The sequence below is a fragment of the Rhinoderma darwinii genome, chromosome 3 (assembly GCF_050947455.1).
Source record: "Rhinoderma darwinii isolate aRhiDar2 chromosome 3, aRhiDar2.hap1, whole genome shotgun sequence".
NCBI classification, from domain to species: domain Eukaryota; kingdom Metazoa; phylum Chordata; class Amphibia; order Anura; family Rhinodermatidae; genus Rhinoderma; species Rhinoderma darwinii.
This window is the reverse complement of record NC_134689.1, coordinates 228,205,144-228,327,039: the sequence shown is the minus strand read 5'-3', so window position 1 is coordinate 228,327,039 and position 121,896 is coordinate 228,205,144. Positions and strand designations below refer to the sequence as shown.

At 44.2% G+C, this 121,896-nt stretch overlaps 1 protein-coding gene across 2 annotated transcripts; it reads right to left on the bottom strand.

Moving 5' to 3' along the window:
* Positions 1–15,706: 15,706 nt before the first annotated feature.
* Positions 15,707–115,131, bottom strand: IL15RA (interleukin 15 receptor subunit alpha). Of its 2 annotated transcripts, XM_075855088.1 has the most exons (9): positions 114,864–114,948; positions 71,703–71,788; positions 58,630–58,824; positions 57,991–58,050; positions 47,329–47,523; positions 25,365–25,508; positions 21,484–21,528; positions 21,338–21,404; positions 15,708–16,753 (listed from the first exon to the last, which is right to left on the bottom strand). In XM_075855088.1, exons 3-9 carry the CDS (start codon positions 58,787–58,789, stop codon positions 16,633–16,635), a joined length of 792 nt encoding a protein of 263 aa, XP_075711203.1. In that variant the 5' UTR covers positions 58,790–58,824; positions 71,703–71,788; positions 114,864–114,948; the 3' UTR covers positions 15,708–16,632. The 2 variants fall into 2 exon arrangements, with proteins under 2 accessions (XP_075711202.1, XP_075711203.1); XM_075855087.1 differs by lacking the exon at positions 71,703–71,788 and having other exon boundaries at positions 15,707–16,753; positions 114,864–115,131.
* Between the last annotated feature and the right edge of the window lie 6,765 nt (positions 115,132–121,896).

Genomic DNA, 121,896 nt, shown 5'->3' with positions numbered 1-121,896 from the left:
TGTCTCCTCTCATCTGGTGTCTGCATCGGCAAATCTGGTCGAAAGTCTGCACCAAATCAAGCACTATTTGGTGCAGATTTTTTTGGACGAAATTCCTTGCAGTATCTGGGTACTTGTGTTGCTCAGCTGTTTCTGTAACTCCCATGGAACAGGATGGAAAGAGCACGACACCCTCTACACTTAGCACCAGTCGCTGCCTCACCAAGCAAAAGTGTGTCAGGTGACCCCCATTCTCTATATAGTTGCGGGTCCCAGAACGGAGACCCACATCTATCAGACATTAATGGCATATCCTGTGGATATGAGATAAATGGCTTAGTTGGGAATACCCCTTTTGCAGTTGTTAGGGGTTATTTGAGGGCGACAAAGTTTTACTATAGTTTATCTATAATCTGCAGGGCTGTGGGCATATATCCATCTATTTACTCAAAACTTCACACATTTTGTGCTGTTCAAAATTAGCAACGTATAGTCCTTAGATAGAAATGTTTGTTGGGTACCCGGCAATACTGCTGTCGTACAAATGATAGCAGATTTCTAAAAATGTAAAGGAAAAAAATTGTTTAAAATGGGTTATGGCCTTGTTCCTAAAGTGCAGTTTTCAAGGCATTTTTTCAGTCCCAACCTGGACTGTATCCAAAAGGCAGCATAAGGCTGGATTCACACATGCATTTTTTGTTTTTTTTTTAGTCAAAGCCAGGAGTTGATACAAGTGGAAGGAAAAAGTATCGAAAAAAAAACCAGATACTCCTTTTGTATCCAGTCCTAGCTTTGGCTTAAACTGCATGTATGAACCCAGTTTTAGGCCCCTGCACAGGGCCGTAGCCATAATCACGGTCCGTTACGTTAACTTACTTTACATACATCAATAGTACGAAGCTAGATAACAAACTTATTATAGAAAAATGCCTTTTTCTCCATCCATTAGACTCTTTTTCACCCTTCCCCTATATCCTGATCATGCACTTATAATTCACTGCTGAAATCCATCTTCCATGAGGCAGAGAGGAGACATATTATCAGTCTCACTGGGAATCGGGTTACAGCTGCTGCCCGTAGAAGTCTATACAGAGGGGTGGAGGAAGATGTAGCTGTTGCAAACAAATGCAGATTTACACAGAGATGCTGCTACAGCTTCCACTAAGTCTCCTACTAATACATCCTAGTACTGAATTCACAGTCATTACGTATCCAAAATGTCCTCCAAGCTGCTGCTTCTATGTGTACCGGAGAGAGAGAAGATATAGGGGAGCAGGATCCTCTCTGTGTGCTGTGTATGGGAGACGAGGCAGCTAGTCTCTGCCCCCTCTGGATCAGATTTCAGGGACAGGACAACTGACAATTAGAGATGGAACCTACAGAGGGGGAAAACTGCAGAAAAATGCAGAGATAAATCATCTAATGGTCAGAAATAGTGTTATTTCTCATGTTCACACATATAGCAGCCTATACTTAAAGAGGCTCTGTCACCAGATTTTGCAACCCCTATCTCCTATTGCAGCAGATCGGCGCTGCAATGGAGATAAGAGTAACGTTTTTTTTTTTTTTTAAAACGAGCATTTTTGGCCAAGTTATGACCATTTTTATATTTATGTAAATGAGGCTTTCTAAAGTACAACTGGGCGTGTATTATGTGCGTACATCTGGGCGTTTTTACTTCTTTTACTAGCTGGGCGTTGTGTATAGAAGTATCATCCACTTCTCTAAACAACGCCTAGCTTCTGGCAGTGCAGACACAGCGTGTTCTCGAGAGATCACGCTGTGACGTCACTCACTTCCTGCCCCAGGTCCTGCATCGTGTCGGACCAGCGAGGACACATCGGTACCAGAGGCTACAGTTGATTCTGCAGCAGCATCAGCGTTTGCAGGTAAGTAGCTACATCGACTTACCTGCAAACGCTGATGCTGCTGCAGAATCAACTGTAGCCTCTGGTGCCGATGTGTCCTCGCTGGTCCGACACGATGCAGGACCTGGGGCAGGAAGTGAGTGACGTCACAGCGTGATCTCTCTCGAGAACACGCTGTGTCTGTGCACTGCCAGAAGCTGGGCGTTGTTTAGAGAAGTGGATGATACTTCTATACACAACGCCCAGCTAGTAAAAGAAGTAAAAACGCCCAGATGTACGCACATAATACACGCCCAGTTGTACTTTAGAAAGCCTCATTTACATAAATATAAAAATGGTCATAACTTGGCCAAAAATGCTCGTTTTAAAAAAAAACAAACGTTACTCTTATCTCCATTGCAGCGCCGATCTGCTGCAATAGGAGATAGGGGTTGCAAAATCTGGGGACAGAGCCTCTTTAAGTCACCTGATTTGACAAGTTCACTTTAAAAAAAAACCTTTTATAAACACCTGAACAAAGAAATAAAAAATACTACTAAAAAGGCTGGAAAAAAAACCTCTTTTACACACCTTTTAAATGGCAAATTTTTAAAGGGGTTATCTGAGATTATGAAAAATACAGAAAAGTACCTATATGTGTCTGAGTGCTCACCAGATAATGCAGTAGCTAACAAGTAATTATTTTTCATTATCTTCCCCAGCTCTGCGCAGTACGGCAGTTTTGACGTTGGCAGGACTTTCTGAGGGTGGGATTACAATGTAAAGGACTACACATCCCATGATTCCTCTCAGACTTTGCCTTTATTTTATTTATGTCTGAGTGCTCCTCTATTAAAAGGTGTGAGGCAATTCTGTTATTACTCACGTTTGCTATTGAACATGATCCCTCCCAGAGACAAGGAGCAATGAAGATAAGAGGCATGTGATGTGTGACATTTTGTACTTCAGTGAGAGGAGATTACCATGTTTTTAGAATACTAAACCTCACACACACAGGAGATAAACACCAGTAACCTGATCATGTGCCTGCATGTGAGGCATTTCCGTAAGGCTTCGTTCACATCTGCGTCATGTACGAAACCTTGACTGAATGACCTATGGTTTCCGTTTGTTTCAGTCAGGGTTCCGTTCATGAGTTCCCCTAATGGAAAGCTCAGACGGAACCCATGAACGGAGCCCTGACACAGATGTGAACGAAGCCTTAAGGGGGTTTTACACAGGACGATTATCGGGCAGACGAGCGTTCATATAACACTCGTTGACGATAATTGCCCTGTGTAAAGTGGGCAGCGATCAGCAGATGAACGAGCAAACGCTCAATCATCTGCTGGTCGTGTCTTTTAAAAAAAATAAAAGATCATTGTTGTCGGCGGCACATCTCCCTGTGTAAACAGGGAGACGTGCTTTCGACATGATAATAATGGATGGGGACGAGCTCCGAGTGACAGCTCCATAGCTCCGTGTGACAGGAGCAAACAAGCGCCGATCAACGATGTCTCGTAGATCAGCGCTCGCTGCATCGGCCGAGTGTCGACCGGTGTAGAAGGGCCTTTAGACAGTACATTAGTCAATGACTTATCTTTCTGCAGTTAAACTTTCTGCACACCATTTTTAAAGACTGAAAAACCCCTTTAAATGTGTGAATCCAGCCTAATATATGTAAAATTATTTTTTTTCCATGTGAGAGGTGTCCATATCAGTCATGACTTTTGAGAATTAGCTGTCATGTGTATGAGGAGCAACACTATTTCTGACCATTGTATGACTTGTATTCTGCATTTTTATCTTCTGCAGGCTTCATCTCTATTGTCAGTTGTCCCTTAACTCTGGTCCAGAGGGGGCAGAAACTAGCTGCTGTGATCTCTTACATACACAGCACACATAGAAGACAAGATTCTGCTCCTCTTTTTCTCTGTAGCACACCCTTAGAAACATCAGCAGTATGGAGGCCATTTTACAGCAGTACAGCTGTAAAATGCATGGAGGCCATTGAGGACCACGGGCAAAAAAACGCAGCGAAAAAGCTTTTTCCGCCTCCCATTGATTTCAATGGGAGGTTAGAAGCAGAACCGCGGCAAGAAAAAACATGCCGCTTTTTTTCCCTGCAAGAGGCTATAAGCCGCCGCAGAAAAAAACAAACCTCCACCTCTCATTGAAATCAATGGGAGGCAATTTCGGTTGTTTTTTGGCGCTGATTCGGACGCAGTTTCCGAATCAAATTCAGTGCCATAAAACTGTGAACTGGGCATAAGGGCTTCTCCACATTTATGCATCAACTGGCAGACAATCCGTTGCGGAAAATCAGCACCGTTTCATGCCTTTTTTTTTGCTGCAGAAAATAGGGCGGATTTTTGTTGTGTTTTTTTAGGGTATGTTCACACGATAGCAGGCATTTATGTGTGAAAAGACAGACTGTTTTCAAGAGAAAACAGCTGCCTCGTTTCACACGTAAATGCTCCTCTTCGTATTATGCGAGGCGTCTGTGACGCTCGTAAATCTTGAGCTGCTCTTCATTGAGTTCAATGAAGAACGGCTCAAATTACGTTGCAAAGAAGTGTCCTGCACTTCTTTGCCGAGGCAGTCAATTTACGCGTCGTCGTTTGACAGCTGTCAAACGACGATGCGTAATTTACAGGTCGTCTGCACAGTACGTCGGCAAACCCATTCAAATGAATGGGCAGATGTTTGCCGACGTATTGTAGCCCTATTTTCAGGCGTAAATCGAGGCATAATACGCCTCGTTTACGCCTGAAAATAGGTCGTGTGAACCCAGCCTCAGTGTGTTTTTTCAAGAACTGTGTGATGGTGATATTTCTTTTTCCTGTGATATCACTTCCACCCCCTGTAAGGAATTCTGCAGCATTTCCACAGCACATTATGCAATACATTAATACAGCAATAATTGACATGCTTTGGAATAAAAATTACACACCGCAGGTGAATTTCTGGACGGAATTATACTGCAGCGTGTGGATGACCTTTGTTAAATCACACCCACTTCGCTGCTATTGTATTCCGCTGCGTATTTTCCATCCGCAATTCCAGACGAAAAATAGGCAGCAATTCTATACGTGTGGACAAGCCCTTAAAAACACTTACTAGAGCCAGCAGCTCTGTGTGTCTGTCTCCCTTTCTCTCAGCAGCTATTTCTTCCACCCTTAATAAACTTAAATGAGGAGCAACCGTAACCTAATTCTTCAGTAAAACGGAAAATGCCTCTCGTCTTTGCCTCTCTCAAGATGGATTGTATTAGTGAATTCAGAGTGAATGATCAGTGCATGAGGGGGGGAGGGGTGTTGCTAATAAATTTCTGTAATAACATATATTACAAGGTTTCTTACCTTTGCTTGCACTATTGATTTATCCTAAGGGTATGTTCACACGAGGTCTTTACGTCCGTAATTGACGGACGCATTTCGGCCGCGAGTACCGGACCGAACACAGTGCAGGGAGCCGGGCTCCTAGCATCATACTTATGTACGATGCTAGGAGTCCCTGCCTCTCCCTGGAACTACTGTCCCGTACTGTAATCATGTTTTCAGTACGGGACAGTTGTCCGGCAGCGAGGCAGGGACTCCTAGCGTCGTACATAAGTATGATGCTAGGAGCCCGGCTCCCTGCACTGTGTTCGGTCCGGTACTTGCGGCCGAAATACATCCGTCAATTACGGACGTAATGACCTTGTGTGATGATGTATCACCTCATGTACTAATTGTCTTTGTGTAACATCTAAATGTTGTGCTTTTTTCTAAGTCATTCATTTGTTAACTTGCCTGAAGAAGGAGCCTCTGCGCTCTGAAAGCCGCATATAGAACTTTTATGGTTAGCCTATAAAGGTATCATACCTATTATACTTTTGTCTTTTTTGACACAAAAGTATTTAACATTTCATATTGTCTCTGGCTAACACGGTACTACACTATTTTTTACTGTACTTCGTGAAAATGGAGGATACCCCAATGTACCGAACACAGATGGATCTTAAAAACCTACTGAAGAAACTGGCACAACTGAATAGCGACATATTCTTCCTAACCAGATGCAAAAAGGAGAATCTTATCCCCAAAGGCCTCATGATCAAGAACCCAACGGAATATACCTACAACACTCACTTTTCACAGAAACTTTGCTACAGATCATCTGAAAGACTGCGGAATCACTTTATTGGATTTTTTTACAACAAGAAAAGAACCATCCAAAATGAGATTAATTCCCTAAGTGATACAATACAAGGACCTGGATCAAGTCTAACCAAGCAAGTATTAAAGGAATTCTACAATAAATTACAAAATCAACTTATCATCTGCAAACAAAAGAAACTCCACAGACTAAGGAAGAAATCGGGTCTCAAAATACAAGAAGGAAAGCAAAATCCACATAACCATTTGGATATACCATCCTCTGTTGTAAACCTCTCTCAGTATGAACCAAGCAAAATAGAAATTAATGTTCTATCTAAAGGTCTTACATTTTGTCCCACTAAATCACTTGACAGAGTCCAGTTTTGCAGTGACGATGAGGAATACTTCCGCAGACTGCGGCTGAAAGAATTCTTTTCTGACAAAACAGATATGACATCACAAGCCGGGATGGGAAAAGAAACCTCAAGAAAGAAGAAGACGACAAACTGGACCCCACAACCTGGATACAATCAAACTCTGGATTACTACATAGACTGCTTCAGAAAAAAAGTTAAATCTGAGATCTTGGACCAACAACACAAAGTAACACACAATCTCAGCATGGAGGAAAGGAATGCAACAAAATCACTAAAATCCAACAGAGACATCATCATCAAACCAGCTGATAAAGGAGGCGCTGTAGTGATTCTGAATACATCCGATTATATCCAGGAGGCACACAAACAACTCTCAGACAGAAAATACTACACCCTGCTTAATGAAGACCCCACCAAACAATACACAGTAGAACTTGTCCATATCATCAATAATTTCAACGCTGTATCAGACAGTTTAATGGACCTTATACCGGACAATCCCAGAATGGGAACATTCTGCATGTTACCTAAAATACATAAAGAAGGCAATCCAGGGAGACCAATCATTTCAGGTGTTGGGACTTTAATTGAGAATATTTCTGGCTGGGTAGAAAATCTTCTAAAGCCCTTGGTGAGGTGCACACCCAGTTATGTCCAGGACTCCACAGACGTCCTCTGCAAACGCTCAGCCCTAGGTCCACTACCAGAGGGAACAATATTGGCAACTATGGATGTGGAATCTTTATATTCTAACATCCCCCATAAGGATGGCATTGCCGCATGCCAACACTTTCTTCAAAAGAACAATCTAGCGACAGAGCCAGCCCTACAACTCATCAGGCTCGTACTCCATCACAATTATTTTTTATTTGACAAAGACATATATCTGCAATGTGTGGGAAGCGCTATGGGTAGCAAAATGTCACCACAATATGCTAACCTGTTTATGGCCAAACTAGAGGAGGAGTTTTTATCAACCTGCGCAACTAAACCTCTAGCATATTTCCGGTACATTGATGACCTGCTGATAATCTGGACAGGCTCTGAACATGAACTGCTTTCTTTCCTTAGGGATCACAGGCTGCCTAAGTTTGGGAGCCATTGACTGTATGTCAGGGTTCCTTTAAGAGTTCAAAGCATACTGAGTGGGTAAAAGCTAATTGGATAAGGAAAGCACATGGGGGGGAGGGGTTAAGTCAATAAAACAAGGAGACTCCACGCAGTGAGCCTGTTTTCCCGCTTCCTGGAATTGGATAAGAACCCCTAAGCTATTAAGTAGCAAACAGAGGAGTGATCCCTGAGAACATGGCGGAACAAGCATTGTTAGCTTTGCTGAGAGAAAAGATAGAGAAGGAAGGTGCTGCATGGCTTACCCCGCTCTTACGAGGTGGGTCAGAACAACCAGGTGGCTCGGTGTCCGAGCCGCGTGCTGACAGCGTGCGGCCTTCCAGGCGGTGCCGTCCGCCTTCGCGTCTAAGCCCATCCCCCACTAGACCAAGAAAACGAGGGAGGGCGCCTTTTAGACAAGCAGCGCAGCTGCATGTAGCAGAGCCAGAAGTGCGCAGTGTGGGGAAAACACTGCCGGCTCGCGGTAGGAGCGTACGTGCTCGCCGCCATGTCTCCCCTGCCCCGGTCCTGGGTAGTCGGCAGGCCGCGGAGGAGAGGCAGCGCACACCCCCGCGTGTAGCAGACGCGGCAGAAAGGAGTAGTGGGACGGCTGGTGTAGCTGTGCCGATACCGGCTGCTCAAAAGCCACCTGGCAGGCTTGCTAGGTGGTTTGGGAGGAGTTAGCACTCCTATAGGTGTTGCAAGAGACAGTCAGATAGCGGGAGATAGTGAGGAAGACTTCTTTGAGTGTATCCCTGGGACACCGCAAGTTACAGCTAGTGGACAGATAGGCAGATGTGTTTCCGACGGTGGATCCCACAGAGGTGGGAAGCAGGGCCGTGGAACGGACACATGCTCTGACTCTGGGTCTGATCGATCTGAGAGGCGTGGTAGGAAGAGATATAATGCCCGCAGGCGCCATACTACGAGAGATAGAAAAAGTAGACATAGGCAGCGCTCTCGGAGTAGAGGGTCCAGACGTCGTTCAAGGAGTTCGCAGAGGAGTCGGTCGGATTATCGCACGTCCTCGGTTTCAACCGGGGATTCAAGTGATAGATATAGCAGGAAGTCTCGTGGGCACAGACAACGTGGGCGGAGGAGCAGATCGGTTGACAGAAGACGGTGTAGACACACTTCGGTGGCAGCGTCCGCAACGGTTGTTCCTCCGCTGCCCACAACGAGGACTCCTGAGGTTCAGCCGGTGGTGCATCAGAGTGGTGAGTTGACATGTGGTCAAGCATGGAATAAAAGTAAAAATAGTGGTGATGAGATTTATGGGATGTTAAAAAATGTGTTGGAGAAAATGAGCGGGACGGAGATTCCGGTTAATGCACCAGGTGCGGAAGGGCCGCAGCCTGCGCAGGCTATGGGTAACAAAGGGATGTTGCTCAGAGACACATATTTTTGTGGGGTTGCCCCACTGGGGACATATGTAGATAACGATGTGAGAGAAAAAATCAAAAACTGTGAATATGTAGATATATGGTCGTTAGTGTCGCCTGAACAGTTAACAATAGATAAAGAAAGAAGATTTGATAAAACAGAAGATAAAAAGCCCAAGGTAGCAAAGACATTTGGGAACTGGATTCAGGCATTTGCGGTGTTGGCTAGCATAATTAGTCAAAATAAGCCAGAGAAGGCTTTCGAATTATTTACTTATTTAGATACTATTTACTCTGCTCACAAATTGCATGGTGGAACGGCGTGGTGGAGATACGATGAGGAATTCCGGCGGCGTTTAGCTATACGGCCAGACATAGGGTGGTCTTCAAAGGCCACAGATGTGTGGATTCAGTTAATGATGACGCAAAGACCCCAGAATTCCTTTCTCTCTACCTCCACCGCGCCCCCTCAGTCCGTGTCTGCCGGTCGCAGACCCGGTGCGTGTTGGCTATTCAATGAGGGGCATTGTAGATTTTTCGCTGCATGCAAATTTAAACACGAGTGCTCCATATGTGGAGGATCACATTCGGCTCTGCGGTGTTACAAGAGAGGTAAGGCCGCCACGAGACCAGTGGCCGCAGGTAAGCCAGAGGACGCCGGTGAGCGTCAAAAAGATGCTCCCTTGGCTAGACAGGTACCCCAGGAGACAGGAAGCAGAAATGCTCATTGATGGTTTCACACACGGTTTTTATATACCTCATGTTAGTCAATCTGCCTCGATGTTTGCTGCTAATTTAAAATCCGTTTTATCCCAGCCAATGATTGCACAAGAAAAAATAGATAAGGAAGTTCGTTTGGGCCGTATGGCGGGTCCTTTCATCGAGCCGCCGTTAGCTAACCTTCGAATCTCTCCCCTGGGGCTTGTGCCTAAAAAAGAGCCAGGTAAATTTCGTCTAATTCATCACTTGTCATTTCCATTAGGTGAATCAGTCAATGATGGTATACCAAGGGAGGAGGCGGCGGTGTCGTATATTTCCTTCGACAGAGCGATGCAATTGGTGGCAAAGGCAGGTCCTTTAGCGCTATTAGCAAAATCCGACATCGAGGCCGCTTTCCGCCTTCTTCCAGTCCATCCGGATTGTTTTTACCTCCTGGGGTGTCATTTGAATGGTTTATACTATGTGGACATGTGCTTACCGATGGGTTGCTCCATATCGTGTCGCTATTTCGAAATGTTCAGCTCATTTTTAGAATGGGTTGTGCGTTTGGAAACGGGCAATTCATCGGTAATTCATTATTTGGACAATTTTTTGTTCATAGGTCCTAGGGATGAAGATGTGTGTCTTTACACGTTGAATTCTTTCAGGTTCCTTATGAACAATTTTGGCGTTCCGTTAGCCGAGGACAAAATTGAAGGCCCAAGTTGGAGCCTTTCCTTTTTGGGTATACAGATTAACACAAGCAAGATGGTGCTCAGCCTTCCGGCGGAAAAAATTGACAAATTGAGTGAAGCTATCGGGAAGTGCCTTCTTGCAAAGAAGATTACACTGCATGATTTACAGTCGTTGCTAGGGCAGTTGGCATTTGCATGTAGGATATTTCCCATGGGAAGAGTGTTCTCGAGGAGATTGGCCATGGCAACGGCAGGTATAGCAAAGCCACATCATTTTGTAAGGTTACCTAAATTATTAAAAGATGATTTGAGGATGTGGAAATCGTTTCTGTCATCATATGAAGGTATTTCTTGTTTTATGGAAAAGGAGCTGGGGAATGCGGACTTGCAATTATACACTGATGCGGCAGGAGCTCATGGTTATGGGGCGGTTTTGGACAAAAAATGGTCGGCTGGTAAGTGGCCAGCAGATTGGTATAAAAAAGAGTTTACTAAAAATTTGACGTTACTGGAATTGTTTCCCATCGTGGTGGCGGTGGAGCTTTGGGGAGCGGAGATGGCGAACAAACGGATACTTTTTTGGTCAGATAATGAGAGCACGGTAATAGCCATCAACAAATTGACATCCAGTTCCCTTCCGGTATTAGCGTTACTCAGGCAGTTGGTTTTAAAATGTTTATCATTTAATGTGGTTTTCAGAGCGTGTCATGTGCCAGGTGTAATTAACGAAATTGCTGATGCGTTGTCTCGTTTTCAGTGGCTTCGTTTCAGGACATTGCATCCTCGGGCGGATCAGGAAGGATATCCTTGCCCTCCGTTTCTCTGGGACCTGCCGGAGAACAACTGACACCTCTGTTGCAGAATTCAATGTCATTAGCAACATGGAATTGCCATGGTAAGGCTTGGTCGGAATGGTTGGCTTGCGCTCATCCTGAAGAAATGATCTTGCCACAGACGTGTTATCAGATTACATTAAGGTATTTAGGTTCGTTAAGGGTAAAAGGCATGTCAGCGGCAGCGGCTAGAAAGCGGCTATCTGGGGTTGCCTTTGCGTTAAAATTAATTGGGGTTGAGGACGTGACAAAACGCTTTATTTTTTCCCAGATTTTGAAGGGTTGGAAAAAAGAAATGCGGACGACGGACGGCCGCCGCCCGGTGTCTTTTGTATTACTCCGGCGTTTGGTCGACGCTACGGCTTCGGTATGCGTTTCGGACTTTGAGTCCTGTTTGTTTAATTGTTCTTTTGCGCTTGCGTTTTTCGCAGCCCTTCGGGTCAGCGAATTAGTGTCGGAATCACGCGTGCGTCCATCTGGATTGTTCGCCGATGATGTGGTTGCGTTATCTGATTCTGTAAAGGTGAGAGTGCGACGATCAAAAACTGATGTTGCGGGGGAAGGGATATGGTTGACGATTTTTGGTTTAGATGCTCAATTTTGCCAGATCGGGACCATAAAAAGATACATGTCTATACGGCCTTTGGGCGTCAGTTTTTTGTTGCATCAGGACGGTTCCCCGTTATCAAAGTTTCAGTTTGCTTCAGTGTTTAAGAAGTGTCTCGGCAAGGTAGGGGTCCCCCCGAACGAGTTTGGCACTCATTCTTTTAGAATAGGGGCTGCTACTATGGCAGATGCAGCGGGTATGACTGAAGCAGAAGTAAAAAAATTAGGAAGATGGAAGTCAGATTGTTTTAGAAGGTACATTCGCCCTCATCTGTTAACATGTTGATCTCGAATGTTTTCCACAGGTGTTCGAAGACCGGCGGTTTGGATGATCGGTCATTCATATATTTACTGGGCAGCCCAGAGGGCGGCATATCGCCCGGGAGGTTTGGATCTTGGCTTCAAGCAAGCTGATGTGTACTGGAGGGGTATTCGAGGGCTAAAATAGCTCCAGGTCATGCCGGAAGTCGTGGCGGTTAGCAGAATGTCACAATCACCGACGGTTTTGGTGATCCACGCCGGTGGCAATGATCTTTGTTCAACTAGAGTGGCTGAATTGATTTCAATAATGCGCTCGGACTTTGAACGATTTGCGGCTTTCTTCCCGGACCTGGTAGTGGTGTGGTCCGAAATTGTGCCGCGGGTTTTATGGAAAGGTGCGAGGAATAAGGCATCCTTGGAGAGGACCCGTCGCCTTTTAAATGTCAGAGTATCCAGGCACGTCAGAGGAAAAGGGGGCGTGGTCGTAAGGCATCGCCAGTTAGAAGGTGACAATCGGGGTTTGATGCTGCAAGATGGAGTCCACTTAAACGACATTGGGCTGGACATATTTCTTTCCGGGTTGCAGGATGCCATAGACAGGGCCTTGTTTTTGCTTCAGGGGGTGGGTCGGAGTGCGGTGTAGTAGTACACCCGACTCCGTGTGGCGTGTTCGGAGGCTCTTGTTCCGTTCGTTGAATGGGTATTTGTAAATACGGGTCACCTGGCGAAACAACTAAGACATGCCCACCGAGGAGACGGTGGCCGGCATGCGAGGTGATAGTCATCGGAATATCAAGATAATATAGAATACGCAATGAACGGACAAGGTTTCCCTTTTGTTTATAAAATTGTTAATAAAAGCTGTGGCCACCCCCACTTTTCTCCACAAGTTGTCTCAGTGTTTATTAAAGTGTTTAGTTAAAATATTACTCAGTAGGGGTTACAAGGTACATGCAGTCATAAAAACTTCAACAAGTTCCATCCTACCATCAAACTCACTCTCAACTACTCTACATCTCAAATAAATTTTCTGGACATGACTATATACATGAGAGACAATACCATACAAACAACAATCTACCATAAACCTACAGGCCGTCCAGCATATCTGAGATGGAACAGCTTTCATCCGAGACACATAAAGAAATCCATCATCTACAGCCAGGCTCTGCGATACATACGGATCTGTTCAGACTGTGAATACACAAAACAACACCTGCTATCACTGAGGAATACATTCTTACAACAGGGATACCATCCAAAGATTATAGATGATCAGATCTACAGAGCAACAAGAATTCCAAGGAGCAATCTTCTGGAGTACAAAAAGAAGGAAGACAACAGCAGGGTTCCCCTAGTGGTCATATACAACCCCCTAATGAACATCTTGAGGAAAATTGCTGCTGATCTCCAACCTATATTTAACAAAGACAATAAACTGAAGGAAATATTCCCAGATTTACCACTCCTTGCCTACAAACAGCCACCAAACCTAAGGAATCTCCTGGTCAGAAGTGCTCTCACCACCATCAGAGACTGGCACTTTTCCTTGCAACAGTAGAAAATGCAAGACCTGTACCAACATCTGGTCATCAAACACCATCCACATACCAAACACGCAGCAGGACTATAAAATCACTGGCACGTTCTCCTGTACATCCTCCAATGTAGTGTACATGATCATGTGTACAAGGTGCATCAATAAAGGAATCTACATTGGAGAAACCATACAAAAACTACAAACCAGGATGAATCTTCACAGACATACAATAAAACAGGAGGTGGATACACCCGTGGGAAAACACTTCTCTGGACCTGATCACAGTTTGGCAGATTTAAAAGTCCTAAATACTAAAGGGTCATTTTAAAAACAACAGAGAAAGAAAAATGTGGGAATTCAAGATGATGATAAAATTCCAGTCATTGACACAAGGCCTCAATCTAACACCAGGATTTATGAGCCACTACATGGACACACGTCACGTCCCCCATCAGACTGACTCCAGATCCCTTAACTCCTAAGTCATCACCCCTATAACCTCAGTTTTATTGCCCCGGCTTATCTTAATGATGTATCACCTCATGTACTAATTGTCTTTGTGTAACATCTAAATGTTGTGCTTTTTTCTAAGTCATTCATTTGTTAACTTGTCTGAAGAAGGAGCCTCTGCGCTCTGAAAGCCGCATATAGAACTTTAATGGTTAGCCAATAAAGGTATCATACCTATTATACTTTTGTCTTTTTTGACACAAAAGTATTTAACATTTCATATAGTCAACTTTTTGACATTTTTTAAATGATTTGTGCACTTTTGCTACCATTTATTTCAACACTCAAGTGCATCTAAAATAGAAAAAAGAAGCAATAGTCTAGATTAAAAATATCCCAGTGTTTTGTGTATACAGCTTCTATGTAAACCCATTTGACTCCATGGTAACAGACTACAACCAAACACTGTTGTCTGCCCCCTCTTGCTAACCTACAGAAAGTAGGAGAAGGGACAGATGGAAGGGAGCAAAGCATGATTGCAGTATCCCACTATATACACAAGATTTGTGGTCTGAAGTCATGGAGACAAAAATGTCAGCTTGTAGACTTAAACAGGTTAAGGCCGCATGCACACGATCGTGCAGTATTTACGGTCAGTAAATACTGCACGGACGGGCCACAGTGTCACCCGCATTTGCGGTCTGTGCTTACAATAATAAGTATAGGAGCACGGTCCGTAAATGCAAAAAATAGGACGTCTCATTTCTACGGCCCGAACACACTCCCATAAATATACGGGAAGGTGTCCGTGGCTGATAGAAATTAATGTGTCAGTATTTTAGCAGCAATTACGAAACCATAATTGAGAATAAAAACTACGGTCATGTGCATGGGGCCTGATACTTTTAATCTGGAATAATTTCATCATTGTTTATCTTGGATGCATTAAAACAAATTCTTGCAAAGGTGTATATACCATTTTAAAGCAATGCAGCATATACTTTACTGATGCCTCAGCAGTTGAAATGCCTTTAGGCACTGGTGTAATTACAAGAATAAAATTCACTGGTTTTCAGCTTTGCAGTATTTTGTTGCAGACATTTTATGCCCTCACAACGAACAGGTAACTGTAAGGGTATGTTCACACGCTTAACAAAAAACGGCTGAAAATACGGAGCTGTTTTAAATGGAAAACCGCTCCTGATTTTCAGCGGTTTTTTTAATCAACAAGCGGTTTTTATGAACGATTTTGGAGCTGTTTTTCTATTGAGTCAATGAAAAACGGCTCCAAAATCAGCTCAAGAAGTAACATGCAGTTTTTTACGGGGCGTCTTTTTACACGCCGTTAGTTGAAAATGAGGCGTAAAATTACGCCCCGTCGGAACAGAACACTGTATTTCCCATTGAAATCAATGGGCAGATGTTTGTAGGCTTTCTGCTTCTGATTTTTCAGCCAGTTTTTGGGACGTTTACGGCCCGAAAAACGGCTGAAAATAGCCTGTGTGAACATACCCTAATACCTGCCTCCCAGCCTACCTACCTTTCGCAGGATTGTCCCACAAAACAGGCTGCAAAGTGGGTGGTTCTTATGCATATGTGTCCCAAGTGGCAGTCCTTGTAGACACTGAAGCGCCTAGGGAGAGTGTCAGGGACTGCAAGGGGTTAAGAAAGGATGGAACGGTTTAAAATAATGCCCAGGATCAGGATTGGTCAACAAGGGGTAAGAGGGGCGTGGTTAAGAAGATATAAGGCAGAGGTTTGGAGCAGGAAGCCCTCTTACCTTCAAGCTGCAGTGGAAGAAACACCCGCCCTCCCTCCCCTGGTGGTTTTGGTTTTGTTTTTTAAAAATTTTTCTACGGTTATATTCTTGTTCTGGCGTTTTTCTGGTTTTTTCGTAGATGTCACAGCTGGCGGAAAGTACGGCAGATGAAGACGGAGGTAGCACCCTACATGCCTGATGGAGACAGGGAGCATCGGCATTTCAGGAGGAGAGGAAATAAATAAATATATATATATGTCTTCATGCCGATGGTTGTAAATAATAATAAAGCTGTGGCCACTTCCACATTTGCATAAAGAAGGTGTTGGTGTGTTAATTCAAAGAAGGATGGTTAAGGTCCTGGGCAGGTAAAGTGGATAATGGGTCCTTGCCGTCCTTGGAGGTTTTGTAGGCTTTCCTGGGTGGATTGGACTGAGCTAAAAAGATAACCACAGTTCTGTCTTTGGTGTTTCCATTCATGTTCCTTATATATCATTCACTGTTTCCTATGTGCAACATACTGTCCTTCTTGAGGACATGTCGGACGCGATTTACCCGCTAAAGTGAAAAACGGCCCGAGTCTCACTCGGTTGTGTGCAACTGCCATTCCAGGAAAGTTGCATTTGTCAGTGCATAAATCGAATTGTGCATAAACACACTTATTGCTTCATGCAATGCTACATTTCATTTAATTAACACTTTGTAGTCGAGTCACATTTTGGAAGATGTCCTGGAATGCATATGGCCAGTCCAATGTCAGGTTTTATATGCCCATCTATGATAGCTAAGCCATCCATAGTCAGATCAGGTCAGTATTATAACCTCAGTTTTTTTGAGGTCTTCACCACCCCAATACCTGTAAAGGACAAGCACTGTATGATTGTGGATGGTATCAGGAATCAATATAACAACTAGTGCTCTTATTCATGAATTGTGTGTCTGGGAAGTTCGTGCATTACAAAAATGTTTCTTCCTCACTTTCTTCATGCAACATATTTGAAGCAGGAGAGTTGTCCTCATGGTTAGTATGTAGATGGAACTGGGTATGCTCAAGGACTATAGAAGATGCTTCGGACCTGCAACAGAAAACCATATAAGTGGTATGTTAGACAGTGTTTCTACAGCTCATACAAAAATAAAAGACATACCTGCCAATTTTCAAGCATCGCAAAGACGGACAACCGTGGAGTGGCACAGCAAATGTTTTTCCTTTTAAGCCATGCCTCTAATCCCGCCCAAACCTTGCCCATACACACCTGGTTCGGCCCACACAGTATAATGCCCCCATAGCTGCCACCATGCAGGATAATGCCTCCATAAGTGCACCCATACAATTTAAATCCAACACAGATGCCCCCATGCAGTATAATGCCCACACAGATGCCTCCATGCAGTGTTATGCCCAAACAAATTCCCCCATACAGCATAATGCTCCATAGCTGTCCCCCATACAGTATAATGCCTACACAGATGCCCCATACAGTATAATTCCCACACAGATGCCCCCATACAGCATAATTCCCACACAGATGCCCCATACAGTATAATGCCCCATACAGTATAATGCCCCCATAGCTGCCCTTATACAGCATAAAGCCCCATAGCTGTCCCTGTACAGCATAATGCTGCCACCATGCAGTATAATGCCCCCACAGCTTCCCCCATACAGTTTAATGCCCTCATAGCTGCCATTATACAGTATAGTGACCCCATAGCTGCCAGCATACAGCATAACGCCCCCATAGCTGCCACCATACAGTATAATGCCCCCACAGCTTCCCCCATACAGTTTAACGCCCTCATAGCTGCCCTTATACAGTATAGTGCCCCCATACAGCATAATGCCCCCATAGCTGCCACCATACAGTATAATGTCCCCTTAGCTGCCACCATACAGTATAATGCCCCCTTAGCTGCCCCCATACAGCATAAAGCCCCATAACTGCCCTGATGCAATATAATGTGACCTTCACTGCCCCATACAGTATAATGCCCCCTTAGCTACTCCTAGTGCCAGTGCCCACATAGACACTGCATTTTTATGATGTTTGGAAACTGCAGAGGCCAGAGGTTACAATAATGTTAATCAAAAAGAAAAAAAAGGTTTTTGGACCGTGTTAGCCAGTTAAAAAAACTTTTATTGCTCTCAGCAAGAGAAACAAAATAGCAGACTTGCATATATGATACCCTAATGGCTAACGAAGTGTGTGTGTGTGTGTGTGTGTGTGTGTGTGTGGCCTGATGAAGAGCCCTAATAGTCTCGAAAGCTTGCTGTTTAACATCATTTATTTTTGTTAGCCATTAAAACTATATCTGAAAGACTGCTATTTTGTTTCCATTAATGTTAATGAAATGGTATGATATCTCATCTACACGTTGCTTTTGAAAATGTGCTGCCATTCCACAACTTGCTCTATTAATTGCGTTTTGTATGTAGATTTGCCCATTGACTTCATTAGGATGAAGCAGCAGCATTTACCACTGTTAGGGTATGTGCACACACACTAATTACGTCCGTAATTGACGGACGTATTTCGGCCGCAAGTACCGGACCGAACACAGTGCAGGGAGCCGGGCTCCTAGCATCATACTTATGTACGATGCTAGGAGTCCCTGCCTCGCTGCAGGACAACTGTCCCGTACTGAAAACATGATTACAGTACGGGACAGTTGTCCTGCAGCGAGGCAGGGACTCCTAGCGTCGTACATAACTATGATGCTAGGAGCCCGGCTCCCTGCACTGTGTTCCGTCCGGTACTTGCGGCCGAAATACGTTCCGTCCATTACGGACGTAATTAGTGTGTGTGCACATACCCTTATGCTTGGAAGTGTAATCATGGTCTTCCATAGAAACCGTTCCAAGAACATTTCCTAAAACTGCAATCGGGGCAAACCTGCATGTATTAACTTGCCATGCTGCTGCTGTAAGCTTAAAGGCCATATAAGGCTATGTTCACACGCTTAACAAAAAACAGCTGTAAATACGGAGCTGTTTTCAAGGGAAAACAGCTCCTGATTTTCAGCCGTTTTTTAAGCAACTTGCGTTTTTGGCTGCGCTTTTTACGGCTGTTTTTGGAGCTGTTTTTCTATTGAGTCAATGAAAAACGGCTCCAAAAACGGCTCAAGACGTGACATGCACTTCTTTTTACGGGGCGTCTTTATACGCGCCGCCATTTGAAAATGAGCCATAAAATAACGCCCCGTAGGAACAGAACGCCGTATTTCCCATTGAAATCAAAGGGCAGATGTTTGTCTGCTTCCGATTTTTCAGCCATTTTTCGGGAAGTTTACGGCCCGAAAAACGGCTGAAAATAGCCCGTGTGAACATACCTTAAACCTTTTGGCATTTTCTTTTTTTTAATAAACAGGTCAGTCAGTGTAATTGGTGTAACTTTGTAAATAGTTTTTATGAAACATTTGTTTTACTTTTTGAGATACAGCTGAAAGCTGCTCTGTATTCTCTATACAAAGCAGCTGTATGTAGTGCTAAATCCTGATTCCGCACAAAAATGACAGCTCAGAAAAAAAAAAATTCTACTTACCCTGATCTCTCTGCTTCAGAGGAGGCCAGGCTGCAGGACGTCAGAGGGACGCATCGATATAACTACAGGTAAGTATAGGCTTTTTTTAGGTGCTGTTTTCCGCAACTGAGTATTTGGTGCGTTTTTTTTTTTGTACACAGCGTATCCGTCCTGTGTGAACATACCCTATGGCTGGATTCACACGAGCATGTTCGGTCAGTAAAGGACGGAACGTATTTCGGCCGCAAGTCCCGGACCGAACACACTGCAGGGAGCCGGGCTCTTAGCATCATAGTTATGTACGACGCTATGTGTCCCTGCCTCACTGCGGGACAATTGTCCCGTACTGTAATCATGTTTTCACTATGGGACAGTAGTCCTGAAATACGTTCCGTCCTTTACGGACCGAACATGCTCGTGTGAATCCAGCCTTACTGTGCTTTTATTTCAGTTTTGAAGTCATTTTTATTTGATTTGTAAGACGCAATGTAAAAAACGCATGTTTTTTGCCGTGATTTTGCAATGTGGTTTTTGGCTGTGTGGCTATTACAGGTGAAACTTATCGAAACCAGATCATTTTTGCTGTTAAACCAAAGGTATGACAGAACCATAATTTGCGGACTGCATGTAAAATAAGGTATTTTGTTAATATTAACACTTTACAAGTTTGTTTCCTTTACACTCCTTAAGATTTTGGGAAAAAGTTTTTACATTTCTTAAAATCTAAATTTGGTTAACTGTTCTGAAGTATGACAAAGTTTAACCCGTTAGTGACCGCCAATACGCCTTTTAACGGTGGCCACTAACGGGCTTTATTCTGATGCATATGCCTTTTTACGGCACTGCATCAGGATAAAGTAAACAGAGCAGGGAGCCGTCAAATCTCTCTGCTCTCAGCTGCCAGAGGCAGCTGAGGGCGTCCCTGCTCTGCTGTGTGAGATCGATATAAGTATCGATCTCACCCGTTTAACCCTTCAGATGCCGTGTGCAATAGCGTGCACCGCATCTGAGTGGTTTTGGAGAGCGGGAGGGAGCTCCCTCTCTCTCCCACCGACACCCGGTGATACGATCGCCGAGTGTCTGTGTCTCCAATGGCAGCCGGGGGCCTAATAAAGGCCCCCAGGTCTGCCCGGAGCGAATGCCTGCTAGATCATGCCGGAGGCATGACCTAGCAGATGCCTGTCCGTTTTAAATGGACAGGCAATAATACACTGCAATACAAAAGTATTGCAGTGTATTATAAATGCGATCGGAGAATCGCATATTAAAGTCCCCAAGTGGGACTAGTAAAAAAAAAGTTTAATAAAGTTAATTTAAAAAAAAATGTGAAAAAAAAATGAAAAACCCACCTTTTCCCCTTACAAAATGCTTTACTATTATAAAACCAAAATAAAGTAAAAAAGTTACACATATTTGGTATCGCCGCGTCCGTAACGACCCCGACTATAAATCTATAACATTATTTAACCCACACGGTGAACGCCGTAAAAAATGTAATAAAAAACTATGGAAAAATTGCTGTTTTCTGTGAATCCTGACTTAAAAAAAATTTGATATAAAGTGATCAAAAAGTCGCATCTACTCCAAAATGGTACGAATAAAAACTGCAAGTCTTCCCGCAAAAAAAAAAGCCCTCATACAACCGCATTGGCGAAAAAATAAAAACGTTACGGCTCTTCAAATATGGAGACACAAAAACAAATAATTTTGAAAAAAAAGCGTTTTTACTGTGTAAAAGTAGTAAAACATACAAAAACGATACAAATTTGGTATCGTTGCAATCGTAACAACCCGCTGAATAAAGTTATTTATATCACACGGCAAACGGCGTAGATTTAAGACGCGAAAAAGAGTGGCGAAATTTCAGTTTTTTTTCTATTCCCCCCCCCAAAAAAGTTAATAAAAGTTAATCAATAAATAATATGTCCCCCAAAATGGTGCTATTAAAAAATACAACTTGTCCCGCAAAAAACAAGACTTTATACAGCTATGTCAATGCAAAAATAAAAAGGTTATATCTCTTGGAATGCGACGATGGAAAAACTTAAAAAATGGCTTGGTCATTAAGGTTTAAAATAGGCCGGTCATTAAAGGGTTAAATGCCTTTTAGCAATGATGTAATCAATAAAATCAACCTACCTTTTCTTTCTGCAATACATGACAAGGATGATTACTACAATCAGGAGGATTATGCCCACCACATTGCCTACCAATAAAACAGAAATACATATTATAGACTTGCTCATGCGGATAAATAGTCATATAGAAAGATCTGCTTCTCTTACCTACTACGATTGGTTCGGTTTTCTGCCAAGTACTTTCTTGTGTATCTGAAAAGTAAAGCGGTTTCATAAACTACTAACAGTAAATACATATAATAAAGTTACCAAACATATTTAGTATATAAGCGTATGCTAACCTTTGATCATGCATTATAATATATAGATGTAATCTACATATAAATGAGCAGCCTTAATTTGGGACTGATCAAAGCTGTGCTAACAAAAAGTGTAATTGCTGCTGATGGCAGCCAATCAGATCACTTCTCTCATTTCCAACTCTGTCCTGAAAAAAATAAACATCTACAATCTGATTGGTTGCTATGAGCATTACTGACACTATATGCCTTTCCTTACTTTTTGGTATATGTACAGATTTGCGGGGAGGGGAGGTTGTAGTATGACTGGTGTTTCATATGCCAGTCATAATCTAAAACATACTAGAGTAAGATGCAACACAAAAGTCACATTTTTGCGCAAGTTGTAACTTCTGTGTCGTTTGTGACTCTTTTACGCCAGAAAACTGGCGTAGAACTAATAAATGAATTCCTCCATGGAGTTTTCCCTGCATTTATGATGTTGTGGTAAATTACCACAGTAGTCAGCTGTTACATTGTTATGAAAGAGATTTTCTGAATCCCCATTCACATAGAGAGACTGGAAATCAAACGTTTTCAGGGCATACTGGGTTTTAGATATTAAATTCAAAATATTTTAAAAGTATAATAAAATTGTTATACATAAACTATAAAATTATATTTTATGCTTTATGAAACAAGTTATAATATGCTACACCATACTGTCATGATGACCATATGGGCTTTAATCATGAGATCTTCTTGCGGTCAGTTTTCCGCTAAGGCTATATTCACACGACAGTGAAAAAAAAATGGCCATTAAAAACTCATCAACGGTCAGTTTTTCATGCCCATTTTGCATCAGTGTGTCTCCAAATTGTCATCCATTTCCAGTCCGTCTGTCCCTTGGCGTTTGACATCCGTTTTTCATGGCCGTTAAAAAAAACCTGATGAATTTCATTGGTCAGGCTTTTTTTGTCTCAATCCGCTTAAAACACCCAAAGGAAGGTCACATGTTCACCTAGACACTATTTTCTCTGGCTTTCACAGCATAGCACACAACATGACACACAGCCTCCCTGTATATGATGCCACACAGCCTCCCTGTATATGATGCCACACAGACCCCCTGTATATGATGCCACACAGACCTCCCTGTATATGATGCCACACAGACCTCCCTGTATATGATGCCACACAGACCTCCCTGTATATGATGCCACACAGACCTCCCTGTATAAGATGCCACACAGACCTCCCTGTATATGATGCCACACAGACCTCCCTGTATATGATGCCACACAGACCTCCCTGTATATGATGCTACACAGACCTCCCTGTATATGATGCTACGCAGACCTCCCTGTATATGATGCTACGCAGACCTCCCTGTATATGATGCCACGCAGACCTCCCAGTAGATGATGTCACGCAGACCTCCCAGTAGATGATGCCACGCAGACCTCCCAGTAGATGCCACACAAAACCCCTGTAGATGATGCCACAAACACACCCCTCCTCCCTGTAGGAATTTTCAGGGACTGTCTCTGAAAATTCTTGACAGTCCCGGAAAATTCACTACAGTTGACCAGTAACTTTCGGCTGCCCTACATACTCACTGATGCAGCGCCGTCTCTTGTCTTCAGGTGTTGTCTCTCGTCTACACGGGATCTGCGAAGGCGGCGCGATGACGTCATCGCGTTGCCTTCGCAGAACCCGTGAAGGCGCAAGACCACACCTGAAGAAGACGGCGCTGCATTGGTGAGTTTTAGATATTAAATTCAAAATATTTTAAAAGTATAATAAAATTGTTATACATAAACTATAAAATTATATTTTATGCTTTATGAAACAAGTTATAATATGCTACACCATACTGTCATGATGACCATATGGGCTTTAATCATGAGATCTTCTTGCGGTCAGTTTTCCGCTAAGGCTATATTCACACGACAGTGAAAAAAAAATGGCCATTAAAAACTCATCAACGGTCAGTTTTTCATGGCCATTTTGCATCAGTGTGTCTCCAAATTGTCATCCATTTCCAGTCCGTCTGTCCCTTGGCGTTTGACATCCGTTTTTCATGGCCGTTAAAAAAAACCTGATGAATTTCATTGGTCAGGCTTTTTTTGTCTCAATCCGCTTAAAACACCCAAAGGAAGGTCACATGTTCACCTAGACACTATTTTCTCTGGCTTTCACAGCATAGCACACAACATGACACACAGCCTCCCTGTATATGATGCCACACAGCCTCCCTGTATATGATGCCACACAGACCCCCTGTATATGATGCCACACAGACCTCCCTGTATATGATGCCACACAGACCTCCCTGTATATGATGCCACACAGACCTCCCTGTATAAGATGCCACACAGACCTCCCTGTATATGATGCCACACAGACCTCCCTGTATATGATGCCACACAGACCTCCCTGTATATGATGCCACACAGACCTCCCTGTATATGATGCTACGCAGACCTCCCTGTATATGATGCTACGCAGACCTCCCTGTATATGATGCCACGCAGACCTCCCAGTAGATGATGTCACGCAGACCTCCCAGTAGATGATGCCACGCAGACCTCCCAGTAGATGATGCCACACAAAACCCCTGTAGATGATGCCACAAACACACCCCTCCTCCCTGTAGGAATTTTCAGGGACTGTCTCTGAAAATTCTTGACAGTCCCGGAAAATTCACTACAGTTGACCAGTAACTTTCGGCTGCCCTACATACTCACTGATGCAGCGCCGTCTCTTGTCTTCAGGTGTTGTCTCTCGTCTACACGGGATCTGCGAAGGCGGCGCGATGACGTCATCGCGTTGCCTTCGCAGAACCCGTGAAGACGCAAGACCACACCTGAAGAAGACGGCGCTGCATTGGTGAGTGTGCCACCGATAGCCAGCAAGGCCAATCCCCATGTCACCGATCCTTTTTTTAAACGGTTGTTATATGTATTGACAGCTATTAAAAACGGATCCTTTGACTTCTATGGGGGCTGTCTGGCCGTGAAAACGGCCAAAAATAGGACATGTCCTATTTTTTGATGCCCAATAATCACGGGCTGTTATAAAAACGGCCGTGTAAATACACACATAGAATATCATTGTTCTGAAAATGGCCTTGTGTATGTAACCTAAGGCTGGATCCAACCGTTTACATATAGCGTATATAACACGCTATGGAGGAAGTAATAAAATCTGCAAAGAAAGTAGCATGGGTTATATGAACATTTTGTTGCAGTGCAATGGGTGAAATCCATGGCCAAACGTGCAACAGATGCCTAGAATCTGCAGTAGATTTTGTTCACACTGTTTGTGAATTGGGTTTGTAGAAACCCTATTCCCTTGCAATCAAAATTCTGCAACAAAAATGCTATGTTTGAACCAGCCTAACCTGTGAAATCTGAAAAAGAAAAAAAGTCGCAAGATCATTGTTCGGAGGACTTTAGCACTCTGACATAAATGAGTTGTAGAAACGCCAGAGGACTCTTCTTTATTGCTGGCTGGAATCGGATACTTTTTAGAATCATTATGGATCCCACATGTCCTATTGACATGTCAAAAACTCTACCAGTAAACCCCTTTAGACACTAATTCTGAATAATTGGGCAATATGTTTTAGACATTGATAGCCTTTTACCACATGAGGTGCAGTAGACAGGTATTTAGCTATGGCATACCATAAAAGCATAAACTATTTTTGTTAATAAAATACTGAATATCAACCATAGTTATCATTGCTTAGCAAAATGGAGTGCCAATATTTTGAAGTTGTCACATTAAACTTTACCAACTGACCTGTAAGGAGTGTAGTTCTCACAGAAGTTATGAAATCGGTCGTTGTGCTTTGTTTCACTGTAGCGGAATAACCAGTATTTTCTGTTACCGTTGCTGCTGTGTTTGTTGAAACAGTGGTTTGGTTTGTTATGGTCTTCACTGTCTCTTTAGGAAATAAAAAAAAATTCAGGACTTTTATTTGCACAAACTTTATTTATAGGTATTCACATGTGTTACCATGAAATATTACTGGATATCTGGAATAATAAAATTACACCAATGTTTAAATGAAAGCGTCTAAAGGTGGTTTTACACGCGCAGATACAGAATGTCGATGGCCACTTGTTTGCTCAATTTTAAACCAAGAAATTATAAAAATGTATGAGAACAATCGTTCGTCCCCATACATTTGCTTCTTTTCAGCAGCATATCCCCTGTTTACACAGGGAGATGCACCGCGATTATTTTTTTGGCCGCATAAAAGATCCGATCAGCCGACAAACAATCGCTTGTTCGTATGTTGGCTGATCGCTACCCTGTCTACACAGGGCAATGATTGGGGACGAGCGTTCATACCAGTGCTTGTTTGCCCAATCACTGTGAGTACCCTGATAAGCAAGCCCAGGATGAATAGTCTAATAAGTTGTAAAATGTTACCACAAAAAGTTTAATACTGGACTAAAAACTGTAGATTAAATTTAATGATGATCTCCGCTTTTCTTTTGTCTGGGTTCACACGACCTATTTTCAGACGTAAACGAGGCGTATTATGCCTCGCTTTACGTCTGAAAATACGGCTCCAATACGTCGGCAAACATCTGCCCATTCTCATGTGCACATACCCTAAGACCATGCAGAAAGGGGAATAAAAAAGGGTAATAACGTTTCAGCAAATAAAGCTGATTCACTGTATAATAAAACCGTTATACAATTGTATACCTTCTATGTTTACAAATGACAATCTGTCCTAGTCATGTAATGGACACACAGGTGCACAGCTCTTTACAAAAGAGCTCTAATAACAAGCGGGGGGGGCGTGGCCAGCAGGCAACATGAGCGGTCGCACTGAGTGAGAGCTCCGGCCGGTAACCCGTTATACCTGTGATCCTGCCAAAATCCTGAGACCGACAGACCTCTTGACAGACTCACGAAGTGGCACTGAGTCATGGCACCGATGGGTCCCGCGAAAGGTACATCGGCGGCGGAGAAACTGAAGGAGTTTGCCCGGGACAGTTCTCAAAATGGCGCCGCAGCGTCCCAGGCACAGAGATCCCGGCTACCACGAGGTCAGACCACTAGCACGGCGCAACATGAGGAGACGGAGCCTGCGGCGGAGATGACCCTGCAGATGAACAACTGCTGCAGGCCATTACTGTATCCACGACTTCGCTGACAGGGAAGATAGAGGAAGTGAGGGTTGATCTGGGATTGGTGCGCCATGATGTGCAGAAGTTAAGGGAGCGGGTGAAGGACACAGAGCAAAGGATCTCTGCCATTGAAGATACTAATATACGCATTCCTGCAAGATTGTCGGCGGTGGAGGCTAAAGTGGAGATGTGGACGCAGAAATGTGATGATCTGGAAAACCGCTCCCGCAGGAATTATGTCCGCATTATTGGCTTGCCGAAACGAGTAGAGGGAGCAACACCTGGCACCTTTATTGAGAGATGGTTCCGCACTACCTTCCCTGAGGCGCAATTCTCAGCAGCATTCACGGTGGAACGCGCACACCGAGTACCCGCACGACCGCCACAGCCAGGCATGCCACCAAGACCCTTATTAGCTAGTTTACTCAATTGGAAGGATCGGGATCAGATTCTGCAGATGGCTCGTTTACATCCCAATATCCAGTACGAGAATTCCAAAGTAATGTTGTTTCCAGATTTCTCGGCGGAGTTACAAAAAAAGCGCGCCACATTTATTGCGGTGAAGCGGAACATGCGGGATCTGAATATATCCTATTCCATGGCTTATCCGGCTCGCTTACGCATTACTGATGGAGGAAAGGCGGTTTTCTTTGGAGATCCGAGAGAAGCGGAGGAATGGCTATCTATGCGTCCAGGCGACCGTTGGGATTGAAAATAGCCACGTGCGACTCGTCAGGTTGGCCGACATACCAGAGGCCCAGGTATACAGTACGGCTTTTCTTCTTGGTGAACGGACTGGCAGATTGGTGACTGAGCCAAGACATTCTGATTTGAATTCCTGAAGCCATGAGATGGGGTGGCCGACTAATCCTTTTATCCTATGGACTGTCCGGTGTTTCTGGCTGAACGTATGAAGAGGTCTGATGGGGAATAGCGGGGGTAACTTGGGCTAATATAGTTGCTTTATTTCTGTGCAGGTTAAAAGTACCATCTTTATTGTATGCACAGATACCCCGAAACAGTCAGCCATGAAATAACAGCTACATTTAAGCCTTTACAGGTTGATGATAAGTTTACCCATGGGAGGGGAACCATCTCATGGAAGTCCCCACAGGGGGAAGTTATGTTTTGTTGGATGAAAGTTACAATGCTTGCTAGATGTATTCGGCAATATACGAGATATATGCTAACGATATATAGATTCCATCATACACAGGGGATATGGGGGGGAATCCTGGTCAAACATGTGCAAGTAGGCGTACATGGCTGATTTGAAAGTTATGTCCTGGAATATTAGAGGCATGGGCACTCCCCTTAAGCGAATAGCGGTGTTTCAACATGTGAGGGAATTTGGGCCACACATTCTATGCCTCCAGGAGACGCATCTAGTGGCTGATACAGCACATCGTTTAAAAAAACCATGGGTTCAATGGGCGAAGCACTCGTGGCACATGACGTATTCTCGTGGGGTCTCAATTCTAGTTCATAGATCGGTAAGGTGGAATGCCACGCAGACGGTGTGAGACACAGAGGGGAGATACGTATTTACCCATGCATATATTAATTGTGTCCCATTTGTGATAATAGGGATATATAATCCACCCCCAGCAAATTTGTCCATAATACAGTCAGTGGTTCACTTTGTTTCCAGCTACCCTGACGCTAAGTTAATATGTATGGGAGATTTTAAGATTCTGTTGAATCCGTCCCTTGATAAATTTGTACCTCGGGGTGGGGCTGGGGAATTGACCTCATCCTCCAACCTGCAACGCATGACGGACGAGATGGGATGGGTGGAGATGTGGAGACTGAGACATCCTCAATCTATTGAATTTTCATGTTTTACTCCTGCCAGGGGGGCACTGTCTAGAATAGACTATAATACAAGTGACGATTCGTCTATATGATAGACAGGCTAGCAAACTCAATTGGAGGGTCCACCCATTCTGGTTGTCGCTGATAGGGACAAACTACCGAATTCCTGATCAGTTAACCCAATTTTTTTAAATCCATGGCGAGGAGACTGCCGCCCTTTTAAAGTGGGACACATTTAAGGCATACTTGAGGGGCTGTTTGCGGTCCACTATCTCCTTTATTAAAAAAACATCCAGGGTGGAGGAAGATAGATTGGCAGGGAAATGGAAGGACATGGAACAGACATTTATAGAGGAACCGACTGATGAGAACAGATTGCAATGGCAGCAGGCGGGCAGACTGTATCAGATACATCTTAAGGAGAAGAGGGACAGGAAGTTGTTCTTCCTTAAACAAAATGCCTTTGAATTAGGCAATAAATCTGGTAGATTATTGTCACACATAGTACATTCTAATCAATCCTCTCCTGCTATTCTAGAAATTTTAGATGAAGGACGTCAACCTATTCATGACGCTGAGCAGATAGGGGATCGGTTCCGTAGATTCTATATGGATTTATATACATCACAATGTGATTACTCGGAGGAGTCATTGAAGGAATATCTGGAGGGGATAGCATTTCCGTAGATATCAAGGGAACATAGGGATTATTTGCATGGGGTTATCAATCTGGAAGAATTACAGACGGCTGGGAAGGCTCTAAATAGTGGGAAGGCGCCAGGGCCTGATGGGATCCCGCTGGAGGTGTATTCCCGATATTTGGATATCATTGGTCCTGAATTGCTCCAGATGTATACAGCAGCCTTTGAACTGGGGGAATTACCTACTTCTTTATATGAAGCTGCCATTATTATTTTGCTGAAGCCGGACAAGGATGCTTTGGAGTGTGGATCTTACAGACCAATCTCCCTGCTCAATCTAGACCACAAGATATTAACAAAAATTTTAGCGAATAGACTTAACCATATTATAACCTCAATCATACATGAGAACCAATCTGGCTTTATCCCGGGGAGGTCCACATCTGGGAATATTCGAAGGGTTCAGGCGGTTTCACAAGTAGGGAGGCAGTTGAATAGGCAATGGGCGTTGGCATCTCTCGACGCAGCAAAGGCCTTTGACTCGGTGGAATGGAGATACTTACACGCGGTTCTAACTAAATTGGGTGCGGGCCTGAATTCTCCAAATGGATATCTATCTTATACAAACATCCTAGGGCGAATTTGTTAGTTAACGGGGTGGGTACGGCTTTATTTGATTTGAGCAGGGGCACTAGGCAGGGATGTCCACTGTCTCCTCTTCTCTTTGCACTAGCCATAGAGCCCTTGGCCCTTCGCATACGCCAAGATCATATATTTAGGGGCGTGAATATTGGCAATAGGGAGAGTAGGATAGGATTATATGCAGACGATATGGTTCTATATATGTCCGAGGTACACAAAACTCTACCAAGGGCTATTGATATTGTGAATTGTTTTGGTCAGTATTCAGGTCTGCTGATAAATTGGGCTAAATCGGCATTGATGCCTTTGTGGGAAGTGGATTGGCCAGATATATATTATAATCTGCCGGTAGTTAAGAGCTTTAAATATCTAGGCATTCACATCACTAAGCTTCCAGCGGAGTCTCATGACAAAAATATATACCCATTGGAGACCCTTTTTATAGAAAAATTTAGGGCATGGAAAACGCTGCCGTTGTCCGTGGCGGGACGGGTGAACTTAGTAAAGATGAGCCTTTTACCAAAAGGATTGTATTTACTGGAACATGCGAATGGACCCATTCTGAGATATTTCTTTGATAGGTTACACTCTCTTACGGCTAGCTTTGTTTGGGGGACATCTCGAAGGAAGATTGCACTGATTAAGCTACAGCGTCCATGGGATAGGGGGGGTATGGCACTACCTGATTTCTACATTTATTTTTTGAGTGGTCAACTGCGATACTTGAAGGAGTGGATCAGCAAGGGGGAGGAATCCTTCTCCGACTATGCTTTGGGACAGGTGCTGGGCGTTTCAGTCATGTGGCCGGTGTTGGAGAATCCAGCTTTGTTTAGAGGCAACCTGCTTCTGCTTCACAGACTAGCACATCAGGTGTGGAAGGCAGCAAAATTGATGTGTAGCTTTGGGGCTATGGAGGAAGGAACGCCGCTGTGGGATAATCTCATGTTTTCACACTTACACATGTTGGAGGGATCTGAGTATTGGAAGGGAAATGGAGTCCAGTGAATGGGGGATGTGTATGATGACAATGTGTTGCTATCATTTACCCAGATGATGGAGAAATTTGGATTAAATCGCACCCAGTTTTACAGGTATCTGCAATTAAGACATGCGCTGACCGCACAGTTCAAAATGCAATCCCCGTCTATTTCAAAATTCCCGCTGATAAGAGTGCTTAAGACACAGGGACCCAAGGGCATCATCTCAGCACTATACACACATCTCCTAAACGCAAAAATTGAGACGCAAACGCTATCTGTGCAGATGGCATGGCAGGAGGTTATCCCCGGTATGTCAGAGGAGGACTGGTTGGAGGCGCTGGAGTCTCCTTTGCTGGTATCTCCATCAGCTAATAATAGAATGACTCAACTGTACATTTTACACCAGTGCTACCGTACACCAACTACTTTACATCGCATGGGCAGGATGCCAAATTCTGAATGCCATAGATGCCATTCCTCTGGGGCTGACTTCATGCATCTCATATGGGGCTGTCCCTGTGTTAGCATATTCTGGGATGAGATATTGGAGGTATTAAATAGCATTGTTATGGTGCCCATACCCAAAACTCCAGAAGTATGTTTGTTGGGTTTGCTGCAGGAGGAAACATGGACATTTCATATACGGTGTTTCTCAGGGAAACTCTATTTCTGGCTCGGAAGGCTATAGCCCTGAGATGGATGGCGGATAAATCCCCCACGGTCGAGCAATGGAAATCACTAGTTAATACTGTCATACCGTTTGAGAAAGTTGTATACAGAAATAGGAAATGTGAACAGAAATTTGGGAAGATTTGGGATGGCTGGCTCGCGACATCAGAAACCTTAGGAACGAGAGGGAGAATGCACTCTTTAATGCAGTAGAATTCAGGGAGTGGAAGGGAGAGAAAAAGAAATGAAGGATATAATGTTATATTGGGTAAATATGTTTAGACCGATCTTTACTAAATATAGGTATAATGGAATAAACTATGATTACACTTGGATATTTTCTGAACATGTAAGGCTAGGATGTACTGTATGATCTGTAATATGTACTGTACGAAAAATGTATGGAATAATATGTGTTAAATGTACACGTACTATTGTTTGATTTGCTGTAACATTGTATATTGTTTATTGCAAGCTTGGAGTTCAATAAAACGAGTTTAAAAAACAAAACAAAAGAGCTCTAATAAGGGTGAGAATACACAGAGCGGCAGCCACATTCGTCCTTAACCTCGCCCACTGTGGTATTACTGGTAAAATTGTGCGACCATTCGCCACCGCATGGGCATGGTTTCGTCTGCGTACGGCAGCTGCTCCAAGTCGTCTCACACTTGGGGCTTATTTAGACGAACGTGTAATACGTCCGTGCAACGCGCGTGATTTTCAATGTTAGTCAATGGGGCTGTTCAGACAGTCCGTGATTTTTACGCAGCGTGTCTGCTGCGTGAAACGCACGGCATGTCCTATATTTGTGCATTGTTCGCACATCACGCACCCATTGAAGTCAATGGGTGCGTGAAAATCACGCGCAGCACACGGAAGCACTTCCGTGTGACGCGCGTGATTCGCGCAACAGCAGTAAGAACTATGAATGAAAACAGAAAAGCACCATGTGCTTTTCTGTTTACAAACATACAGAGTGTCATAATGATGGCTGCGCGAAAATCACGCAGCCACACATCATACGCGGCTGACACACGGAGCTGTTAAGTACCTTTTGCGTGCGCAAAACGCCGCATTTTTTGCGCGCGCAAAACGCACACGCTCGTGGAAATCCGGCCTCAGTGTACTGTAACGAGCCATGTACCCGTGTCTATTGGGCTTCATTCACATCTGCGTTGGAGTTCCGTTCATGGGTTCCGTCGGACCTTTCCGTCAGGGGAACCCATGAACGGAAACCAAACGGAAACCATAGCTTTCCGTTTGCATTATCATTGATTTCAATTGTGACTGCTCCGATTCAAATATATTCCATTTGTCACTGTTCTGTAAGGTTTCCATTTTGACGGAACCAATCGCGCAGTCGAAACAACGGAAACCTTACAGAGCGGTGAGAAACTGAAATTATTTGCACCGGATCCGTCACCATTGTAATCAATGGTGATGCAAACGTAAATCTATGGTTCCCATTTGTTTCAGTTTGGATTCCATTCATGGGTTCCCCTGACAAAAAGGTCCGATGGAACCCATGAACGGAACCCCAACGTAGATGTGAACGAAGCCTTATATGACCAGGACAGGTTTTCATCTGCTGGATATAAACAATGAATGATCCCATACAATAAAAGCATGAAGAGATCTTAAAAAGAAAAAATCTTATGAGGAAGAGACACCAAAATGTATATTAGAACATTACATGACTTTTCATTATAGACTGAATAAGCTTTATTCGCCAAAACGAAAATATTACTTTTATTGTACAAGAATTCAAGATTTAAATTATGAGCAATTCCCTCACAATAGCGTTTCAATAGCATTCCTGTCATTGGCCTGCAGGCAGTGACAACGTAATACACACAACTGTTATGGCAGACTGTGCGCTATGAGTGAACCTGGGCACAGCATTTCAACATCTTATGTCAGAGTATTAATACAATATTACAGCATTATTAACAAAACCTCTACAATCAAAACAAAATGATAATATATACGTATTACCTCATAATGTAATATATAAAATGGCTCTATACTAGAATATTTTTTTAAAAGGTGAATTATAAGGTCAGGCGATCCAATGCGGAGCTAGCTGGACGCACTTTTTCAGAGCTCCGGTCCAGACATCCCTAATCCAAGGGCATCTGGACTCCTAATTAGCACTACTGGTTCATAAACACCCTCTCAGGAATCAGCAGCTAAAGGGGGACACGCCGACATCCTTATTTGGCGGTCCGCCCAGTTTTGTTATTGCGGCCTAGCGCCGCGTGTGAAGCCGGGGCCTCGATTTTGGAGCCTCCTCCGACGTTTTGGAAGGGTGAATCACCCACGGAGGGCAGCTCCTGCACTGCTCATACCCCTGCCCGGAGACAGATAGGAGAGTGGAGAAGCGACACCTGGGGATTAGAAGGAGTCGGCGACGGTCCCTGCACCCTACCACAGCTGACTAATCTAGAGACCAGATTAACTGGACCCCAGCCCTCACATCAGTCCAAGAGAAGTGTGAGTACAGGAGCCCCCATATTCTATTACACCTCACTCCAACGACAGAGACCTTATAACAGTACAATACCTGCTACAGTCAGGTACATCAGACGCAGACTTCCATTTAAAGGGCCACAGACCCAATTTTTCTGCTGATCAATAGGTTAGCACTATCAATACTGCTTACCCCCTTTATTCAACTACAACCTTCTATTGTGGGAACCATAATAGCACACGCTGTATCATCTATCCACATACGGCTTTGAATCTTTCCTAACTATGTCATATTTCCGTGGCCGTAGAGGACCAACTAGAGGAATATATTTGCACAGACACTACGCTTTCATCATGGTGAAAATAGGCCCCAAAAATCAAAATCAAGGCTCGAGCTCTCGAACACAAATACAACCTACACAAGCAGACATGGATAAATTCTTGAAAAAAACAAATGGGAGGTCTAACCCTCCTAAACCATCTTCACTCCGAAAAGTCTGCTCTAAAAGTGGAGATTCAGGTTCAGAACAACCTATGAAGATGAACAGACCACGGAAGAACGGGAACTACCAGTCTGCAGGTCCTTCATGAAAAGGATCTTAGCTAAGGCCCTGGAACCGCTAGCTAACAACCTATGCGACATCAAACAAGAACTTTTGCAAGTAGGTAACAGAGTCGATGCATTCGAAAAAACTCAAGAGGCGGTTATTGCTTCCTCCACTGATCTAACTGCTTGCCTTCAGTCACAAGAAGAACACATTAACAAAATGTATTCAATCCTTGTGTACCATGAAAATCGTCGAAGAAGGAACAATATTAGAATTAAGGGCCTCCCTGAGTCATTTACCAACGAAGTGCTCCCCAAAGTCCTAGCTGAAATTTTCCAGGACGTTCTAGATCCCGCCGAGATCCCAAACCTTGCAATCGAGAGGGCACATAGATCACTTCAGCCAAAACCTTCTCCGATAGAACCGCCGAGAGATGTAATTTACAGAATCCTAGACTATAGGATCAAGGACTCTATTATGCAAAAAAAAAAAGCCAACTTCCGAACACCTCCACTATGGAGATGCACATATTTCCATCTACCAAGATCTTGCACCTTCTACGTTATACAAACGGAAACTTCTGAAACCATTCGCGTCGGCACTGAGACAAAAACAATTTTAATTCCTTTGGCTTTTTCCATTTGGACTCTCCATTTCTGCTAATGGCAAACTATATACTGTCAGGACCTCAAAAGATATCCTGAATATTAGCACAGATCTGAGCATTGCTCTGGATGAATACCCTGACTTGGAGTCACTTCATAGGGCGTCACGCCTCCGCCCCTTCCTCAACTGACACCATGGGAAACGGTCCATACACCGAAATCCCAAAGAATCAGACGACGTCTACACAAGACCCCTCAAGGATCTTCATCATCTGACCCAACCTGACTTGAAAAGTCTTCCATGCTTGACATCCTTCTCTTATAATCCTGAGAAGCTGAGAGCATTACTATCCTTTTCAATCTGTACCCATAGAGTTAATGGTTAAAGACTCTCTGCCTTGACCCAGTCCACTAAGGTCGAGCTCCACTGAGTTTGGTTCTTATAGGATATCCCCAATGGGTAGGTCTTAGGCTTGACTGGGGCGTCCGTCGCGCATCTGCACCTTTTGTTTATTCTCTTATATAGAGTTTGGGCTTGAGCTTTTTAGCGTGTCCTTATTGTTTGGTGTAGAGGTGAGGCGAGATGCTATTAGTCAACACTCCAGTGATGGGGGTCCGAGCTCTGACCCTCAATAGAAGATAATAGTACCCTTCCTGGGATTGGTTCCTGGTTCTACAAGAAAAAGTTCTACGTTTACGTATCATTTTCATTTGTTTATCTGATGTATTTCCTGTATGATACTCAAATTGTTTTCAAAGAAGTTCTTCCTGAAAAGGATAATGTAGGTTACGTGAGTGTGACTGGAGATACCCTCTCCAGTCACACTCACGGTCATATTTTTGTTTATTGCTCTCTCACTTGATGACTTTGGTAACCTGCTTTTCTATAAACGTTTCTCACCCTGAAATTCCTCTAGAGTTCTCTCATGTCATATGATGTTTTTTCACTACCATACAATGTTTACAGTGACTGGATTCACTGTTGTTCTTATTTTAGTTATATTAACATCCACAACCATTAGAAATAGCTCCTCCCCAGCACCTACCTACCCCCTCTTTCTGCAAAAATTCCCCTTAAGAGAGATACAACTGCTTGGCTCCGTGAATTAGCAAAATCTAAATGGCTAGTACCCACCATTTTGTTCCATAGTCTCTTATAATATCAGAGGTTTCAACTCCCCGGTCAAACGCTCCCAGGTCCTCAAAAAAACTAAAACAGATGTAGTATTGTTCCAAGAAACCCATTTAAGGGCTCATAAATCTCCGGATTTCCATCGCTCCTATTATAACCAGTGGTTACACTCCTATACCCCGAATAGGAATTCCTGTGGAGTAGCAATTGCCTTTGCCCGAAATTTTCCCTTCGTGGTACACGACACATTATCTGATGATGAGGGGTGGTATAGATTTGTTAGAGGGCTCTTGGCAGGTAAACTAGTGACACTAGGGAATATTTATGTACCTAATACCAACCAAGCTGCATGGATTCCATTAGTTATAGACACTATCAGAGTTTTTGTTGAGGGTACATTTCTATTAGGGGGAGACATTAATATCACATTAGACCCGAGCCTAGTTTCGTCCTCCAAAAAGTCCTCGCTCCCTTATAGGGCGCTTTCTCGCATTAAGAAGTCCCTTCACTCTGTCCCCCAAGTAGATGCCTGGCGTTATACTCATCCCTCTGCCATTGACTACACACACTGTTCACCTCCCCATAATTCCTACCGAAGGCTCGACTACCTGTTCTTACCTCCCTCAGTGTTGAAGGATATCAGGGACATACGAATACTTACATCCGTACATTCTGACCACTCTTCACTGCTTTTGCGCGTCTCACTCACGCATAGCACAATTCGGGCTAAATCGTTGTCCCTTAACGGAACCCTCCTAAACTCTGAAAAGACTAGGAAATGTATTGCTACCTCCCTGGCCTCCTATTTCCAAACTAATACTTCTAAACCCTCATCCATTCCGGTGATATGGGAAGCCCACAAGGCTGTGATCAGAGGAGAACTGATCTCTATAGGTTCTTACCATAACAACCTATGTAAACTAACAATAGCGACATTATACAAGAAATGTATACGAACCCATCAGCTAGAATCCGGATTAATGGAACGTTGTCCCAATATTTCCAAATTATAAGGTTGTCCACTATTACCGCTTCGGTTTGTCCTGGTGATGGAGACGTTGATCCAGAAAATCAGACAACACCCTGACATTAAGGGGTTCACCACACAATCCACTCAACACAAAATGTCCGCGTTTGTGGATGATTTACTTATTATTATGTCCAAACCGATAACAGAACTTCCGGTGGTGGCTGACATTTTCTGAGTTTAGCACTCTCTCCAACTTCAAAATTAAGTCCGAAGCCCTGGGGATCAACATCTCAACCGCCATGATTAGTCTGCTTGAGTCTAGGTATCCCTTCAAATGGCCTCCAAAATATATCACATACTTGGGAATTAAACTTTGCAAACACTGGCCAGATCATGTAGCCTTAAACTATCATCCACTACTATTGTCCTCTAAAAATATCATAACCTCATGGATGGCTCCTTTTATCTCCTGGATGGGTACAAAGACTTTAATTAAAGGTCTGATACTCCCCAAATTGATATACCTGTTCCAAATGTTACCTATAGCTGTTCCACAGGTTTTCTTTTCGAAGTTAAGATCCATGCTTTTTCACTATACATGGAATAATGCACATCCTAAAATCAGTGCAGCTACACTATCCCTACCTAAGACCTTAGGGGGTATTGGGGCCCCCGACTTTCTAACTTATTACCACGCAGCTACTATCTCACGAACAGTAGACTGGTTCCGTAAACCAGAAGTTAAATTATGGATCACAGTTGTGGAATCCCTAACTCCTGCCCCTCTTAGAGCTATGTTACTCGCATCCCCTAAAAGTGTCTCTGAGCTCACGGTTAAGAATGATCTCATGAAAAATGTAATCAAGATCTTTTCTCTAAATAGACATAAATTAATCCCGTCCCCATCTCCATTAACCTTGGTATCTGACTTGATTGATTTATATCTAGAAGGCCCAAGAGAGCAATATGGCAATCCCTCCACTAGGCTTCACGACACTTTAGACTCACTTTTGATAGATGGGACATTTTTGACATTTCAAGAATGGACAGACAACTATAATCTCCCGAAACTACATATCCTACAATACATGTCCCTGAAAAAGGCGTTTTCCCCATATCTTAAAGGTGGATTCCTGGATCGATCTTTGACTGCCTTTGAGTCTCTTTTGGGACAAACCAAATACCCAAAGAAAATCCTATCCCAGATATATCAAATATTACTGACTGGTGAAGTACCTTTAAAAAGATCCTATGTGTCACTTTGGGAGAAGGACCTTTCTCTGACTCTCTCTCTACACCTGAAATTAATACGCTATACAGAAACTCGCATGGTCCGTCCCAATGTATTAGAATACAGGAAAACACTTACAAAATCGTATCCAGATGGTACACCACACTGGACAAAACACAGTTCTGGTATCCATCCATCCCAGACACGTGCTGGAGATGCCTGGGTGATCGGGGCTCCTATATTCACATTTGGTGGCTGTGCCCTGAGATAAGGCGTTTCAGGGAATCTGTTCTAGACCTCATCAGATCTATATGTAACACAATAGACCAAATTGCACCAACCACTAAATTTTTGAATATTGCTATCCCAAATCTTTGGCTCCGGATAGAAGATGTTGGGCCGTTTACAAACATTTAATCCCCCCAAACTGGAGATCGACTCACTCGCCTACATTAACGCAATGGGTGATTAATGTAGACCAAATGTATCATACAGAAGAGACAGCTGCCCTCTCTAACCGCTCCCATGCTTGCTTCTCAGCATTATGGGAACCATGGATTTCTTTCTGTGCCGGAGAACAATTCATCAAACTTGCTTCAGAATCCCAGTGATTTCCTTGTCTTCGGAAGTACCACGACTGTTACATACTGTCACATAGGGTCTGTGGACGCACTGGGCCGTACCACCTTGGCGGTAAGGCAGCTGGCCAACAGGGCGCAGGAGAAAGTCTATAGTTTGTATAGGTACCTGTGGCAGCTCAGACAGCAGCAGGGCAAGCTCGGCTGGGACTAGGCAGCAGGCAGACGTCAGGCGAGGTGAAGCAGGTCCCTACGTGGATACAGCATGACACGACTTTGGCACAGCGCAGTGCTCGACGAGGAAGGTATGGTATGCTAGGGACAGGTACAGGTAGCACACTAGGAGGCCATCACATAGACAGACTAGGAATACACAAGAAAGCTCAGGCGTGGGAGGATGGGGCTGGAACCTCCTTATAGACCAGGGTGCTCTGAAGCAATCAGCTCAACTACCAACATGCGTGCGCTCTGGCTTCTCAAGTCTGGACTGAGCTCGTGAGCACGCCCTGGTGGTCACTGTGGAGCAGGACGGCCGTATGTGCAGACATCTCTTGAGAGAAGAGCGTCGACTGGATGGAAGGAGTTTGAGGTCAGCGACCACGGACGTTACAGTATCCCCCCTCTTACGCCCCCTCCTCTTGGGACCAGAACGAGAGAGAAACCTCTTAATGAGAATAGGAGAGTTGAGATTCTCCTCTGGCTCCCAGGACCTCTCTTCCGGACCGAACCCCTTCCAATCTACTAAATAAAAGGTCCTTCCTCTTACTTTTCTAATGTCCAAGATCTCCTTAACCTCGACGGTGTCTGAAGGGCCGCTGGAGGCAACCACAGGGCTTGGAGTCTTGGTAAAGCGGTTCAGAACCACTGGCTTCAGGAGAGAAACATGGAAGGAGTTGGGGATCTTGAGGATAGGAAGCAGCCGAAGCTTGTAGGCGACAGGGTTGATCTGCTGCAGGATCTCGAAGGGACCGAGGAACCTGGGAGCAAATTTGTACGACGGCACCCTCAGTCGAATATTCCTGGAGGACAGCCAGACCTTCGTGCCAGGAAGAAACTGAGGGGGTTCTCTTCTCCTTGTGTCCACCTTCCGCTTCATGCGGTCGACCGCCAGCAGGATGGAGGATCGTGACTGCTGGCACCTCGGACGTAACAGGGACCGGGAGAGGAATTAGTGGGTGCTGGCCATAGACAATAAGGAACGGTGTCTTCTGTGTGGACTCGCTGGTATGATTGTTGTATGAGAACTCAGCCCACGGAAGCAACTGCACCCAGTCATCATGCTGCTTGGAGATGAAGTGGCGTAGTTAGTTCTCCAAGATCTGATTGATCCTCTCAACCTGACCGTTAGACTGAGGATGGTAGGCTGAGGAAAAGTCCAACTTTATACCTAGGAGTCCACAGAGGGCTCTCCAGAACTTCGAGGTGAACTGAACCCCCCGATCAGACACAATATGTTGCGGCAAGCCATGCAGGCGGAAGATGTGTTGGATGAACAGCTTGGCCAGCAGTGGAGCAGAAAGAAGACCGGTCAGAGGAACAAAGTGGGCCATCTTTGAAAATCGATCCACCACCACCCAAACAGTACTGCATCCGGCAGAGAGAGGCATGTCCTTAATAAAGTCCATAGCTATATGCTGCCAGGGAACATTGGGCACAGGCAATGGCTGGAGCAGACCAGCAGGTCTGGAGTGAGCGACCTTGTTGGCTGCACATACAGAACAGGAAGAAACAAAGTCCATAATGTCCTTGGGCAGCGTGGGCCACCAGAAATGACGAGCAATCAGATCCCGAGTCTTACGGGTCCCCGCGTGACCTGCCAGTCTAGAGGAGTGTCCCCAGCGGAGGATTCTTCCACGGTCAGCCAGGGGCACAAAAGTCCTCCATGGAGGAATGTCCCCAACTTGCAGGGGATTGACAGAGACAATGCATGACGGATCAATAATGTTGTGTGGAATCACCATGGTGTCTGTCTCAAAAGACCTGGACAAGGCATCGGCCCTCACACTCTTGTCGGCCGGGCGAAAATGGAGCTCAAATTGGAACCTGCTTAAGAACAGCGACCACCTGGCCTGACGAGGGTTCAGCCGTTGGGCCGTCTGGAGATAGGTCAGATTCTTGTGGTCTGTAAAAATCAGGATGGGATGAGCTGCGCCCTCTAGTAGATGTCGCCACTCCTCCAGAGCCAATTTGATGGCCAGTAACTCCCGATCCCCAATCGAGTAGTTGCGTTCTGTGGAAGAGAAGAGCTTAGAAAAATATCCACATACTATTGACTTGCCCTTGGAGCCGCTCTGGAACAGGAGTGCACCAGCACCAACAGAGGATGTGTCCACCTCCAACGAGAACTGTAGAGAGACGTCTGGATGATGGCGAATAGAGGCTGACAAGAAGGCACTCTTCAGGCTATTGAATGCGGACTCTGCCTCAGGAGTCCACACCTTGGCGTTCATGCCCTTCTTAGTGAGGTTAGAGATAGGAGAAGTCAGTGAAGAGAACTTTGGAATAAACTGTCTGTAAAAATTGGCGAATGCCTGAAAGCGCTGTATGGCCCTCAAGCCTTGAGGGCGTGGCCAATTCCAGCACAGACTTTACCTTTTCAGGATCCATCTCGAGACCTTGATATAGCCCAGGAAGGGTAGAGCATCTTTTTCAAACACGCACTTTTCCAACTTAGCGTACAGACGATTCTCCCTTAACCGTAGCAAAACTTGACGGACATGTCTCTGATGCGTCATAGGATCTGGAGAAAAAAATCAAGATATCATCAAGGTAGACTACTACACAAACATAGAGGAGTTCACGGAAAATGTCATTAACAAACTCCCGGAAGACCGCGGGAGCATTACACAGGCCGAAGGGCATTACTAGATATTCATAGTGTCCATCACGGGTGTTAAATGCAGTCTTCCATTAGTCACCCCGGCAAATCCGGACTAGGTTGTAAGCTCCACGCAGGTCTAGTTTGGAAAAAATCTTGGCACCACGTATACGATCAAACAGTTCTGAGATGAGTGGCAACGGATATTTATTTTTCACAGTGATCTGGTTGAGACCTCGGTAGTCAATACAAGGACGAAGAGAACCATCCTTCTTTTTGACGAAGAAGAACCCGGCTCCTGCCGGGGAGGAAGACTTCCATATGAAGTCCATCTCCAAGTTTTCTTTCACATAGGCGGACATGGACATAGTCTCTGGCAAGGAGAGAGGATATACCCTACCACGGGGAAGGGATGCACCAGGAACCAGTTCGATAGGGCAGTCATACGCCCGATGTGGAGGCAATGTCTCCGCCTTCCTCTTGCTGAAGACGTTCGAGAATGCAGCATAATGACTCGGCAATCCTGCCAATGACCGAAGCAGCGAAGGCTGAGCCGAACTAATCTGCACCAGGCATCGGCTTGGACACTCAGGGCCCCATTGGAGAACCTCTCCAGAATTCCAGTCCAGGACTGGGGCATGTAGTCGGAGCCAAGGCAGGCCCAGCAACACAGGGTCAACGGCTTTGGACAGGACATAGAACGACAGGAGTTCGGAGTGAAAAGCTCCCACTTGGAGCCTCAGCGGCTTGGTCACAGCTATAACTGGGTCTGGCAGAGGTAGTCCATTCACTGATGCAACCGTCAATGGCCTCTCCAGGGGGATGGTGGGTAATTGAAGAAGATCCACCAGGACTCTACAGATGAAATTAGCAGTGGATCCAGAGTCCAGATACGTTCTCTTGCCGGACACTATGGTTACTGGTATGGATAATTTAGGCAGAAGTCCTTTCTTACCCAAGGTTGCCTCTCCTAGCAACCCTAGGCTTTGGGATCTTTGGGGACACAGGCGCACAAGATGGCCACTGAGGCCGCAATATAGACAGAGTCCCGAAGTGCGTCTGCGTGGTCTCTCCTGGGTGGATAGCTTACACTGGTCCATTATTACAGACTCCTTAGGAGGGTCGAGATCTGAGGACATCAGGGGTTGCTGCAAAGTAGGGGCCAGACTAGGAAGGCCTCCCTCCCGATGAACCTCTTGGAGGCGTTCTCGGATCCGCATATCAATCCGGGCGGACAGAAGGATGAGGTCAGCCAGGGTAGATGGCAGGTTTCGAGCGGCAAGTTCGTCCTTCATTTTAGGAGACAGTCCATGCCAGAATGCAGCCACCAGTGCCTCATTCTTCCATAAGGGAATGTGCACACGATAACTGCAATTACAGCTGAAATTACGGAGCTGTTTTCAGGAGAAAACAGCTCCTGAATTTCAGACGTAATTGCATGTACTCGCGTTTTGCGGGGCATCTTTTACGGACGTAATTTGGAGCTGTTCTTCATTGGAGTCAATGAAAAATGGCTCCAATTACATCCCAAGAAGTGTCCTGCACTTCTTTTGACGAGGCTGTAATTTTACGCGCCGTCTTTTGACAGCGACGCGTAAAATGACAGGTCATCGGCACAGTACATCGTAAAGCCCATTGAAAGTAATGGGCAGATGTTTGCCGACGTATTGGAGCAGTTTTTTTTAGACGTAATTCAAGGCGTAAAACGCCTCCATTACGTCTGAAAATAGGTCGTGTGAACCCAGCCTAACAGTTCTCCCGCCAGAGTGCGGAAGTGGATGGCGTACTCACTCACGGAGGTGTCTCCTTGGCGTAGTTTAATCAAGGAAGCCGCTGCAGATGAGACCCGTCCATGCTCCTCAAACACCATGCGAAAAGTCCGGAGGAAGGCTTGGAAGTCACGGGTCTCTGGTCCTTGTTTCTCCCAGATAGGGTTCACCCATGCAAGAGCCTTGCCAGTGAGGAGAGAGATGATGAAAGCAACCCGGGCACCGTCAGATGAAAATGTCCTAGTATACAGGCTGAAATGGATCAAGCACCGGTTAAAAAATCCACGACAGGTACCTCCATCATAGCGGTCCGGAAGTGGCAAAGAAAAACACGGGTCGACACTGCCAAGAGGCGTAGTAGGAGGAACGGCAGCTCGTGCCTCCTGCTGACATACGAGAATGTTCAAAGCCTGGAGGAGTTGGTCCTGTCGAGACCGGAGTTCCAGCATATCCGCCCACATCTCATGTGACGTCGTCATGGTCTTGGATCGACCAGCGGGGTCCATGGCCTGAGCTTACTGTCATGAAGGGTCTGAGGACCCACTGGGCCATATCGCCTTGGCGGCAAGGCAGCTGGCCAACTTAGCGCTGGCGAAAGTCTATAGTTCGTATAGGTACCTGTGGCAGCTCAGACAGCAGCAGGGCAGGCTCGGCTGGGACTAGGCAGACGTCAGGCGAGGTGAAGCAGGTCAGACGTGGATACAGCACGACACGACTTTGGCACAGCACAGTGCTCGACCAGGAAGGTATGGAATGCTAGGACAGGAACTGGAACAGGTACAGGAACAGGTAACACACTAGGAGGCCATCACATAGACAGACTAGAAATACACAACAAAACTCATGCGTGGGAGGATGGGGCTGGAACCTTGTTATAGCCCAGGGTGCTCTAAAGCAATCAGCTCAACTAGCAACATGCGTGGGCTCTGGCTTCTCAAGTCCGGACTGAGCTCGTGATCGCACCCTGGTGGTCACTGTGGAGCAGGACGGCCGTATGTGCAGACATCTCTTGAGAGAAGGGTGTCTGCACATACTAATATAATCTCTTCCCTGTACTAGCAACTAGTCGCTGTAATTATACTTGAACACCCCTCTCTCTCCCCCCTTCCTCCTTCCCTTTCTATTATTCCCACCCCTATCATTCCCCTTTTGCTCTTTATGTTTGACTTACTTTACGACATTTCAACACCTTGCGTTGCATACAGCCTATGCTAAACCTCTTAATTCACCTTCACTTCCTATGCTATATACACGTGAAGACAGATAAGATATTAATGGGCTGCATCATATATAATTTCCGTGTTTGCTTTCTGTTCGAACTATGGTGTAAATTTTTTGGGGGGATCCTTTGAAATGTCTGTAAACCAAGTTTCTTGCCTATTTGAAAATTAATGAAAAAGGAATTGAAAAAAAATAAAATAATAAAAAAAAGGTGAATTGAAAAAAGTAGGGCACAATAAGATGGAACTTAAAGGAGATTTGTTTCCAATCATCTATACCGGGGCCTCTCAAGCCTTTAATACTGGGCCCCATAAGCAAGAACCAGTTAATGGCAAGATTAAAAATGTTGCTCAATTTTTCTTTTATCTTTCTGGTTATATTGCTAAGCCATAGAACAGACTGTGCAGCAACAGCAATCTGCACCTGATCACTCTTATAAAAATATAAAACATGCTGGGCATTTGTCATAAAGTGTAGAATGATATTGCTATAGTTCTCTTTTTTTAGATTTAAATATTTTAACCCTTCAAGGACTGACCTATTTTGGATCTGAAGGACCGAGCAACTTTTTTTGTTTTTTCATCGTTGCTTTTCAATGGCCATAACTTTTTATTTTTCTGTTGATGCAGCTGTATTGTCTTTTTTTTTTTATGCGGGAAGAGTTGTATTTTTCAATAGCACCATATACTGACAAAGGGAGCCCCCTCCCTCTGTCAAACACTAGATGCTGCTGCCGCTAGTTACTACAACATAGTTACATAGTTACATAGTTACATAGTTAGTACGGCTGAAAAAAGACACATGTCCATCAAGTTCAACCAAGGGAAGGGAAAAGGGAAGGAAAAATTTCTACACATAGGAGCTAATATTTTTTTGTTCTAGGAAATTATCTAACCCTTTTTTAAAGCCATCTACTGTCCCTGCTGTGACCAGCTCCTGCGGTAGGCTATTCCATAAATTCACAGTTCTCACTGTAAAGAAGCCTTGTCGCCTCTGCAGCTTGAACCTTTTTTTCTCCAGACGGAGGGAGTGCCCCCTTGTTTTTTGAGGGGGTTTTACAAGGAACAGGATTTCACCATATTTTTTGTATGTGCCATTAATATATTTATATAAGTTAATCATGTCCCCCCTTAGTCGTCTTTTTTCAAGGCTAAATAGGTTTAATTCTTTCAATCTTTCCTCATAACTTAAATTCTCCATGCCCCTTATTAGCTTCGTTGCTCTTCTTTGTATTTTTTCCAACTCCAGGGCATCCTTTCTATGAACTGGAGCCCAGAACTGAACTGCATATTCTAGATGAGGCCTCACTAATGCTTTGTAAAGTGGCATTATTACATCCCTGTCCCAGGGGTTAAACTGCCGGGATCGGATTTATCTCCGATCCTTGCAGTTAAAGCAGGACCATGGATGTGTACTACATCCATGGTCCTGCTGGTGATCGTTTGGGCACAGTGACCGCGCCAGGGCAATCAGAGCACCGTAAGGGTCAGTTCACACGTTGAGTAAATACTGTGGATTTTCTGCAACGGAATTTGTTGTGGAAAATCCGCAGCAAACACAGTAGCAGCAAAGTTGATGAGATAAAATAAATCTCCTCCACACGCTGCGTAAATACGGAGCAGAAAAAAGCTCAGAAATTGACCTATGGTTCGAAGATTTATTCCAAAGCATGTCAATTGTATTTGCGTAAACACTGCTTATTTGTTGCAGGTTTTCCTCATTGAATTCAATGGGGAGGTAAATCCCACAACAAATAACAGTTGCGTTCTTTGCAGCAGGATCACTGCATACCCGCCGCAAAAAACGCAACTCCGACTTCTGTTTATGTAGAAGATTATTATTTTTTCTGAGTTCCTGCCTCCAGTGCGGCCTCCTGGGATGACGTTTCATCCTATGTGACCGCTGCAGCCAATCACAGGCTGTAGCGGCGGTCACATGGGATGAAACGTCATCCCAAGAAGCCGGTCTGGATGACGTCATAGGACCGGCCTCCTGGAATGACGCTTCATCCCATGTGACTGCCGCTGCAGCCAAGTCTCCTGGGCTGAAACGTCATCCCAGGAGGCTGGCCTGCTAGCAGGCCGGTTAATGCAGCAATTTTCCAGAGCGGACATTCTGGGCGAAAAACTGCACAACAGTTTGGTACAGTTTTTTGCCCGGAATTCCACTGCGGCGCCCCGTGTGAACCTGATTTAATATTGCAGCGCTTGTCTTCTGAGGGTTTCTGCCAGCACTGTGCTACTATGGTGCTGGACATCAAGGGGTTAATAGATGAGTTGACAACGGTTAAAGCATATGCATTCCTGTTTATGATATCTCACATGGATACATACTTTGCTTTGTATCAATGAGCTGAGCCTTTATAGACTCAATCCGGCATGTATCTGCATAATGAGAGGGATTTAAGAGCAGGGTTGTCCCGTTTTCATTTTTTGTTTCAAAGAAATCCAAAAAGCAACTTATGGTGTGAAATTTATTCAGAACCATCAAATGTTTCTAAGCACTTGTCCACAGCATTTTATCAACTAACCTGGAGAGTGTGTTCTCCTTGGCGCAGTAGAAAGCCTAATCAGGGGAGTATGTCCAGGAATTTGTGTTGGTTGTGTAACTTTCCCTTGTGTATTATGTAATGTCTCATGGATCTTGGCTGTTTGTGTTGATGACATTGTTGTCAATCTTTCTACTGTTGTGGATGACAAAGTAGAAACTTGACTTGGACCCGATACTAGAAAAAAAATGTTTGACATAACTAAATATGAAATGATCAGTAATACATTTACGTTACTATGTTCTGAATGTATTTTGTTTTTGTAAATAAGACAAAATATTTATTATAATAATAAATAAACTATTGATTCACCAATTAAGCTTCCATAAAAATGATCATTAAAAGCGACATGTTACTAAGAAACAATCACACTCCTCAGCCGCCAGCTACGAGGATCGTACTGAAGACAATGTCCAACAGATCGTCGGGAGCTACTCTTAAAAATCACGGATTGATTATTGCTGGTTTGAAAAGTCATTGCATGTAAATGAGCCTTAAAATGGAAATGATGGTTGGAGTTCAGTGTAATGTTTGCAACCAACTAAATGATCATCATTATTTTAAAAACTGTTCATTTGCAAAAAAGACAAAGTTTTCTGTTTGATCTGCTATAGACACTAATTAAATCTTTTGCAGGAATAGTATGAAACGACAGTAAAACCCAAAAATCTGTAAAGTCCTGAGTGCGTTTCATGTTGTAGTAAAATATTTGCATGTATACACTAAACACATAATTATTGTGGTAAAATCTTTGCGTCTATTTGTTTTTTGTCCTGTAAAATCAATACAACATAAAAATAAGGCTACATTCACATCTGCGTCAGTACTCCGTTCCGTCTGAGATTTCCGTCTTAACGGAGCCCTGACTGATACAAACACACACCATATGTTTCAGATACCATCACCATTGATTTCAATGGTGACGGATCCGATGCCAATGGTTTCCGTTTGTCTCCGTTGTGCAAGGGTTCCGTCTTTTGACAGAATCAATAGCGTAGTCGACTGCGGAACGTTGGAACGGAGCCCTGACGCACATGTGAATAAAGCCTTACATGTTAAAAAGAGGACCTGTCCCCTCTGCTGACGTCTATTCTAGTAAATATTTGCATTCCCGATGAAATAATAATTGAGAAGTACCTTTTCTTAAAGCCATGCGCGGTGTCGTTCTTCTGTTATTCCTCCTGTCCAATCAATGTCTTAACAAATAGTTCCCTTTAGCCAGGACAGGAGCATTACATGCAAGTCTGTATACCTTCTTGCCGTAATACAAGCGATATCCCTTCATTGTCGCAGGCTACATAAAATGTAACCTTTATTATTACATTGATAATAAAATTTTGGGTATATGCATGTTCTTATTTAAAAACACGCTGTTACAAGATTATATCCTCTTTATATTATTGGGGGGGGGGGGGGGGGATGCTATCTTGTTCATTTTAGAACAGCGCTGAATACAGTAGTTTTTCTCACATATGTAATATATAATAATGACTATTGTCTGGACAGACTGCGGCCCTCCAGACTAATGAATTATCTCCAGTTATATTTGTCAGGTACTTAAGGAGAGATATTTGTCTGTATCGTAATCTGAAGAGGATATATTTTGTAACAGCGTGTTTGAAAAGGAGTACAGTGCATATACTCAAAATGTTATTATCAAAGTTATAACAAAAGTGCGTTCACAAGCGACAGATTTTCTTGTAGAAATTTCTGCAACTGAAAATCAGTTCCATTCATTTAAATAGGGTTATTTCCGCAGCAGGTGCACAGATTTTTGCAAATGAATGATACTGATGATAATGATGAATGTACTGTAAGTGATATTCAGTCGCGGAAAATCCGGCAACAAAATCTGCCGCGTGTGACTGCACCCTAAGGCCGGGTTCCCACAGGTCGGGTATGCTGCGTAAAAACTGTGCAGCATATCCAACCTGGAACCCGCAGCACCTTCCGTCCGAAAAACTGCACCCCATTGTGGTGCGGTTTTTAGAACAAAATTTCCGCTGCGGAATGCAGCGCTGGGGGAAAAACCATCCATACTTACCCCCTCCCTCTTTTCTGTGTGTAGTCCAGCCTCCTAAAATGACATTGCAAGCCATGTGACGCTGCAGCCTGGGATTGGCTGCGGTAGTCACATGAGATGAAAGGTCATTCCAGGGGGCCAGACTGCGGGAAATAGGAGAGAGTACTGGGTAAGTACAATTTTTATTTTTTTCCTGAGTTGCGATTTTTGCGGCGGAACATGTGTCTTTCTGTTGCGGGTTTTGCATCCCTATTGAATACAATGGGGAAAAGCCGCAACCGAAAAGCAACGAAAACACAGCAAAATATTTACATGCTGCGGATTTAAATCCTGCACTGCAGGTCAGTTTATTAACGTTTTCGCTGCATTTTTTTTTCGCAGCATAGGCATGAGATTTTCTAAAATCGCATCCACTTTTCTGCTGCTGTAAATGCTGCGGAATTTCGGCACAGAATTCCGTTGTAGAAATTCTGCAGCATTTACGCTACGTGGGAAGCCCGGCCTAAAAGCTTTAGATAGTTAATCAACCCCTTTTGCGTACCTGGACGTGGCATTACGTCCAGGGGTGATGTTTGGAGCGCGCTCACGCGCTGAGCGTGCTCTATTTGCTGCGGGTGTCCGCTGTATTTTACAGCGGACACCCGGGACTAACAGCCGGAAGAAGCGATTGCGCTGTTCCTGGCTGTTTAACTCCTCAAATGCTGTGGTCAATAGTGACCGCAGCATCTGAGGCATTGAAAAGAGGGGGCGGCCCCCTCCGACAGCTCATCACCCCCCCCACAGTAAGATCGGAAGATGACGACGGTTGTTATGGCAGCCCAGGGGCCTAATGAAGTCCACCAAGACTGCCTTCACCCTGCCTCTATTAAGCCCGGCCTGTGGCAAGACTTAACAGAAGCCTATAAAAACAACAATATACTGCAATCTAATGATCGCTGGTTCAAGTCTCCTAGGGGGGCTAATAAAGTGTAAAAAAAAAAGTTTTCAGTGGTGAAAAATAATAAAAAATTAATTAAAAGTTAAAAAAAAAAACCTTTTCACATTTTCCCCCTAAAGTATCGTAAAAAATAAAAGTAAACAAAATTGTAATCGCTGCGTCAGTAAAAGTCTGAACTATTACAATATAGCGTTATTTAACGTGCACGGTGAATGGTGTAAAAAAGTAAACCGCCCAAATCGCTGTTTATTGGTCAACTTAGCAAAAAGTTCTACATACCTACTGACTTCGAACGCTTTTGTGTTTCCACCCTGTCCCCTACATACATCTCCACATTATATAAACTACTCCTCTCCCAACGATCCCAGCATCTCCCATCCTTCTGCAGGGCTTGGGAGAAAGAATTGAACACGACATTCACTGACGCACAATGAAAACTGTGTTTTTCCCTTTCCCAAAAGGCCTCTATAGCCATACGGGCTCAGGAAACTAGTTATAAAACTATTTCCAGGTGGTATCCGGTCCCTACTGCTCTTCATAAATGGTACGAGTCTGTGCCATGTCATGGATCGGGTAGTGGACCCACTAGGCCGTACCGCTGTGCGGGGAGGCAGCTGGCCCAAACAGGAAACTCCAGTAATACAATGTCCCGCACAAGGGTACCTGGATAGTCCAGACAGTGACGCAGCTCTGGCACTGACGGAGATGGGTGCAGCAGATAACGCCAAAAGTGGCGAATGACACAGGTGCCGCAGGTTGCGCCAGACATGGCGAATTCCTCCGGACGGTGGCAGATGACACAGGACATGGTGGATTCCTCTGGACGTGGCAGATGACACAGGACATGGTGGATTCCTCTGGACATGGCAGATGACACAGGACGTGGCACAACTCAATACTAAAGGCACAGCACGGGAAACAGGAACAGGTAACAAGGCACGGGTAACAACTGGAAAGGGAAACACTAAGGAACCATTTGCAAGACAGATTGGGAAAACTAACAATGCTCAGGCAAGGATCAGAAGGCCTGGGGCCTTCTTATAGACCAGGAAATCGTGGCAGTTGATGATGATGACGATTTCCTTTGTGCGCGCGCTGGCCCTTTAAGGCCGGCACGAGCGTGCGCGCGCACCCTACGGTACATAGCAGACCGGAGCGGAAGTGAGCGCTGGCGTCTCCTAGGAAGGAGATGGGGCCAGCGCTCACGGATCCATGGCTGCGGGCGTCGGGAGGTGAGTAAATCCGATGGCCCGCGGCCATGGACGCTACAGTATCCCCCCTATTACGCCCCCTCTTCTTGGGGCCAGAGCGAGAGTGGAATTTCTTAATAAGCGCAGGGGCACTGAGGTGCTCTTCTGGCTCCCAGTACCTCTCCTCAGGACCAAACCCTCTCCAGTCCACCAAATAGAAAGTCATTCCTCTTACCCTCTTGCAGTCCAGGATCTCCCTCACCTCGAATATATCAGAAGAACCGCTGGTAGCAACTGTGAAGCTAGAAGTCTTGCTGTAGCGGTTCAGGACCACTGGCTTCAGGAGGGACACATGAATGGAGTTGGGGATTCTGAGGATAGAAGGCAGCCGCAGCTTATAGGAGACAGGGTTTATCTGTTGCAGAATCTCGAAAGGACCAAGGGACCTGGGAGCAAACTTGTATGAAGGCACCTTCAAGCAAATGTTCCGAGAGGACAGCCAGACTTTAGTCCCCGGAAGATACTGAGGTGGCTCTCGTCTCCTAGTATCTGCTTTTCGCTTCATGCGATCAACTGCCAGTAAAATAGAGGACCGGGTCTATTGCCAGATTTGCAAAAAGTCCCCAAAAGCAGAGTCAGCAGCAGGTACTTGAGATGGGGTCGACACTAGAAGAGGGACTCTAGGATGTTGACTGTACACAATGTGAAATGGAGTGGAAGTGGGGGACTCACTTGTGTGGTTGTTGTATGAGAACTCGGCCCATGGAAGAAGCTGTACCCAGTTATCGTGCTGTGAAGAGATGAAGTGGCGGAGATAATTCTCCATGATCTGGTTGATCCTCTCAACCTGCCCATTGGACTGGGGGTGATAAGCTGAGGAAAAGTCCAATCTCACATCCAGGAGATACAGAGGGCTCTCCAGAACTTTGAAGTAAACTGAACCCCCGGGTTGGACACAATGTGTAGAGGCAAGCCATGGAAGGGAAAGAAGTGTAGAATGAAGAGACTCGCCAGACGAGGAGCAGAAGGTAGGCTGGTCAGCGGGATAAAATGTGCCATCTTAGAGAACCGGTCCACCACCACCCAGACAGTGTTGCATCCTGCTAAGGGGGGAAGGTCTTTGACAAAGTCCATCGCAATGTGCTGCCAGGGGGCATTGGGTACAGGCAGAGGTTGAAGCAGGCCGGCAGGCTTTGTTAGAGGCACACACTGTGCAAGAAGAGACAAAGTCCAGAACATCTTTAGGTAGCGTGGGCCACCAGAAGGGACGAGCAATCAGGTCTCAGGTTTTACGGACACCAGCGTGCCCAGTCAGTTTAGAACTGTGTCCCCAGCGGAAAATTCTTCTCCTGTCTGCCAACCAAACAAAATTCCTCCCAGGAGGGATGTCTCTAACCTGCAGAGGATTAGCAGTGACAATGCAGGACGGGTCTATGATAGTCTGAAGGGACACTACCGTGTCTTCCATCTCAAAGGATCTGGACAGGGCATCGGCCCTCACATTCTTGTCCGTGGTACGGTAGTGGAGCACAAACTGGGAACGGGTGAAGAACAGCGACTACCTGGCTTGAAGGGGATTCAGTCGTTGTGCAGACTGAAGGTAGGTAAGGTTTTTGTGGTTGGTGAAGATCAGGATGGGGTGAGCAGAGCCCTCTAGAAGATGTCTCCACTCCTCCAGAGCCAATTTGATAGCCAGCAGCTCCCGATCTCCAATAGAGTAATTGCGCTCAGCAGAAGAAAAAAGTCTAGAATAGTAACCACATACTACTGCCTTTCCTTTGGAGCTCCTCTGGAACAGAAGTGCACCTGCACCAAAGGAAACGTCCACTTCCAGTGAGAACTGCCGAGATACGTCAGGATGATGGGGGATCAAAGCTGAAGTGAAGGCTGGAGGATAATAAATGCGGACTCTGCCTCTGGAGTCCACACCTTGGCGTTCACACCCTTCTTGGTAAGAGTAGAGATGGGAAACGTCAGAGAAGAGAAGTTAGGAATAAACTGCCGGTAGAAATTGGCGAATCCCAGGAACCGCTGTATGGCCCTTAAGCCTTGAGTACATGGCCACCCCAGGACAGCTTTCATTTTCTCAGGATCCATCTTGAGACCTTGATCCGAGATGATGTAGCCCAGGAAGGGCAGAGAACGCCTCTCAAAGACGCACTTCACCAGCTTGGCGTATAAACGATTCTCCCTTAATCGTAGTAGAACCGGACGGACACGCCTCCGATGAGTCGTCGGATCTGGGGAGAAAATCAAAATATCATCGAGATAAACAACAACACAGACATAGAGGAGATATCGGAAGATATCATTAACGAATTCCTGAAACACTGCGGGAGCGTTACACAGTCCGAAGGGCATCACTAGGTATTCGTAGTGCCCGTCCCGGGTGTTAAATGCCATCTTCCATTCATCACCCCGGCGAATCCGGGCTAGATTATAAGCCCCCCGCAGGTTCAGTTTAGAAAATTTTTGGGCTCCTCGTATGCGAACAAACAGCTCAGATATATGTGGCAACGGGTATTTGTTCTTGACCGTGATCTGGTTGAGACCATGGTAGTCCATGCAGGGTCGAAGGGATCCGTCCTTTTTAACAAAGAAGAATCCAGCCCCAGCTGGGGAGGAAGACTTTCGTATGAAACCCCTCTCCAGATTCTCCTTGATATAGGCCGACATGGATAGAGACTCAGACAAGGAGAGAGGATATACTCGACCACGGGGGAGAGAGGCATTAGGAACCAGTTAAATGGGGCAGTCATAAGTCCGATGAGGAGGCAGTGTCTCAGCCTCTCTTTTGCTGAAAACATCTGCATACTGAGCAAACTGGGGAGGCAGTCCCGCCAATGACTGAGCCAGAGGAGGCTTGACAGGATGGATCTGCAACAGACAATGACCATGGCACTTGGAGCCCCATTGGAAAACCTCTCCAGAATTCCAGTCCAGGACTGGGGCATGTAGTCGAAGCCAAGGCAGGCCCAGTAGAACAGGATTGATGGCCGTGGGCAAAAACAAGGAAAGCAATTAGTTCAAAATGAAGGACTCCAACCTGGAGCTTCAACAGCTTGGTTTTAAAAATGATGGGATCAGGCAGAGTCAGTCCATTAACTGAGGCAACGGCCAAAGATGTCTCTAGGGGGACAGTGGGCAGCTCAAGATGATCCACAAGCTCTTTCTGGATGAAGTTTGCCGCAGAACCAGAGTCAAGATATGCAGAAACCCGATGCGTCCTTTTGCCGGATACTAGGGTCACAGGAATAGTCAGCTTGGAACAGAATGCTTTATTAGGTACCGTTCCATCTAGGGTTGTCTCTCCAATCAGTCCTAGGCAATGGGGTCTCTCTGGGGAGACAGACGCACAATATGGCCTCCGAGGCCGCAATACAAACAAAGTCCAGAAGTGCGTCTACGTTGTTTCTCCTGGGTAGACAATTTGACATAGTTACTCTGCATCGGATTCTCTGGTGGGACGACTGAGGAGGATTGCTGGAAAGTAGAATCCAGCCTAGGAAGTTCTCTCTCCCGGAGAACGCTCCAGGACGCTCATGTCAACCCGGGAGGCGAGTAGGATAAGATCGTCCAGGGTAGATGGCAGATCGCGAGCAGCCAACTTGTCCTTGATCCCTGAAGACAGTCCCTGCCAGAATGTGGCCACGAAAGCCTTGTTGTTCCAGGACAATTCAGCAGCCAGGATACGGAACTGAATGGCATACTCGCCCATGGAGAGCTCTCCCTGATGTAGGGTCAGCAAGGATGCAGCAGCCGAAGAAACTCTCCCAGGTTCCTCAAAGATTGAGCGGAAGGTCTGTAAGAAGCACTGGGTCTCTGGTCCCTGATATTCCCACAGAGGATTAGCCCATGCCAGGGCTTTGCCAGTAAGAAGAGAGATGATGAAGGCGATCCTGACATCATCCGAAGAGAAGGACCTGACATGTAGTCTGAAGTGGATCAGGCACTTATTCAAAAATCCCCTGCAGGTCCTCGGGTCTCCGTCATATCGTGGAGGTAGCGGCAAGAAACATAAGGGATTGGTACCGGTACAGATAGGAAGTGTAGCAGGAGGAACAGCAGGAATGGGTGCGGTGACGACTGTGGTTGAAGCAAGCAGCCGATTGGGCAATGGCGTTTACCGACAGGAGGAGTTAGTCTTGTCGTGACTGGAAATCCTCCATCTCGGCCAGCATGGCTTGTGTCGTCAAAGTCTCAGGTTAACCAGCGGAGTCCATGGCCTGAGCGTACTGTCATGGAGCGGGTAGTGGCAGCGGGGAGGCAGCTGGCCCAAACAACAGGAAACCCCAGTAATACAATGTCCCGCACAAGGGTACCTGGATAGTCCAGACAGTGGCCGCAGCCCTGGTACTGATGGAGATGGGTGCAGCAGATAACGCCAAACGTGGCGGATGACACAGGTGCCGTAGGTTGCGCCAGACGTGGCGGATTCCTCGGGACGTGGCAGATGACACAGGACGTGGTGGATTCCTCTGGACGTGGCGGATTACTCCGGACGTGGCAGATGACACAGGATGTGGCGGATTCCTCCGGACGTGGCAGAGGACACAGGACATGGCAGATTCCTTCAGACGTGGCAGATGACACAGGACATGGCGGATTCCTCCGGACGTGGCAGATGACACAGGACGTGGTGGATTCCTCCGGACGTGGCAGATGATACAGCACGTGGCACGACTCAATACTAAAGGCACAGTACAGGAAACAGGAACAGGTAACAAGGCACGGGTAACAACTGGAACGGGAAACACTAAGGGACCATTTGCAAGACAGACTGGGAAAACTAACAACGCTCAGGCAAGTATCCGAAGGCCTGGGGCCTACTTATAGACCAGGAAATCGTGGCAGTTGACACAGCAGACCGGAGCGGAAGTGAGCGCTGGCATCTCCTAGGAAGGAGATGGGGGTCAGCGCTCACGGATCCATGGCTGCGGGCGTCGGGAGGTGAGTAAACCCGACAGCCTGTGGCCATGGACGCTACATGCCAGACACTTGTTGGCACTGTGAGGCTATGGGTGGTTCCATGTCTCATAGTCTCCCAATTCTCCCAAGGCGGCTCTTTTATTCATGTTCCCTATGCCACTACCCATTTATAAACGATCCCTAACTAGACATCTCCAAGCTGCCAAATCTGTAATCCCACGCAGGTGGAAAACGGCAGTTCCCCCAATGTTAGATGAGTGGTTTCAGGAGGTTGCCTTGATACAGAGAATGGAACAGCTCCTGCCCCATTCCCCAGCTGCCTCTACAAGATACACGTCTACATGGTCTCAATGGATTACGTTCCTCTCTTCTTCCACCTATTTTAATGCAGTAACTTGAGACACGACCCCCCCAACGTTCCTATGAGACTTACTATGAGACTTACTATGAGGAGATATTCCTTGCAGTTTCATGGGATTTTGCTGCTCCGACCATTCCTCTGCGATGTGCATAGCTGCTCTTGCTCCTTTTTATTTGAACTCATGATAATCCGGAACTGGAGTCCAGGCTCCCCATGGGTTGTGCCTCACCCTATCTCTGCTTTCTCCTTCTCCATACTTTCTCTCTTCTTTCCCCTCCCCCGTCTAGGGGAAGGTGCCTTGCTTCCTCTGATTGCATTTATCGGTTCCTTTTATACTTTATGTTGTGAAGGAGACTGTGCTGTTATCTCTGTTTCATCCTTATGCAATGCTCCTATTTATTATGTTTATTCATGCTGCTGATGTATAATGTCATCTGTCATGGGATGTGATGCACACCTTCCTGTTTGGGCTTCGCCCTTGTTTGTTATTTTCCTTCTAGTGTATGGAGGCCTTCCCTCCACTGTGTTTTATACCTGTTTGTATTAAAACCAATAAAAATGTGAATATGAAAAAAAAAAGTTCTACGTACAAAAAAAGGGTCCCGATAAAAACCACAGCTCGTCCCGCAAAAAATAATCCCTCACACCGCTCAATCGGTGAAAAAATAAAAAGTTATGGCTCTCAGAATGTGGCGACACAAAACATTTTTTTTTAACAAAATGTTTATTATAAAAAAATAAAAGTAGTAAAATATAAAAAAACCTATATAAATTTGGTATCACCGTAATCGTAATTGAGCAATAGAATAAAGATAAGTTCTAGTTTTTACAGTACGGTGAAAGCCGTAAAAATGAAACCCAAAAAACAATTGAGGAATCGCTGTGTTTCCCAACTTTAGCCCGCAAATAATTTTTTCCAGTTTCTTAGTACATCATATGGAACTATAAATGGTACCAAAAGAAACTACAACTCCTCTCGCAAAAAATAAGCCTCCACACCACTCTATTGACGGAGGATGCGGGGAGTGAAAAATTTAAAATAAAAAATAAAAAAATGGCTTCGACCTTTTATAGCAAATAGTTATAAAGACTGTCCAATCAATAATCACAATGTCAGATTGGGTATGGATGTTTTACGATACCTAATGTCACTGTAAGATAATCATTCAGGATTTATTTTGTTACATAAAAGGACAGTTCTTACCTGAAGTAGTAAATGGAGATATTGTAGTACTTAGAGTGGTAATTGGAATTAATGGGTCTCCTAAAATAGATACAATAAAACAACTAAGATAGAATCAGATATATGAACATTTCAGGGTAGCTTTCATACAGTCTTTCATTGCAATAGGGATGGATGCATATGCGACTGAGCTTCTGTACAGTGCTTTTTTAGAGTTAGTGGTGACAAAAACCTGCAAAGGTCCTGTGTATATGTAGATGGGCATACGGTTACTTCACATGACTGCTAGGACGTGACAAAGGGCATCCTTCACTGAAGGCAGTATTGCTTACCTACATCTAAGGGTTTTGTGTAGTGGCAGCGTATTTAGTACAGACAGTATATACATAAACAGATTAATTCATAATGATGTACAGATGGCAATGGGAGATGCAGCATCAAACAGCGATAACTACTCGACGGCCCAAAGCCTTTTCTGTAAGAGTGGCTTTTGCCATTGTAAGGTTGCATCAGCTACAGATATCATGGGAGTTCCACTTTATATATCAGAAACATGCAAGAAATAAGCAGCATAGGCCAGTGATCAACTTTTCTCAATTACTAGAAACACAATATAATATTAGGAAAATTCTGTTATGTTTAGCCTTAAGCAGTACTTACGAATGCAGGAGATGTTTCCATATTTCCAGTCTGCTTTCTGAGTTTTATCATTAAATTGGCAAATTGCGAGATTTGATGTGCCAGCTTGACGCTTGTAGCCATTGTCACATGAATACCGCAAGTGACTGTTCAGCTCATAGCTTTCTGAATACAGGTTCATCTTTGTGTTCTTCACTCTCTTTGGGACACTGCAGACTAATGATAAAGTAGAAATTACATTTACACGTACACAAATACAACAACACAATAAACCTCTGTTCACACCATCAGGAATTTCAGAGCCCCATACAACCAAATTGTCTGCCCCCCCCTCCCGTGGCACCGCCTATTAACGGTTTCCTGTCCAGCACTAGATCACGCTCTTTGTGTGATACATAAATAATAACTTTTGATTTGGCTGAAAGATTTTGACGTCGGGAGCGTGAGATCAAGATCAGATGTCTGCTGAAGGGGAGTATAATTTTTTTACATTTTTAACATTACTAACTTTATTTTTTGTTTTGCAGGTTCCGCTGGACCATTTGAACTACGTCGTAGATTCGCTGAACTTCTTCGATCCACCTTTTTTTTTTTAACAAAATGGTTAACGAGGGTTGTGTGGGGGAGATTTTATTTCAATAAAAAAAGATTTTCTAACATTTAATAACCCCCCCCAGTTATTACCCCGGTACCCACCGCCACCAGAGGTATTGGGAAGAACCGGGTACGATCCAGTACCCGACCATCTGTAGTGACTGGTTGACTGGTTAGGAAAATGGGGGGACCCCCACGTCATATTCGTCAATTATTTATTTAGTAAAAAAACGAGGTGGGGTTCCCCCCATTTTCATAACTAGCCAGATACAATAAAGCAACCGCAGGCTAGCATTACCAGGGTGGGAAGGGCCACTGTTTCTTGCCCTTTCCAGCCTAATAATACCAGCCTGCGGCCGCCCCAGTGCCCGACCATCACTGCAGATGGTCGGGTATTGGATCATACCCGGCTCTTCCCGATACCCCTGGTGGCGGGGGATACCTGGGTAATAATGGGGGGGGTTAGTGCTAGCCTTTTTACTGGCTAACATTAAGCGCTGCCTTAGAAATGGAGGTGGACGTCATCGTACAGACAACTGCCATTACTAAGGCGCTAATAAAGTATTAAAAAACGCACAGACAATAAGAAAATATTTCTTTATTTTATTTAAAAAAAAGTAGATCGCAGTAGTCCACCGAATCTACGACGTAGTCCAAACGGTCCATCGGAACCTGCAAAACAATAAAAATAAAGTTAGTAATATGAAAAAGAAAAAAAATACTCATACTCACCTACAGCAGACGTCTGTCTTCTCTCCTGCGCCGCAATAGAAATTAGACGTCAGTGAGCTATAGTTTCTATTGTTGCGCATGGGACCTAGAGATAAGACGGAAATATTAAGAGCTATTACTAATTCTGGCGCATTAAGCAGGTACCATGCGCCAGAAAAAGCTAAAGCAGGGCCTCCTAAAGTGACAGAGTCCCTGCATTAGCTATGTGACCGGGGTTACTAGTCAGTGACCTACTTTGAATGTGACCGCTGGTAATTCGTTATATGTTACAATATATTTTTTAATAACCGGCAAAGACCGCATCAAAGAAGAAATCATATATCTTTATTAACAAGAATCACAAAATATGATCACTTCGTTTCAAAGAAAAGTCTTGAAAGTAACATTAACACTAGTGAAAGAAAAAAATCTGTATTATCATTTTGTTATGAAAATAGCACAATTATAAGAAAAACGCATATGAAAATGTATATATATATACACATATATATATACACACATATATATATATATATATATGCACAGAATATATACAAAGACTTTCTCAGCTTAATACCTACGAATTTATAGAATTAAATATAAGAATAGAATAAAATGAGCAAAAGGGGAATTTACCTTCTAGTACAATCCCTAGAAACAACTGAAAAATAAGATGATACTCCATTTGTATGTTAAGTTCCCTCTATGATAACCACGGTTGTGAAATAAACAATTTTTAAATTATATATGGATCCCAAAAGATAAGAAAACTATTGAAGTTATTTTTAAAGATCTCTTTTATCCATTTTTTAAACAGAATTTTTAAACAGAATTTTGAAGATATAAAAAATACACATATATATATATTTTTAATCCTGATTAATAAAGGATTCTTTGTAATTGTTAGTTATCCCCCGATTATAATATCTGGAAGTCAATTAAGTTTTAATAGAATGCAGACACTGTTTTATCTAATATTTTTATTTAACTGCTTGTAACTATTTGTATAATTATGTGTATTGTTTGATACGTAGTTTTAGCTGTTTTGACCTGTATACCCGACCCGGTAGTTCTTGCCCCAAACTGACCTCTAATTCGGTTATTTAACCGACACCCCACCCATCTACTCATTTATATGCTACCTGAGGAAGAAACCGGTCCGGTTTCAAAACAGTTTGCTGTTAAACAGTCTACTGTTGTGTTATATACCTGTATCAATAAATCCTTTTTATTACTGATCTCATCTTTATCCTTGAGGAAATTGGATTATACCTTTTACGGATGATCACCTCGATCGGTAGCGCCTGGAAAGAACCCGTTCTTTCTTATATTCCTCCATATCTACATTGAGACTTCTTCGCCAAGTTCTCAAACCGGGTCCTGGGCTGCAACCTGATTCTACTACCAACATACCGTGGAGGCTATTGTTTGGATTCTGCTCTACTGGATGTTATGCTCCCAGCATAACCGCACCAGGTTAGCACCACTTGCACCTTGTTCACACGTGTAAATCACAGTTTCATGCACTATTGTGCGCTTTGTTGTTTTTTTTCTACCTTTTTCCCTCTGGTAATCCAGTCACATTGAACTCTTCATTCATAAAAAATTGATGGCCTATCCTCAGGATAGGCCATCACTATCTGATCGGTGGGGTCCGACTCCCTGCACCCCCACCGATCAGCTGCTTTGAAAGATCAGCGGCCGCTGCTCCGTTATTTCTTGCTCCTACAGTGAATCATTGTTATGCTTGTAGCAGGGTTTCACAGTATTACAGTATTTACTTGAATGGGAGAAGGCTGTAATACTGTCAACCCATGCTACAAGCATAATGGTAATTCACAGTAGAACCGGGGAATGAAGGGGAAGTGTCGTACGAGCGTTGCTGTTCCTTCAAAGCAGCTGATCAGTGAGGGTGCCGGGAGTCGGACCCCACCGATCAGATATTGATGGCCTATCCTGAGGATAGGCCATCAATTTCTTATGATTGGAGAGTTCATTGTGACTGGGTCACCAGTAGTCACATTGAAAGTAGGTCACTGAAATCTGATCCACTCTGCTGCTACTGTATTATGCTGCAGATTTTCCGCAATGAAATCCATTCTGTAAAATCTGCCGTTTTTACGTTACGTGTGAACATACCCTTTTTCTAAGTTGCGATTTTTGGGGTGTATTCGCTTCGATTTCACTGCAAAAGTCGCAACACTTGAATGTTTGTTGCGGGTCTTAGAACCCCATTGAATTCAATAGGGAAAACCTGCAACAAAATAGCGGCGATTCCACATTCACAATTGACATGCTGCGGCTTAAACAACCGCACGACAGGTCAATTTGTGTGCGGAAACTCAGCATATCACGTATGCAGTGTGTGGATGAGATTTATTCAAATCTTATCCACTCCTCTGCTACTGTATTATGCTGCGGATTTTCCGCAACTAAATACGTTGTGGAAAATCCGCAGTATTTACATCCTGTGTGGACTCTTTCTTATTCAGCACTTTCAGACACGTTACTTACTGTCAGAAGAGCTGCTGGCTTCCAATCTAGTCCTTGCCCCGGCTCCCAGCATTGTTGCAGACCTCCGGCTCCAGCACACCGGTCCAGGCTCCAGAAAATGGCGGTGGGCTCAGAGAACGCCCGCCACCGCGTTATGAATTGGGGCTTCACTCCTCCTCCTCCTCTCCTCATGCAGCTACGCACTATTACGTGGAGTAGGAGGAGGAAGTTCAGTAGAAAAAGAGGGGGCAGGCAGGAGGCTCTGCAGATAGCAGAAGTTTACGGGCAGGGGGCAGGCATCGGTCAGGCTCCATGACGGTGCAGGGGCCCAGCCACTGCACACCGCCCCCCGCTTGGAAACTTCTGCTATCTGCAGCCCAGAAGTGGAGAGGCTGGCAGGCCCCCTCCTTCATTTTATTTTGTCCGGCCCCCTGACTGCAGTACCCCTAGTACTGCCCTGATGGCGGCCCTGCACACCAGCACTACTTTCTAGCAGGTTGTTCTGGGAGGAACAGATTGGACATCAATGGTCCAGTTGTACTGACAAAATATGTTGCCACCAAATATATAAATATCCACATGTTGTCTATTCCTTAACAATGGACAACTGAAAAAAATAAATAAATCTACTGATTAGAAAGACATGCAGCAAAATAAGTGCTTAAGCACACAGCAGTGTGAACAGAGCCAATACAGCAGTGCACAGAGGTCGTTTGGCCTCCGTGTGGTGCCAGGCAAGTTCCGTACTGTATGTACAGAGGTACTCTCCCCTAGAAGAAAAAATCTCCATGTGCCGAGGCATAGGGAGATAGTTATTTTAACGATTTGGGTTTTTACAATTTAGAGCTATAGTATTGAAAATATTATTATATTGTTATGAATTGTCATAAAGAACCTACATTCTGCAATCATATTACATTGCATTTAACAATTAAAACAGGAAACGACAGAAAAAGCAAAAAACAATTGTTGCACCTCATTTAAAGGGGTGTTAGAACTTCCCATAGGGAATCAGGACATTAAAAGGTGTACAGGTACCATGTCTAGAATTCATAGATGTCCTTTTATTATCCAAAACAAAAATAAAAAGGTTGCAAAAATATATAATGTTGTAATTAATGCAGTCTATAAACTTAAAAATTAGAGGTAAAATCACTGCATGTTTCAAGGTGATCTACTTTAGGCCATGTTCAGACATAGTGGATTTGTTCCATACTTTCGGTGCGGAATGCTAGTGAATGGGGTTTTAAAAATCCGATTCACACATAATGGAAATATTCCATGCAGATTTTTAGGGCATCTAGCGGATTTAAATATTTACAGCATGATCTATATATTGTGGATTTGTTAATGGAATTTTTCTTCAGACTTAACCCTTTGCATCCGCAGCAAGATCTGCATGGTGTTCTGATAGTCTAGCATAGGCGTTATGTTTGCAAACATAGGTACAGTTCAATAGAGAGAAATGCATACCTGCCAACTTTAGAAAAAGGACTTCAGGGACATATCATGACTAGTGCACATGACTCCAGCGCCTAGATAGATCACAGACAAAAACAGTTTATAGTGCTGATCCTAAGTGCCACCATAACAGTGATGGCTACAGGGCCCACATAGCAGTGCTAGCCACAGTACCCCCTTTAAATGCCCCTTCTCTTACCAGGGTAGTACAAAAGGCTGGTCACTGTCATGATGACACTGATGGTTCAGTAGAGGGAGTAGGGACTGTCAGTAGAAGGTGAGAATTTGTGCACACATGCCCGATGCAAATGCTATTGTTCAGGCAGCAAGGAGGAAAGCCTGTCCTTGCTGTCATCACTGTCTTTACCAGTGATCAAGGAGACTAGCCAAGTCTTCCGGGAGTAAAATAGGTTGATGCTATACTGCGACCGTCTCTTTCTGCTATGTATTATTATAGTTACATAGTTACTTAGGTTATAAAAAGACAATTAAGTTATCCTCTCTCAGGCCTCTCAGTTTAAAACTAGCGGAAGAACCAGAAATCCCTTAGACCAACTTTTGCCATTTTTGGCCCACAGCAGTCGGACTATTTCCTTAAATCAATTATATATCATTCATTGCTAAATGTATTATAATCCTTGGGTTGAGCCATTCTATAGTTTGACTAGTCTACTGTAAAGAACCCTTTCTTATATTGATGTCTGAATTGCCTTGAATTCACAATCATATCATGTGACAATATATTGCATCCAAAAAGTGAGAACTTTACCTTAGAAACACATGAGAAATTCCAAAAGAACATTGGCTCACGATCAGTGAATGTCCCTTCTTGCTCTAGAACTTGGAAATAGGAGTAGTTGTAATAAAGGCTAGTACACCTTTTATTGAATTTTTTTTTTAAACTTTTTAAGATACAGCTTCTATGTGTCATATATACATAGAAGCTGTATCCTTCCATCAAAGTCAATTCCGTTAGGTCAGCTGCACTGACGGTTCTGGTGAAAGCTGTTCCTGGGTCTCTCTGACACACAGAATCCAGCTAATAATGATAACATCTAAGTTTATGAACCAGGAATCAGCTAATAAAGATCACTCGATCAATATAGATTTTTTAGATTTTTTAATAAAAGTCAATTTAAAAGTTTTTGATCTAAAGTCTTACATAGCCTTTAACCCCTTAACGACATCCCACGAACATGTACGTGGCAGCCATTAAAGGGAAGTATAGAGCAGGTTCATGGGCTGAGCTCACTCCATACTCAGCGGTATCACTTTGATTCCGCCTGTTTAACCCCTTAGATGCCATGGTCAATTGTGCGACCACGGTATCTAAAGCGTAAGAATGAGGGGGTGGCCCCATACGACGTGCCATTGCCCACCCTGTGACTCGATCGAGGGGTGCTGATGGTCGTTATGACAGCAGCCTAGGGGCCTAATGAAGGCCCTCAAGTCTGCCATCTTTCTACACCTATTAAGCCCTATATATAGTGCAAGCAATCGCACCTTGGATCGCTGATTCAAGTCCCCTAACATAGATAAAACAGATAAAAAAATTTGAATGCACCAAAAAAACTAAAATATTCCCATTTTTCTCCTAAATTAACGTAAAAAACTAAATAAAAGTTAAAATAATCGCTGTGTCCGTAAAAGTCCAAATTATTACAATATTATGTTATTTAACCCGCTCGGTGAACGCCGTAAAAAAAACAAAACTTATTAAAACGCCCAAATTTATGTTTTTTTGATTACCTTAGTCCCCCAAAATGTTTTCAAAATAGTGATCAAAAAGTGGCATTTACCCCAAGATGGTACCAGAAAGAACTACAGCTCAACCTACAAAATATAAGCCATCACACAGCTAAATTAACAGAACATTTTTTCATTTTTTTTTGTAAACAAACTTAGGGCTTATTCAGACGAACGGGATATACGTTCGTGCAACTCACGCGCGTCGCACGGACCTATATTAACCTATATTAGTCTATGGGGCCGTGCAGACAGTTGCGTGATTTTTACGCAGCGCGAGTCCGCTGCCAAAAACTCATGACATGTCCGTTCTTTGGCCGTATTTCGAGCATTACGCACCCATTGAAGTCAATGAGTGTGTGAAAATCACGCATGCCACACGGAAGCACTTCCGTGGGATGCGCGTGATTCGCGCAACAGCAGTGAAAAGGATGACTGAAAACAGAAAAGCACCACGTGCTTTTCTGTTTACAAACATCCAAACGGAGTGTCATAATGATGGCGGCGTGAAAAGCACGCAGCCGCGCAGCATATGGTGATGACACACGGAGCTGCTAAGTGCCTTTTGCGCACACAAAACGCACACGCTCGTGTGAATCCGGCCTAAGGGTGCGTTCACATATATCAGTTGTATCAGCATCAGTTTTTTTGTCTCTCAAGTGATTACAACTGATGGAAAAACTGATGCAAAAATGTATCAGTTGCCATCAGGCTTTTTCATGATTTTTACTACAAAACCATCAGTTGTCATCCATTGTCGTTAGTGGTCATCAGTTTTTAACATGTTTTTACCACAATGGTCCACAAAATGGTAGTCTAGGCTCTGAAAATGTGCCCCTGTATTTAGTGCCACAAACCCCCCTGTATATAGTGCCACACACCCCCTGTAGCTAATGCCGCAGTGCTCTCTGTATATAGTGCCACCCCCTGTAGATAATGCCATGGTTCCCTCTGTAGATAGTGCCACACCCCCTCTAAATACCGCAGTGCCCTCTGTTGATAGTGCCCCTCACTATATAGTGCCACAGTGCCCTCTGTATATAGTGCCACAATACCCCCTGTAGATAACGTCACACAGCCCCCCTGTAGATAGAGCCACACAGCTCCCATGTAGGTAGCGTCACACAGCCCCCTTGCAGGTAGCGCCACACTGTCCACAGCCCCCTTGTAGGTAGTGCCACACAGTCCCTTTGAAGGTAGTGCCACACAGCCCACAGTCCCCTTGAAGTTAGTGCCACACAGCCCCTTTGAAGGCAGTGCCACACAGTCCACAGCCCCATGTAGATAGCACCCCCTCCTCCTTCCTGTAGAGCGAAGGAGCGAAATCCCCCTTTGGCCAACGATTCCGCTCCTGGAGTGCTCCCCTTCATGTCTCTGTCCATATATGGACAGTGACATCAGGGGCAAATCCTGAAGCGGACTCCCCGTACACAGCGTTGCCGACGTTCTGACCAGGGATTCCGCTACAGGAGTTGCCTTGCCTTGGAGTGGAATCCCCGGTCACAGAGTCAGCAATGTGGTGTACAGGGATTCCGCTACAGGAGTTGCCCCTGATGTCACTGTTCATAAATGGTCAGAGACATCAAGCAGAGCTCTCCAGGAGCCGAAACCCCCGGCCACAAGTGGATTCCGCTCCTTAAGGGAGCTACAGTGGTGCTATTAGATAGAGCAAGGAGATACTTCCCTGCTCTGCTATGGTGGCATCGCTACCACTGTAGCAGCCGCAGCGGCGGCTAGCGGCACGGCCGGCCATGCAGGGTCTCGTTCCCTGTGCCGACGGGAGCCCTCATGCCCGGTGTCGCCGCTAGCAGCCGCTATGGCTGCTACAGCGGCAGCGACGCCATTGAGTGAAGAAGCGTCTGGAAGGCGACTGCTGAGTCGCTGGGCCCGGGCGCTTCTGAAACAAGCAGGGGAAGGGAGCCAGCGCAGCGACCCCTTCCACCTGCTGGGGTGATGCGCCATGTGCAATGGCACAGGTAGCACACCCCTTTGGCCGGCCCTGGGTGGGAGGGTAGGCGTCACGGTCTCCGCCTGGAGCGGAATCCCCGGCAATGCTATGACCGGGGATTCCGCTCCTAGCTCACATCCACCTTCCCTCCAGGTGCTGCCGGAAAGTGGATGCGGCAGTACCTGGCGTTCATCCGGCCATCATTAAAATAGATAGGATACGGCGCTGGACCTCCCTGGGAGCCGGAACCAAAAACACTGCAGGTAATGTTTTTAGATTCGGCTCTCAGGAAGGTCCGGCGCTGTACGGCACAACAAATGATGTCCTCCGTGCCAGAACAGATCCCATAGAAAACTATGGGATCCGTTCTAGCATCAGTTTGCCTCCGGCTTTTCTTCAACACGCTGTAGGTAAACTAAAGCGGATGCCGGACATTTGTGAACGGCCCCTTAGTGGTAAAACGTATAAATTTGGTATCGCAGTAAAATCATATCAACCTGTAGAATAAAGTGAACATGTAGTTTTTACCGCACGATGAACGCTGTAAAAACGAAACCCACAAAAAATTGCGCAATTGCTTTTTTTTAAAATTATTTGCCTACTTCACCCCAGAAATATTTATTTTCAGTTTCCCAGTATATGGTACATTAAATGGTGCCATGAAAAACTACAGCTGTCCCGCAAAAAAACAAGCCTTCATATGGCTATGTTGACAAAAAAATTAAAAAGTTATGGCTTTTGGAGGCGGGGAAAAAAAATAAAAATAAAAATTCTCTGTCCTCAAGGGGTTAAAGTGTAAGCTCAGTTTCAAAGAAGTTCCAAAATAGAGATATATTTGATGTTTTTCTAAATTAGGTTTTTGAGCTTTGTGACACCGACAGATTGCTAGAAGGAAGTACTAAGCATCGTGCCTCTCTTAGCGGCCTCCCTTAGTTTAACTTAGGACGGTCTAACCTTTTTGGAATCGGGCATATTTGGCGCATAGATGGAGGTCTCAATGCTTAATCATATTCTAAAAAAAAAAATGCAGAATATAGAACCTTTGGATAGGAGTTCCTTGTCCCTTCTTGTTTTGTTTAATTATCACTGTCTACTGAACATTTTTGTGTGATGTCTCTGTTTTTCCCTGCACCCTGCCCAATGTGCATACCTGGAAACAGAGCAAGCATCACAAGAACTTTTAAAGGCACAGTACCTGCAAATAAAAGCATATCAATAACATCTTGGCACAACGCATAAACACAACATAAACGTCCACTTAACTTCACAGGTGCATAAAATAGTTCACGTGCACAGCAACAAGAGGTCAGTTTGAGTGCACTATTGTGTTAGGGTCCTCGTCAGTGCTCTAGTCTGCTTATGCTAGGGCACCTTTTTACAATTGTCTTGTTTTTAAGCACCTCTGTGGCTTCACTTTTTTCGCACTATTCTCCACTAGTCAATACGTCACAGGACTCTCTCACATTCTATCACAGGTCCCAGTCCAGTTAGGCTTTGTTCACATCTGCGTCAGGGCTCCATTCTGACGTTCTGATAGAGCTTTCCGTCAGAATGGAGCCCTGACTCACACAAACGGAAACCATAGTTTTCCATCACCATTGATTTCAATGGTGACAGATCCGGTGCTAATGGTTACAGTTTTTCTCCGTTGTGTGTAGCAGTATATTAAAGGGGCACAGTGTTTGGTGCTATTCAATTCGGTGAGGCACCATGAGGGTTTGGTGATAGTATATGAGAATAGGTGAGTCGTGGAAAAGTCGTCATTGCAGTCTGGTTTGGATGGAGAAGCAAAGGCTGACTCAAATCAGAGAAGACATCACCCGTAAGTTACTAAATGTAAATGTTTATTCTCCCTCTGACTGATCAGTACTGTAATCACTGTATAATCTGAAGCGAGATGATGGGTGGTACCATTCTTTTATTTGAAACAGCCACTCCCAGCATATCCTTACCATTGTTCAGACCATACTAGGAGCTGTAGCTTCACATAATACATACTTATATGGCAGGGGCAAATCTGCAAATGATCTCTGTACTGAGCTGTATTTATGCTTGTATTGTATACATGCACTGAACTTGGTTCTGGTACTGTTTAAAGGGAACGTGTCATCAGCATTTCACCTATTAAACCAGCAATACCTGGTGGTAGTGGGTGAAAATTCATTTCTATATAACCTATAATTGTCTTCTTAGTCGGCTCTGTAGCTTTAGTATTCAGTTTTTAGTGTTCCCACACCGTATGCTAATGAGCATAAAAGAGTCAAATCTTCGTTTGAAAAGTCAAATCTCTGTTTGAAAAGAGTCATATCTTCATTCCTCAAGCCTTTCCGAATTTACCCCGCCTCCTTACTTTTGACAGCAGTGGCCAGTGAGGGATAAGTAAAGTTCAATAGGTGAAATGCTGGTGACAGGTTCCCTTTAAAGAGGCTCTGTCACCAGATTTTGCAACCCCTATCTGCTATTGCAGCAGATAGGCGCTGCAATGTAGATAAGAGTAACGTTTTTATTTTAAAAAAACGAGCATTTTTGGCCAAGTTATGACCATTTTTGTATTTATGCAAATGAGGCTTGCAAAAGTACAACTGGGCGTGTTTACAGTAAAAGTAAAACTGGGCGTGTATTATGTGTGTACATCTGGGCGTTCTTACTTCTTTTACTAGCTGGGCGTTCTGACGAGAAGTATCATCCACTTCTCTTCAGAACGCCCAGCTTCTGGCAGTGCAGACACACAGCGTGTTCTCGAGAGATCACGCTGTGACGTCACTCACTTCCTGCCCCAGGTCCTGCATCGTGTCGGCCACATCGGCACCAGAGGCTACAGTTCATTCGGCAGCAGCATCAGCGTTTGCAGGTAAGTAGCTACATCGACTTACCTGCAAACGCCAATGCTGCTGCAGAATCAACTGTAGCCTCTGGTGCCGATGTGTCCTCGCTCGTCCGACACGATGCAGGACCTGGGACAGGGAGTGACGACACAGCGTGATCTCTCGAGAACACGCTGTGTGTCTGCACTGCCAGAAGCTGGGCGTTCTGAAGAGAAGTGGATGATACTTCTCGTCAGAACGCCCAGCTAGTAAAAGAAGTAAACACGCCCAGATGTAACACACACAATACATGCCCAGTTGGACTTTTACTTTAAACACGCCCAGTTGGACTTTAGCAAGCCTCATTTGCATAAATACAAAAATTGTCATAACTTGGCCAAAAATGCTCGTTTTTTAAAAATAAAAACGTTACTCTTATCTACATTGCAGCGCCGATCTGCTGCAATAGCAGATAGGGGTTGCAAAATCTGGTGACAGAGCCTCTTTAAGTACAGAGTTTGTTTCTAGTACTGTATATATGCACTGAGCTTGGTTTTGGTGCTGTATTTATGCACTGAACTTTGTTCTGGTGCTGTATTTTTGTACCGAGCTTGGTTTTGGTGCTATATTTATGCACCGAACTTGGTTTTGGTACTGTATTTATATTCCGGGCTTGGTTCAGCCACCATATATCCGTATTGAGCTTAGTTCTAGTGCTGTATATATTTTCTAAGCTTGGTACTGGGAGAGAGAAAGAGAGAGAGAGAAAGAGAGAGAGAAAGAGAGAGAGAGAGAAAGAGAGAGAGAGAGAGAAAGAGAGAGAGAGAGAGAAAGAGAGAGACACAGGGAGAGAGAGAGCGAGAGAGAGAGAGAGAGCGAGAGAGAGAGAGAGAATCAGCAACTATGAGAACTGTCCTCAATATGGCCGGATTCACTCAAATATGGATACAGAAAGTTGTAATTGCTTGCAACATTATTGGAAGAAATACCATTAAAAAAAAAAGAATTACACTAAAGCATCATTTTTGTATATAGAAACATTTTTAATTATATAAAATTATTTTTCAACATATTTAAACCAGATAAAAAGATTGCTTAGCACTTTTTATCATTAGGGGATGGAATTATGGCTAATAAAAATTGTGACATTGTCTATCCGTGGTATGGAAGTTGAACAAGGGCTATTCCTATTCATGTGTACACTCAACCTAGGACTCACTGACTTCCTTTTATTAAGAAAAATTCTAATTGTTTTGAATATGAGAAGACTGCATTATGTTTTGAATTTATTATACAAAATGACGTAATAAATGTTGTGAAAGGTGTAATCTACTTACCACTATTTTCTTAAAGTTCTATCATGGCAGTGCATGACATTTGGAAAATACTGTATCTTGTCCTCTTGACTGTACAGCAGTTTCACCTGGTAAAGTATAAAGACAACTCTCAGCAAGCTGCTCAGAGTACATTTACAACCTAAAATACAAAGATTTATAATACCCAAACACATCAAACAGTTGTGAAAACTCCATGCACTGCTCAGATAGGACTTAAAGAAAAAGGAGCCCTTGTTTTAAAGCCAACTACTATATATAGTTACGTTTTCACCATCACATTATGGTTTATCTTAATTTCCTTAATTAAATTTTGCAACTATAGTTTATATATGTTCTACTATACTTCTTCTTACTTAAAGTGCAGTCATTATGAGTCCCCTGTGGGGTATACGAAGGACTGGTGGGGGCTAAAAAATAAATAAAAATGGAATACTCACTTCTCTTCTGTTCCCCTGTGAATCCTCCTCCAGCTCCTGGCTTCACAATGGAGTGGGTGGGCAGATTTTGGTGAGCGATGTCACCAGCTTTGCCCTCCTGCTCCATTCACATAGACTGTGCCTGTAATACATGTCAGCACAATCACTATATTGCCCCTGGTGGGAAGCGGTAGTCTGAAGGTTAAAGCGACACGTATCGCAAGGAGTACAATTGGTAACTAACTAGCCTTATCGTAATCCAAGGGAACAAGCATATCAGAGCTGAATATAGCTCCAGGCAGCAATACTGGCAGTCTCTTTACCTGCATTTTGCAAAGGACTGAGTTGTCCCACCAGATTATTTTTTCAAGGATTTATAGTAAAATACTGTATAAAAGAATGATCTACATGCAACATTAAATGTCCCAATAATGAGGCAACAACGTGGTCTTGTCTATACTTTCTTGGCCTTAATCCCTTCCCATCACAGCCATTGTTTAATTTTTTTCATTTTCGTATTTATTTTTTTGTCAACATAAATGTATGTGTATACGATCTTTTTTTGCAGAACGAGTTGTCGTTTTCCAAGGCAAAATTTCAATGTACCATATACAAGTCCTTCTAAATGAATTAGACTATCATCAAAAAGTAAATTTATTTCAGTAATTTAATTCAAAAAGTGAAACTCATATATTATATAGATTCATTACACACAGAGTGATCTATTTCCAGCATTTTGTTCTTTTAATGTTAAAGATTACGGCTAACCGTTAATGAAAACCCTTAATTTAGCCTCTCCGAAAATTAGAATATTGGGTAAAAGTTTAAAGTGTAGCTAAACGTTTGACAAATTTGTGACATGCCATAGTGACATGTCAGAAGTTTGGAATGGTGGAGGTCCGAGCACTGAGACCCCCACCAATTGCTAGAACAAAGCAGCTGAAGTGCTCGTGTGAGCGCTCAGCCGCTTCGTATCTGTTCTGCTTTTTCCGGAAAGCCTATGTATCGAACAGATACGAAGCGGCTGAGCGCTCACACGGGCACTTCATCTGCTTCGTTCTAGCGATTGGTGGGGGTCTCAGTGTTCGGACCCCCACCAATCAAAACTTCTGACATGTCACTATGACATGTCAGAAGTTTGTCAAACATTTAGCTACACTTTAAGATTGTAGACTCATGGTGTCACACTCTAATCAGCTAATCAACACGAAACACCTGCAAAGGTTTCCTAAGCCTTTAAATGGTCCAACAGTCTGGTTCAGTAGGCTACACAATCATGGGGAAGACTGCTGACTTGACATTCATTGAAACCCTCCACAAGGAGGGTAAACCACAAAAGGACATTGCTAAAGAAGCTCGCTGTTCACAGAGTGCTGTATCCAAGCATATTAATGGAGAGTTGAGAGGAAGGAAAAAGTCTGGTAGAAAAAGGTGCACAAGCAACAGGGATAACCGTAGCCTTGAAAGGATTGTCAAAAAAAGGCCATTCAAGAATCTTGGGGAGATTCACAAGGAGTGGACTGCGGCTGAAATCAGTGCTTCAAGAGCCGCCACACACAGACGTATCCAAGACATGGGCTACAACTGACACATTCCTTGTGTCAAGCCACTCATGGGCCAGAGACAAAATCAGAAGCATCTTACTTGGGCTAAGGAGAACAAGGACTGCTCTTTTCCTCAGTGGTCGGTCCAAAGTCCTGTTTTCAGATGAAAGTAAATTTTGCATTTAGTTTGGAAATCAAGGTGCCAGAGTCTGGAGGAAGAGAGGCACTCAATCCATGTTGCTTGCGGTCCAGTGTGAAGTTTCCACAATCAGTGATGGTTTGGGGAGCCATGTCATCTGCTGGTGTTGGTCCATTGTGTTAAATCAAGTCCATAGTCAGCGCAGCCGTCTACCAGGACATTATAGAGCACTTCACTCTTCCCTCTGCTGACAAGCTTTATGGAGATGTTGATTTAGTTTTCCAGCAGGACTTGGCATCTGCCCAAACTGCGAAAAGTACCAATACCTGGTTTAATAATCACAGTATCACTGTGCTTGATTGGCCAGCAAACTCGTCTGACCTTAACCCCATAGAGAATCTATGGGGTATTGTCAAGAGGGAGAGGAGAGACACCAGACCCAACAATGCAGACAAGCGGAAGGCCGCTATCACAGCAACCTGGGCTTCCATAACACCTCAGCAGTGCCACAGGCTGTTCGCCTCCATGCCATGCCACATTGATGCGTTTTCATTAACGATTAGCCATAATCATCACCATTAAAATAAAAAAATGCTGGAAATAGATCACTCTGTGTGTAATGAATCTATTTAATTAATGAGTCACTTTTTGAATTGAATTACTGAAATAAATTAAACTTTTTGATGATATTCTAATTCATTGAGAAGGACCTGTAATGTACTAAGCAACTTATTTTGTGGGGCAGAATGAAAAAAAAACCCAGCAATTCCTCTATTCTTTCCTTGGGTTTCGTTGTTAGTGTTCTAGTGTTGTAAAAATGTCATGTTAACTTTATTCTGCAAGACAATGATTACGGCAATATTCTGAGACCCATAACTTTGTTATTTTTCCATCGATGGAGCTGTAGGAGGGCTTGAATGTTTTTTTATCTCTCTTTATTCAGTTTTTTGGGAAAGCAAGGTGCCTAAAAAAAACCCAGTTTTTCGGGCATTTTTTACAGCATTCGGCGTGCGGGATAAACAACTTTATATTGTAAAAATTCACACTTTACAGATGTAGCTGTACTAATTATGTTTGTTTTTTATTTGTTTACTATACTTTAGCGGAAAAATGGGAAAACAGTATTTTTTTTTTAACTTTTTATATTTTTTCTATATTCCTAAAAACTTTATTTTAGGGGACTTGAAAATACGATCAATAGATTGCTTGTGCAATGCATTTATTGCATTGTATTGTGCTTTTTTACTTGCTCCTATTAAGCCTCTAGCAGAGCTAGATAGAAGCACCAACATGGCATAACGGCTACCATGACAACCCTTCGGCACCTCGAGATCGTATCATGGGGAACGATGGTATGACAGAGGGGGGCCCCTCACAAAGGGGCAATATTAATATAAAATCAACGAAAAAAAGCCAAACTTACTCATAATGGCGGATATACACACAAATTCACATGAGGACGCAGGCAGACTACAATGCTACATAGAGGGAGATTGCACAGGTGCAAATATACTGATGAACAGCCTCTCTCACATCTACTATTCAAGAGGGGGGTGGCTGCTTAGTATAACCATTGCACACAGATATAGCTTCTATAAGTGTGCCAGTCATACGGCTACATGTAGTGCACCATGCTGGCATACAGTCTATTAGTTACGGCCAAACTATTAGATAAGACAGGCTGCCCAGTACATTATAAGTGTACCACACTTAGAGTCCTCAGATTTATCTTGACGCCGAACTATTTCCCTTTTAATGGTCGGTATTACCTTCACGTAAGGGGCACAGCTATGGGAGCGGCTGTAGCCCCAACATTTGCTAATCTATACCTAGGATGGTGGGAAGAAGAGATAGTCTTTGGTGACAGTATGAAGAAATTTACCAATAATGTGAGCTTTTGGTGACACTACATTGATGATATCTTTGTAATCTGGGGAGGCACTGTACCAGAGTTGCAAGGATTCATTCAATTGTTAAACAACAATGATTTTAATCTCAGGCTGACTCTTACTTATGACCGCCTCCTTATTCCCTTCTTGGATGTCAAAATTTATATTGACATCAAGGGTGATATACAGGCGGAGCTGTTCAGCAAGGAGACGTCTACCAACAGTCTACTTGCTACCAATAGTGCACACTCCAGGAACACCATAACAGCTATCCGTTAAGGAAGAATTTCTGCGATTAAGATGAAATTGTTCGACACGGTCTACCTTCAAAGAGAGAGCTGCAGATCTTAAAGAGCCTCTGTCACCACATTATAAGTGCCCTATCTTGTACATAATGTGATCGGCGCCGTAATGTAGATTACAGCAGTGTTTTTTATTTAGAAAAACAATCTATTTTCACCGTTATGACCTATTTTAGCTTTATGCTAATGACTTTCTTAATAGACAACTGGGCGTGTTTTTAATTTTGACCAAGTGGGCGTTGTGGAGAGAAGTGTATGATGCTGACTGAAGGAATAATTTCAAAATTCCATATTTTGTATTTTGTGTCAGTATAGACTGCACAGTGTGATATTAATTTTTGTTTTTTTTGTTTGCCTTGTAATAATCTGCAGATGTGCTGCAGAATACTCAGTTATTTCTCTTTGGCAGTAAAACAGTTTATACAAGTAACAGTTCGGGATGGCATGCAAGGTCAGAGGGAGGGATTCTCCCTTTGCTGATTAAGCTTTGAGTTATGCTCTTTGTTCTGTGTCCTATAAATATACACTGTATATGATAATAAATGAGAATCTTTTTTATTGAGAACTTAGTCTCAGCGTCACTGATTCTCCAGCTGGTATATACCGACTTCTAATTTGATACCTACAGAAATCAAGGCGTAGTGGTACCGTTGCGACCACACTGACCACACACACACCTCCAGCCAGGACGTGATGTCTATTCACACTTCGGTAACGTTTGTGTGTGACTTACTTACACAGCACATCATGATCACGCTGTGTTGTCATTTACTGCGAGATCTTGTGAGATTACACTTGCTGTGCTGTAAGTCCACACAAACATTACCGAAGTGTCGGGATTGTGAATAGACATCCTGTCCTGGTTGGACGCAATGTCTATTTACTGTCAAGACACTTCAGTAATGTTAATGTGGGTGTATGTGGCTGCACATAGTGAACAACGCAGGATCACTATGTGCAGAGTAAATGAATAGGGAGAAGTGTATGACGCTGATTGGTCACTGATTGGTCAGCGTCATACACTTCTCTCCACAATGCCCACTTGGTCAAAAGTAAAAACACGCCCAGTTGGCTACTAAGAAAGTCATTAGCATAAAACTAAAATAGGTCATAACTTGGTGAAAATAGATAGTTTTTCTAAATAAAAACCACTGCAGTTACATACATTACAGTGCCGATCACATTATGTAGAAGATAGGGCACTTATAATCTGGTGACAGAGCCTCTTTAAATCTAAACTCCAAGTTAGGAATTATTCCAATGGAAGTATTAAAGAGGCTCTGTCACCAGATTTTGCAACCCCTATCTGCTATTGCAGCAGATAGGCGCTGCAATGTAGATTACAGTAACGTTTTTATTTTTAAAAAACGAGCATTTTTGGCCAAGTTTGACCATTTTCGTATTTATGCAAATGAGGCTTGCAAAAGTACAACTGGGCGTGTTGAAAAGTAAAAGTACAACTGGGCGTGTATTATGTGTGTACATCGGGGCGTGTTTACTACTTTTACTAGCTGGGCGTTGTGTATAGAAGTATCATCCACTTCTCTTCACAACGCCCAGCTTCTGTCACTGCAGACACGGCGTGTTCTCGAGAGATCACGCTGTGACGTCACTCACAGGTGCTGCATCGTGTCAGACGAGCGAGGACACATCGGCACCAGAGGCTACAGATGATTCTGCAGCAGCATCGGCGTTTGCAGGTAAGTTGATGTAGCTACTTACCTGCAAATGCTGATGCTGCTGCAGAATCAACTGTAGCCTCTGGTGCCGACACGATGCAGGACCTGTGAGTGACGTCACAGATCTGCACTGCCAGAAGCTGGGCGTTCTGAAGAGAAGTGGATGATACTTCTCATCAGAGCGCCCAGCTAGTAAAAGTAGTAAACACGCCCCGATGTACACACATAATACACGCCCAGTTGTACTTTTACTTTTCAACACGCCCAGTTGTACTTTTGCAAGCCTCATTTGCATAAATACGAAAATGGTCATAACTTGGCCAAAAATGCTCGTTTTTTAAAAATAAAAACGTTACTGTAATCTACATTGCAGCGCCTATCTGCTGCAATAGCAGATAGGGGTTGCAAAATCTGGTGACAGAGCCTCTTTAAGGAGGCATATAATGTTGCTCTAAGAACTGATCGAGAAGAACTGCTCATCCCTAAGAAAAATAAAGACATAATTAAACAAGTTTATTTCCTGAACAGAGCCAAACAATTTCCTAGTCAACCGTAATTCATTACAAATCACAAAAATTAGCAATATTAATTAAAAAATCACTGCAAAATGCTAAACTTACTCACAATGGCAGATACACACCAATTCACATGAGGATGCAATCAGACTACAATGCTACATAGAGGGAGATTGCACAGGTGCAAAAATTACTGGTGAACAGCCACTCCATACACACGACTGTGGGCGTAATTACGACCCGTAATTACGGGCATGGACGGGCCGTGCTCCTATTATAAAGTAATATAAAAAAAAGGACATGTCCTATTTTTTTCAGCAAGTTTCTACGGCAGGGACACCTTCCCATAAATATACGGGACGGTGTCTCTGTCAGCCATAGAAAGAAATGGGCGAATAATTATGGACCATAATTAACGGCAATTTTTCGGTTGTGTCCATGGGGCCATGCACACAACAGTATATTTCATTTGTAATTACGGACCCATTCATTTCTATTGGCCACGGACATCTTTCAGTACTTTTACCGATGAGTGTCCATGCTGAAAAAATTATAGAACCTTTCCTATTCTCACCCATAATTACGGCACAGACTCTTCCATAGAAGCCTATGGGCGCTTCCGTAAATACGGACAGCTACGGATGTGCATCCGTAAACACTCCATATTTACGGAAGAGTTGCTATGCAACATGTTGGTGACATCATTTGCAGCCTCCCTCTTTTTTAAGGATCCGTATATAAGAATCAAATATGGATGCAATACGGACCGTATTTACGGATAGATGAAAATACGGCTGTGTGCATGGTGCTTAACCCCTTCCTGCTATATGACTACTACGTCCCAGCATTAACAGGGCACTGCAGACACAGTTTTAAAGCAGTGATAGCTTAATGCTATCACTGCTTCAAGGCCAAGACCGGAGCTAGCCTCCGATCTGGCCGATTAACCCCTTAGATGCAGCCCTCAAAACTGAGAGCTGCATCTATGGTGTTTACAAGCCGATCGGAACCCTGCAATGAAATCGTGGGGTTCCGACGACTGCTCCAACAATGGCCTCCCGTCTGCCAAGTACGGATGCCTGCTAGGTCCCGCCCAGAGGTGGGGCCTAAAAAGTGTCTGGCTGCAGTTTCAAGATGGCGCAGGCTCAGAAGCTGAGCCTGCGACATCAGCCATTGGTGTCAGCTGTATGTAACAGCTGACACCGTGCTGTAACGGCAGGGAATGGAGCTAGCTCCGATCCTGCCATTAACCGCTCAGATGCCGCGATCGTGACGAATCCGATCGCTGCTATGGAAACCGGAGGCCTAATAATGGCCTCCTGGTCTGCCACGTACGATAGCCTATTAGGCCTCGCCCACAGATGGGACCTAATAGGCTTGCTGTCAGTGAATGACTAACAGCTCTAATGCATTGCACTATGTGGGTAGTGCAATACATTAAAGTAAGGGGGGATTTAGACGAGCGTGTGCGTTTTGCGCATGCAAAAAACGCGGCGTTTTGCGTGCGCAAAAGGCACTTAACAGCTCCGTGTGTCATGTTCATATGGTGCGCGGCTGCGTGCTTTTCACTCAGCCGCCATCATTATGACACTCCGTTTGGATGTTTGTAAACAGAAAAGCACGTGGTGCTTTTCTGTTTACATTCATTCTTTTACTGCTGTTGCGCGAATAACGCGCGTCCCACCAAAGTGCTTCCGTGTGATTTTCACGCACCCATTGAAAAACGCCGAAATATAGGACCTGTCGTGAGTTTTACGCAGCGGACTCACGCTGCGCAAAAATCACGGACAGTCTGCACTGCCCCATAGACTTGCATAGGTCCGTGCCACACGCGTGAAAAACACGCGGGTGGCACGGACGTATTACACGTTCGTGTAAATCCGCCCTAAAGATCAGAGTTGCAGGACCTCAAGTCCCCTAGTGGGACAAAAAAAAAAGTTGAAAAAAAGTTAATAAAAAAGTTTCATAAAAGTGTAAAAATAAAAGTTTCACGTTAATAAAAACAAACACTGTCTTTTTTCCTATAATAAGAATTTTATTATTGGAAAAAAGTGAACATGTTAAAAATAGTACACATATTTGGTATCGCCGCGTCTGTAACGACCCAAACTATAAAACTATAATATTATTTTTCCCGCACAGTGAACGCCGCAAAAAAAAACCCCAAAAAACCGCAAGAGTCACTATTTTTTTTATCACCACCCCTCACAAAACATGGAATAAAAAGTGATTAGAAAGTCGCATGTACCCCAAAATGGTACCAATAAAAACGACAACCCGTCCCGCAAAAAACAAGCCCTTACACAGCTTTTTTGACTGAAAAAAGTTCTGGCTCTCAGAATATAGCGACACATAATGTGCAGAGTGTCCAAAAGCGGATAATGTCTGGCCCCATTTATCAGTGCGACGCTGGACACATATCTCTGAAATATTATTTATTTACCACATTATTATACCCTCTTACTATGCCCTGATGTTCTCCGCACAGATTACATATGCCCCCACATTATAAACTGAAATACCAGCAAAATCCCAAACAGAACAACTGCCAAGCAAAATCTGCACTCCAGAAGGGAGGGAGCGCCATTTGGTTTATGAACACTACAGCGTGCCAAACAGCAGTTTACGTCCACATATATGGCATCGCCATACGCAGGAGAACTAGAATAGCAGTTTACAAGATGTGTGTCTTCGGTGGCACAAACAGGGCACAACATATTGCGCACTAAAATGGCATATCAGCGGAAAATTGCAGTTTTCACTTCCACCATCCGCTGCGCATTAATTACTGATGGAAAAACACCTGTGGGTGCAAAATGCTCACTACACCCTTTAAAATGCCTCAAGGGGTGTGGTTTCCAAAATAGGGCTCACTACTTGGGGGTTTGTTTTGCTATTTGACCTCAAAGCCCTGCAATTGTGGGCCAATGCTGTGAAAATCACCAAAATGCACCTCAAATGCGCATGTTGCTCCTCAATCTGAGCTCTGTCATATGTCCAGGCAAACGTTAAATGCCTTGAGGGGTGTAGTTTACAAAATGGGGTCACTTCCTGGGGGCTTCTACTGTACTCTGGTACCTCAGGGTTTTGCAAATGCGACATGGCACCTAAAATCCAAGCCAGCAAAATCTGCATGCCAAATAGCGCTCCTGCCTTTCTGAGCCCTGCCGTGTGTCCAAACAGCAGTTTATTACCACATATGGGGTATTGCCGTACTCGGGAGAAATTGCTTTATAAATGTTTGGGTGCTTTTTCCTCTTTATCCCTTGTGAAAATGAAAAAATTCAACTTTTTAGTGGAAAAAACGCTGATATTCATTTTTACGGCCTAATTCCAATAAATTTTGCAAAAGACCAGTGGGGTCTAAATACTTACTATACCCTAGATAGATTCCTTAAGGGGTGTAGTTTCCAAAAAGGGGGCACTTTTAGCGGGTTCCTACGGTTTTGGACCCGCAGGCACTTAGCAAAATGTGACATGGCACCCAAAAACCATTCCAGCTAAATTTGAGCTCCAAATGGTTCTCCTTCCCTTTTGACCCCTGCCGTGTGTCCAAGAAGCAGTTTATGACCACTTAAGGGGTATTGCCGTTATCGGGAAAAATTGCATTTCAAATGTTGGGGTGCTTTTTCTCCTTTATGCCTTGTAAAAATAAAAAATGTCAACATTTTATTAGAAAAAATTTAGATTTTAATTTTTACGGCCTAATTCCACTAAAGTCAGCAAAAAACCTGTGGGGTCAAAATGCTCCCTATACCCCTCGATAAATTCCTTGAGGGGTGTAGTTTCCAAAATGGGGTCACTTTTGGGGGGTTTCCACTGTTTTGGTACCTCCAGGACGTTGCAAACGTGACATGGCACCGAAAATCATTCCAGCAAAATCTGTGCTCCGAAATCCAAATGGCGCTGTTTCCCTTCTGATCCCTGCTGTTGGTTCATACAGCAGTTTATTACCACATATGAGGTATTCCCGTAATCGGGAGAAAGTTGCTTTACAAATTATTATTTTTTTTTCTCCTTTATTCCTAGTATAAATTAAAAAATTCTATGTTTTTTTCAGAAAAAAAAGGTGGATTTTCATATTTATGGCCAAATTCCACTAAATTCTGCAAAAAACCTGTGGGGTCAAAATGCTACCAATACCCCTAGGAAAATTCATTGAAGGGTGTAGTTTCCAAAATGGGGTCACTTTTGGGGGGTTTCCACTGTTTTGCTCCCTCCAAGACGTTGCAAACGTGACATGGCACCGAAAATCATTCCAGCAAAATCTGCGCTCCAAAATCCAAATGGCACGGTTTCCCTTCTGAGCCTTGCCGTGGGTCCAAACAGCAGTTTATTACTACATAAGGAGTATTGCCGTAATCGGGAGAAACTGATTTACAAACATTGTGGGTTTTTTTCTCCTTTATTTCTGGTAAAAATTAAAAAATTCTACGTTTTTTCAGGAAAAAGGGGGAATTTCAATTTTACAGACTATTTCCAATAAATTTAGCAAAAAAACCTGTGGGGTTAAAATGCTACCTATACCCCTCGATAATTTTCCTGAGTGGTGTAGTTTCCAAAATGTGGTCACTTTTGGGGGCTTTCCACTGTTTTGGCACCACAAGACCACTTCAAACCTGACATGGTGCCTAAAATATATTATAAAAAAAGGAGGCCCCAAAATCCACTAGGTACTCCTTTGCTTCTGAGGTCCGTGTTTCAGTCCAAGAGGATACTAGGGCAACGTGGGATATTTCTAAAAACTATAAAATCAGGGTAATAAATATGGAGTTGCAATTATTGGCTAAAACCTTCTGTGGTACAAAATGTTTTTATTACAAATTAATCTTGGCAACAAAAAAATGAAATTAGTAAATTTCACATCTATTTTGCTTTAATTCCTGTGAAACGCCAAAAAGGTTAAGAAACGTTTTGAATGCTGTTTTGAATACTTTGAGGGGTGCATTTTATAAAATGGGGTGATTTATGGGGACTTTCTAATATATAAGGCCCTCAAAGCCACTTTAAAACTGAACTGGCCCTGTAAAAATAGCCTGAAATTTTCTTGAAAATATGAGAAATTGCTGCTAAAGTTCTAAGCTTTGTAACGTCCTAGAAAAATAAAAGGATGTTCAAAAAAACTATGCAAACATAAAGTAGACATATGGGGGATGTTAACCAGTAACTATTTTGTGTGGTATTACTATCTGTCTTACAAGCAAATACATTTAAATTAAGAAAAATGCAAATCTTTACAAATTTTCTCTAAATTTTGGTGTTTTTCACAAATAAATACTGAATTTATCGACCACATTTTTTTTACTAACATCAAGTACAATATGTCACGAGAAAACAATCTCAGAATTGCTTGGCTAGGTGAAAGCATTCCCAAGTTATTACCACATAAAATAACGTGTCAGATTTGAAAAAATCGTCTGTGTCCTGAAGGCCAAAACAGGCTGTGTCCTTAAGGGGTTAACGCCTACTATTCATGAGTTGGGTGGCTGCTTAGTATTATCATTGCACACAGATATAGCTTCACACGGTTATATGTAGCGCACCATGCTGGCATACAGCCTATTAGTTACGCCCAAACTATTAGATAAGGCGGGCTGCCCAGCATATTATAAGTGTACCACACAAAGTACTGACACACTGTGTAGCATTGTAGTCTGTCTGGATCTTCATGTGAATTGGTATGTATATCTGCCATTGTGAGTTATTTTGGCTTTTTTCAGGGGGCACCCTCACTATTAACCACAGCATATATCTACAGGGGGTGGGCTATATCCACAGGGGGTGGGCTATATACAGGGGTGGGCTATATCTACAGGGGTACTATATCTACAGGGGGACTATATCTACAGGGGGGCTATATCTACAGGGGGGCTATATCTACAGGGGGTGGGCTATATCTACAGGGGGGCTATATACTGGGGTGGGCTATCTATGGAGCACCATATACAGGGGTGGGCTATAGCTATAGCCCACCCCTGTATATGGTGCTCCATAGATAGCCCACCCCAGTATTTAGCCCCCCCTGTAGATATAGTCCCCCTGTATATAGCCCACCCCTGTAGATATAGCCCACCCCTGTAGATATAGCCCACCCCTGTAGATATAGCCCACTCCTGTAGATATAGCCCAGCCCAGTAGATATAGCCCAGCCCTGTAGATATAGCCCAGCCCTGTAGATATAGCCCACCCCTGTAGATATAGCCCACCCCTGTAGATATAGCCCACCCCTGTAGATATAGCCCACCCTGTAGATATAGCCCAGCCCTGTAGATATAGCCCAGCCCTGTAGATATAGCCCACCCCTGTAGATATAGCCCACCCCTGTAGATATAGCCCACCCCTGTAGATATAGTCACCCAGTGTATAGCCCTGCCCTGTGTATAGCCCAGCCCTGTGTATAGCCCAGCCCTGTGTATAGCCCAGGCCTGTGTATAGCCCAGCCCTGTGTATAGCCCAGCCCTGTGTATAGCCCAGCCCTGTGTATAGCCCAGCCCTGTGTATAGCCCAGCCCTGTGTATAGCCCACCCCTGTAGATATGGTCCCCCTGTAGATATGGTCCCCCTGTAGATATAGCCCACCCCTGTATATAGTCCCCCTGTAGATATAGCCCACCCCTGTATATAGTCCCCCTGTAGATATAGCCCACCCCTGTATATAGTCCCCCTGGAGATATAGCCCACCCCTGTATATAGTATCCCACAAATATCCCCCCCTATAGTGCTCCACAGAAAGCCCACCCCTGTATATAGCCCCCTTGTACATATAGTCCACCCTGTATATAGTGCTCCACAGATAGCCCACCCTTGTATATAGTATATACAGGGGTGGGCTATCTGTGGAGCACTATATACAGGGGTGGACTATCTAGTGGAGCACTATATACAGGGGTGGACTATATGTACAAGGGGGGCTATATACAGGGGTGGGCTATATGAAACACTATATACAGGGGTGGACTATATGTGGAGCACTATATACATGGGTGGGCTATATCTACAGGGGGGCTACATACATGGTTGGGCTATCTGTAGAGCACTATATACAGGGGTGGGCTATATCTACAGGGGACTATATACAGGGGTGGGCTATCTGTAGAGCACTATAGGGGGAGTTATTTGTGGGGCACTATCTACAGGGGCTCTATGGCAGGCACTATCTACAGGGGGCACGGTGTGTGTGTGTGACACGGTATATGGTGCTATTATAATTAGAGGTGCAGTGTATGGCGCTATTATATTTAGGGGCGTAGTGTGTGGTAGAATGATAACTTTATCTTTATTTATAGGTGTAGAAATGTTGGAAAAGTGAGAAGCTGAAGACATCTGAGCGGCAAACTGCAGAAATGGGCTGTGACCGGGAGAAGTCATCATAGAGGTCTGGACCGGATGAAGAAAAAGAACTAGAATCTGAGTCGTCACCGGTGAGTCACTTAATGTAAATGTTCATTCTGCCTCTAATCCGTAATGTAGTCACTGTATGATCTGCAGCGAGATGATGGGTGGAATGATTATGATAGGATTTATTTTTTGTGAAACGGCATCTCCCAGCATATCCTTATCATTGTTTGGGCCATGCTGGGAGCGGTAGTTTTACGCCGTACACACCTATACAGCAGGGGTTGCACTAAATTGAGATGTATTTGTGCTGGTGTAGTATTTATGTAGTGAGCTTGCTTCTGGGGCTGTATATATGTACCGAGCTTGGTTCTGGTGCTGTGTATAGAACCATATTGCTTGTAAAATGTACAAATGTTTTTATGCTCGAGTTACATAAAAATAAATGACACGTCGATTGGTAGAGAAAACAAACACGGCGAGGGGGAAGGAGATGTTGGGAAAGAGGTTGGGGGGCCAAACTGAATCTTTGCCCCGGGTGCTGGAGAACCTAGCTACGCCTCTGGATAAGCTGTCGTTTTTAATACCATTTTGGTGTTCATGCGACATTTTGATCACTTTTTATTTCATTTTTTGTAGGAGATGAGGTGACCAAAAAATAGAGATTCTGGCGTTTACATTTTTTTTTACGGCGTTCACCGTGCAGGTTAAATAATGATATATTGTAATAGTTCAGACTTTTACGGACGCGGCGATACCAATTATGTTTATTTATTATTCTTTTTTTACTGTACTCTAAGGCAAAAATGGGGAAAGGGGGGCTTTTTGAACTTTTAATTTGTATTATTTGTTTTACATAAAAAACCCAAAAACTTTATTTAACTCCTTTTTACTTTTTTTATTAGTCCTTTTTTTTACTAGTCCCCCTAGGCGACTTCAACAGCAATTGTTTATACTAATGTATTGCAGTATATCGTGATTCTGACAGGCATCTGAGGCATGGCTTAATAGGAGCACAAAAGATGGCACACCTGGGTGCCTTCATTAGGCTCCCAGGCAGCCATAGCAACCATCGCCCCCCGTGATTGCATTGCAGGGGGCGCGATGAGCTGTTAGAGGGGATCGCCCCCTATTTCTAATGATTTAAATGCTGAGGTCGGTTTTGACCGCAGCATTTAACGAGTTAAACGAGCGGGATTCCATGGTCTATTGGTTTTGCATGTGTATCTGCTGTAATAATTTACATTGACCACTAGATGGCTCCATACTGGCAGGAAGAGATAGAATGCAGGAAGGAGGAAGTGACGTGCGGTGCAGTGTGACTGGAAAAAGACTGAGAGGGGCTGCTCTGAGTGTGTGAGCGAGGAGGCCCAAACACTGACACCATGGAGTAAGTGGGTGAGCTGTAATAGACACATGCGGCAAGGGCTTGAGTGAGGGACCTGAAAACACTGAGTACTGAGTGGTGTTTTACAACTAGGTCCGAGTAATGACAGATTCAAGCAAATTTATGGAACATATGGAGCGGTGAGCTGTAAAGACTTGTCCTCCCCTTTTTATAGCCAAGGACTGTTCTTCTGAGGACATGAGTGAAGTAAGTGGCCACAATAGATGGCCACCCGGATCACAAATAAGGGTTATGCCTAGATATGCCAGGTGGGGCGGGAGCTGCCAAGGACTGTTAATACCCAGAATGCTAAGTGGGGCATAAGCCGCGGAGTACTGCTCAAACTGTAAGCCAGACGGGGCGGGAGCCGTTAACCCCTTCCCGCTCCTTGACGTACTATTACGTCATGGCAGCTGTATCGTTTGCGCTCCATGCCGTAATAGTACGTCTCGGGAGTAACGGCCGTTTCGGCCGTCCTCCCGACACATACAGGAGCTGTGACGCTGCTGTCTTGTTCAGCAGCTGTCACAGCTCCTACAGCGGGGACCGATCGCTGTGTCCCCGCTGATTAACCCCTTAAAAGCCGCGTACTATAGAGATTGCGGCTTTTTAGGGGTTAAGCTGCCATCGCCGGCCTGCTACGCGATAGCGGCCGGCGATGGTGACTATGGCAACCGGACACCAAACAATGGCGTCCGGCTATGCCATAGACGGAAGCCTAGTGGGTCCTGACAACGTCAGGACCCACTATGCTTGCTGTCAGTGAGTAGCTGACAGTTCTAATACACTGCACTACGCATGTAGTGCAGTGTATTAGAATTGCGATCAGGGCCTCCTGCCCTCAAGTCCCCTAGTGGGACAAAGTAATAAAGTGAAAAAAAAGTTAAAAAAAGATGTGTAAAAATAAGAAAATAAAAGATTTAAAAGTATTAAAAGTAAAAATCCCCCCTTTTCCCTTATCAGTCCTTTATTATTAATAAAAATATATAAACAAACAAATAAACTATACATAATTGGTATCGCCGCGTCCGTAACGGCCTGAACTACAAAATTATTTCATTATTTATACCGCACGGTGAACGCCGTAAAATAAAATAATAATAAACCGAACCACAATCACAATTCTTTAGTCACTTCACCTCCCAAAAAATGGAATAAAAAGAGATCAAAAAGTCGCATGTACCTAAAAATGGTACTGATCAAAACTACAGTTCGTTACGCAAAAAATAAGTCCTCGCACGGCTTTATTGATTGAAAAATAAAAACGTTATGGCTCTTAGAATAAGGTAACACAAAAAGTGAATGATTGTTTACAAAACGTATTTTATTGTGCAAACGCCATAAGACATAAAAAAAAACTATAAACATCTGGTATCGCCGTAATCGTATCGCCCCGCAGAATAAAGTGAATATGTCATTTATAGCGCACGGTGAACGCTGTAAAAAAAAAAACGAAAAAAAACCAATAGTAGAATTGCTGTTTTTTAGTCACCACGCCACCTAAAAATAGAATAAAAACTGATCAAAAAGCCGCATGCACCCCAAGAAAACTACAATGGATTCCTCAAGGGGTCTAGTTTCCAAATTGGGGTCACTTTTGGGGGGTTCCCAATGTTTTGGCACCACAAGACCTCTTCAAACCGGACATGGTGCCTAATAAAAAAAGAGGCCTCAAAATCCACTGGGTGCTCCTTTGCTTCGGAGGCCGGTGCTTCAGTCCATTACCGCCCAAGGGCCACATGTGGGATATTTCTCTAAACTGCAGAATCTGGGCAATACGTATTAAGTTGCGTTTCTGTGATAAATCCTTTTGTGTTATAAAAAAAATGGTATAAAGAGGATTTTCTGACAAAAAATAAAATGTAAATTTCACCTCTACTTTGCTCTAAATTTTTGTGAAACACCTAAAGGGTTCATAAACTTTCTACATGCTGTTGTGAATACTTTGAGGGGTCTAGTTTCTAAAATGGGGTATTTGATAGGGGTTTCTAATATATGGGCCCCTCAAAGCAACTTCAGAACTGAACTGGAACCTAAAAAAATAAATAAATGAGGCAATACTTCGCTTCTTACATTATACTGATAATGAGCCGTGCCCACCCCGAGATTACCCCAGTTTTGACCGTTTGTCTAAACGGAGACCCCTATTAGACCGTTCCAGTGCCCGGTTTTCCCAAGCATACACCCCCGAGAAGTGTATTTCTATTGATGAGTCCCTGGTACATTTTAAAGGGAGGGTTCAATTCCGCGAGTACCTGCCGGGTAAGAGGGCAAGGTATGGCGTGAAGATGTATAAGCTGTGAGAGTGCATCAGGGTATACCTACAGGTTTAGGATATATGAAGGAAAGGCCACCCCCAAACCAGACTGCATCCTGGACTACAATAGGTACATGGTAGTGATGGACTTGTAAGATCAAGCCCTGAAGCCCTACAGCGCCATGCGGTGTGGTATAAGAAGCTGGCCGGGAACATCATATAGATGGCTTTGTACAATGCGTACGTCCTACGTCGATGTGCAGGCCAGACGGGAACTTTCCTGGAATTTCAAGAGGTGATTATCAAGAACCTAATCTTTAGGGACCAAGAAGGGGGGGCACCCAGTACTTCTGGAAGAGAGCCCACACGCATCGTACCAGGGCAACACTTTCCAGGGGAAGTTCCCCAAACTGGCAAGAAGGGAAAAAGTCAAAAGAGGTGCAAAGTCTGCTATAAGAGGGGGATAAGGGAGGACACAATATATCAATGTGACACGTGTCCCGAATAACCAGAGCTCTGTATGAAAGTGTTTTAAAATTTATCATACATCCCTTGGTTTATAATTTACCCCAATTTTACTTACCCTGATGCACTCCGCACAGCTTATCCCCCCTCGTCTTTCCCCTCTGGGCCCTGCTGTGTGTCCAGGCAGCTGATAACAGCCACATGTAGGGTATTGCCATACCCGGGAGAACCCACATTACAGTTTATGGGGTGTAGGTCTCCGGTCAAAATGGTCACTACACCTCTAGATGAATTCCTTAAGGGTGTAGTTTTTAAAACGGGGTCACTTCTTGCGGGTTTCAACTGTACTGGTACCTCAGGGGCTTCTGCATACATGACTTCGCACTAGAAAATCCCGAGTAGGCCAAATGGTGGTCCTTTCCTTCTGAGCCCTCCCATGGGCCCAAACGGCAGTTTATCACAACAAATGGGGTATTACGGCACTCAGAACAAATTGCGCAACAGAATGGGGTATTTTGTTTCTTGTGAAAATAAATTTTCAGCCAAAACTACATATTATTTGACAAAAATAATTTTGTTTTCATTCCCAGCCCAATTCAAATAAGTTCTGTGAAGAAACTATGGGGTCTAAATGGTCACATTACCCATAAATGAATTCCTTGAGGGGTGTAGTTTCCAAAATGGGGTCACTTCTGGTGGGTTTCCATTGCTTTGATACCTCTGGGGCTCTGCAAATGCGACATGGCACACGAAAACCAAACCAGCAAAATCTGTACTCCAAAGAACACACAGCGCTCCTTCCCTTCTGAGGCCTCCCATGGGCCCAAACGGCAGTTTATTGCCACAAATGGGGTATTGATGCACTCAGGAGAAATTGGGCAACAAAATTTAGTATTTTGTTCCCTGTGAAAATAAGAAATTTTGGTAAAAAAATTACATCTTATTGGAAAAAATGACATTTTTTTAATGTCACAGCCCAATTGAAATAGGTGCTGTGAAAAAACTGTGCGGTCAAAATGCTAACAACAACCATAAATGAATTCCTTGAGGGGTGTAGTTTCCAAAATGGGGTCACTTTTGGTGGGTTTCCATTGCTTTGATACCTCTGAGGCTCTGCAAATGCGACATGGCACCCGAAAACCAATCCAACAAAATCTGGACTCCAACAAACATATAGCGCTCCTTTCCTTCTGAGCCCTCCCATGGGCCCAAACGGCAGTTTATCACCACAAATGGGGTACTGCCACACTAAGGACAAATTGGGCAACAAAATGGGGTATTTTGTTCCCTGTGAAAATAAGAAATTTTGATCACAAATGACATTTTATTGGAAAAAATTACATTTTTTTCATTTCAGAGCCCAATTCAAATACGTGCTGTGAAAAAAATGTGCAGTCAAAATGGTAACAACAACCCTAAATGAATTCCTTGAGGGGTGTAGTTTACAAAATGGGGTCACTATTGGGGGATTCCTACTGTTTTGACACCTCAACACCTCTTCAAACCTGGCATGCTGCCTAAAATATATTCTAATAAAAAAAGAGGACTCAAAATGCACTAGGTGCTTCTTTGCTTCTAGGGCTTGTCTTTTAGTCCACGAGCGCAGTAGGGCCACATGTGGGACATTTCTAAAAACTGCAGAATCTGGAAAATACATATTTAGTAGTGTTTCTCTGGTAAAACCTTCTGTGTTACAGAAAAAAAAATGAATAAAATTGAAATTCAGCAAGAAAAATGAAATTTGCAAATTTCACCTCCACTTTGCTTTAATTCCTGTGAAATGCCTGAAGGGTTAAAAAACTTTATAACTGCTGTTTTGAATACTTTGAGGGGTCTAGTTTTTAAAATGGGGTGTTTTATCAGGGTTTCTAATACATAGGCCCCACAAAGCCACTTCAGAACTCAAGAGGTACCTTAAAAAAAAGGCTTTTGAAATTTTCTTAAAAATATGAGAAATTGCTGTTTATGTTCTAAGCCTTGTAACGTCCAAGAAAAATAAAAGAATGTTCAAAAAACGATGCCAATCTAAAGTAGACATATGGGAAATGTGAACTAGTAACTATTTTGGGTGGTATAACCGTCTGTTTTACAAGCAGATGCATTTAAATTCTGAAAAATGCAATTTTTTCAAAATTTTCTCTAAATTTTGCAATTTTTCACCAATAAACACTGAATATATCGACCAAATTTTACCACGAACATGAAGCCCAATGTGTCACGAGAAAACAATCTCAGAATCGCTTGGTTAGGTTTAAGCATTCCGACGTTATTACCACATAAAGTGAAATATGTCAGATTTGAAAAATGGGCTCTGAGCCTTAAGGCCAAAACTAGGCTGCGTCCTTAAGGGGTTAAGGGCTGTAAACAGCCGGATAGCCAAGCGGGGCGGGAGCCGCTGAATAGGCCTAAGTGCTGGATTACCAGGCGGGACGGGATACGCTGAATAGGCCTAAGTGCTGGATTGCCAAGCGGGGCCGGAGCCGCTGAATAGGCCTAGGTGCTGGATTGCCAGGCGGGTCGGGAGCCGTTGAATAGGCCTAAGTGCTGGATTGCCAGACGGGACGGGAGCCGCTGAATAGGCCTAAGTGCTGGATTGCCAGGCGGGACAGGAGACGCTGAATAGGCCTAAGTGCTGGATTGCCAGACGGGACGGGAGCCGCTGAATAGGCCTAAGTGCGGGATTGCCAGGCAGGACGGGAGCCGCTGAATAGGCTTAAGTGCTGGATTGCCAGGCGGGACGGGAGCCGCTGAATAGGCCTAAGTGCTGGATTGCCAGGCGGGGCGGAAGCCGATGAATAGGCCTAAGTGCTGGATTACCAGGCTGGATAGGAGCCGCTGAATAGGCCTAAGTGCTGGATTGTCAGACAGGATGGGAGCCGCTGAATAGGCCTAAGTGCTGGATTGTCAGACAGGATGGGAGCCGCTGAATAGGCCTAAGTGCTGGATTGCCAGGCGGGGCGGAAGCCGCTGAATAGGCCTAAGTGCTGGATTACCAGGCTGGATGGGAGCCGCTGAATAGGCCTAAGTGCTGGATTGTCAGACAGGATGGGAGCCGCTGAATAGGCCTAAGTGCTGGATTGCGAGGCGGGACGGGAGCCGGTGAATAGGCCTAAGTGAGGATTGCCAGGCGGGGCGGAAGCGGTCACTGTCTGTAAACAGCCGGATTGCCAAGCGGGACGGTAGCCGCTGAATAGACGTAAGTGCTGAATTACCATGCGGAGCACAAGCCTTCAAGGGCTGGTAATGACCAGGTTGTCATAATCACCATCAGCCAATGTATATAGTTGCATTTATTAAGAGATTGTGTTATTGCATTTGTAACGTTCAAGAATTCTGCCTCTCCAAGAGAGTTAATCTCCAGTAAAGTTTGAGCATTTAGTCAACTGTCTGCAACATTCTTGTACCTGTATAAAGGGGGCCTGCAATTACTCCTGGTGTGGAGTATTTAGTTGCAAACCAGACTTGATAAGTTAGCCACGTGCGGCTGCGGGCCCCCATGCACCGTCTAATATACAGGCAGATACTTATCCATCATGCAATACCATCAGGGAGGTGTCTGATTGGCTCCAAATTTATTCTGCAGCAGGACTACAACCCCAAACAGGCAACTAATGTCATTAAGAACTATCTTCAGCGTAAAGAATAACATGGAGCCCTGGAAGTGATGATATAGCCCCCACAGAGCCCTGATCTCAACATCACGTGACAACATGTTGCCATTTTCTTGTGTGCTGTATAAATTTGCAGTTACAGGCGTTCTTTCACCTGTATACATGTTTTTGTTTCATTTTGTTGGAATGTGCTGTTCAAACTTCTGTGTTATTTATGTGATCCATATATGTGGGGTTAGTGACTGCCTGCATTTTTGATCTTGCACTCCTCCCATTCTGCCCTGGGTGATTTTAATTAGTTTAATGCTGGTTCCTACCATCTCCAGATATATGTAGATTTAGTCCCAGTTCTGGTTGTATGTGCAGCGTATGTACCCACCTCATAGAGGTCTCTTTGTCATGGCAGGTGGGCTCACACAATTTGATCAAAATATGGGCTAAAACCTCCCTATTGGAAAGTAGATTTAGCAGTAATGCATATTTATTTATATTTAGTGACTTAGGTGGCATTAGTCTTCACAGTGTGCGGTCGCGATTTTCTTGTGTGCTATATACACACACACACACACACCCGGATCACAAATAAGGGTTATGTGTGCAGTGCCTAGATATGCCAGGTGGGGCGGGAGCTGCCAAGGACTGTAAATACCCGGAATGCTAAGTGGGGCATAAGCCGCGGAGTACTGCTCAAACTGTAAGCCAGACGGGGCGGGAGCCGTTAAGGGCTGTAAACAGCCGGATAGCCAAGTGGGCCGGGAGCCGCTTAATAGGCCTAAGTGCTGGATTACCAGGCGGGACGGGATACGCTGAATAGGCCTAAGTGCTGGATTGCCAAGCGGGGCCGGAGCCGCTGAATAGGCCTAGGTGCTGGATTGCCAGGCGGGTCGGGAGCCGTTGAATAGGCCTAAGTGCTGGATTGCCAGGTGGGACGTGAGCCACTGAATAGGCCTAAGTGCTGGATTGCCAGACGGGACGGGAGCCGCTGAATAGGCCTAAGTGCTGGATTGCCAGGCGGGACAGGAGACGCTGAATAGGCCTAAGTGCTGGATTGCCAGACGGGACGGGAGCCGCTGAATAGGCCTAAGTGCGGGATTGCCAGGCGGGACGGGAGCCGCTGAATAGGCCTAAGTGCTGGATTGCCAGGCGGGGCGGAAGCCGCTGAATAGGCCTAAGTGCTGGATTACCAGGCTGGATGGGAGCCGCTGAATAGGCCTAAGTGCTGGATTGTCAGACAGGATGGGAGCCGCTGAATAGGCCTAAGTGCTGGATTGCCAGGCGGGACGGGAGCCGGTGAATAGGCCTAAGTGAGGATTGCCAGGCGGGGCGGAAGCCGTCACTGTCTGTAAACAGCCGGATTGCCAAGCGGGACGGGAGCCGCTGAATAGACGTAAGTGCTGAATTACCATGCGGAGCGCAAGCCGTCAAGGGCTGGTAATGACCAGGTTGTCATAATCACCATCAGCCAATGTATATAGTTGCATTTATTAAGAGATTGTGTTATTGCATTTGTAACGTTCAAGAATTCTGCCTCTCCAAGAGAGTTAATCTCCAGTAAAGTTTGAGCATTTAGTCAACTGTGTCTGCAACATTCTTGTACCTGTATAAAGGGGGCCTGCAATTACTCCTGGTGTGGAGTATTTAGTTGCAAACCAGACTTGATAAGTTAGCCACGTGCGGCTGCGGGCCCCCATGCACCGTCTAATATACAGGCAGATACTTATCCATCATGCAATACCATCAGGGAGGTGTCTGATTAGTTGCCTGTTTGGGGTTGTAGTCCTGCTGCAGAATAAATTTGGAGCCAATGTCATTAAGAACTATCTTCAGCGTAAAGAATAACATGGAGCCCTGGAAGTGATGATATAGCTCCCACAGAGCCCTGATCTCAACATCACGTGACAACATGTTGCCATTTTCTTGTGTGCTGTATAAATTTGCAGTTACATGCGTTCTTTCACCTGTATACATGTTTTTGTTTCATTTTGTTGGAATGTGCTGTTCAAACTTCTGTGTTATTTATGCGATCCATATATGTGGGGTTAGTGACTGCCTCCATTTTTGATCTTGCACTCCTCCCATTCTGCCCTGGGTGATTTTAATTAGTTTAATGCTGGTTCCTACCATCTCCAGATATATGTAGATTTAGTCCCAGTTCTGGTTGTATGTGCAGCGTATGTACCCACCTCATAGAGGTCTCTTTGTCATGGCAGGTGGGCTCACACAATTTGATCAAAATATGGGCTAAAACCTCCCTATTGGAAAGTAGATTTAGCAGTAATGCATATTTATTTATATTTAGTGACTTAGGTGGCATTAGTTTTCACAGTGTGCTGTCGCGATTTTCTTGTGTGCTATATACACGCACGCACGCACACACACAGTATATATATATATATATATACACACACACACACACACACACACACACACACACACACACACACACACGTACACGCACACACACATATAATATACACATGTCTACACTGTCCACAGCTATAACATTAAAATTACTGACAGGTGAAGTGAATAACATTGGTTATCTTGTTAAATTGTGCTTGTAAAGGGGTGGGATATGTTAGGCAGCAGTTCTTGAAGTTTGTGTTGAATTCATAAAAAATGGGCAAGTGTAAGAATTTGAGCAACTTTAAGGCTGGGTTCACACGACCTATTTTCAGACGTAAACGAGGCGTATTATGCCTCGTTTTACGGCTGAAAATAGGGCTACAATACGTCGGCAAACATTTGGCCATTCATTTGAATGGGTTTGCCGACGTACTGTGCAGACAACCTGTCATTTACGCGTCGTCGTTTGACAGCTGTCAAACGACGACGCGTAAAAATACAGCCTCGTCAAAAGAAGTGCAGGACACTTCTTTGGACGTTTTTGGAGCCGTTTTCTCAAAGACTCCAATGAAAACAGCTCCAAAAACGGACATAAAAAACGCTGCGAAAAACGCAGCGAAAAACGTGAGTTGCTCAAAAAACGTCTGAAAATCAGGGGCTGTTTTCCCTTGAAAACAGCTCTGTATTTTTAGACGTTTTTGGTCACTACGTGTGCACATACCCTGACACAGATGAATTTGTGATGGCTAGACCACTGGGCAGGACTGGACTGTCCATCTGGCAAATGCCAGATGGGCTGGTGTCCCAATGGGCTGTTCTCCTCTTCCTCCCCAGCAGCACAGTGCACTCTCTGCACTATATAACTGAGAGACAGGGATAAGATAGCTCATGTAGCTTCTCGGAGGCCGCTCTGACATTGTTTCATGCTCTGATCAGCTGCTAGGCAGATAAGAGCTTCCCTTTTACTGAGCAGATGCTCTGATTGGTAGAAAGCCTGTCAGCTGACAAGTGCTCCACCAATCCGCAAAAGAGAAGCTCTGACTACACACTGACCAGTGCAGTACATGTAGGGGGAGGGCTCTCTGGCTGCACAAGCATATGTGGAGGGGGACTGTTCCTGATAACATCCACTGCTTCCTGTCAATGAATGAAAAAACACCAGCAGAACCCTGCCCTATCTGCAAGCTAGAGACACTGGAATAATCTCCTGCACATCTCTGGGCTGGTAAGTGGCTGTGTTGTGGTGGAAGGTAGGGGAGACATTGTTTCAGATACATGTGCTTTATGGGGGGGGGGGGGGGGATTAGGATCATGTGTGATGTTAGTGGGGAAGGGATGAGAAGATCCTGTGTGCTGGGGGCTACTTAGGCTTTGTGTAAAATGGGCGTTGTATGCAGTGGCGGATTAAGTAGACCATGGGCCCTGGGCTGTTACCCATAGTTGGGCCCCCCTTCTCCACCGCCGCCCTGTAACTATTGTTAACACTTCCTTTTTGTCCAGACATTAACAAATGGGTGTTACTACTCCCCTTGTCAAAAGGCTTGTCCCCACATACTGACAGTCTCCAACCATCGCTGACAGTATCGCACCGTGTAGGGACACATTCTCCTGACAAGGGGAATAGTAACACTTATTTGTCTATCAGTCCTGGACTGCACAAAGACTTTGTGAAATACAAGGATTTCCTATAATAAACATGTCAGTAGAGATGACAGATTGTCTATAAATCTAGTGACTCACAGGTGACGACGTAGTTTTTTTCCTCTTCTCCATCCAGTCCAGACTTCATGACGACTTTTCCCGGCCATGACCCATTTCTGCAGAATTTGCCACTCAGATGTCTTTGGCTCCTCACTTTTCCAACATTTCCACACCTATAAGCAAAGATAATATTATCATGGTGCCACACACTGTGCCCCTAAATATAATAGCACCAAACACTGCGCCCCTGAATAAAATAGTACAAACACTGTGCCCCTAAATATTATAGCACCATAGACTGCGCCCCTGAATATAATTGTGTCAAACACTGTAGATAGCACCACACACAGCCCCCTGTAAATAGCGCTACACAGTCCTCCCCCTCTGTAAATAGCGTCACATAGCCCTCCCCCTCTTGTATATAGTGCTACACAGCAATCCACCTTAGATATAGTGATACACAGCGCTCCCTTCTATATAGTGCTATACAACAATCCCCCCTCCTATATAGTGCTACACAGCGTCTCCCCCCTTGGACCTGCAGCTCTTGTAATTGCTCAGTATAATGTCCCCCGTAGCTGCCCCCACAGTATATTGCCACCCATAGCTGCCCCCACAGTATAATGCCCTTCATAGCTGCCTCTACACAGTATAATGCCCCCATAGCTGTGACACAGTATAATGTCCCCATAGCTGCGACACAGTATAATGCCCCCATAGCCGCGACACAGTATAATGCCCCCATAGCCGCGACACAGTATAATGCCTCCATAGCTGCGACACAGTATAATGCCTCCATAGCTGCGACACAGTATAATGCCTCCATAGCTGCGACACAGTATAATGCCTCCATAGCTGCGACACAGAATATTGCCTCCATAGCTGCGACACAGTATAATGCCCCCATAGCTGCGACACAGTATAATGCCCCAATAGCTGACACAGCATAATGCCCCATAGCTGACACAGTATAATGCCCCATAGCTGACACAGCATAATGCCCCATAGCTGACACAGTATAATGCCCCATAGCTGACACAGTATAATGCCCCATAGCTGACACAGCATAATGCCCCATAGCTGACAAAGTATAATGCCCCATAGCTGACACAGCATAATGCCCCATAGCTGACACAGCATAATGCCCCATAGCTGACACAGTATAATGCCCCATAGCTGACACAGTATAATGCCCCATAGCTGACACAGCATAATGCCCCATAGCTGACACAGTATAATGCCCCATAGCTGACACAGCATAATGACCCATAGAGGACACAGTATAATGCCCCATAGCTGACACAGTATAATGCCCCATAGCCGACACAGTATAATGCCCCATAGCCGACACAGTATAATGCCCCCATAGCTGACACAGTATAATGCCCCATATGTACGTACCTAATAAATAAAAAAAACATAATTGCTTACCTATCCCGGTTCCCACCACGGTGGGGGATGCGATGCTTCTCCTCCTCTGCACTGTGCTGTAAGTGACTCCGTGCAGGCAGGCGCGATGACGTCACTACATCGCGCCTACCTGCACCGAGCCGCTCACGGCAGGGTGAATGCTGGAGCGAGGCTCCAGCATTCAACCCAACTGAATCTGTGTCCTGCAGACGCAGATTCAGTTGGAAGCGGGCAGCGCGGCAGCTAGCAGCGCTGCATAGTTTTTTAAGATAGTGTGCGGTTCGGGCTGCGATGGGCCCCCTGGCAGCCTCGGGCCCGGGCGACCGCCCGAAATGCCCATATTATAATCCGCCATTGGTTGTATGTGGGGAGTTGTACTGGCCCTGTGTACTGTGAGAGGGGGGATTATAGGCCCATTTTTGTGGGGGTAGGGGTATGTTCATACATTGCATGTTTTTTTTTACAACTAAAGCATACCTCCCCACCCATGCAACATTTTAAGCGTTGGCCGATCTCTAGAATATGCCATTACTTTATGATCAGTGTGGTTCTGACCTCTGGGTCCCCAACCTGAGAATGAAGGGGCCGCAGCACTGATTTAACACTGTGTCCGCTTCACTGTTTTTCCCTGCACAACAGCACCCCGGCTACCCGGCGGTGCAAGGAACTGCAGACCCCATTCACTTGAATGGAGCAGTGCTGCAGTTCAGGACACAGCAGGTGGCCGAGATGCCGCCATGCAGGGAAAAACAGTGAAGGGGACAGAGGGCTAAATCAGAGCTGCGGCCCCTTCTTTAATTACTGTTATTATATCTCAGTGTAGCTGTATTAGTTAACATTTATTGTATCAGTGGTTAAGATTCTGTCCATGGTCATGTGATGGACACACAGGTGATGGGATTGTTACAAGACACAACTCTGAAACACATACTGTCTGTCAAGCCTCATTCAAACAAGCGTGTGTCAAGTTTGCCATGAAAAACGTCCGTCTTTCACTGCCGATTTGTACCCGTACAGGACCTGTTTTCATGGATTACAATTTTTTTTTCATGGATTCTAAGTCCTAATTTTTCACAGACCCTTTACACGGTCCATTAAAGCAACGACTGTGTGAATAGCCCCATTCAATCCTACGGGCCCATGCACACGACCGTGTTTTCCACGGTCCATGCATGGCCCAGGAGCCTGGACCGCAGAAAGAACGGACATGTCTTATTACGGCCGTGTTCTGCAGTCCGGGTGTATAGGAAATAATGGGCGAGGCCATGTGCATGGCCCGCGATTTGCGTGCGGCTCGAGGGTGATACTCCGCAGCCAGACGACTCGAAAATCACGGCCGTGCACATGGCTACGGTCGTGTGCATGAGGCCTAAGGCCTAACTGTAACGAGCCGTGCAACCTGTCTGTCATCACGTGACCATGGACAGAATTTTATTCACTGGAAATGAACAATGAAAGTTCCTACAGAATAACAAAAAGCAGGGATCTTGAAAACCGTGAGGAATTAATACAGAAAGTATAGTTTTAATTATACGTAAAAAAACATTAGTCTGCTGAAACCGGACAACCCCTTTAACCCCTTCCCGACATGCGCCACATATATACGTATACATACGGTGCACGTCGGGTGGGGGAGTATAGAGCTGCCCCATGGGCTGAGCCTGATCCATAGAACGAGCGTGTTGGCTGTGTTACACCCGACACTTCAGGGTAACGAGAAGTATCCCACTCGTTTAACCCGTTAAATACCAAGGTCAATAGCGACCATGTAATTTAAATGACTAGAAACAGAGGGGCGTCCCCCAGTAACATTGCAACCACCCCCCCCCCCTGCGACATGATCGCGGGGTGCCTTTGGTTGGCATGGCAGTCTGGAGGCCTGATAAAGGCCCCCAGGTCTGCCAACTTTGAAGGGCTTCTTTGGAGAGTGTCAGTGTCGCGGTATACTGCAATACATTAATATTGCGGTATATCATGCAAGCTGTTTGAAGTCCCATAATTTTTCCATTTTGACAATCTAAAAAAAATAATAAATTAAGATATTGACGCATCCGTAAAACGTAAAAGTCTGAACTATTACAATATCTAATTATTTAGACAGCACGGTGAACGACATAAAAAATGCCAGAATTGCTATTTTTTGGTCACTTCAACTCTTGATCAACAAGTCTCATGTATTCCAAAATTAACAAAACTGTGACAAAAAAGTGACAACTCAAATTTTATTTTTAACAATCAGTTTTTTCCTAGTAAAACATAAAAAAAAACTATATAAAATTTAGTATCACTAATTGTATTGACCCGCAGAATAAAGTTATCGTATTTTTAGGACTATTAGGCTGGGTTCACACGAGCATGTTACGTCCGTAATGGACGGAACGTATTTCGACCGCAAGTCCCGGACCGAACACACTGCAGGGAGCCGTACTCCTAGCATCATAGTTATGTACGACGCTAGGAGTCCCTGCCTCGCTGCAGGACAACTGTCCCGTACTGTAATCATGTTTTCAGTACGGGACAGTAGTTCCACGGAGAGGCAGGGACTCCTAGCGTCGTACATTACTATGACGCTAGGAGCCCGGCTCCCTGCAGTGTGTTCGGTCCGGGAATTGCGGCCGAAATACATTCCGTCCTTTACGGACCTTAATGTGCTCGTGTGAACCCAGCCTAAGATGCACCTGACTATAAGACGCACCCAGGTTTTAGACAACAGAAAATAGGAAAAAATGTCATATTTTACTCCTTTTACAAAGAAAAACTATTGGTTAAAAAAATAATAATTTTATTCCATTTCACAACATTCTTAGAGCCATACATTTTTCCATTGTTTGAACGACGATCTGCAGTTTTTATGAGCACCATTTTTCTGGAACATAAGATTTTTTTTATCATTTTTTTTATTTAATTCTTTTTAGCGCTATGGTGATCAAAAGACAACGATTCTGTGGTTTTAAATTTTTTTTTTTACGCCGTTCACTGTGTGAGTCAAATAATGCTATATTGTAATAGTTTCAGACTTTTACGGACGCAGTGATACCAATTTTTTTTATATTTTTACATTGTGCTTGGGGAAAAATGGGAATTTTTGTATTTAACTTTTCAAAAATTTTTACACTCCTGAAAATTGATCTAACTTTCTTTTTTTTTTTTTTTACACATTTTATTAGTTCCCCTAGGGTACTTGAACCAGCGATCATTAGATCGCTGGTACAATACACTGCAATACATGGATGAGTTACGGAAACAGCGTAACTTGCTGAGCTAAGCTGTTTCCGTAACTCCCATAGTAGTGAATGGCAGTTACAGAAGCAACGTAGCTGTTTCCGTAACTACTATTCAGTTCTATGGGAGTTATGGAAACTGCATAGCTTAATGAGTTACGCTGTTTGCGTAACTCGACCATGTAACCAGGAAGTGGCCGGAAGACAGCGGAGAAGGGGGAAGATAGAACGGGACCCGTTCTAGAGATAGAGGTAGGACCCGCATCTATCTGACATTTATGACATATCCTGTGGATATGTCATAAATGTCCTTCATGGGGAAACCACTATAAATGCCGCGGTCGCTATTGACCGCGGCATTTAACTAGTTAAACAGCCAGGAACAGTGCGATCGATGTTCCTGCCCATTAGATCAGCTTTTTTGCTGCTGACACCTGCAGTGTAACATCATCCCCTCCCCGCTCCATGATGTTCCGGCACATCATGGGTCGGGAAGGGTTTAAGTAAAGAGAGGTCAGGGGGCCTGGCACTGCCGGGTTCCTTGACTGACGACTATAAGACGCAGGGTCTTTTCTAAAAACTGCTTCTTATAGTCCGAAAAATACGGTAACTGACGTTTTTACCGCATGGTGAACGCCGTAAAAACAAAACCACCCAAAAGATTGAGGAATCGCTGTTTTTTTTCCTATTCCACCCCACAAATATTTGTTTTCCAGCTTCCCACTACATTATATGGTACAATAAATGGCCCTAATACAGCAATATTGATGGAAAAATAAAAAAGTTATGGCTTTTGGAAGCTGGGGAGGAGAAAACTAAAGTGAAAATCCAAAGGGTTAATGGGACTGAGTTGTAATACCAGGTACAGCCGTAACTATATGATATATAATGTAGCCATGCTGCACTCACCACACCTTCTCATAACCTACAAGCAAATAAACAGGGTATGCCCACACATAGCAACAAATACTGTGGATTTTTTGCATTGGAATACAGTAGTAGCAGAGTCGGTGATTTAGGCCTGGTTTACACGAGCATGTGCGTTTTGCCCGCGCAAAAAACGCTGCGTTCTGCGTGCCTTGCACATGCGTTTGCCATGCGTATACGCTGCGTTGCGTTTTTTACGCGCGTGCGACCTGCGTTGTAAACGCGCATAAAAATAGGAGGGAGGCGTTCATGAGGGGCCAGCCTACAAAAAGGCACCCTTGCAAAACACTTGCTTGCTGGGTGAACATGTTCTGAGCCTTATTTCCTCCTCAGCAAAAAGACTGTTTGTTTAAACAGTTGCCACGCGACTTGTCTTGCAATCGACATTCATGCCTTCTCCGTCGCTGGCCCGTGTCCTGCTCGCGTGGATGATTTCGCGCAGATTTGGCGAAAGGCGTCCCATGCTACAGCACCACTCGCGTAGAAGAAGTAGGATTTGGGTTCATCCACTTGTGGCCCAACGTACCTCCAAAGGGCACTTTCATACCCTCTATGAGGACCTACGGCGTCACCCTGAGAAATTTCGAGCCTGTTGCCGCATATCTGTGGCCACCTTTGATATGCTGCTTGCGCAGATTCGATCAGGAATCACCTACCAGAATACAAACATGCGGCGCTGCATTTCCCCTGAGGAACGACTGCTTGTGACCTTGAGGTATGTGTGTTTCAGAAATTAGTGCTTACAGGATGCTGCATGGATTTCATGTCACACATAACATGTGTTCTTTGTTGTTTCTGTTTTTCCTGTCATGTAGATTTCTGGCCACAGGCAATAGTTACCATTCTTTACATTTTGAATTTCTTCTGGGAGTGACCACCATTTCATTCATTGTGACATCCACCTGTGTAGTGCTGTGGCAGAGATTAAAGACCACGGTCATGCCTCAGCCCACGGCAGAACAGTGGCTTAGTATTTCGGACGCATTTCTTACTGCAACACCATTTCCTCATTGTATTGCTGCCCTAGACGGGAAGCACATTCGAGTGAAGAAGCCCCCACGCAGTGGCTCAAGATACTATAACTACAAGCAGTTTTTTTCTATCGTCTTGTTGGCCTTGGCGGACAGTAATGATTGTTTTACCATAGTAGACATTGGGTCGTATGGAAGCTCTGCTGATGCCCGCATATTTAGTTCGTCCAGAATGGGTAAACGTCTTAGGAATAATCAACTTGCTGTGCCAAAACCTACAATCCTCCCTGGCTCCAGCGGCCCACCAATCCCATATGTCATTGTTGCAGATGAGGGTTTTGCCCTGACAAGGCAAGTAATGTGTCCATTTGCAAGAAGGGGCTTGGATGAGCGCGAAGATGTGTCGAATGCGCCTTTGGCATTATGTCTAACAGGTGGCGGGTGTTTCTGACAACAATGCAAATGTCACCGCAGAATGTGACACGTATCATCCAAGCGTGTGTAGTTCTGCATAACTTCAGCCGCATCCATGGCGCTAGTTTTGATGATGCATATATACAAACAAATGCACCCACCATCAATACTGTGCCGCCAATTCCACTAGGGAGATCTGTAACATCTGGACTCAGAGTGCAGGAAAGATTTGCTGCATATTTTGAGAGCCCTGCAGGAGCCGTACCATGGGAGCTCGATGCTATTTAAAGGGTGGCATAGTTATTATTATTGTGTCCAAAGGTCCTAAGTGCCCCGTGTTTTGTGTTTTATGTTAGCGGCTTGTAGTGTTAGGGACTCGCAATACATGAGGACCCTTGACGTGGGTTGCGAGCTTATATCTGTTTGGGTTTGAACTTGGCATTTAACAGGCAAACAAGTGATTGCATGAGAAACAATTGGCTCTAAAACATTAATTTCTCATACAATCCCAACTGTCCTTTGTGTGGCAAATGTGAAAGCACTTCACCGCAAAATTGAAATCTCTTTGGAATAATGGCAAACCCCAACAGATCAACTAATACTTCTGTTAGGGATCTGCCAGGTACTACGTCTAGGTATACTCCTGGGATTAATCAATCCACACCTGAGGCCAGACCTGTTCGACTGACACCATCTCCCACCAACCAGGGTGGCAGGCTCAGGAGTGGGAGAGCCTATTGCGGCCTGGTCAGTTGGAGTTAGCTCCGCCCCCTGTCCTTTATTTCCTGCCGTGTTCTCTTCCTCAGTGCTTGTAATTCTTCTGTATTCCTGGCCTCACTGCTGCTTGCTCCAGCCTGCTTCTGCCGTGCTTCTGCCTTGCTGCAGTTCCGCTTAACCTGCTTTGCTTTGCCCCTGGCTTGCTTCCTTCTCCGTGCTCACTTTGGTATACTCCACTTCATCCTGGTCCTGACTACTCATTCACCGCTCAGTTTCCTCGCGGCGTTCCGTGGCTACTGCCCCTTCCCTTGCGTGTTCCCTGTTTGTTCTCCCGTGCACTTAGACAGCGTAGGGACCGCCGCCCAGTTGTACCCCGTCGCCTAGGGCGGGTCGTTGCAAGTAGGCAGGTGGGTAGATTAGGGCTCACTTTTCCTTCACCTCCTTCCTGCCATTACAACCTCAATGCCACTCTGTTGGGCCCTGGTAAACAGTGTGGGAATGTACAGTAACATCAAGTTTGCGAAACATTGTGATAATGAGGAGGAAAAAATAATGTCCACACGCAATTGCAAATCGAAACAGAGTTTTTATGTTGACAGCACACAAAAACACAAGTGCAAAAATATTCACATACAATTGGTAACTTGGCACCAACATGATGCAACACAAACATGAACGCAACACTGAAGGCATAAAACAAAAACCATTATTTTACATCATCCCACACGCAGTTCTACAACTCCTGGTACTGATGAGGCGGGGAATTGTAGGCGCCCATTTCAGCACCACTATGCTGTCCACGGACCTGCAGTGGATGTTCCTCTACAGCATAGTGGTGCTGATGCTGCGCCTGGTAGCAGTGGCCTGGGAAAGGCGGTGCATATGTTTCTGCTGCTCTGCTGTATGGTGCAAAATGACGGTCACGGGCAGGCAGAGGACCAGGGGAAAAGCGGGCAGGCACCGGCCGATACTGCTGTTGGCGTGCGCTGGGGGTAGCTGGTTGGGATGGGCCTTGGAAATTTGAGCCGACAGAAGGCTCGGGTAATCCTCGTCAATGCTCGATTGCAGAGAAACACTGGCGAGGATTGTTTGGTGGTGTTGCGCAGTCAATCAGGGAGATGATTGCGGACTGGAGGCGCGGCAGCCTATTGTCCGGCACCTTGCGCAGCAGTGGCACGATGGGTATGTTCACACGGCCTATTTTTGGCCGTTTTTCGGGCCGTAAATGCCCGAAAAATCGGAAGCAGAATGCCTCCAAACATCTGCCCATTGATTTCAATGGGAAAATAGTGTTCTGTGCCGACGGATCGTTTTTCACAGTGTTTTTTCACTCGTAAAAAAACGGCCGCGAAAAAGTGCAGGTCACTTCTTGGGACGTTTTTGGAGCCGGTTTTCATTGACTATTGAAAAACGCTCCCAAAACTGCCGTGAAAAAGCTGCAAAAATCACGAGTGGCTTAAAAAACGTCTGAAAATCCTTTGAAAACAGCTCCGTATTTTGAGACGTTTTTGAGTTTGCATGTGAACATACACTAAGGCTGGGTTCACACGACTTACTTTCAGGCGTAAACGAGGCGTATTATGCCTCGATTTACGCCTGAAAATATGGCTCCAATACGTCGATATTTCGATAGTCAATGAAAAACGGCTCCAAAAACGTCTCAAGAAGTGACCTGCACTTCTTTTTCGCAGCCATTTTTTTACACGTAAAAAAGCAGCGAAAAAAGCTCTGCTTCCGATTTTTCGGCCGTTTTTCGGGCATTTACGGCCCGAAAAACGGCCGAAAATAGGCTGTGTGAACATACCCTTACCCTAAGGCCCTGTTCACACAGAGTTTTTTGGCGCGGAAACCACTCCGCAAAACTCGTCAAAAAACAGCCGAAAATGCCTCCCATTGATTTCAATGGGAGGCGGAGGCATTTTTTTTACCATGAGCGGAAAAACCGCCTCGCGGTAAAAAGAAACGACATGACCTGTCTTGAGCCGGTTTCCGCCTCCAAAACCCCATTTCAATCAGTGGGAGACGGGAAAAAAAAGGCCTCGACGAGTGTTTTGACACGTTTTTGTCAAACCACTGTGCAAAAAACGCCTGGAGTAGATTTCCCCCTGCAAAAAACTCTGTGTGAACTAGCCCTTAGTCCTGTTAGGGTATGTTCACACGCACTATTTACGGACGTAATTCAGGCGTTTTACGTCTGAAATACAGGAGCGGTTTTCGCCTGAAAAAAACGCTCCGTAATTTCAGCCGTAACGGACATGCACGTGTGAACATACCCTTAAAGTCAGGATCACACACACAATTTTCATGCAGTTATTTGGTGCAGTTTTTGAGCCAAACCCAGAAGTGGATCCACAAGGAAGGAAAGGTATAAAGAAAAGACTGATGTATCTCCTTTCCTTTCTGTCCACTCCTGTGTTTAGCTTAAAAAAACTGAGCCAAAAACTGAATCAAAACGGTGTGTGTGATTCTGGCCTTAATGATAGGGGAACAGTTTTGACCTGTATTACAAGGCTATGTACCATTTTGTGGGGATCTTGAAAACATTTGTTTGGACATTTTACTTGAAATTAGGTGAGTTACTACCAATTGAATGGCAAGGGATTTGCTTTGTTCGATACATAAATCCAGGGCGATCACAAAATTGCAAACCATACATACGTGACAGATTTTGTTGCAGATTTTGTGCTTGCTGCAGAAACAACCCAAATCAAACGAATGGAACTAAGGCCGGATTCACACGAGCGTTTGCGTTTTGCGCGCGCAAAAGGTCCATAAAAGCTCTGTGTGTCAGCAGCATATGATGCGCGGCTGCGTGCTTTTCGCGCAGCCGGCATCATTATGACACTCTGTTTTTATGTTTGTAAACAGAAAAGCACGTGGTGCTTTTCTGTTTTCATCCATAGTTTTGACTACTGTAGCTCGCATCACGTGCGGCACCAGGAAGTGCGTCCGTGTGCCGTGTGCGGTTTTCACGCACCCATTGACTTCAATGGGTGCGTGATGCTGAAAAAACGGGCAAATATAGGACATGTCGTGAGTTTTACGCAGCGGACATACGCTGCGTGAAAATCACGGACAGTCTGAACGGCCCCTTTGACTAAAATAGGTCTGCGCGACGCTCGTGATTTTCATGGACGTATTATACGTTCGTCTGAATAAGCCCTACATTTCAGTCACAGAAATTTCTGCAACAAAATCTGCAGTGTCTGCAGGGTCATGTTACCTCCCAGTATATCCCAGTATTTTGAAACCGCATAAATGTCTATTTAAATTTATAGATTAATATGAACAATCTCATATTATAATACTTTATTATCTCAGGTTTTTTTTAATCCCTTCCCATGCTTTAGGCCTCATGCACACGACCGTATTTTTGTCCACCCGTAAATACGGGTCCTTGGTCACACGTATTCGACCTGTATTGCACCAGTATTTACGGACCCGTGCCCGTAAATACGGGTCTGGTGTCACCCGTATTCCACCCGTATTTACGGGCACGTTTTTGGCTGCAAAATTGCACTGCACTAATCGGCAGCCCTTCTCTCTATCAGTGCAGGATAGAGAGAAGGGACAGCCCTTTCCGTAATAAAAGTAAAAAAAAATCATACTTACCCGGCCGTTGTCTTGGTGATGCGTCCGTCTCCTGACATCCAGCCCGACCTCCCTGGATGATGCAGCAGTCCATGTGACCGCTGCAGCCTGTGATTGACCTGTGATTGGCTGCAGCGGTCACATGGGCTGTAACGTCATCCCAGGAGGCCGGACTGGAGGAAGAAGCAGGGAGTTCTGGGTAAGTATGAACGTCTTTTTTTTTTTTTTTTAACAGCTTTATCTATATTCTGATCGGTAGCCACTGTCCAGGGTGCTGAAACAGTTGCTGCCGATTGTTTAACTCTTTCCGCACCCTGGACAGTGACTATTGACTGAGGTCACCTAGCAACACTCCCGTAATTACGGGTGCACACACGTAGTCACCCGTAATTACGGGAGCCCCATAGACTTCTATGGGCTGCACGTGCCGTAATTACGGTCTGAAATAGGACATGTTCTATCTTTTTCACCGGCACGGGCACCTTCCCGTAAACATACGGGGAGGTACCCGTGGCCAATAGAAGTCTATGGGCCCGTAATTACGGGCCGTAATAACGGCCCGTAATAACGGGAGTTTTTACGGTCGTGTGCATGGGGCCTTACTGCAAATATCTAGACCCATTTTTCAAACTTCATCACTAGGGTACCCCCAACTGGATTTTTTTTTTTTTTTTTTTGCCATAGCATACAAATTAGTTCTATAATCCACAACTTTTCATGAGATTCTGCGAGCTCTGTACTTTGACTTTCTGGGTTTCCTTTAAAGGTTTGTGGATCATGAAAGTTATCTCGTCTCAGAAGATTATTCCGATAAAATTTTCTTCAGAAAAGAGTTTGAATTGTATCAGTTTGTCGGCTATTTAAAAACCCTTCGAAATCTCTCAATTCACCTTCAGTAGTACCCAAAGTGAATTGAGAGAATTCAAGAGGTATTTAAATTCCATACTTATGCAAATCTTTCTGAGTCTACGTCTGCAATAAAAACAATTATCCATCTTTACTATTTTCTTGGTTTAGAGTTTATAAAATCGATACTCATTCATACAAGTACGTATTTCAAAATAATGTTATATTTGTCAAAATAGTCAAATTTCTTTGGATATTCATTTATAGTCATGAAGTGCAAAAATACTTCTGGTCAATAAGAAGTTAAATGAAATCCCTTCACTTAGGCCAGATTCACACAATGTTTTTTTGCACGCTGATTCCGATGGCCTTTCAGCACCGGAATCAGTGTGGAAAACGGCTCTTTTTTGGCTCCAATTGTTTTCAATGGAAATCAAAATGAAAAACAGTATCCAAAATAGCTTGTATTTTAAAATCTGCATCCTAAATACCGTGTGAACATACCCTAAGGGTATGTTACATAGTTAAATAGTCATAGTTCGTACGGTTGAAAAAAGACACATGTCCATCAAGTTCAACTAAGGGACGGGAAAAGGGAAGCAAAAATTTCTACACATAGGAGCTAATATTTTTTTGTTCTAGGAAATGATCTAAGCCTTTTTTAAAGCCATCTACTGTCCCTGCTGTGACCAGCTCCTGCGGTAGACTATTCCATAGATTCACAGTTCTCACAGTAAAGAAGGCTTGTCGCCTCTGCAGCTTGAACCTTTTTTTCTCCAGACGGAGGGAGTGCCTCCTTGTTTTTTGAAGGTGTTTTACATGGAACAGGATTTCACCATATTTTTTTGTATGTGCCATTAATATATTTATATAGATTAATCATGTCCCCCCTTAGTCGTCTTTTTTCAAGGCTAAATAGGTTTAATTCTTGTAATCTTTCCTTGTAACTTAGATTCTCCATGCCCCTTATTAGCTTCGTTGCTCTTCTTTGTATTTTTTTTTCAAACTCCAGGGCATCCTTTCTATGAACTGGAGCCCAGAACTGAACTGCATATTCTAGATGAGGCCTCACTAATGCTTTGTAAAGTGGTAATATTACATCCCTGTCCCGCGAGTCCATGCCTCTTTTAATACACGACAATATCCTGCTGGCCTTTGAAGCAGCTGATTGACACTGCATGCTGTTATTTAGTTTATGATTTACAAGTACACCCAGATCCTTCTCAACAAGTGACTCCCCCAGTATAGCTCCCCCTAGGACATATGATGCATGCAGGTTGTTCGTACCCAGGTGCATAACTTTACATTTAACCTCATTTGCCAACTGGATGCCCAAACACTTAGTTTGTTTAAATCCGCTTGCAATTCACGAACATCTTCCATAGACTGAACATTACTACATAGCTTGGTGTCATCTGCAAAAATAGAAATAGTGCTATTAATCCCATCCTCTATATCATTAATAAATAAGTTGAATAATAGTGGTCCCAGAACGGAACCCTGGGGTACACCACTTATAACCGGGGACCATTCAGAGTAGGAATCATTGACCACAACTCTCTGGATACGGTCCTTGAGCCAATTCTCAATCCAATTACAAACGATACTTTCTACACCGATAGACGTCTAATGGGTACATTAAGGACTATGAGGGACAGTGTCAAATGCCTTTGCAAAGTCCAAAAACACTATATCCACAGTGGCCCCTCTGTCTAGGCTACTGCTCACCTCTTCATAAAAACAGATCAGGTTGGTTTGACAGCTTCTGTCCTTAGTAAAACCGTGCTGGCTGTCACTTATAATATTATTACCTGTCACATAATCCTGTATATAGTCCATCAATAGCCCCTCAAACATTTTCCCCACAATGGATGTTAAGCTTACTGGTCTATAAATACCCGGGGAAGACCTAGAATATTTTTGAAAATAGGCACCACATTTGCCCTGCGCCAGTCCCTTGGCACTATAAGCAGTAACTAGAGAATCTCTAAATATTATGAGGGGGGACAGAAATAACTGAACTAAGCTCCTTAAGGACTCTAGGGTGTAACCCATCTGGTCCCGGGGCCTTGTGTACATTTATTTTATTTAATTTAGCTTGCACCATATCTACATTCATCCAATTCAGTATATCAACTGATATATTAACAGAACTGGCAGCGGCTGCTCTTTCTTCTGTTGTATATACAGAGCTGAAGAACACATTTAGTAACTCTGCCTTCTCTTGATCCCCTGTGACCAACTCCCCATTACTATCTAGGGATACTACATGTTCAGACGTTGGCTTTTTTGCATTTATATACTTGAAGATTTTTTGGGGATTTGTTTTACCATCCTTGGTCATCTGCCTTTCATTTTGTATTTTTGCTGATTTTATTACCTTTTTACAAATTTTATTAAGCTCTTTATAATTTACAAAGGCTACAGATGTACCCTCAGATTTGTATTTTACAAAAACCCTTTTTTTGTCATGTTTTGCCCTTTTTACAGAAGGTGTAAGCCATGTGGGGTTTAATTTTAGTCGTTTATACTTGTTACCTATAGGAATAAATTTTGCACTATAATTACCCAAAGTAGATTTGAAAATCTCCCATTTATCATTTGCACCATTATTTGACATTGGTTCTTCCCAGTCTATGTCCTGAATTGCAGCCCTCATCCTGGGGAAATTGGTCTTCTTAAAATTAAATGTTTGTGCCCTCCCAGCCTGTGTGTTTTTTTACATTATATGTAAAATGTAACTATATTATGATCACTGTAACCGAGGTTTTCACGAACATTGACATTCACAACAAGCTCTGCATTATTAGAAATGACCAGATCCAACAGAGCTTCACCTCTAGTCGGGTCTTCCACAAACTGGCCCATAAAATTTTCCTACAACAGGTTGAGGAAATGTCTCCTCTCTCTTTGCAGTTGAAGCCGAACCATGACACCAATTAATATCCCGGTAATTAAAATCTCCCATTACCACTACAGTACCCCCCTGTGCTGCTCGCTCCATTTGTTTATATAGCTGAACTTCCATCTCCTCAGTTATATTGGGGGGTCTATAGATTACACCAAAAGTAATTTTTTCAGTGTTTAACTCCCTTTGTAATTCCACCACAAGGTTTCAACCTCCTCACAATCTTCACCCTTTAAGGTCTTTCACACTCCCCTTCATATCACTTTTCACATACAGACATACACCACCGCCTTTCCTATTTGTCCTGTCTTTCCGAAAAAGTGTAAAAACCCTGTAGATTTACAGCCCAATCATGTGAAGAGTCCAGCCATGTTTCAGCAACGCCAACTATATCTATATTTTCTTCCAGTACCAAGGCCTCCAGCTCCCCCATTTTGCTTGCTAGACTTCTGGCATTTGTGAACATACACTTTAACTTGCCTTTAGATGTATCACTTTCAGTATCAGAAATGTGATTATTTGACATTTGGGCATTTTTGTTGCTGTTTTGTAACGAAAGGATCTCCTTATCCTGTTGTCTAGTCCTCTCCCCACAGTCGGTTTCTCCCCCCACCAATATAGTCTGACCGCTCTCTAACCTAACTACCCCTTTATTTTCTACATTGACCTCCCTCCTCGGCCCTAGTTTAAATACTCCACCACCCCAGCTAGAATTCTCTCCCCCAGCACAGCGGACCCCCTTCCATTTAGGTGCAAATCATCTGCAGAATACAGTTTGTACCCCAATGAAAAGTCAGCCCAGTGCTCTAGGAACCCAAAGCCTTCTCCTCTACACCAAGACTTAAGCCATGCATTTAACTCCCTGAGCTCCCACTGTCTTTCCTGTGATGCGCATGGCACAGGCAGTATTCCTGAGAATACAACCTTGGAGGTCCTTACCTTCAGCTTGTAGCCTAGTTCTTTAAAATTATTCTTAAGGCTCCTCCACTTACCATTTATTCTGTCATTGGTACCTACATGGACCACGACAGCTGGATCATTACCAGCCCCTCCATCAATTTGTCCACCCATTCCACCACATGCCAAACCCTGGCACCAGGGAGACAGCAAACCATTCGGTTGAGGCGGTCTTGGCGACAAATTATTCTATCAGCCTTCCTGATTATAGAATCCCCTACAAATACCAATTGTCTTGCCTTACCTGCATTTCCATCCCGCCGACTACTAGCTGGGCTGTTCTCCCGTGTGTTTGGGAGATCAGTATCCACTAGGGCTGCCATTTCTGAGACCAACACCCTCCCATCATCACCCAACTTGGCAATTTTGCTTGGAATATCAGAAACAGGATTGGCCTTCCTTTTCTTGGACTCCTTTCTACTGCCCCTAACTACATTAACCCAGCTACTTGCCTTATCCTGCTCACCCATGTCTTCACCCTCCAGTTCTACCCCACTAACTGCGTGCTCCGCTCAAGATTGTCTATCTTCCTCAGTGTTGCATTCTGCTCCTCCAGATCTCTAATGCGAGCTTCCAGGCGACCAACATGCTCACATCTGCCACAGAAGTATTCACTCTGGATCTCTGGCTCCAGTCGTGCAAACTGTGCACTGAAGAAAACCTCCAATCTTGCTATCCATTATCCCAGTTACAAAAAAACAGTGAACAATTGTCAAAGTAAAAGAAAAGAAGAGTACTTACAGGGGTCTTAACTCCTCTTTTTAAATCCGGTTTTATAACACCACTTATATCACCAGCCACTTAATTCACCAAGCTCAGGTGTTCACACATGTCGAAAATACTGCGTAAAAGTACATAGCGCATCTGGCCTAGAACCCGCAGAACCCTGACAGAAAAACGCACTAAATTGTGGTCCGGATTTTTGTCCGAAATTGCCACAGAAAAAAGATCCAATACTTAACTGCACTAACATTGCGATAGCGACGCGTCCTCCGTGCAGCCCGGCCTCCTGTTATGACGCTGCAGCCCATGTGACCACTACAGCCAGTGATTGGCTGCAGCAGTCACATGGGACTGAGGCCAGCAGCAGGCAGAACAGCTGCGGGGTACAAGAAGTCAATGCTATGACAATGACAAGGGTAAGTATAGACTTTCTTAATTCAATAACACAAGAAAAAAGGTTTGTTTTTTTCAGATTTGCAATTTTCTGATGCAAAAAATTGCAAACTTTGCAACATTCATTTCCGCAGCATAAATTGCACCGCAGGTCAAATTATGAATGTTTTATGATGTTTTCTGCAGGGTGTAGATGAGATTTGTTCAAATCTCATCCACTTCGCTGCAACTGTAATACGCTGCAGATTTTTCGCAATGAAATTTCTTTGCGGAAAAGACTCAGCTAATCTGACCAGTGGGAACAAACCACTACAGTGCCTCCACGCAGCTTGCATAAACACCTTCACTTAATAACAGTAATGACCCTGGTAATAACAAACTAAAAAGGGCATGAGAATGGAGTAGTACACATGCCAGCAATGCTTAGCATACAGACCACAAGCTGAAAATAACACAACTGTAAAAGTTATATTGTGAATGTTAAACTGTGCCTCTTACCTTGCCTACTATCAGTGGAGAGGGACAGTTGGAGAACAATAAACACCATCATCAGCACAGTACAGAGTGTTGTGATCAGGGCCCTGGCCATCAGACACCGTGACAAGCTTGGTTTGTAGCCTGTGGCGCTCTGCAGTGGGCAAGCCACAGGGGGCTACACATCTATACATGTGTGCTTCTCTTTGGTGGCTGCAGCCAGGCCTCCTGGAGAGAAGGCATGCTTTACCGTCCGGCAAGCCATGGAGTCTACAGCAAAACTTGTTTGAAAGCTTTCTTCTGTGGGGTGGGGAATACATACTTTCACTTTCATTTAAACCAGCTGCTGTATACAGCACGGCTGTTCAGCCGGTCACGTGGGAAATATGCCTTTTAAGATAGACCGGACTGATATCACTACATTCCAAAATGTACATTGCTCTTTAGGAAATCATAATACATATCTATGGACACTGTGTGTGCGTTTTGCGCGTGGAAAAAATGCGGCGTTTTGCACGCGCAAAAAGGCCATAAAAGCTCCGTGATTTTTGCGCATCCGCCATCATTATGACACTCTGTATGTTTGTAAACAGAAAAGCACGTGGTGCTTTTCTGTTTTCATTCACAGTTTTGACTACTGTAGCGCGCATCACGCGTGGACACGGAAGTGCGTCTGTGTGCCGTGCGCGGTTTTCACGCACCTATTGAATTCAATGGGTGCGTAATGCGTGAAAAACGGGCAATTATAGGACATGTCGTGAGTTTTACGCTGCGTGAAAATCACTGACAGTCTGAACGACCCCATTGACTAACATAGGTACGTGCGACGCGCGTGAAAATCACGCGCGTTGCACGGACGTATTATACGTTCGTCTGAATAAGCCCTAAGTCAGAACTTTCCATATTAACAGCATTCTAAGGCCGGGTTCCCACGTAGTGTAAATTCTGCGGAATTGAATTCAATGGGGATGCAAAACCTGCAACAGAAAGCCATTTGTTGCGAATTTTGCGGTGTAGTCGCAGTGTTTACGCCACAAAAATCGCAACGCCGGAAAAAAACAACATACTTACCCAGAATGCCCTCCTTCTTTGTGAAGTCCAGCCTCCTGGGATGACGTTCTATCCCATGTGACCGCCGCAGCCAATCACAGGCTACAGTGTCACATGGCCTGAAACGTCATATAGGGAGGCCGGAGCGGACGTGGGAGGAGGGAAGGGGTAAATATCTGTGCTTAATTACAATGAGGTGCGATTTTTCGGATGAAAAGTCCTGCGGGTTCAAGGTTGGATACGCTGCGTGGTTTGAACAAATCTCCTCCACACGCTGCACCATGTAAATTTCTCTTGCGAAAACGCTGTGGAATTCCCACATGGACGATCCAGATGGAAATTCCGCAATATGTGTGTGAACATAACCTTACTCTGGGCCTCCATAGTGCAGATATAGGGTGCATTCAGATGAGACTTTTTGGCCGTGCGTTAAAAAACGAATCAAAAACCTTGGTTTTTCTCGGTGTGATTTTTACAGGTGAAACTTGTAAAACAAGTGTGTTTCACTTGTAAAGCTCGCACAGGCAAAAACCGCATTGCAAACCATGGGCATTCGCAGTAAAGTCTTTTTCTCGTGCCACCCAAAAAATTTGATCTAAATGCACATATAAAGTGAAAGTGTTGCCTATGGTAACCAATAAAATCACTGCTTTATTTTTCCTTCTACAGTAAACAAGAATAGCTGGAATCTGATTGGCTGCTGTGGGCAACAACTACATTTTCCTCTGCATTAGCATTTAGAAATGTAAGGGTATGTTCACACACTTGGCAAAATACGTCTGAAAATACGGAGCTCTTTTCAGGCGAAAACAGCTTCTGATTTTCAGACGTTTTTGTAGCAAATCGCGTTTTTCGCGGCGTTTTTTCCGGACGTTATTGGAGCTGTTTTTCAATGGAGTCAATGAAAAAACTGCTCCAAAAATGTTCCAAGAAGTGACATGCACTTTTTTTTCGCGGGCATCTTTTTACGCGCCGTCTTTTGACAGCGACGCGTAAAATAACACCTCGTGGGAACAGAAAACTGTAAAACCCATTGAAAGCAATGGGCAGATGTTTGTAGGCGAAATGGAGCCGTTTTTTCAGGTGTAATTCGAGGTGTAAAAAAACGCGTGCGTGTGAACATACCCTTAGGGTATGTTCACACGGCTTATTTACGGATGTAATTCGGGCGTATTCCGCCTCGATTTACGTCCGAAAATGCAGCTCGATAGCGTCGGCAAACATCTCCCCATTGAAAGCAATGGGTTTTGCGTTGGTCTGTTCCCACGAGGCGTAAATTTACGCGTCGCTGTCAAAAGACGGCGCGTAAATAGACGTGCCTGTCACTTCTTCAGATGTAAATGGAGCCGTTTTCCATTGACTCCATGGAAAAACAGCTCCAATTACATCCGTAATGGACGCAGCGAAAAAGCGCCTCAACATGCCATGACGGCTGAAATTACGGAGCTGTTTTCTCCTGAAAACAGCCCCGTAATTTCAGCCGTTACGGACGCTGCCGTGTGAACATACCCTGGGAGAGCCACCAGCCAACAAAGCTTCTCATACAATGTGCATCCAATTCCGTTAACGGGCATCTTGAAAATGCCTCTATTTAACAGGTTCCCGACCGCTGGCTGTATTTATACGGCCAGCGGTCAGGGTCTCTGAAGTCCGCCGTATAGACTAATTACGGCGGCACTTCAGAGACTGTGCACGCGCGATCGCGTGCACACAGCTCTATGCCCTGGCTGTTGCTAACAGCTATGGGCACTGGGCAGAATGTCAGGGGCCAATCTTTTCGCCCCTGAACATGTGATCGCTGTGAAAACCTATCACAGCGACCACATTTGTTTTGTTTTGACTTTTCTGGCAGCAAATCTCCTGCCTCTTTTCTTCTCCTCAAACATTGTTTCAGTTTGAGGAGAAGAAGAGACTCGGGAGAATTGCTGCCAGAAGATTACAGTTACAAAAAAAATACAGTTACACTATAAAACATTCTCTGTATAGATAGATTGTATAGATAGAAAAAAAGATAGATGGATAGATAGATTTCTATCTATCTACCTTTCTTTCTTTTATTCTATTAGAATAGGCAGGTAGGGAGTATATAATTATATATATATATATCCACATATATATAATATATATAGCAATAGCGGTTTATTTTTTTGTTAGCGGTAGTGTAGATATATATAGCAGTTAGTTTGTGTGTTTTATAAAAAAAAAAAAAAAATTGTTTCGTTAGTGTTAGTGACGTTATGGCGAGGAAGTTGTTTAGCGCCGAGGAGGCATACGCCATGCTGTGGTCTGAGTCGGAGACCGCATCAGAGATGGCGTCAGAGATGGAACCTGTTGTAGGCAGTGACGATGATAGCGTCACTTCAGGTGACGTTGTCCCTGATGCAGTTGAAACTGCAGAACATGAAAGCGCAGGGCTAAGTAGCGCTGTAGCACGGGACAGCCTGGTCCCTCCAGTCCAGGCTCTTGTATGGGCACCTGCCCCATCTTTTGGGCCTAGAATCCACAGATTTACTGCCACTCCTGGCATAACCGTGGACAATACAAATTTTGTCCAAATGGATTACTTCCATTTATTTATAACGGACGACATCCTAAATCAGATTGTCGACGAAACAAATTTATATGCCACTCAATATATAAGGCAGAAACCTTCATCCAACCATGCCAGAGATTGGACGCCCACCAATTTGCAGGAATGAAAACATTTTTTGGGGCTCACCCTAAATATGGGTATTGTCAAAAAGCCCTCCATTAGGTCTTACTGGTCAACAAGACCCGCCCAAGCCACCCCAGTATATTCTGCAGTAATGCCCAGGTCTTGTTATGAGACAATAATGAGGTTCCTCCACTTCAACAACAACGCACAGGCCCCCCCAAGTACCGATGCAAACCGGGAGCGGTTGTTCAAAATTAGACCGCTAATAAATTCCCTGAATAATTTATTTCTGCAACTTTACACCCCTGAGCAGAATGTAAGCGTCGGCGAATCCCTCCTCAACTTCCATGGCAGACTTAGCTTTCGCCAATATCTACCTTCCAAAAGGGCAAGATATGGCGTTAAGCTTTATAAACTGTGCGAAAGCGGGTCAGGATATACCACCGCCTTCAGGATTTATGAAGGGCGGGACCGCTCAATAAATGTTCCTGAATGCCCCCCTGATCTTTCCACCAGCAGCAAAATTGTGTGGGAGATGATGCAGCCTCCGCTTCACAAGGGGTACCACCTGTACTGCGACAATTTTTATTCTAGTGTGCCCCTGTTTAGGCATTTGCATGCTGCAAGGACTGGGGCATGTGGTACCATGCGCAAAAATCGAAATGGTTTTCCACAGCAATTAGTGGGGAAGCGCATGGTAAAGGGGGACTCCTGTGCTTATGCATCTGAGGAATTGCTGGCGGTCAAGTTCAGGGATCGCACAGACGTGTATGTGCTAAGCACGATTCATACCGCAGGAACAGTGGCAGTGAGGGAAAGAGGGGCAACATCAGACAAGCACAAACCAGTGAGCATGTCCGAATATAACAAGTACATGGGGGGTGGGGGGGGGGGGGTGGATTTAAGCGACCAGGTTTTACAGCCCTATTTAGTAAAGCGAAAAACAAAAACCTGGTACAAAAAAGTGGATATTTATTTGTTACAGGTGGCCATCCACAACTCATTTGTGCTCTACAAAAAAAACAGAGGCAGAGACACATACCTGGATTTCCAGGAGAAAATTATTGAAGGCCTCATATTTGATGTTCAGGACTCCCGAGAATGCCCCCAGTCTGAGGATGTCACGCGACTGACTGAAAGACACTTCATCAGTCGGATTCCCCCAACACCAACCAGAAGCAACCCCCAGAAAAAGTGCCACGTCTGCAGAAAACACGGGCACCGCAAAGATTCCCGATATTTCTGTCCATGTCCCTCGCAACCAGGCCTGTCCATTGAGCCATGTTTTAAAAAATACCACACTGTTCTGCATTATTAGATTTTAGTTAATTCGTTGAAAATATATTTGCCCTACATTACTTTTTTATTTTTCCCCTGATTTTACTCCAAGGGTGAGGGAGGGAATGGGTGGGGGGTAGATGTCCTGTTTGCATGTTTTCTAAAGTTCATCTGCTGAATAGCTCCATTTGCATAAACCTGCAATTTCTTATTTTAGAAAACACCAAAAAATAAATTCCCATTATACCCCTAGATGAATATTTTGGGATTTCTGCTTCAAGAGCAGATATTTTGGAAGTGTTATAGCAACTCTGTTGAGTTTTGTAAAACCAGCTTTGAAAAAAAGCGATTTGTGAAATAAGCTTCTTCTATCGTCCGCCCTCCTACATCTCTATGTGATAATAAGGCCCACATATTTGGTATCCCCATGCACAAGAGAAGTGGCAGAATGTGAAAGGAGATTAATTTTGTCCGTGGTCTATACCGTTTGTGAAAAATGCTGGTATAAACTGACGCATTTGCTAAAAAATTGCTAATTTTATTTTGATCCATCTTATTCAAGAAACTTTCAGAAGAAAACTGGACTGTCTAAAAATATGATAAACCCCTTGAAGAAAACCTTGTGGGGTCTACTTGTGTGAATGAAGTAATTTATGGGGTGATTCTAATCTTTCAACAGCATTAGGCCCCCAAGAACACAGTATGCGGCTATAAAATCAAGTGCAGAATTCCTGGACCGAAAAGGCCAAAAAGCCTCCTTTTATGCCAAGCCCTGGCACATGCCCGCACAGTGAATAAGGCACACATATTTGGTATCCCCATGCACGGGAGAAGTGGAAGAATGTGAAAGGAGATTAATTTTGTCCATGGTCCATACTGTGTGTGAAAAATGCTAGCCTAAACTGATGCAATTGCTAAATTCTTGCATTTTTTTCCAATTTTGCCCACTTTAGACAAAAAAATAAAAATGATATATACTGACAAATGCCACTAAAACAAAGCCCTATCTGTCCTTTAAAAAGAGTGTAAAATTCACAGATGAATTTTATTCACCTGCAGAGTTATAGTCATCTAAAGAAGCGCATAGCAAAATTGTGAAATTTGCTCTGGTCATTTAGCTGTAAAACAGCCTAGTCCTTAACCGGTTAAAGTGCACCTGTTTCAGGTACAATAATCAAAATGTAAAGTCTTAACCCCTTCCCACCCGAAGCTGTAATAATAGTTCCTGTGAACCACCATACTATTAGGCCAGGTTTCCACGTAGCGTAATCGCTGCTGAATTTCTGTAACGGAATTCTGTGTAGGAATTCCGCAGCATTTATAGCAGGTGCGAAGTGGATAAGATCTAGAAAATCTCATGCCCACGCTGCGGGGAAAAAACACAGCGTAAACGTTCATAAATTGACCGGAATTAAAATCTGCAGCAATTTATGCTGCGTTTTCGTTAATTTTCTGTTGCGGGTTTTCCCCATTGAAATGCAAGACCTGCAACAGAAAGCCAATGTGATGCAGTTTTTTGTAAGGATGGTGCTGCGGGTTCCAGGTCGGATATGCTGCACAGTTTTTACGTAGCGTATCCGACCCGTGGGAACCCGGCCTTGCAGTGCAGTGATGGCACAGGAGCTGAGCCCCCGCCATCACTAGCGGGTGTCTGCTGTAATATACAGACAACAACCTTGTAGTAGCCAGGATTGAAGATAACTGTTTAACTCCTTAGATGCCGATGTCAATAGCGACTTCAGCACCTACGGAGTTAATTGACCGGCAATCGTATGGATGGACTACTTAAAGCAAGGTCTAATTTTGGTGTAAGGTCTTGTTCACACACTGCAGATTTGCTACCGATTTTGCATGTATTTTTTAAGCCAAAACCAGGAACAGAACATAAACAGAAGAAATATATAAAGGAAGGCCTCATAGGTCTAAATGTAAAAAAAAAAAGCAAAAAAAAGTTTATAGAAAAAAAAAAGAAACCATTTTCTTTTAATGAAAATAGTTTTAATAGTAGTAAAGCATAAAAACCTATATTTATTTGGTATATCCATAATTATAATGCCCCTAAAATAGAGTAAA

Coding starts and splice junctions, on each gene's coding strand:
- IL15RA (XM_075855087.1), bottom strand. CDS start 114,954: ATGGCCAGGGCCCTGATCACAACACTCTGTACTGTGCTGATGATGGTG. Junction 58,825..114,863: donor CTCCACTGATAGTAGGCAAG/GTAAGAGGCACA, acceptor CTTTATCATTAG/TCTGCAGTGTCCCAAAGAGA. Junction 58,051..58,629: donor TGGAAACATCTCCTGCATTC/GTAAGTACTGCT, acceptor TATCTATTTTAG/GAGACCCATTAATTCCAATT.